At 34.8% G+C, this 137,061-nt stretch overlaps 1 protein-coding gene across 1 annotated transcript; it reads right to left on the bottom strand.

Moving 5' to 3' along the window:
- Window positions 1-37,401: 37,401 nt before the first annotated feature.
- LOC129226987 (glycine receptor subunit alpha-2-like) lies at window positions 37,402-101,075 on the bottom strand. Its single transcript, XM_054861616.1, has 9 exons — window positions 101,045-101,075; window positions 97,679-97,800; window positions 60,864-60,943; window positions 53,843-53,910; window positions 49,978-50,204; window positions 47,419-47,501; window positions 45,954-46,088; window positions 43,358-43,755; window positions 37,402-37,587 (listed from the first exon to the last, which is right to left on the bottom strand). The coding sequence occupies exons 2-9, from the start codon at window positions 97,750-97,752 to the stop codon at window positions 37,402-37,404; spliced, it is 1,251 nt and encodes a 416-aa protein (XP_054717591.1). The 5' UTR covers window positions 97,753-97,800; window positions 101,045-101,075.
- Window positions 101,076-137,061: the final 35,986 nt, after the last annotated feature.

The raw sequence follows: 137,061 nt of genomic DNA, 5'->3' as shown, positions 1-137,061 counted from the left end.
AAATTATAATTTAGAGTGGTTTAATTATAAGGCCATATTCAGAGAAAATTTCGCCAATTACGCAAAACTCTCATTCTTTACAAACAAGAACCTTTTTTTCAGATAATTTTTGTGAATTTTGAAGTAACAACTTAATATTTGAAGTGCATCACGGTTTTTATTGTTAAAATGTGTGTCAAAAGAACAGTGAACTATCAATTGTTTCTTAGACAAGTTTTCCCCCGGAATGACACTCATTACTTTTAAATTTACAAAAAACTTTAAAATAATTGCATTTTTCGTTAATATTGGTGGATTAGAGAAATCTAAAGGTAATCCGTAAACAAATAAATTGATTACTTTCCACGTATCGTAGTATCCATCAAAATTGTTTTCTACATCATTAAAACTAAACATTGAAGCAAAAGGGTAAAATAATCCCAAAGAAACTTCGAAATTCTCTATTTTTCGAATATTCAGGCTCGTTGTGAAACCAGAAAATAATATAATATCCGGTTTCATATATATATATATATATATTTTGGTATTTTGTTAAGTTTTGACTATTTACAACTTCTCCGTCCTAGAGCGTTATAAATGTCATTGAATCATAAGTAAGAAAAAAGTTACAAGACAGAGGTGAAAATCTCCATGTTTTCGAATTTTTAAACCTACTGATGCATGATCGGAGGAAAATATCCAATTTCAAAGAGAAAAAAAAATTCCCCCTTAAGTCTTTACCTATCGCAAATTTTCTGCCCTATTGGGACTTTTCTTTTTTTTTGTTTTGACTTCTCACGTCACCCTAGTAGACAGTTTGCTTTTTCTGCATGCACTGATAAAGAAAATAAGAGCAAAGATTCGAATTAGAGTAACGAGGACAAGTTGTTTGCATTAATAAGCAGAGAGGAAAACATTTTTACAAAATTTATTTATTATAGCAAGTAGTTGCTTTCTTTGCATTAACAATGTGTTGGCAAAGAAAACACTTTTACAGAATTTATTCAGGGTTGAGAGGACAGTTTGCTTTCTTTGCATTGAAACTATGCTAGAGAGGAAAACACTTTTATCGAATTCATTTATTATAGCGAGTAGTTTCTTTCTTTGCATTAACACTGTGTTGGCAAAGAAAACACTTTTACAGAATTTATTCGGGGGTCGAGAGAGCAAGTTGCTTTCTTTGCATTCAAACTAGGCTTGAGAGAAAAACAGTTTTACGGAATTTATTCGTTGGAACGAGTAGTTGCTTTCTTTGCATTAACACTGTGTCGGCAAAGAAAGCACTTTTACAGAATTTATTCAAGGTTGAGAGGACAGGTTGCTTTCTTTGCATTAACACTGTACTGGCGAAGAAAACACTTTTATAGGAATTATTCAGTGTAGAGAGGATATTATTAAGTGGATAATATCATTCAACCGTGCAACGAGCCTAAAAAAGAAAAGAGAGCATTGCCGTTCTTTTGGGAGTTTTTACATTTTTGCTTCAATGTTTTTCACTGCTATACGAAGGGAAAGTTCCGGGGAATAATTTTCTGTGGAAGAAGCTGTGTGGATCACTTAGTTTTAGCCTGTGTAATTGGGGCGTGCGAAGAAGCCGAATTTTTATTTTAAAGTCGCTGTAAAAGGGATAAATATCGACTGGTAATTACGAAATTAAAAAAATAAATAAAATAAATGATAGTTAGGGGGTTTATTCAGACGCCAATATTAAGAGTGTATCACATTTACGAAGAACTTTAATTCTTTACAAACAAGGTTTTTTTTTCAGACAATTTTTGTGAATTTCCAAAGTAACAGCTTTTTAAATTACCATAGTTTTCATAGATAAATTGTAGATCAAACAAATTGTGAATCATAAACTGTTTCTTAAGCAAGTTCATGCCCAGAATCATAGTGAATTAACGTTACTGCTGATCTTTAGTATTGGACATTATTGTTATTACTTTATTTGAATTTAAGAGAAATATAAAACAGGAGAAAAAGAAAAATATTTTTCGTTAACTTCTATCGATTCGGAGAATCGAAAATCGATGTGTAAACAATTATCAATTGCTTTTCGTACCTAAAAGAATCATATAAAAGAATAGATTGCAACTTTTATATCCCAAGGCGTTAAAAAAAATAATGCAAAGATGTTAAAACACACACACACACACACACACACACACAAAAGGAAAAAAACAATAAAATTCTTCATTTTTTTTCGAATATTGAGACTTGTTGTGGAACCAGAAGATATGATTGGATTTTAACTTTTTCTTTGATTTTTTTTTAAATCCTTATCAGTCTCAACTTTTCTGTCCTTTTACATTAAAAAAATATCACCGTAGAAAAACACTAAGAAGCGGAAGAATTCTACATTTTTTTAATAGCTATCAAGCTTGTTGGGGAATTGGAAAATAATATCCGATTTCCCTTTTTTTTTGTTTTCCTTTTTTTTTCATCTTTACCAATTGCAACTTTTCAGCGCTACAGCGACCCGAAAATATAATTTTCTTTTTTTCGTACGACCAATCTATTCGCATTTACCAATAAAGCGCAGTTATAAATTACCTTCATCCCTCCCAGAAGGTAATTTCTCAAAGTTCTATTGGTAGATCGAATTGGATTGAATCGAACACGATCGATTGTGTTAGATATAAATATGTACATAAATTAGGGCCGAATGCAGTCGATTATTTTGCTGTCTGGGTGTCATAAACCACCCATACTAATAGAGTTGAATTTTCCCCCCATAGTAGTTACATAACCATTTTCAAAAAACAGTTATAGTTGTTTTATAATTAGGTCATCTATTTTTCTTCTTTGTGACGTAATTAATTTGTAATTCCGTCTTTAAATAGTTTTTTTAGAAGAAATTTTATGATTCACTAATGCACTGCTCGCCTTAAGCGAGGTTTTTTCACGTGAAAGGAAAGTTACAATCTCATAGACTTAACATTGAATGATTCGACAACACAACATTAAGTCTCTAAAAGCATTTGCTTGTGTGATCGTGCAAAACTCGAGAACTACTAAGTAGTTCTGCTTTATTCTAATTTACAACTTAATTTTTACATAAAATTCCGTACAGGAGACTGAAAAATCACTTGCAGATACTAGTTTTGAACATCATTCAAAGTTCGTACTTTTCAGTTTCAAAATCTATTGGAAAACGCCGAGGCACGTGATCTTTTGCTACGTGATCGATGAAATTCATTCGCTCGAACTCAATAAAATCGGTTTCTTTTTTTGCAGGGGTGTTTGTGATCCGAAATTTCCAAAAAATTCCTCCCTTTTTGTTTTCCCCCCTTCCCCCAACTCTATGCTATTGTAAATCTAATATTTTAGTAAACATTTTCTTATATAACTAAAGTGAAAACTTGATGAAGGAATTGCTCATTTTTGGGCACCTTTTAGGCATCGACAGCTCTTACTACGGGCCGGAAAAGAGTGGAAAACCTTACGTAAGAGTTTCACTTAAAACTTTTACTCTTCATTTGTCCATTTGTGATAACAATTTTTGGAAAATAGTTCAGAGTACACTTAAAAATTTTCCTTGATAATAACGGGAAAAATAGCAGCAGCAGAGTTGCCAGAAATTTTCCGCTTCGTTAAATAATTTGCCGTGACTTAACAGAAATTCCATTTCCTATCTTTCCGTTTTTTAGCCTACTTAACCAGTAAAAGTCAGAAAAAGAAGAAAAGAGCATGAAAGAAGGCTTAATGCATCTTAAAAATATCGCGAAAAACAAAAAAAAAAAAAAAAAAGTCAAAAATAAATGTGAAATAATTAAACAAATATCGAAAAATTAAAAATTGGAAAGTAGGGTATTGAGATGGGGAACAATGTCTGTCGGTCTGTTTGTCTGTCTGTCTGTCGGTCTGTCTGTCTGCCCCCCCCCCCCCTAATAACTTTCGAATGAATAGTCCGATTCGAACAAACTTTTTTTTGTTCGAAAGATCTCGGCGAGGACATCTCATTCCCACATTTCACTTTTTGATTTGAACTATTTTTTGTTCAACTTTGAACAGTTCAAAAAAACTTAACATTAGCGCCTACGGGGAAATTCAAGGCAATTCCGAACTGTGAGGCGAATTTGCTTCAAACTTTGTAGGAAAAAGCTTTTGATGAAAAACTTGTATATAAAATATCTTTTTGATTTGAACAATTTTCCGTTCAATTTTGAACAGTTCAAATCCCTTAACATTAGCGCCTACGGGGAAACTGAAAGTTAATGTATTTTTTCGTTTTGAAAGCTGTTAAAGAATTTTTAATGGAAAAAAGTGTATTAGCTGCTTTGTTTAAAATTTGCTGCTATTTTATTTTTTCAGTTTTTTTTTTTTTCACGCATCTAATTTTTTAGGTGAGTGAGGAATATTTTATTCCTAGAAATCAGCTTGAAGTATTTTAAAAATATGTTTGAAAAGCTATTAGCTATTTTTGAGAATATTGATCAGGTACTAGAATGTAGTATGGGTATACGGGAAAGTAGGCTCGTCTAGTTCTAGACAGAACTTGTTATTTTTCTGCGTCTTAACAGAACTTTTGAAAGTCAATGTGAGCAAGTAACAATGCATTGTCTTTTCTCTTCCTGAGCACTTTCTCTCTGTCAATTTCTGTCATTGATTCGTCGAATCAAAAACAATTTTACTGCGTATTATCTTTGTTTGCAAAAGGGTATATAACTTCAAAAAAGTTTTGTTTGCCCATTTTTGTCCTGATATTTTTGTAGTTCCAACTACATCGTAAAAAGCTTCAAGATAAAGAATTGGATATATATTTCTTAAAAGTTTCGCTGGGGAGAAACCCACGTCCCCTTACAATTAGGATATTCTACACTCCTCTTAAAGGAGAGTCCTGGATCACTCTCTTGATACCGTTCCCAACCTTAAACTCAATCCAAAAAGGACATCAAGGAAAACATATTAAAACACTCTCGAAAAATTGAAGTATTGTTGTGTGTATCAGAGCAAATAGCCAAACATAGTAAAGTGAAATAAAAATAAAAAATTTAATTTGAATTTTGACATATTGAATTCAAATTATGTTTTTCGCAATCACGAGTGTGTGTGTGTATGTAGGCGTGTGTGTTTGTGTCTGTGTGCAGGTATGAGTGTGTGGGTAGTTGTGTGTATGAGTGTTTGCGGTAGAGGGGGGAGGGAATGTGTATGTGTGTGTAGGCATATGTGTTTGTGTCTGTGTGCAGGCATGAGTGTGAGGGTAGTTGTGTGTAGATGTGTGTGTATGTGTATGTATGTGTTTGTGTGTGTGTTTGTGTATGTGTGTGTAGGCGTATGTGTGTGTGTATGTGTTTGTGTGCGTGTGTGTACGTCCGTGTATGTATGCGTGTAAGTGTAGGATATTGACGCAACCTGGAGACGGCTTTCGCTATAGGAGCAGCATCGTGAGGAGCCGGTCGACGGTGGTGCTGCAGAGGTAGCTGGCGGGAAAATAAAAGGATAGCACATCAAAACAGTCAAATGAAAGCAATAAGCAATCGTGATTGCTCAAAAATTGCCTCTTACTTTACCGAAAGAAACACTGTTCAAACTATAAAAAGAAACCCCATACATGAAATAGCTTAGGGCCCCGTTAAGTCTAAATCCGGTCCTGCTACTAGAACACACAATATTGTTACAAATTCTGTAAATAGTAATTAATTTTATGATTAATTTGTTGTAATCTAGCTAAATTTGTTGTTTATTCCATTATCTTTCATTTAAAATTGTCTTAGTAACGTAACCTGTAAATAGTTTCTTGTAATGTACATACAACCCCTTAATTCGACTAAAGTATACGGACCCCCCATTTCTGAATGATAAGAATTGTGAATGGGATAAAAAGAAAATATGAGAAAGCGGTAGAACGGTGTGGGATTTTCTGGAATATTTGAGAGGTCTCTTTCGAGGTTTATAAATAGCCATGTCGCTGGTTCAAAGTCAGACCGGTCTGAGCCGTTGGGCTGAAAGCATGTATTTAGCTCTGTGTGTATTAGCCTTTGTGCTGTGTTTTTGCGTATTTGGAAGTAAATACGTGTGCTTACCGTTGTATTTACGGTGTTTAATTGATATTTGGTTAATTGCTGATGATTGATTTAGCAGTTGTAACTACATTTCCTGTACATAGCTGTAAATAAATCTCCTGTGTTTTCTCAAGAATTGTGTCGTCATTTAAAGAAAGTTTGAAGTTGGCACCGAATGTGTAACAATTGACGCCCAACGTGGGGCTTCTTCAGGACTTTCTTGGAATGTGTGAACTTGGACATTTTTTCATAAAGACTGTTTGAATTTGGACTTTATTTTTATGGTCATAACGCGTGCAATGGAGGAACAGATGAACAAACTATTGGAAGCAATAAACTCCGCATTTCTGCGCAAGGTTACGCCAAAATTTTCTGTATGCTTACAGAGAAATTGCTTGAACGGTTACACATTAGAAAATTAAGCGTTCATCTGACTTTTTTGACTAGTACTCCTTTTAATTATAAGTGGACTTACACTTCGAGTTAACTATTCGATGGTTTTAATTATTCAGATTTATTAAATGATCAAGTAATCATTTTTTTCCCTATACGTTTTAAATTAAAAGTACAAAAATAAATTAGTAGACTACAATACCTGAAATTTCGTTCGCTCGAACAGCATTAAAAAAATCATGCCAGAAACCCCTTGTTTTTTGTTTTCTTTACAGCTTTTGCTTTCAATCATTCGTTTATTCAATATTTATCAAGTTCACGCTTTTTCAAAACCAGTACATTCCAATTATTCATTTATTTTAAGACACAAACAAGACACTTTTATTGCCCTAAGAGAGTTAATAACATCCAGAACACCTGAGTGGTGTCCGAACCCGCTACGCGAGTCTCATAGACAGGTCGCAAAGCAAGAGTTTTTACCTCTCGACCACAAAGGCCGGTTTTCGTTTCACTAAAAAAGAGTTTACCAGCTCTGCACCGATGCTGATCTTTACGCATGCCCTTTGAATTTTAATGAATGCCAGATGGGACTTTACACAAACCATAGTGCAAGCATCTTCCAACCATTTGAGCTTTTGAAACAATGATACGACTTACTGCTGAATTCCTGTAACGTTACATTCATTAAGTCTGGCAACCTTTCACAAATTTTTAGTGTTCCTTGAGAAACATAATGTTGGGATTTTTTACGCCTCTCCAGTTTACGTTGAATGATGTTCCGCTTTGAGGGGAGGGAGGTTCGTAAAATTGTACCAGGTTGTGACAAGGGGGAGGGAGGGGCAAAAAGAAGTGTGACATCCCACTTTTTATAAAAATGTGCCCATAAAAATCAAAGTGACGTGATAAGGGAGGGGGAGAGATTAAGGTGAAGTGTGACATCTTTGACACTTTGTGACAGGGATGGAGTCGAATTTCTTGAAAGAAAATGACAGAATTTATAGACAGCCCCTAAGAATTAAAGGATGGAAAAACATGTAGGGAGAAAAATATAGCACAGTTTATGAGAAGCTTAATATATATATATATATATATATATTTACAATTTTGATACAACGGAACTTTTGTCAAAATTCATCATTCTGAATTTAGTCTTTGATTAATCATTCAGAGAGAACACTTTCTGGAGATCTGAAACAGTACCGCAATCTTTCTGAAACATTTCTATTTAAAAGCATAGAAATGATACCATTTCGGTGGGAAGTAATTATATTCGTGGTAATTAAAAGTAAAAAAAAAATTGAAAGGAGATTCTGGAGAAGAGATATATTTGAACAGAAACAATTAATGTCAACTTCTATCAGAATTTATTTCACAAATTTTAATCTTCGGTGTTAGTTTCTGCCATGAAATAATTCAGAAAAGCGCAGCGGGTAATCTTTCGAGTAAATAACTCTGAGTTATTTTTTATGAAGATAAGAGCCTTTAACCTAACGTATGCCTTCATTTTAGTAATAATTTAGATTTTTTTTGCCCTTTAATTAAAAATATCGCTTCACCTTACTGGGTGGAACAAAAGAGATTACAGATTTGGCCATCATGTGTCAGCAACGGGGAAAAAATATAACTTGGAAATAATTTGTTTTTGTTTCTACATAGTATGAAATGAAGTCTCCAAAAAGCGTCTGTGTGTTTGAACTCGCAAAACTCGAGAACTACACGGCCGATTTCGATGAAATTTTCACAGTTTGTTCCTTTAAGTCCTGAAAAGGTTTGCAGACCAGTTCGAAAAAAAAAATTCGATGAATAGTTCTTTTTTTATTCCAATTGAGGCCCAATTTTCTCATAAACTCCCGATTATGGGGGTGAAAAATTACTTGCACAAAGATCAGAACTTTGCGTTCTACGAAATTGTTTCAATGATCTAACTTAATTACGTCGGGATATATTTGCATTTTTAGCTCAAATTTGTTTAGGCTTAGCTGAAATTTAGGCGCTACTTTCTTCATTTAATCCATCGAAAGTTTAACCCTATCTCCATTAGAAAAAAAGTTACAAGCGAATTAAATGAAGTTCAAAAATCTGTTTTCTATGCAAGTTTTTAACCATTTTATTTTCCGTTCCCACGGTAACGCTTTTTGAATTCATTGTTTATTTCCATCTTTCTCATTTTCAATTCTTAAACTTATTTTACTTTGTGTTTCCATGATTACGCTTTTTAAATCCATCTTTCTCATTTAAATTTTTAAAAAGTATATTAATATCTGTCATCATTGTTTGGAGGTTGAAATTTTACATGATGGTTTTTTTTCCTTTTATTTAAGCCTGATTGTTGAATAATATACTCAATTTTTACTTTCAAAGTAGACCGGGCAAAGCCGGGCAGCGCAGCTACTTATTTTATAAATCGATTGTGGACTTATTGCAGTGGAGTCCAGTTCCCTCTTCCTCCTAAGGGCGATGGCGCGCCTTCTTCAAATGCTACGTAGCACCGATCTAAGAATGGTAAGCCACCCGAATCGGAAATTAATTTTAACAAGAAGTTCCGTCTGGAACTAAACGAGCCTACTTTCCCATATACCCATACTACTTTCTAGTACCTGATCAATATTCTCAAAAATAGCTAAAATCGCAAATTATTTTGAACATATTTTTTAAATATTTTAAAACTGATTTCTAGGAATAAAATATTCCTTACTCATCTAAAAAGTTAGATGCGTAAAAAAATAAATAAATCAATAAACGAACAAATAAAATAGTAGCACCTTTTAAACAAAGCAGCTAATAAACATTTTTCCATTAAAAAAAATTCTTTAACAGCTTTCAAAACGAAAAAATGATAATTAAAATTAATAAGCTCATTAAAACAAATACATCATATAAAAAAAAATCGTTACTTTTTCCCCTGTTACCAAAAATAATTTTTTAAATGAATTAATGCACTTAACAAAATAAATAAAAACAATAAAATGTAAACTTAAAAAAATAATTTTCACTGTAAAAAAAAAAAAAAATCGTCTGCGCATATCTTTATGCAAAAACATAAATGACTTACAGTTTATCCGCTGAAAACTGAATACCTAAAATAAAACTTTAGCGTGAAAATAAAAACAAGTCATATTACCAATAATTATTTCACAGTTAAAACCATAGCTGCGGAGTCGGAGTCAATCTCATTTTGGGATAAAGGAGTCGAAGTCGAATATCCAAGAATCGGAGTCAGTCATTTGTCCTCCGTGTATAAAATTTTGCTAAAGCTACGAAGTCAGAGTCGGTCGAGGACTCGGATTCCGATTATTTCTCGGGCACAGAAGTCGGAGTCGGAGTCAAGTGCCCCTAAATTCTCGGAGTTGGAGTCTGGAGTTTGGCGTCAAGAGCTGTTTCCAACAAAATTTGCTTGAGATAAATCCGCCTTCAAATACGGAATCTACATTGACTTTCAGTTTTCCCGTAGGCGCTAATGTTAAGGGATTTAAACTGTTCAAAATTGAACGGAAAATTGTTCAAATCAAAAAGATATTTTATGTATAAGTTTTTCATCACAAGCTTTTTCCTACAAAGTTTATTTGAAGCAAATTCGCCTCACAGTTCGGAATTGCCTTGAATTTCCCCGTAGGCGCTAATGTTAAGTTTTTTGAACTGTTCAAAATCGAACAAAAAATAGTTCAAATCAAAAAGCGAAATATGGGAATGAGGTGTCCTCGCCAAAATCTTTCGAACAAAAAAAAGTTTGTTCGAATCGGACTATTCATTCAAAAATTATTAGGGGGGGGGGACAGACAGACAGACATTTTTTCCCCATCTCAATACTTTACTTTCCAATTTTTAATTTTTAGATATTTATTTAATTATTTTACTTATTTTTGACTTTTTTTTGTTTTTTGCGATATTTTTAAGATGCACTAAGCCTTCTTTCATGCTTTTTTTCTTCTTTTTCTGACTTTTGCTGGAAAAGTAGGCTAAAAAGGGTTCAGATACTTTTGAAAAAAATTATTTAGGTGCAGGGGAAATTAAGTCATGTACTTTACAATTTTATTTTAGTTTTAATTCTTTCTCACAAAATAATTTTAAATACAATAGAAGGCATATTTGTATTTAAAAATCAACGGGAGAAATTTTAATTTTGGCTTTAAATAATGTTATAGCATACAAAAGTTATGCAATATTGCAATACATTGGATTTTATAAATTTACACTTGTGGTACTGTCTCCCACTTGCATTTATGTAAATAAATAATGAAAAATCTGGAAAATTTTGCTAAATTTTGTGGAGTACAGAAGAAATAAGAGGGAAAATTAAATATAAACCGGTATTTGACTTTAACGGTGTGGTTAGGAATAAATCTGATGTGGTGTCTGACCGGTATGTTTATAGTAGAAGGGTTTTTGTACTTGCACACATACTGGAACTGCATCTGGGCTGCTTCAATGGGCCGTGAGTGAGCAAGAGCAGAGACGGATACAAGGGGAAGGTCATGAGGGTCATGATCCCCCCCCCCTAAATCGTCGACAATAGTATCCGTCTACATTGTGTTCAACGCTTTATGAATAAGATGCAAAAGATTTCAATTATCTTCTAAATTTATTTACCATTTCGGAAAGTAAATATTTGAAATACTACATCTTTTCATTGCTTATGAAATCAATTTGTAGCGTTTATGCTCTATTAAGTGGTGCTTGTTATTGACATCCAAACAGTTTCAGAAATTTTTTGTACCCAAAACCGTATGTTCGTTTCGGGGGGGGGGGAGAAGGATTCTTCAGCATGACCCCCCCCCTAAAATGGCAGTCTGTATCCGCCCCTGAGCAAGAGGTGCACAAGTCGGTTGCGCAACGCATAATCATTAAATTTCTCGCAAAAGAGAGCACCAAACACTCTGAATTTTTGAGACAGCTTCAAGCACCTTCTGGAAGAAACACTATCATGAGCTGGCTAAAAAAATCCTATGATTTTAGTTTAGCCTATAAAATGATCTTTAGTTAATTAGTTTAAGAAATTTGTATGCGAAAAAAACTCAAAAATCAATTAGGCGTAACTACTGTAAGTTTTAATAACATCTTCATTCACTAAATAGTGAGGCAATGACGCTAAGTCTGGGTAACATGCTAACTATTCAAAAATACTTCTTTTTTTCTTGGTCAATATTTGTTTTGTGGAGTCCTTTTATATATCTATCTCTAAGAAAGTTTTCATCGGATTCCACCCACTTTTTTCTGAATTTAATAAACTCGAAATGGCTGTTTTTATGTGAATGACTCATACAGGGTGTCCAGTCCAGCAAAGGACTTCCTGGTTTCAAAATTAAATATCTCGAAAACAAAGGACGATATTGGAATAAAATAAACGGTATGTTTATTGTGAAACCCATAAAAATCATATACAGGAACTTGTAAATTAGTTTTAAAAAGTTCCAACAGGTGGCGCTGCACGCTGTAATTGCAATAAAAGTCTCCATAAAGAGTGCTGCGAACAGGTTGGACGATAATTTGTAGCGCATATGTAAGCATATCTGAGAGACTAAACTACTGCTGAAACAACTAACCTCTTCGCAGCACTATTTATGGAGACTTCTATTGCAATTACATTGTGCAGCGCCACCTATTGGCAATTTTTTAAATTAATTTCCGAGTTCCAGTATATGATTTTTATGGGTTTCACAATAAACATACCTTTCTACCCTACATTTTTCATGATATTTGGAAGCAATTTCTATAATTGCCTTTCCTGTTTCTTCGCTGTCTCGCACTCTTTTTGTCTCCTGGGCTTCTGATTGGTTGTCTCTCCCCCTGCTTTGAGCCCGGAGTATACATGCTGTTCGCTGATTGGTTGTTTGATGTCTTGCTCCTGTATTCTTATTGGTTGGCCCTCTTTGGTATAAATACCGGTGTCCACTTGGTTCTTGTCAGTTCTCTCGCAACTTTTGGTTGTGTTGGTGAGCTTTCTGCACTGATGAAGAGGCTCCATTGTAGCCTTGAAATAGCTATACGCTGTATCTTCTCCAATATTTGTGCTTTATTTACGTTGTTTTTTACTTTAAGAATAAACATACCGTTTATTTTATTTCAATATCGTCCTTTGTTTTCGAGATTTCCAATTTTGAAATCAGGGAGTCATTTGCTGGACACCCTGTACATTGTTTTGACTGATGCAATCGATTTTTTTTTAAATAACAATTGTGGTTCATATTTGATCTGTCCTCGTATAATTTTGGCGTTACATGCACCCCACCGTTTAAGGCTGAAGTAATTAAAACTTTAATGACACAGCTTAATCAAATACACTGTTTAGAAATGAGATAAATACTTCCAGGTAAAGAGCTCAACCGGTAATTTGCGTGATTAGTCCAAATGGCTTCTTCTGCTTAGACCGTTGACGTCACAAAGAGACGAACAAGAAAATGTCACTTTAACTCTACAAATTCTACTCTTTAATCGGAGAATCGATTCAAGGGGAGCTCGCTAATGAAAGCATTTAATCACTAAAAGGAGCTCGGCTGCATTTCAGTAAATGAAGCAGTTTTCAAAAGAAAAGTTAACAAAGAAGAGAACTTCACTTCTTTAATGAGACTTCAAAACTTTTGGGGATTCTATTCGTCCGTTCAGGTTCGTAGCTTCGAGAATGGTTTAACAGGAGACGAAATTAACTTGGACGTTGAAACTCGAAAGTTTTCCTTAGAAATACAAGCTGAGCTTTTCAATTAGTTAACTGAATCCGAAAACAAGCCTTTTAAAACATTTTGTTTTAAGATAAACAGTAAATTCACACACACAAACAAATTAAGTAGTAACCTATTTTGAAAGGCTTTAAATGAGTTGACGCTTCATCAGATCACTCGAACTGCGTTTTTTAGAGCACAAATGCACACCTGATCTTGAAAAAACTATATTGAAGTTGTAGATATTTTACACGACGCCCCCTCAATTTGTTCCATTATACAAATAAATGATCCATGCACAATTTTAAGTCAATCCATGAATATTAACACGTGCCCCTAGGGCCCCCTTTTTTGAGTTTTAAAGACAAAAATTCCAGATTTTCTCATTTTTCTGTAAAAATATTCCTAGGTTTCATATTTAAAGTAATTTTGAACCTCAATAGATGTTGCTACTTCCAGACCAACCATTCTCTCACTTTCATTCTGTAAAATTTTACATATTACATAGGGTACATGTACGCCAATGGCCTTGGGACAGGTATACGGCTATTCGCGCTCGTTTCAAACCAAGCGGCAGGGGAACATTTATTTCCACCAAGATGGACACAAGGGATTCTAAAGGCCATTAATGAATGGCCTAGGCCATTAATGAATGATTTTTGACAACAACAAATTGCTTCCTCCAGGCTTTGGGGGTGTTAATTTAGAAAATTTTCTGTGTATGTAATATGTGTGGCAAATAGGGTCACTAGGTTTCCATGCTATAAATATAAGTAATGACAATTATATTTTAATTCGCTGTTCTTCAGTTATATACTTAAATGTTTATGCATTCTTATAATTTAAATTTTGAAAAATCCTCGATTACCCTACCATAAAAATAAACTCTATTTTCCATATCTAAAATATAAATTAAAAGAATTCCAGATCGGAATAATGTAAAAATCTATACTTTAAACTGTCTTCTATTTCAGTACATAGTCCTTTATTATCATCAAATTCCTCTTGCAGTTCACAAGATTTAGAAACCGAAATGGGTATCTATTCTAACCTATTGAACCTTTTTTCTATATCTGGTCTACCACAACGCAAAAAAGCTTGACAACTATTGAGATCTGCTCGCATTTCATCAATGTTAGACAAATGCTATATTAGAGACAAAGATGCTGCTCATTTATTAACAGCCTATGTAGATGCAGTAAATTTAAATCCAAATAACCTTATGATCAATCGTACATCCCTTAAAAGAGCAAGAGAAAATCTTCGAGAGGTAAAATCAGATTTCATGAATTTAAATTTAGATTTTTTAGCTATTCCCTGGGATACAAAGCTACATCCAGATGTAACTGGAAAAAAAAAAACGCCGATAGGCTTACCATGATAGCTTCAGGTTCCAATGTTGAACAGCTACTCACAATTTCAGAGATATTTCTTCAGTCGTATATGATTTCTAGATGATTGCTCTTTATTGCTAACTGTTCAAGCTGTAGTGTTTTATACAGCGGCTTTCAATACCGGCCGTATAAATTGTGCATGTATTTTTTTAGAGCAAAAGCTAAACGGTGATATATTGCATTTGTATTGCTATTATCATGCACTTGAAATCGTACTGCAGAGTGTCTTTAAAGAAGTTCTTGCCTTTCTTAGTTCTAGACTCGATATTCCATTATTTAAGCGCTTCAAAATTCAAACATTACACATACCACTTAAATTCTAAAAGAAGAATTTGATGACATATTGTTTATAGAAAGCGGAATTAAGAAATATTACAGAGAATTCTCATAACGTGTAATAATATTTCTTGGTGAAGTCCTCCCTCCTACAGGGATATGTTTTCGGCAACCTGGAGCTTATCCCTGGCCCAGATGGGTGGCAAAAGGAATTTCTTGTTTGAAAATTTATATATTTAGGAAGCAATTTTAATTGACACTACATGAAGAAATTGCCCGTAAATGCTGTTTTACAGTTAAATGTTGTATGAAGATATAGTTTTTCGCAGCAACCCATTTTTTAGGCCTTTTAAATTACTATAAAGTCTAGAGTCTAAAAAACCTGCAGCGTACAAAATGATGACAAACATGCAGCAGAAGCAGTGATTGAAAATTTCATAAATCACTTAGGGTACTTAGGGGATGAACTAGTAGCTTTGTCCGTATTGGATGAAGGAATTAATTTTGAAGATAGGAAAAGGACTACTTCAAAAAAATGCTTGCTGCATAGGAAGACGTGTTTGACGACTCTATAAAAAATTTCAAATAACATTAGATGATTTGGAATACTTTCTTAGTAAAGATCTTCCTCTTTATAGAGTCAATTACAAGTCAATAAAACTGTTTGATAAGTTACAAACACCAAAAGATGTTTTCCTATTTGATTCTGATTCATGGCAAAATGAAGGAAGCTATTTAAAGGGAAGAGATATCGTTAAAATGCTGAAAGTTGAGAATGATACAAATGAAAGAGGAGCACAATTAATCGAAGAATTTCACAATCAATTTACTGAATATGAGTCACAAAAGCAATTTAGTATTTTACAGACACTTCAAGACTCTCGGGAAAAAAAATGCACACGATTGAGATACATTGAGAAAAGCGTACGTTTAAGGTAAAGTTTCTGAAGCAATATTTCATTCTTATTCAATGTAAAATCTTTAGACGATATGAAGTAATTAAAAAGATTGATTTTAATGCTACCTCGCTGTAAAAATATTTTGAAAACACAGGAGAAACGATGTACGGGGTCTGAAGTAAAAACTCGAAGATTTGTGAGAAAATTATCAAAAGTATTAAAGTTCAACGTCCTAGGGGCCCGTGTTATTATTGACCGATCGAGTTCAAACTTTGCACCGATTACTTTTTATTATAGTGTCACAAAACTAGGGGGCGTCACTTGTTGAATTCCGAAAAAAAAATTCCCATATAAATAAGGACCACCCTAATATATATATATATATATATATATATATGTATATATATATATATATATATATATATATATATATATATATATATATATATATATATATATATATATATATATATATATATATATATATATATATATATATATATATATATATATATATATATATATATATATATATATATATATATATATATATATATATATATATATATATATATATATATATATATATATATATATATATATATATATATATATATACATATATATATATATATATATATATATATATATATATATATATATATATATATATATACATATCACCAATTGTTAGAAAAAAGTCATTATTTATCAGAGAACCCCAGTCATCAAAGACTTGTTTGGCAGAAACAAGAAAGAGAAGAAGATAAAGAAGATGTAAACCCTCAATGAAGGAAATGATACTAAAGAAAATGATGCTATTTGGTACTGTCACACACTTGTGAGAGGATATGATGAATGATATGAAACTAGATCTAAAATGCGGCAAGTGGTATCATAAGGAATGCGTCGGTGTGACAGTCTATGACAAATATAATAAAGTGGCCTGACTGTTGTTAAACATTTTTTTTTTTGGCCATTTTGAAGACTTTAAGCGTGATTAATGCATATATGATAATAATTGATCTGAATTATGTATGTTAGAAGCTTATTTTGATTATTTAAGAGTGTTAAAGTTCTTAGGCCCTATTATCCTACAATCATATAATAAGGCCTAATGACAAAGTTTTAAAAAATGTTTTATTTTATGCTTGTTTTCTGCAAAACTGGTGATTTTTGTTAATTTCATGTAGTAATTGACCAGTATGTTTATTTAATACTAGCAAAAATACCCGGCGTTGCCTGGGTCAGTAATAATTATTAGAAAAAATCGTTACTTGCTTTTGTTTTCTGTTTTAAGTAAAAGAATTTAAAACACATCTTTTTGACGTGATTAAAAATCGAGTTTCTTCCTTACCCATAAAATAAAATAGCAATAAGTATAAAGATCAAAGTAGTATTGATTTAGAAACGAAAGCACTATATTTAAGCATATACAAATTTAAAAAACATGAAATTAATCTTCTCATGTTTAAAAAGATTACTCTGTTGATACTTTTTTTTTAACATGGAGTCTAAAACCTTCTCTGTATGGCTAATGAAGCACGAAGTGATTAAAAAAAAGTAGCTGCGCTCGTAATCCCCTTATACTTGCTTTAGTTATTTCGGGAAATTTCAATCATTGTGGCTCTTGGTGCGATTTTACCGAATTTGCGAAAGTCGTTTCGAGGTACCTTCGATGATGCTCCCCCATTCTTTCCTTACTTTGTAAAACGATATGATATTAATTTTCGTTACAGAGATATCGTCGCCAGATGCTGAGATATTTTTGGTCACCATAAAATGGCGCTAAACAGTTTCATCCGAAATGTTACCAAAATAAGTAATAAAATTTGGTGATTGTTTGAAATTGTGCAAAAAGGAAAATTAATGAAAGTTTTTGTGCTGTTTATGGATTTGCCTAATTTAGTTGCTGGATTATTTAACACAGTAAAAAAAGTCTTTTGAAAATTATTTGATTGGCGATATTTTGTTTACATGGTGAAAGCTGAGAAACATTATGACGTAGTCTTCGGCTTCAAAAACAGCAACGTTGAAATAACTGCCAAATGCATCAGCTACGGAAATCTTTCTGCAAAAATTTTGGCGATCTGCTGGTTGTTTGGATAATGAGTAAGTGTTCAATTAGCATAAATAATAATAAAAACCATTAATTACACTAAAGTTCCGTTTAAATGGAAAATCATCAGCCAAATCATGTATTATTTGCCAATCTTGTGCAAAAATCTTACTTTAAGATTTGACTTGAGAAAAGCCTTGAACAATCACGAAAAGCAAAGAAAGTCAACAATACAACAATTGTCGCTATCGACAGGGAGTTGAGATGATACACTAAATACTGTATTGAGTTGAGGAAAGCCTTCGAACATGGATCTAAAAAGCTCATAACTCGTTTTTTATTCTACTTAGAAATTTCGAACAGGTGCCATCTTCAGCAGAAAAATCAGAGCTTTCGATGGACATATAATGTAAATATGTGCAAGTATTTTTCATCCCAATATTAGAGAATTTATACAAAAATTGTGTTTTATTACCCCCCTAAGGGGTTTTTCCCCCCATAACGGGACGAAAACTACCCTATGTGTTATTCTGATGCATAAGCTATATTATTGTAAAGTTTCATCAAAATCCGTTCAGTAGTTTTTGCGTGAAAGAGTAACAAACATCCATACATCCATCCATACATCCATACATCCATACAGACAAACTTTCGCATATATAATATTAGTAAGATAACAACTTGTTGATTCAGATTCATAGATTTTGTTTTATTTTAAATCTCCCTTAGATAGGCCTAATTATCCGCACCTACCTTAAATTAAAAACGCTTAAAATTATTCAGAACCACCGTAAAAAGTTAAATAATAAAATAATAACTTGTCACTCTTTAATCCGAAAGTGAAGCGCGAAAGAAACTGCTCATAAAAAAGCAAATAAATAAAAAATATTCCTAAGTTTAGATTTATCGACTACAAATACCAATATTAAAAAAAAAAAAACCAATAAAAATAAACACTATATTTATACATGCAAAAAAAAAAAAAAAAAAACACAACAGATGAAGATATTTATTTCGAGCAAATGAATTTTATTGGCCACGCAGCGAGGGATCACGCGGTTGACTACCATTCGCAAAGAGGCGACCATTAGGCAATGTGACCACAATAACCAATCTTGATTCCTGATTCAGAATGAAGTGGAAATCTCTCTTAGTGCAAGAACAAAAGGAAAACCCCTGATTGTATTGAAAAAAAAGAAGAATTAAATTCGAGGGGCGAGGTAATATAAGGGCGAGGTTTTGAAGCTCTCCCGTGAAATTTTTTTTTTAAATTGAAGTCCTGAAATCGACCTGAAGAAAAAAAAATCTTCGTATAATCCGCGGATAATACGATGCATCAGAATGAAGTTTTGATTTAGCATACAATTTTAGCAACTAAATTAAAAACGTGAAGAAGTAATAACTTTAAAGGTACATTCAAAACTAATATGAAAAATAATGATTTCTCCTCTGATTGTCATCATAGTAATTACACTAATTACTTGAAGACAAAGAGTCAAGAAAGGAGCAAACGGTCTAATATTGTGCAAATGAAGGCTTCTTCCTTTACTGTATGTTTTTATTTTACATATCCTGAATCGCGAAAGAATCTTTAAGCTATGTAAAAAACAACATACAGGTGGGTAACTGTCTCTGCGAATCTCACTGTAATTATTGAGGTTCAATGCATTGGTGTTGAGGGAAAAAAATCAAACACAGATATTCCGTGGCAGAGTGTAATCCACACCTCATTGATCTCTTTTTTAACAGATAATACGCGGATTATACGCATGAAAATACGGTACAATCCATTTTTTTTACTTCAAGCAAGTAGTACACACAAAAAGAAAAAGAAGGAAAATAAATAAAAGTTATACATTATTGTCTGAAAAAAGTGAGGGGGCCAGGCCCCCTCTGGTCCCTCAAACGAGCCGCCACTGCGTAAACAACAACAACAATAGCTAATGATCCACAAACCATTCCAACAACTGATAACAACTGTCTTAACAAAACATAAACAATCTCGAGACATACACTTCTTCGAAATAAAATTTAGATGCGTGATTTAAAAAACATGTTAAACTATTTGAAGTGTAAAAAGAAAATAAATGAATAAAATAAAATAAAATAGGATGGTCAAGCAATAGTTTCACTTAAAAAAGAAAAAAAGCCTTACATCGACTTACATAATGCTTTTGAATTTGTTTTCAGCCAAGTGTGTTTGAAATTAGCCAAAGTGGCCAATATCAGCCAAGCCTGGCAACCCTAAGCAAGTATAAAATTTTAAAGCGAGAAGAGATAAATTTTCATTGTTATGGTTGCAAATCGTCTGCCTGATGCGTCAACTCACAGTTTACTTCAAGGCTTAACTCAATTTGGCTTTATATTAAAAAACTGTTTTTTGTAAAAAATCGCGTTTTTACAGAAAAAACACTGATGTAGATGAACTTAGAATGCAAAACTACAATTAAATCCAAAATTTCATCCAAATAGTTAGAGCCGTTTCCGAGATAAGAAATATATGTATATACTAGTGGCACCCGCACGGCTTCGCCCGTAATAGAAAAATTAAAGGTCTTTTGGTTCGCTTGTATATTTACAAATGATGTATGGTGAATTTTCTCGCCAATTGGCTTGTACCGACGTTACAGTTCCACGTTATGATAATTTCGTATCTCGCCAATTGGCTTGTGCCCATGTTACGATTCCACGTTATGATAATTTCGTAATTTATGATAGTTTTTTTTTCTTAAAATTTGAATAAAAAAAGAACCACATCGAATTTTCGAAAAATCGCTTTGAGGTGTACACCCCCATGCTACATACTAACTTTGTGCCAAATTTCATGAAAATCGGCCGAACGGTTTAAGCGCTATGCGCGTCACAGACATCCTACGGACATCCTACAGACATCCTACAGACATCCTCCGGACAGAGAGACTTACTGCTTTATTATTAGTAAAGATATCCGCAAGAATTGCTCGTTTAAAGATATAAGATAAATGAAAAAAAAAAATTCTGTCTCTCAGCCACAGTCATTCCGTCACAACGCGTAAACTTAAATCAATCCACCCAATGCATGAAAAAATATTAAAAATAACAGTTTCATATTGTTATTTTTCTATCTTGAAAGTATTCATCAGTTAAAAGATTGAATTAATACACAATTCAGAGAAATCGCGTTTTGTACTTAGAAGCCCAAACACTTGGTTCAAAAGTGTGTCATTCCATCTCGAAGCAAAAAGTAACATAAACGTTGGGAAATAAAGAGAATAAAAAATTTTTTTTTCTGTTTCGTTTTTCATATTTTAAACGTTAACGATGAAGTGCAGAGAAAAAAGTGTCAGTTTTAATGAAAATAATTTCCCTAAAAAAAATAACATTTTTTCTTTCAATCAAAAACTTCATTTCGTCACACATGGAATTGCTTTGATCTAAAAGGTATTATTTTCCCTATTATAAATGGATCTCTGTAGAGTAAAATTCTTTTAAGATAGTAAAATAAAAATAATAAACAAATGAAGGACTTCAGAGACGTAACCATGGCAACAAAATAAAACGTTAATAACTTGAACTGAGAAGATACTTTCAAACTTCAGGATAAAACGATTGTATTTTTTGCGTACTTTCCCAGTGAAAGTCAGAGAAAGAAGAAAAAAAATCATGAAAAAAGGCTTAATGCACCAAAAAAAAAAAAAAAAAAAATCGCGAGAAACAGGCAAAAAAAAAAAAAAAAAAAAGTCAAAAATAAATAATATATTTAAATAAATATCGGGAAATTAAAAATTGGAATGTAGGTTATTGAGATGTTGAAAAATGTCTGTCGCCCCCTCCCCCCAGGGCAATCCCAAGGGGGGGGGCGACGAGCGGGGCAATCGCCCCGGGGGCCACGAAATGAGGGGGCGCCGCAAGGCACACGAAACACAACGACATTCACACGAAAACGACATATTCACGAGGTGCACCTTGCGGCGCCCCTTCATTTCGTGTATCATAGATTCACAATCATAGACATACAAAACAGAGAATCATTGCAATGAACATTCCTTTCCTTTGTATCATTGCAGCAGATACAATTTCTGAGAATTTAACTGCTTAGAATCAAACAAAAAGCGCTTCTCCTTTGTCTAGTTCTCACCAAATTTGTTTGATTTCTGCCCCTGCGTGCAGTGACGTAACCGTAAAAAAGTTTTAAGAGAGCACATTAAAAAAAAAAATAATAATAATAATTTGAATTTTGACATCTTGAATTCAAATTATGTTTTTCGCAATCACGAGTGTGTGTATGTAAGCGTGTGTGTTTGTGTGTGGGGGTATGTGTGTTTGTGCGTAGGGGGTATGTGTATGTGTGTGTAGGCATGTGTGTTTGTGTCTGTGTGCAGGCATGAGTGTGGGTAGTTGTGTGTATGTGTGTGTGTATGTTTTTGTGTGTGTGTGTAGGTGTCTGTATGTATGCGTGTGTGTATGTGTTTGTGTGCGTGTATGTGTGTAGGTGTACGTGTGTGTGTGCATGTGTGTGTGTAGTTGTGTATGTATGCGCGTGTGTGTAGGACATGGATGCAACCTGGAGACGGCTTTCGCTATAGGAGCAGCATCGGGAGGCGGCTGGTCGACGGTGATGGTGCGGAGGGTGGTTAGAAAATAAAATGATGGGACATCAAAACAGTCAAATGAGTACAATAAGCAATCGTGATTGCTCAAAAAAAAAATAATAATAATTTGAATTTTGACATCTTGAATTCAAATTATGTTTTTCGCAATCACGAGTGTGTGTAGGTAGGCGTGTGTGTTTGTGTGTGGGGGTATGTGTGTTGTGTGTAGGCATGTGTGTTTGTGTCTGTGTGCAGGCATGAATGTGTGGGTAGTTGTGTGTATGTTTTTGTGTGTGTATGTGTAGGTGTCTGTATGTATGCGTGTGTTTGTGTATGTGTGTGTTTGTGTATGCGTGTGTAGTTGTGTATGTATGCGCGTGTGTGTAGGACATGGATGCAGCCTGGGGACGGCTTTCGCTAGAGGAGCAGCATCGTGAGGAGATGGTGATGGTGCGGAGGGTAGCGGCGGGAAAATAAAATGATAGGACGCCAAAAACAGTCAAGTGAGAACAATAAGCAATCGTGATTGCTCAAAAAAAAAAATAATAATAATTTGAATTTTGACATCTTGAATTCAAATTATGTTTTTCGCAATCACGAGTGTGTGTAGGTAGGCGTGTGTGTTTGTGTGTGGGGGTATGTGTGTTGTGTGTAGGCATGTGTGTTTGTGTCTGTGTGCAGGCATGAATGTGTGGGTAGTTGTGTGTATGTTTTTGTGTGTGTATGTGTAGGTGTCTGTATGTATGCGTGTGTTTGTGTATGTGTGTGTTTGTGTATGCGTGTGTAGTTGTGTATGTATGCGCGTGTGTGTAGGACATGGATGCAGCCTGGGGACGGCTTTCGCTAGAGGAGCAGCATCGTGAGGAGATGGTGATGGTGCGGAGGGTGGCGGCGGGAAAATAAAATGATAGGACGCCAAAAACAGTCAAGTGAGAACAATAAGCAATCGTGATTGCTCAAAAAAAATTGATCGGATGGGAAAAATGGTCAAAAGCTGTCTGGTTAAAATTTTGAAACTTTTTAGCTTTAAAAACGCAATTTTAGCCTTAAAAACGCGATTATAAGTCATGTTTATTGACGTTACGGTAAGGGAGGGAGCTCAGAGACTGTTTCCGATCGATTGTTTTTTTAAATAGATTGAAATCTCTTTCTTCTCCCCCAGAGAGTTCTCGAATTTGAAGCTTCAAAAAAGCAAATTAAGACAAACTTTGAAGACTTTATGGATAGGAGGATCTGGGGCATTTCCCTGGTCCCCTAAATTGTTCAAAATTATGGTTCAAAAAATTTAAGCAATGTTTTACATTCAGGGGCTATTCAACTTAACGTTTTGTCAGTGTCATTTAAAAAAGCCCATTGCTTGTGATATTAAAGAAAGGCGGCATGGGGACTCTGGTACGAATATTTTCTTAAACTCAAGTCTTAAAATGCAATTTGTAAGGCCATATTTTGTAACATTAGGGCCAGTGATTTTTCGAAATTAGAGCTCCAAAAACGTACGTACAAGTATTAAGTTCGTACAGGTAAAACCGAAAAACTCTTGAAAAGTATCATTGATGAGTCCAGATCGAAATTAAATTTTGATGTAATTTGCTTCGATAAATACATTTTCTATTTATAATCAGCAAATTATTTATTCGCGTTCTTAGTTTGATCAATATGAAAAACCATCTGTTCATTAATATGTCAAAAAATAAGTATTTATTATGCACTGATGTTATAACTAACATGATTTTTCTGTGTGTATAGGGGAGGGGGGCGCCAGGAAACTTTGCCCCGGGCGCTGTCAGTTCTTCGGACGGCCCTGCCCCCCCCCCCCCCGCAATAAATTTTGAATGAATAGTCCGATTCGAACAACTTTTTCTTTGTTCAAAAGATCTCGGCGAAAACACCTCCTTCCCATATTTCTCTTCTTGATTCGGGCAATTTTTCGTTGAATTTCAAACAGTTCAAAAAAACTTAACAATAGCGCCCACGGAGAAATTCTAGGCAAATATAAATCCCACACTTAGAGGCGAGTTTACTTCAAACAAACTTTGTAAGAAAAAGTTTTTAAAGAAGAGCATGTATAGAAAATGTCTTTGTGATTTAAACAATGTTCCGTTCAATTTTGAACAATTCAATTCCTTTAACATTAGGGCCTACGGCGAAACTAAAAGTTAATATAAATTCCGAACTTAAAGGCGGATTTACTTCAAACAAATCTTGTTGGAAATAACTCTTGATGACCAACCCTCGACTCCGACTCCTTGAATTTTAAGGCCGTCGACTCCGACTCCGACATCTCAAAATTAGTCGGACTCCGACTCTGACCCCGTAGCGTTGCCAAAAGTTTAGACTATTAGGGGAAATGACTGACTCCGGCTCTTGAAAATTTAAAGTCTTCGACTCCAACTCCGACTCCTTTATCATAAAATAAGTCGTTATTTTCATATATGTTTCCACAAAAGTAAAATATATTACGAAAATAATTGACCTACATTGTTTGACGAATATACTTGAAATAAATTGTTACGCTCCCACCTAATTCTCCGATTTTTGGGTCACGTAAACGTAAAAGTTAATTCGTTTTATTGCCCAACAGCGTAACCACGGCAGCAGTGGTCGTTTATTTGGGGGGAAAACATTTCAATTAATTTTAATGGCCATCGTTCAGCCAAATGTTGATTAAAACTAATTAAAATCTAATTTGTAATACGTAATGAGCGAAGAAGTACATAAACTGAAACTCATTAAACAATGTGCCGTTTTTTTTTCGCGAGTAAAATATTTTGGTCAATGTCTGATTTTATTCTTCAAACAAAAAAAGAAACTTTCTAAACTACGTGTAGATAGAAACATTTTGGTGATCTCTGTAAGCTTAGAAATATCTGCAATGGTTGATATTAAAACTTAAAATAATACATTACATTTTTAAAGATTAAAACATTCTGCAATCTATATATATAAAAATGAATGTTTGTTTGTATGTCATCCATGAACTCAAAAACTACCCGGCAGATTTGGCTGAAACTTTCACCGTTTGTTATTTTTGGTACTGGAAATGTTTATAGACCAGTTCGAAAAAAATCCGATCGATAGTTCCTTTCTTATTCCAATTTAAGTCACAATCCATTGGATAAATACGAATAAAATTATTGGCTGCAGAAATTAATTCGCATGAAAGATCTCATTGATAAGAAGTTAGCTGTTGCCATTTTTCTTGAGTTTGAACAAATAAATTCTTTCTTTATTGTTTTATGGTTTTTCATGCAACGGGAGGATTTAAAACTTTTTCTAATTGATATTTTTAGCGATTGATTGATCTTGCAAACTGCGTGAGTACAAAATTTGAGTATAGTCACGGCTTCACTTGATACCTGGACCGATTATTATGAAAATTGCTACATATATGTATTTTTCCACGGAGAAGGTGCATAATATGCTCATTGAAACCACTCGCCACCAGGTGGCACTGCAGAGTAGCAACTTCTGCCCCGTTCAACCGATTGTCATGAAAATTAGTATAATGATGTATTTTTTTGTTGACGTAGCAACGCACGTCGGGTACAGCTAGTACTTTATAAAAAAAGTAAATGTTATTTTTTTTATCATTATTGTATGAAATTACTTCTTGACATAGGGTAGTCTTTTTGCTACAGTATACTCTTTGTTTTCCATAAACTGGTTTTACACGCATACAATTTTATCGGGAAAAATATGTATTTTCTATATAAATTGGAATACAATATTCTGACCAGTTATTGTCCCTTTCGCTTGGTTGTGGTCATATTAAATTTTTATAATATTCATGCAAGCTGAATTCGATTTTTTTCAGAAACACAAAAAAAAAAAAAAATAACATTAAACAGTGGTAAAATACTTAATTTTGTTATAATAAAATAGTTTAAAGTATCTTGACTTACCAAATAAAGCAACATCAAAATTAAAAAATGGATAGCTGAAAAATCGTTTTGCCATTCGCCTAACAAACAACAAAGAAAATAACAAAGAATATATATGCATGTGCATATGTGTGTTCCCTATACAAATCCACAGTTTTCGTCGGATCTGATCTAAATTTGGCAGGGAGGTACTTGGGTACCCGAGAAAAAACGTAGGGGGGGGGGTTCAAACACCAAAAAAGTAGTACCAAACTGTTCGAATTTTAATTTTAAGACCCGAAAATGGCATTAAATGACTTTTTCTACCTGAAATGATTATCCGATCAGTTGAATTTTGGTGACATTCGAAAGCCCGCGAAAAATACCCATATGGCTCTTTCATTTCCTTCGAATTGCAAAAAAAAAAAAATCAAAATATTAATTTTAACTTTGACATTTTGAATTCAAATTATGCTTTTCGCAATCACGAGTGTATGTGTGTGTATATATGTAAGCGTGTGTGTTTGTGTGTGTGTGGGGGGGGAGGGGGTATGTCGGGTATGTGTATGTGTGTAGGCATGTGTGTTTGTGTGTGTGGGGGTAGTTGCGTGTATGTACGTTTGTAGGGGGGTTGGTATGTGTATGTGTGTGTAGGCATGTGTGTTTGTGTCTGTGTGCAGGCATTAGTGTTTGGGTAATTGTGTAATTGTGTGTGTGTAGGTGTGTGTATGTGCGTTTGTGGGGGAGGGGTATGTGTATGTGTGTCTGTGTGCAGGCATGAGTGTTTGGGTAATTGTATGTATGTGTAGGTGTCTGTATGTATGCGTGTGTGTATGTGTTTGTGTAGTTGTGTGAGGGAAGGGGTATGTTAGTTTGTTTGTGGGGGTATGTGTGTGTCTGTGTAGGCATGTGTGTTTGTGTGTGTGTGTGGGTAGTTGTGTGTGTGTGTTTTTGTGGGGGGGGGTATGTGTATGTGTGTGTAGGCATGTGTGTTTGTGTCTGTGTGCAGGCATGAGTGATTGGGTAATTGTGCGTATGTGTAGGTGTGTGTGTATGTGTAGGTGTCTGTATGTATGCGTGTGTATGTTTTTGTGTGTGTGTATGTGTTTGTGTATGTATGTGTGTGTACATGCGTGTATGTATGCGTGTAAGTGTAGGCAAGTGACGCAACCTGGAGACGGTTTTCGGTAGAGGAGCAGCATCGCGAGGCGGCCGACCGACGGTGGTGCTGCAGATGGAGGCGGGGGGAAAATAAAATGATAACACATCAAAACAGTCAAAAAGTCAAATGAAAGCAATAAACAATGTAATTGCTCAAAAAAAAAAGAAAAAAAAAAAGAAAAAAAAACAGGTTGTAAAATCACCGGGAAATAATTAAAAGGCATCAATAAGCCTAATGGAATAGGAATTTTATGTCGGAAATTTATCGTTTCCGCGATCTCATTTTTAATTAGAGTGAATTCAGAAGGTTGCCACTTTTTCTCTCGGCTGTGACTAAATAAAATTTTGTTTTTGTTTTGAGATAAAAAATTTCCCTTTTGATTATTATTTGGCGATTTTTTTTTGGATTTTAGGTGTTACATTTAATTTATTCGGGAACTTTTGATTTGCCGTTTTCTTTCTTAAAGAATGATTGATTTGACGGGAAATTCACAGTACTTTTTAGCCTACTTTCCCTGTAAAAGTCAGAAAAAGAAGAAAAAAGCATGAAAGAAGGCTTCATGCATCTTAAAAATATTGCAAAAAACAAAAAAAAAAGTCAAAAATAAATAAAATAATTGAATAAATATCGAAAAATTAAAAACTGGAAAGTAGGGTATTGAGATGGGGAAAAATGTCCGTCGGTCTGTCTGTTTGTCGGTCTGTCTGTCTGTCTGTCTGTCCCCCCCCCCCCTAATAACTTTTGAATGAATAGTCCGATTCGAACAAACTTTTTTTTGTTCGAAAGATTTCGGCGAGGACATCTCATTCCCATATTTCACTTATTGATTTGAACTATTTTTTGTTCAATTTTGAACAGTTAAAAAAAACTTAACATTAGCGCCTACGGGGAAATTCAAGGCAATTCCGAACTGTGAGACAAATTTGCTTCAAACAAACTTTGTAGGAAAAAGCGTTTTATGAAAAATTTGTATGTAAAATATCTTTTTGATTTGAACAATTTTGCGTTCAATTTTGAACAGTTCAAATCCCTTAACATTAGCGCCTATGGGGAAACTGAAAGTGAATGTAGATTCCGTACTTGAAGGCGGATTTACTTCAAACAAATTTTGTTGGAAATAGCTCTTGACTTCGACTCCGAGAATTTAGGGGCATTTGACCCCGACCGACTCCTGTGCCCGACAATTAATCGGACTCCGACTCCCCGACTTCGACTCTGACTTCGTAGCTTTGGCAAAAATTTATTCACGGAGGACAAATGACAGACTCCGATTCTTAGATATTCGACTCCGACTCCTTTACCCCAAAATGAGATTGACTCCGACTCCGACTCCGCAGCTATGGTTTTGACTGTGAAATAATTATTGTTGATCTGACTTGTTTTTCTTTTTACGCTAAAGTTTTAATTTAGGTATTCAGTTTTCGGCGAATAAACTCAAGTCATTTATGTTTCTACATAAAGATATGCGCAGACGATTTTTTTTTTGACAATAAAAATTATTTCTCTAAGTTGACATTTTATTGTTTTAATTTATTTTGGTAAGTGCATTAATTCATTTAAAAAATTGTTTTTGGCAACAGGGGAAAAAGAAACAATTTTTTTTTGATATGATGAATTTATTTTAATGAGCTTATTAATTTTAATTATTATTTTTTCGTTTTGAAAGCTGTTAAAGATTTTTTTAATGGAAAAAAATGTACTAGCTGTTTTTTTTTTTTTTTTTTTTTTTTTTTTTTTTTTACGCATCTAATTTTTTTAGATGAGTGAGGAATATTTCATTCCTAGAAATCAGCTTAAAGTATTTTAAAAATATGTTTGAAAAAAATTTGCGATTTTAGCTCTTTTTGAGAATATTGATCAGGTACTAGAAAGTAGTATGGGTATACGGGAAAGTAGGCTCGTCTAGTTCTAGACAGAACTTCTTGTTTTTCTCTAATTGAAGCCTGATTGTTGAACATGCGTCACTTGACAAAACTTTTATTTTCGAGGTAGACCGTGCAAAGCCGGGCAATGCAGCTAGTAAATAAAATAAATATTGAACTTATAATACTGTATTTTTTATTTATCTTTTGACAAATTTAGCTTAGGTTTTATCATCAATCCTGAGTAATAATGTTGCATAAGGTTTTCTTAAAAAAAAAAAAAATAAAAAAAAAAGGCTGAATTTGCCCATAACGAAAATACTTCTAGTTGATTAGTTAGGGGCACATTAGCTTTAAAGGATCTTAAACATCTTAATTAATAGTGAAAACATATCTATCTGATAGAAAAAAAACTTAGGAATGAGTTCCTACTGGTAGTTCTTATCGTCTGCAGCTGAGCCTAGAACTTTAATTTAATTATTATAATTTTCATCACTCGTGTGAGTGGCAACGTTTAAATTTAATTTTCTTGATAGAACAAAAAGATTCCTTAGTAACAAAAAAAAAAAAAAAAGAAAAAATCAGGGCCGTTTTAGCCTGATCGGTAAGGCATTGGACTCGGGACCGGAGGGTCTCGGGTTCGATCCTCACTGGTCGAAGACCCACCGTCGTCATTAATGGTGACCGGGCGACGTTAAATATGCTCGTGGTCACAATGTCCTCCAAGTGAAACGATACCTCTGGGGATGCCAGATTAGGAAGTTATTCGGCTCCTGGCCTGGTTCTAAATTATTTCTAGAACTGTGCATAGATGGCACCACCATCTATTGTGTTGTCTTTGTGCTGTCCTGGATAAACAAAATCCTAGAATCATTGTGGATTAATAGAGGTATATGCTTCCTTCGTGGAATAGCAGAAACCTCAATCTGTGTGTGTGAAAGAAAGAAATGAAAGAAACAAAAAATCAAGCAGCGTTGCTGCATCACATTCTTTTGTTTCTGAAATATCTCGATCATTCTAAGTTATATTTATTTCTGAATTTATGTTAAGTGTTACGTTCGTGTGTTGTAATAAATATTCAGTATAGTTATGCAAGTATATTTTATTGCGAACTCACAAAAAAGAGTAAGCGGCTCTACAATCTCTTAAAGTCAAGTAGACCGCCATGCTCAACCACCTACCACAAAACTTCAATCTGATTTTAAAAAAAAAGAAGAAAGAACTCAGGTCATTAAGAAAGAAACTCTTCGAAAAACCTAAATGCCAAGCAAGTTCAGTATAGGCGAGAGACAAACATCAGCATAATAAATTACACTGCTGATAAAAATTTAGCTTTGGGAAAAAAATTTGAATGGGTAATTCTTGCAAGATTTCTATTTTGACCACCCTTTGATGGTGTTCTTGGAATGTCGATTAAAAACTTAAAATTGACAATACAAGACCAACCTGCCCATTACACTTTGGTTGCCCATAACTAGTCATTTAATCCCTCATTGTTAAGTGAAATCTTTACCAATAATAAAGCTGAAAGTCTGGATGTCTGGATGTGTCTATTACGCGCATAGCGCCATTCGGCCGATTTTCATGAAATTTGGCACAGAATGAATTCGTAGCATAAGGGTGAGCACCTCGAAGTGATTTTTTGAAAATTTGATTTTGTTTTCTCTTTTTTTCAATTCCAATTTTAAGAACATTTTACTGTGCAAATTATCATACCGTGGCCGAATTAATTAAGAAATTATCATAACGTGAAACCGTAACATGGGCGAGCAAATGAACACAGCAAATTGGCGTGAAATTCATCATCCATTATTCAGTAAGTTACCGCCCTATAGTCAGGAGTAAGGCTATTTCTGCCTTAGCCCTGGATATAGGGCGGTAACTTATTGAATATACCTGCCTTGCCTTCAATATTCGAGTTGAACCGAACCATTGCTTCGGTCACTCGTCTGGTCAGTGCTAATTCTGTATTAGCTACGTTTGTTTGGCACTCTAGGCTTCCTTAAGAGGTTTTCCACCTCCAGCTCAGTCACTCCTATGCCGGGCTGATGAGTGTTAATAAGCAAAAAACTGCAGTCCTCGGCTGAAATTTTGACTGAGCTGGCGGTGTATTTCATGTCAATATCCATTATTTGTAAATATACAGGCGAACCAAATGACCTTTTCATTTTTCCACTACGGGCAAAGCCGAGCGGGTACCACTAGCAATAGAATATTACTGGAGGTTTGAAAATCAGCGGGGGCAATTTCCGAACGAAATTTTTCCTTTGCCATGATCTCAATAATAGACAACGAGAAATGATTGTATTGTTTTATTTTATTGGCACCATTATTTCAAAATCTTTTCAGAAAGCATTGTAACAAACCATGTATAAAATATGACACAAACATACAAACTATACTAAATATGACAGGAGAAATGAGGTACATTTAGGATACACAACGACATGATATTGCAATCATTTATCACAGACAAAATAGAAATCAGAAACATAATCGCTAAAACTTGCGAGACACACCATCCATGCATTTCATATTACATATTACTTGGGTACACATCTAAAAACTTACTACAGTTATGCGCTCAGTTGATCCCTGTATTTTTCTAAATGTTTATCAAGAACTGTAAAACACTAATAATAAAATAAAATACAGCAAACACAGTACAACCTAGTTTATCCCGGCTAACTTGGAGCACAGGCAATATTGACCTTGACACGCCTATTCTAAATACATAGACTAAGTTCAGCTGGAGTGGTGTCGGGCTGACGCTCCTAAAACACCAAGATGCTTGAAAGATCCATAATAAGCTGTACAATATCTGCCTAAGCTGTACATTTAACCAAAATGAAAAGCTAATAAATACATGGCGTAACTTAAAGCAATGTTCTTAATATCATTTCAAACTATTATTTGATGTGAGTATAAAGTTTGTTTTAAAATCTGAAAATCTGATACGGAGTATCTGGAGAGCCGGATCGACGAAAGCCAGATAAACTAGGTTCTACTGTAATTTTGTTTAGTTAACCATTTTTTGATCATGGTAAAGCGTATCATTAACAAAACCATTTTCGGCAAGATATATGTCGTTATAGATTTAGAGTAAAATTGGTGTTACTACAGCAACGAAAGTTGTACAAATCGACTTGAATGCGATTTTCACGTTTGAAATTGTGCTCATAATTTGAGGAACAAATCTCTTGTTATGCAAGATTATCTCTAAAACATTCAAACCCTGAACTGGCTTAGAGTTGAGTTGAATTTTATTGAGGAAAATGAAATTGCATTAAACGCTATACACTCCTTATCATATTTTTGGCAAAAATTAACGCTAATCATCATTATTTATTACGTAATTAAAAAAAAAGATATTTACAAGCGAATGACTTTTTTCGATGCTGTTTCTGTGTTTTTTGCGGTTCTCGGTAAGCGTAAGTCTAGTTCACAGTTTTGAGCAGAATTCTTTATTAAATGTTACGAAGCGTACACAAACAAAAAGGATAGCAGCTGAAGCAGAATAGATAACATTATGTGTTTACATACTTACAGGCCCATCATTTAAGGGGGTCGAAGGGGTCTATTACCCCTTTGACCAACCCTTCGCGTAAAAATGTTTTTTTGCATATAAATGGTGTTTTTTTTTTGCGATGAAATGTGCCCCAAGTATACACCTCTTAAACCCTCCCCAAGAAGAATTTGAAATGACGTGGCTAATAACCTCTCTATTTTTTTTTTTAAATTTCCATATGACTTTCAATACTTATTTTTTTTTAGAGGACGGGGGAGGCAATTTGTAATTTGTTTAACAAATATATCATTGTCTTAATAAATTTATGGGTCCTAAATGAAAGTTTTGTCTTTAAATTTATAACATATCTGTCACTTTCAACATCAAAAAAATTTTTTTTTCTTATTGTGGAGCTGAACTTTATCTCCAGGCAAGCAATATGTCACCTTTCATACATGCATTGCTCGGTGGTGACAAAAAACAAACCTTTTAGAAGTTTGAAAAAAATAAATAAATAAAATAATATAAAAGAAAATAAAATAAAATTCGAATAAATAAATAAATAAGTAAATAAATAAATAAATAAATAAATAAATAAATAAATAAGTAAATAAATAAATAAATAAATAAATAAATAAATAAATAAGTAAATAAATAAATAAATAAGTAAATAAATAAATAAATTAATTAATAAAAATGTAATAATTGTTATTGGTATAAAATGTAAAGCTTTGCATGCTCTACTGTGGCTCTTTCGTGCCACAAAACTCGACAGGTTAGTCTTTGGAAATGGCGCGTGGTGGCATTTATGGGTCATTCTTCAAAAAGTGTAACTTTTCTGTCACACGACTTTTACAGTAAAAACTTTAAGGAACAATTCATTTAGCAATGTTTTATAATTTCATCAACAATATATCTATTTAAACCTGGCAACAATTTTTTAACATTAATTTTTACTTTAATACATTTTTGGCTCACAATATGTGAATTCTCACCTCCGTGGCTTGTAACACACATGGTGCAGCTGTTTATGTAGCCTAATAACTTGTTTGATTAAAAGTATATTCATTATTCTTTTCACAAGTGTCTCAAATGCTAATTGTTTAAGTATGTTACTTTTTTAATATTGTGTGTTAGTTCGTTTTAGTACGATAAGGAATTATATGTCATATAATAAATTCTCGTCTCCGTTACATAATCACAAACTGCCATTTCTCATTAACAGATGGCGGTAATGACATTACATTTCATGTCCCATGATACAAGGGCGACCCTTTGTTTATTTTTAGCCATAACAAAGTTGTGAGAGTTTTGTAGAAAAAAAAAAGATTTTGTTTTAAAAACCAAGTGTGGTAATTGGGAATTCTCACCTCCGTTAACTTGAATTTCAGAGATGCAAATTAATGTAAAAAAAATGAAGTGCACATGTTTTCATATGCTTAAGATATGCAGATTGTAGCAACAAGAGAAAAAATTTCTTTCCCTGAAAAATGTATCCATCAGGCCTATATTAATTGAAAATTTCTCACCTCCGTGACAGACCGTATCAATGCCATTATTTCTGAGGTGAGAATAAATGATGAAAAGGAAATACATCTATTTTAGACAGCCTACCAAAATTATAAATTTCCAGTTAATACTCAAATTTACTAATTTAGAAATATATTAGTACTACACGGTTTTTAAGCACAGATTTTTAATAAGAGGATAACTAAAATTTAAGTCGAACTTTGATTAAGAGAGCTTAATATTAGATTCTCACTAATCATTAAAATAGCTCATTATTTGCACGATTAACAAAATCACTACTTTGATATTAAAATGGCCTCCATTTTCAAACACTAAAAGTTTTTTTTTCTTTTCTATTTCCGTGAACAAGGTATTTTTAATTTTTTTTTATTTATGAGTAAAATAATTGGAATTTAGCTAGGCCATTGTTTATGGTTACTTCTAGTTGGTAACGCTTTCATTTAAGAATGAAAAAAAAGAAAACAAAAGGTTTTGAAATTGAAAAATATGTTCGTTCAAAAGTTACACATTCTGGAGAATGACCCTTACACACTATAATCAATAGTGACACAACACTAAAATATTTTATTTTAAAAGAAACTTTGTCAAAAATATTTTGCTATACATTATCAGTTTTCGCGGTGAGCGATATATTCTTTTGGTTTAAGTTTATACAAAAAGAGAAATATCACGGTTAGAAGAAAACGCATTGTAAGAATATTTATATTCTCAAAACTAAAGGAAAAGGGAAAAAGTAGTTTTATTTAAAAAATGTTTAGTTTTCTTGTAACTTAAAAAGTTCATCAGATTCCGTTTTTTTCCAAAAAAATAAAATAAAATAAAATAAAAATAAAATAAATAAAGCTTTTTAATTTCACCAAATTTCTTTTTGCTGCAATGTGGTGGTTTCCTTCAGTCAAAAGAACTACTTTTAGTCATTAAAATGGATAGAATGAGAAAAAGAAAAGAAAAAAAAAGTGGACCCAGAAAATACTATTATTTTCCCAACAGTTTTTTTTAATTAATTTTTTAAAATGTCTGATTTTTCAAACAACGCGTGGTCTTGATGACGTCACAAATGATGCACTTTGCCGCATCTTTCTACTACGTTTCCACGTTATGATAATCAAGCAGCGAATTAAAATTGCGCTCTACACTTGCTACCAACTATATCGTTGCCCATACACGTGAGTAAAGATGCGAATTAAATATTTTGCATTGTGAATGGCAACACTGAATGGCGTTTCATCATTTGTGATGCCATCGGCAGAAGCCGTAAACAATGAAAGCGCTCCGATTTAAGTAATTTTTTTTAATATTAAACGTAAACAAATTTATCAAAAAATGGTCAGATGTTATGTTTTTAAGCATACTCTTTCAGAAAAAAATACTTTTAAAATCATGGAAACGACCCCATTAATAGAAACATTTAGATTCTTGCTTGAGCTTCATCAAACAGAATAGTTTATTTTGTACAAGTTCAACACTAGGTATCTATGTACTGGTTATTTTCAAAATGCTGCATCTATAGATTCTAAATCTCGCCTTTTACAGATCCGGTTCATTATGTTTTCTCGCATTAAGTAACAGCAGTGTAACATCAGTTTCTGTCTATAAAGGAAAGAATCATCTCAATAATGACAATATATTTACCATATTAAAAGAGTTCATTTTTTCTTCGGATCACAGTTCTAAGTTTCTGAAAAATAGTTATTTGAAGGAATGACAGAGCGAAGTGAAAACACGAATTTGAAAGATGTTGCCAAAATTGACATGCGTACTGTCTGACCACGGATTGTATGGAAAGACAAACATCCGTTTTACAGCCAGAAATGGACGAATCTATAATTTTTTAGCGATGTCAGCTTTTGCAGAAGCAGAGTCTCATTCAAATGAGCGGAATACGCGCATCAAATTTTTACTTTACCCCCTCATTCACATAGATTCGTGTTATTTGGACGTTGGAAAATTCTATGCAATCCGTGGTTAGACAGTAACAGGATTAATTTCAAAACTCATTTAGCTATATTGTATAATAGGAGTACGTTGACGGTAAAAAAGATTTATCGTTATTGCAAACCAAGAATTTCCTACTTGGCGACATTCTACAACCTCATGGTAACCATGGTACTTGCAACCATGTTGGTCAAAATCACATGTAAATGCGAAACCAAACATTGTTTCGGCATTTTAATTGTCTTTTAATTAAAACAAGCTATTGAATAACATGAGCGGTAATGTTAAAATGTGAATTAATCCTTCAAATAAGTGAGTTAGGTCATTAAAAAATCAGAATAATGTAAAAGAATAAAATCCGCTAAATATGTTAAACCATTAAAAAATCAGTAAAATATAAAAACATTCGACTAGTAAATAAGTTTATCCATTGAAAATCTATTAAGAGGAGCGGAAAGGCTACTCATAAGAATTTGCAGACAAATGAACAAATTAAGAAATTAAAAGATTCAACAAACTAATCCCCTAAATAAAAAAACTTAGATATTAAACTTTTTGAATAATATTTTAAAAATTCGTCAAGTCAGTAAAAAGTTTAAAAATTTCATCAAAAAGCAAAGTGAGGAACAAATATGGCAGCGACTCAATCGAAATTTTTTTTTTCGTTTACGCCAAAGTAGAAAGGAAACAAGTCGCCAAACGCCAACGTATCCCCATTCTATACTTTCACCATTAAATACAATCTGCAGTTTTCTCCTGTCATCTCGCTTTACCCACAACCTGCTCATTTAGATGTCGTAGAATTGCTTCTATTAGGTTATCCCAGATTATTGGCATATCGAGAAATGTTTATTCAAGAATCAAGTAGGAAGGACCAATAGGAGGTTTTGAGCATCAGAAAGAGCAATGGGAAGGTCACCTGCGAGACTTTACAAATAAATAAATTAAGCCATTAAAAGATCCATTAAAGTTCTCTATTCCCCAAGAAAATAAATTAAGACATTAAAAATTTTAAATAGCCTGCCAAGTAAATCGAGAAAGTCATTGGAAAACTTTAAAAGGTCCATCAAAATTAAAAATGCAGAGCAAACATGGCGGTAACGTAAACAATCTTTTTCGTTTACGCCAAGGTAAAAAGCAAACAAGTCGCCAAGCGCCTATGTAACCCCCATTCTACACTTTTACCATCAAATGCAATCTACAGCTTTCCTCTCTGACTTCGCTTTGCGCAATGTTTACTTCATTCGGATATCGCGGAATTCCACCAATGAGACCTCATTAGGTTATCTCAGGTTATTTGCTTATTGACCAATGTTTATTCAAGAATTAGGTAGAAAGACCAATAGGCGGCATTGAGCAGGAGGAAGAGCAGCGGGAAGGTCACCCGAGAAACTTTGTCGATGCAGATGGCCCACTGCTGATGGCGGTTCGGACGAATGGTAATCGATGACAGGCGCGATTTGTTGCCGTTGGGCAGTTGCTGAGTCGAATCCTCTCGGTTCTGAAATGAAGAATTTTTTTTTTTAATTTTCAGAAAACTTTACTGAAATCAAGCATGTAACATTTTCTTGTAAATAAATAAATATATTTCTTTGTGCTAAAAAATAGCATTATTTTGTGATATACCGCTAAATCGAACCCCACATATTCGAAATTCCTGTTGATATACAAAACTTTATTTTCAAAATTTGTAAATAATAAAAAAAAAAAAAAAAAAAACCAAAGTAAAAAAAAAAAAAAATTTGAATTTTGACATTTTGAATTCAAATTATGTTTTTCGCAATCACGAGTGTGTGTATGTAGGCGTGTGTGTTTGTGTGTGGGGGTATGTGTGTGTGTGTGTAGGCATGTGCGTTTGTGTCTGTGCGCAGGCATGAGTGTGTGAGTAGTTGTGTGTATGAGTGTTTGTGTGCGTGGGGGCGGGGTATGTGTATGTGTGTGTAGGCATATGTGTTTGTGTCTGTGTGCAGGCATGAATGTGTGGGTAGTTGTGTGTATGTGTGTGTGCATGTGTAGGTGTCTGTATGAATGCGTGTATGCATGTGTTTGTGAGTGTATGTATTTGTATGTGTTTGTGTATGTGTGTAGGTGTATGTGTGTGTAGATGTATTTGTGTGTATGTGTTTGTGTATGTGTGTGCAGGTGTATGTGTTTGTGTGTGTATGTGTGTGTGTGCGTGTAAGTAGGATATTGACGCAACCTGGAGACGGCTTTCGCTATAGGAGCAGCATCGTGAGGAGCCGGTCGACGGTGATGCTGCAGAGGGTGCTGGCGGAAAAATAAAATGATAGCACATCAAAACAGTCAAATGAAAGCAATAAGCAATCGTGATTGCTCAAAAAAAGTAACTTTTTCAGTGACCATAATACTGTAAGCATGCAAGAAGATAATTGAATAGTTCAAGGATTACATTTGCATTTAATACGATGATGAGAATGTTGCATTTTCATTCAATTGCTTTTGAACCAAAGACAAATTTTGTTAGAGTGGGAAAACAAGAAATTAGAGGTAGGAAATCTTTTTTGCAAAAATAAACTAAAAAGCATAATGAGCGCAAATGCATTATTTTGCACGATATTGGGAACTTGACTCTGAAATACTCAAAAATTAAAATACATTTGTTTCTTAGTCTTCAAGATACTTGAATATCAAGTACTGCTTTAGCTTGAAAACAGTTTGTGTCATGAAAAACATTTTATTTGCGCAGTATCCACATTGGTTTTGTTTTGAACTTGAAGGAAGACCATTAAATACCGGGTGGCTCAGCGGGTAATGTTTGAAACGAAGTCCAATAGATGGCGCTAGTGCAAGTGAGTGAAACGAAACTTGGTTTAGCGTGTGATTCTCGTTAGTAAGAATGAACAAACTTTCGACGGAAGTTCGTGCATTTATTGTGCTACAAATGGCCAGATGTGATGGAAATGTGAAGGCAGTTCAAAAAATGAGCATGGCAGGAGAAGTTCCACAAGAAGAATTGGCCAAACAAAAGGACTATGGAAAGGTGAGTCATTTTGTGCGGTTGACGGTACAAATGTTTTCCTTTTTGCTTCCATGTTTGTTCTGAAAAATGTGTTTCAATCCTCTTCCCTGTAGACTGTATGTCAAGTTCAAACGAACTGGATCGGTGGAAGACGATTAAAAAGCTATGGCTAGAGCCACCGCTATGTGGTCACAGACGGTGCAAAATAGGTCGTCGAAGACCTGAAGATTCCAGAACCGCCTAACTGCTGTCCTTGTTAAAGTTGGCGGTCACTTCGAACCTCTATATCATTAATAGCCCAATATGTCCTTTCAATATACGTCATTAAATTCTTTTCATGTCTCTCGTTTGTTTTTATTTTTTCATTTGTTTCAAACATTACCCGCTGGGCCACCCGGTATGTCAGCTGTAATGCATAGTCTCGGCAATAAATCAGGCGATTTAAAAAGCGTCATTAAGAATATAATGATTAGCTTTATTTATTTACAACACAGAAGAACACCCAGTAAACATAGATGCATTTAGTTTTGAAACTGAAAAACTCTTGTATTCCGAAAAGTTTTGTCCCCAAAGCTTGTTTTGTCTTCAACTTGTCCCCCATGGACACACTCGATGAGTTTTCAGCAAATCCCGTCCATTACTTGTTTTAGGAATTTTTCGACTTTCTTCCTGAACTCGAGTGTTGAACAGGAGTGAATCCAAAGTGGGGCGGGGTGGGAGACATTACTCCCTCTTTAAGTGATCAAAGATAGCCTAACGATGCATCTGGTATTTCCAAAAATTCGATCTAAACACCCTATTTGTGTCCAATAATTAGTTATGAACCCCCCACCACCCTTCCGAAAGCGACCTTCTCCAAAACTAGAAGCTGAATCCGCTCCTGGTGTTGAAACATCGATTACGGCCAGAAACTCAACGAATTCTGAATCAGATCATAGGCGAAGTTAGCAGAACTCAAAAGTGTATGCATGGCGGACATCTTCAATATATTATTTTTGAAATAAACAAGAGTTTTTTGAGTTTTAAAACTAAATGCTGCAAGATTTACTGCAATTCTTCTGTGTTTTAAGTAAATTTTGCTAATCCTTCACCTTTAATGACGACTTTAAAATCGCCCAATTCGCAGCCTGACGCTGTACTTCTTTTGACTTTCAAACGGGGAGTTGGTACATGATGAGCTCCACTTGAAAACGTCCTTTAAATTTTTAAAAAGGAAAATATATGTCCTGGATACAAAATTATAAAATTTTTGCCAGATTAACTGTCATTTCCTGTATTTGAAAAGTGGCAAATCGAGTCTGAGGTTGAATCATTTTCCATTTTATGCCAAAATATCGGTGGGTTTTTTCATCACGAAGGTTGAAAATTAGTGATAGGCATACTGTCCTACCACGGATTGTATGGAAAGACAAACATCCGTTTTACAGTCGTAAATGGACAAATCTATTATTTTTAGCGATGTCAGCTTTTGCAGAAGTAGAGTCTCATTCTAATGAGCGGAATATACGCATCAAATTTTTACTTTTCCCCCTCATTCAGATAGATTCGTCTCATCTGGACGTTTGAAAATTCCATACAATCCGTGGTTTGACAGTAATCAAGTTTTCATAATTGAATCACTCGATTATTCAAGATCATTCCATAACTCGACTATCAGATTTCGAGTTCTCGATTATCGTGTCTCGAGTTCACGATTATCGTGTCTCGAGTTCTCGATTATCGTGTCTCGAATTCTCGATTATCGTAGCTCGAGTCCTAGATTATCACATCTCGAGTTCTCGATTATCGTAGCTCGAGTCCTAAATTTGAAAGATCTCGCGATCTCGAATCAACAAATCGAGAAGTCAATCGCTCTAGATCTCAGTTCAAACTTCTTGAGATCTCAATTGTCAATCCCTCGAGTTCTCCATTTCTCAAGATATCGATTGACAATCGCTCGTGTTCTCACTTTCGAAAGATCTCGATTGTCAATCCTTCGATTATGAGAAGCTCTCGATTCACGAGATCTTGATTATCAAAAGTTCTCGATTATGCCCATCGTTATTGAGAGTATTATCAGATTTTGTATTTTGCTTTTTACGAATTTAAATTCGTTCGAAGTCATGCAACATTCAACATATGTCAATGTCTAAGCCTAGGAAGTCTAACGCCCGTATTCACCGAACAATTCAACTCTCGGCCAGACAGCCATACTGCCGGTCGAAGTCTTTTTCAACCAGTAATCGTCTGATTCATCCTCATGCTTGACTCCACGCCAGACAGCCGAACTGCCGTTCGAAGCCTTCTTTAATCAATTACCGCCTGATTCACGTCCAACCCTGACTCCACGACAAACTGCTGATCGACCTCCTTCTTTAATCAATTACCGCCTGATTCACGTCCAACCCTGACTCCACGACAAACTGCCGATCGAAGCCTTCTTTAATCAATTACCGCCTGATTCACGTCCAACCCTGACTCCACGACAAACTGCCGATCGAAGCCTTCTTTAATCAATTACCTCCTGATTCACGTCCAACCCTGACTCCACGACAAACTGCCGATCGAAGCCTTCTTTAATCAATTACCGCCTGATTCACGTCCAACCCTGACTCCACGACAAGCTGCCGATCGAAGCCTTCTTTAATCAATTACCGCCTGATTCACGTCCAACCCTGACTCCACGACAAACTGCCGATCGAAACCTTCTAAAACTAATGAGAAGATCTCCACCTGAGGTTCAGGTGTCCGACAGAGAGTCAAATAGTGAGGAGAATCAGGCCCTAAGAAGGCTTCAATCTTCAGTTTATGTTTCTAGCCGTGATTCAAATACAGTATACTCCTGATTATCCTTGTGCGGATTACCCGGTTTGCGGATAATCCGTGCGTCATTTCGGAATCACACTTTTCTAAAGCTTCGATGATGTTATCTATAATATCGATAACATCATTCAGGAAGTTAGAGAAATCGAAGGTTTCGAATCAGTTGACGCTGAAAATGTCGAAGAGGGGTTTAAAAGCGGCGAATGTGAATTAGGATTTCAATGTCTAACTGACGAAAATATTATTGAACTAGTTACTGAATCAAACGCAAGTGATGATACCGAAAACGAAGATGAAGAACATGAAGATTATACAATTTCACATTCTACTGCTCTAAAATCTGTGGAACATTTATTGGATTACATGAGTGAAAGAAGTTACGATTATGCAGAAATAATTGCAGTAAGAAAAATTCGTACGGACATACGCAATAATTTAAACAAACAAAGAAAACAAAAATGTATCACCGATTTTTTTTAAGCAATAAAATTCGAAGAAAAGTTCCTGGTTTGTGTGAGTATTTAGTTTTTTTCTAATTTCCCCTTAAATAGTTACCCTGCATATTCTTTAAATGATTTTTCGGATTATCCGTGTTTTTCGATTATCCGTGCTACTCCGTCCGGTGATTAGCACGGATAATCGGGAGTAGACTGTACTAGTATGATGAATCAGGTACAAAGAAAGTTTCAATCTGCAGTTCAGGTGCCTGATAGATAGTCAAATAGTGTGGTTAATCGGGCCCTAAGCAGGCTTCAAGTCTGCTCTTCAGGTGCCTGACCGACAGTTAAATGGACTGGTAAATATACAGTGAAACCTCAATAAGTAGTCGACCGGTTAAGTGGTCACTCCGTTTAAGTGGTCGTTTTTCTTTGGTCCCGACAAGGTCTCATTCAGAGTAATGTAAAATGATCCTCCTTTACTGGTCACCAAATTTAATTTTACCCAGTTAACTAGTCACTCAAAAAGTTGTTTTAGAAAATACCTTTTCCTTATCGGATCTTAGGAAATAGTGTTGGACTTAGTTTGAAAGGCTGTTTGATAGTCATTTTTTCTTGAAATCTCGATCCTCGGTTCTGGTCGTTCAAAGCATATTTCTTGCTGTGACTCTGCCGAGTGCCAAGAGTATGAATCAAACTCCTTTCAGCAAGACATACAAAATCTAATACCTGGAGAAAGTTAGTCAGTATTTAACATCCGTTCAAGGAACTACAAACACAGAATTTGAAACAGAAAATGAAACAAAATAACTATCATTAGTATTTTTCCCCCTTTTTAATATTTCCAGAAATTTTTAAACATTGATTTACATAAGCTATTGTTTTTCTCACAGAATTCTACTGCTATTCATGAATATTTGTAAGGCTTTTTTTTTTCTTCCTTAATTTCCCACTCCACATAAGTAGTCACTCCGCATAAGTGGTCAAAAATTTTTGGTCTCTTGAGTGTCGACTTAACGAGGTTTTACTGTATTTGCAAAAATCAATCTCACCAGCAATTTGGTCACAATGACAGCATCATTGGGCAGAACTTTTTCGATGGTGCAGAGATCCTGGTGGCCTCCATCGCCGGCCTCTCCCATGAGAATGTTGACCAGGGCATACTCCATCAGCGAGGCGAACACGAAGACGGTGCACGAAGACATGAAGATGTCGATGGCCTTGATGTAGGAAACGGGGGGAAGCGACTTCTGCGACTGCGCGTGCTGGGTGGACAGGGTGAGCAGGGAGGTGACGCAGAGGGTGACTCTGGCGGGAACGGCCTCGGCCTTGATCCAGAAGGATATCCAGGACATGATGACGATCAGGCAGGTTGGGATGTAGGTGTGGAACAGGTAATAGCCAAGCCTTCGTTTCAGGCGGAAAGACACTTCGATGCACGTGAAATTGCCTGGTGGAATAGGGAGTAATTAAAATAATCAATTGTCCAACGTATTGAAGCACAAAACATGCAAATCATTGCAGACACGTGTTTCGGTATTACAAGGAACACCTTTTTCAATGCAAAGAAGTGTGAGCTTCTGGATGAAAAGTCATCGGAGAAAAGAATCTCATCCAGAAGCTCACACTTCTTTGCATTGAAAAAGGTGTTCCTTGTAATACCGAAACACGTGTCTGCAATGATTTGCATGTTTTATGCTTCAATACGTTGGACAATTGATTATTTTAATTTTCAGCAAAGATATTTATTCGTTACTAGCTGTATCCAACGCGCGTTGCTACGCCAAAAAAAAAAAAAAAAAAAAAAAAAAAAAAAAAAAAAAAACATCATTATACTGATTTTCATGACAATCAGTTGAACGGGGCAGAAGTTGCTACTCTGCAGTGCCACCTGGTGGCGAGTGGCTTCAATGAGCATATTATGCACCTTCTCCGTGGAAAAATACATATATATAGCAATTTTCATTATACTCGGTCCAGGTATCAAGTGAAGCCGTGACTCTACTCCAATTTTGTACTCACGCAGTTTGCAAAATCAATCAGTCGCTAGAAATATCAAATAAAAAAAGTTTTAAATCCCCCCGTTGCATGAAAAGCCATAAAACAATAAAGAAAGAATTTATTTGTTCAAACTCAAGAAAAATGGCTTATCAATGAGATCTTTCACGCGAATTAATTTCTGCAGCCGATAATTTTATTCGTATTTATCCAATGGATTGTGACTTAAATTGGAATAAAAAAGGAACTATCGATCGGATTTTTTTCGAACTGGTCTATAAACATTCCCAGTATCAAAAATAACAAACGGTGAAAGTTTCAGCCAAATCTGCCTGGTAGTTTTTGAGTTCATGGATGACATACAGACAAACATTCATTTATATATATATAGATTATAGGGAGTAATGTTTCATTTGCAGTTAAAAATCAAGATTAGTGGTTGCCACTCGCTGCGTGCCGACGAAATGCAAAAGTGGCTAAAAAAAATGTAGTAAAAAAATATATCACTCGTCACTTTTTTCCACCCTTCTTGTATCATCGATTAACGTTAGTACCATTATTTAGTGCTTTACCTGCATTTAAAATTGCTAATTTTTATTTTTGAATTGCAATTTAAAAGCTATTTGATGCTTTCTTTAGTTTACAAAAAACAGTGGCGACAGAAACAAAGAGTGGAGACTAATGCATTTGCTTCTACTCGTCACTGCCGACTAGAAAACATTAACAAGGTTGTTCTTTATTTGTAATACTTTTATTTTCTTAACTTAAGAAATAATAAATTTCCAACTATTATAGAGGCGTTTAACATCTAAAATTGCTCAATCTATTTTGAAAATTGTTACAGGAGAGACAAAAAAAAAAAAAAAAAAAAAAAAAAAAAAAAAAGAAAGAAAGAAAAAAAAAATAATTTGAATTTTGACATTTTGAATTCAAATTATGTTTTTCGCAATCACGAGTGTGTGTATGTAGGCGTGTATGTTTGTGTGGGGGGTATGTGTGTTTGTGCGGAGGGAGTATGAGTATCTGTGTGTAGGCATGTGTGTTTGTGTCTGTGTCAGTGCATAAGTGCGTGGGTAGTTGTGTGTATGAATGTTTGGGTGGGGGGGAATGTGTATGTCTGTGTAGGCATATGTGTTTGTGTCTGTGTGCAGGCATAATGTGTGGGTAGTTGTGTGTATGTGTTTGTGTGTGTGTATGTGTTTATGTGTGTAGGTGTGTGTGTATGTATGCGCGTGTGTGTAGGATATGGATGCAACCTGGAGACGACTTTCGCTATAAGAGCAGCATCGTGAGGAGCCGGTCGACAGTGATGCTGCAGAGGGTGCTGGTGGGGAAAGAAAATCATAGGACATCAAAACAATCAAATGAAAGCAATAAGCAATCGTGATTGCTCAAAAAAAAGTTTCACGCTGTGCCCACTTTATTTTCCCTCTTTTTTTTTTGCTTGAAAAACATTTTGTGTACGACTTCCTTTGCGTTTTCCTTGTTAAGTGAGCAGTATTGTCTAATTAGTTACACATAAGGATTGATCTGGTGTTGAATCAATTCAAAATGATTTTTAAATTAACTCTATTCTGTACTCTAGCTCTAGCCTTTACTATGGATTCGATGTCCAAAGTAATAGAAAATTTTCGTCATACACATACACACCTGTGGAATATTCTTGGGTGCAATCTCCGAGCTTGGTCTCCACGAGGTTATGCTGAGGAAGCTCTATTGATTCATCTACAACTAAGGGAACATCTTTCTCCCAGTCGAACACCAAATCATCCGTCGTATAGGATACTAAAGAGCAAGTCACAGGTTAGTAAATTGAAAATTACTGGTGTGAAATGAGCATGAAATAATGCTTTGAACTAAAAAATACCTGTTTGCAGAAAAAAGTAATATCTGTACTGTCTGACCATGGATTGTATGGAAAGACAAACATCCGTTTTACAGCCGGAAATGGACGAATCTATTATTTTTTACCGATGTCAGCTTTTGCAGAAGCAGAGTCTCACTCAAATGAGCGGAATACGCGCATCAAATTTTTACTTTTTTCCCTTATTCACATAGATCCCTCTTATCTGGACGTTTGAAAATTCCATGCAGTCCGCGGTTGGACAGTACTATCAATAATTGTGTCCATCCAAACAACAACTATGGATTCCATATGTTCTCGGTCGAAACTAAAACAATCGAATCAGGACTGTTTCGAGGAAGCGATTTCGGACGGTTCATTCTGGCTTATAATTTATGTACTGAAAATATTAATTTGAAGATTGTTAAACAACGTGTCCTTTCTTTATCCGGAACATTTATATGCTCAGTTGACGCCAAATTTGGCAAAAGATCGCTGCCACCAAATGCGAAGCAACTTCCAGCTCAGACCGATTACTAAGCGGAGGGTTGAACAGCAGGATGGACTCTCGGGTGCGAAGTTGCTAACGAGTAGGTCACCAAGGATCTGCTGAAGTTGAAAGAAGTGAGCAGGGGGAGGAGCCCTCTAGTCTATATTATGACACCAATCTAGTCTGCTTGTCTTGGCTTCTCCTCCTGATTTGCCCATTTTTGACGTTGTGTTTCCTATTGTTATATACACAGGGCCTGATTATAGCACAGGCCAACTAGGCCTGGGGCCCCATTTCCTAAGGGGCCTCGAATTTCCTAAAGAATTATGCATAATAATTAAAAATAATAATAATAACTTATTAATCGCAAAAACCTTCCTTGAAGGAGAATTTTTATTCATTCTGCTATTAGCGAATTTACCACGTCACAACTATGAGGGGCCCTGAAGGGATTCATAAATGCAAATGGTTAATGATTTACGTAATTCTGGGATAAACAAAGAGGCACCAAAAATGAATTCCGACGAGGACCAAACCTGTAACCACCGTATCCCGCTATCAAGTCTTCAGGGGGGCCTCCAAATTATTGTGGGCCTAGGGCCACACTTTTAGTTAGTCGGGCCTTGTATATACACATTGATAGTTTTTGCAGGTAAAATTTTTCAAAATCACCTTCGCAGTTTTTTTTAACTGGGACGTTTTTTTCCAGAATCATAACCTTTTCCGTTTGAATTTTTAGAAACTTTAAAAAAGAAGCAATTCAGTAACACAGAAATACTTACAACTTTCAATTTTCATTGTGCAAGTTTGCGTGTCGTGTGGATATGATTCAAACTTCATCGCACAAGACAGCAACAAAGTCAGTCTGCAAAGAAACATTGAATTAAAGATGATTATTTGTGCGCCAGCTGTAGTATTTGCGTGAAGCAATGCAAAATAAACACAAGTTGTAATACAAATTACATACTTTTTATTTTTAGAATTATTACTGAAATCCCTTCTTCAGTGTCATTAACCCCATACAGGATAGGGGAAATGGCGTCATTGTACGAAATATTTGATTTATTATTGCAAAAATATTGCATATTTAAAGTAAATTGCTTCAAAACCACACTTTTTTAGTAAAATGAAAATCTGTTTTTTGAATTTAACAGGGAAAAGTAATCTAAACTGACTGTTTTTGGCATTGGCAACCATGACATCAACCCAGGGGTGATTGTGTTCCGGTATTTTACCGAATTCCCGGTATTTTCGGACGTATTTCCGGTATTTTTATGTCTGAAAATAACGGAATTATGTTTTTTTTTTTGTTATGCTTTTATCTCCCAACCTCTGCAATTTTTTTAAAAATTATATAATACTCATCAAATATACCTGCAAGAGCCTTAAGATGGACAAATGTCAAGATAATTTTCTATAACACCAGCTCAAAAGTAACTTTGTAACCCATTAAAATTTTAATCTAATGTACACACACTATTTTGACTCTGACTATTGAATTATTTAATACTATGGCATGGGTGCAATTAAGTAATAGGGGGTCAAAGATTACCCCCCCCCCGTTCTCGCTTTGAAACTTTCAGGTATTTTTTGATGAACTCACAATCACCCCTATTCAACCCTATCAAAAGGTGCGTCTACCCAAACACAACTCCCCAACTACAGCACTGACTCCATATAGCATAGTTTTCACACTGAAAAAAAAAATAAAGGTCCTTTAACCACATTCTGTTTCCCCACGGTTCCTATGGAATCGGTGAACGTCCAGCTAAGATGAGTGTCTGAATAGGGGGGAAGGGGGGGGGGGGAGAAGGATAAAAAAATTGATGCGCGTGTTTCGCACAGATCAATGTGACTCCGTTTAATTTAGAGGCTAACTCAATTCCGCAAAAGTCGGCATCCATGAAAACTAATAGTTGCTTCCGTTTCTGCCTGTAAACAGGAATTTAACCTTTCGGTTAATAACCGAAATAGATTGTTTCTGATGTTAACCATCGATGGTTCAGACTGTAACTCAATAAGTTCCCCGTTTGATTCACAGATTGCACCTATTTTTACAGATAACTTTTTCTTTCATTGAAATGTACCATTAGCAGGTCAGAATTGATTCCAGCAATTGCTACCTGCGATCAGGGCCGACGAGTGGCCACGTCAGCCTAGTCGGAAACTGGGGCCCCGGATCAGATTCGGAAAAGTTTTATTTTTATCTTATATCTTTAAATGAGCAATTCTCGTGAGTATGTATATATTTCGTATCTCGAAAACGGCTCTAACGGTTTGGATGAAATTTTGGATTTAATTGTAGTTTTGCATTCTAAGTTCATCTACATCAATGTTTTTTTCTGTAAAAACGCGATTTTTTTTTTCAAAAAACAGTTTTTTAATATAAAGTCAAATTGAGTTAAGCCTTGAAGTAAACTGAATTGACGCATCAGGCAGACGATTTGCAACCACAACAATGAAAATTTGCCAGGTTTGGCTGGTATTGGCCACTTTGGCTAATTTCAAACACACTTGGCTGAAAACAAATTCAAAAGCATTGTAAGTCGATGTAAGACTTTTTTCGTTTTTGAGTGAAACTATTGCTTGATCGTCCTATTTTATTTATTTATTTTCTTTTTACACTACAAATAGTTTAACATGTTTTTTTAAATCACGCATCTAAATTTTATTTCGAAGAAACGTAAGTCTTGAGGCTGTTTATGTTTTGTTAAGACAATTGCTATCATTGGTTGGAATGGTTTGTGAATCATCAGTTTTGATGGATATCATGCAGTATGTAGCATTTTCTGGCGTAAAGTGACCAACTACACTAAAAGTACTTATTCAAAAAGAAAATCTAGATTCGGATAAAATCGTGAAACGCATCATAGTATGAAAGGAAGTATTCGGTTAAAAACCGATTTCACCGTAGCAAAACTGACTCCAAGGTCAAAATATTTTAATTACTGACAAGAAAATTGTATAGTGGAAACAAATGTCACAGATAGTTTAAAGTTTGTTATTTTATTACATTCAGAATCTTCTTTGTTTGGTACTTTAGTGTTATAAGAAGGTCGAGTGCTTAATATTTCGTTACGTAAAGCTTTTCAAGTATATTTGGAAAAGTATTAAACCTTAAAAAAACACGAGTTGACAAAAAATAATTCTTTTAAAGCCGAGCGAGGTTCGGTCGTCCAGGTACTTAGTTTTATGTGAGTTAGGGGACCCGGCGGCCAAACTGATACCTTAGCTTTCGGCGGCCCTACCTAAGATCCGAATAGCAGGTAGCCACTTCTTGAGCCTCTGGTCCTTGAGTAAAATAAAATAAACTCTCGTCCGACCGCTCGGATTTTACTCACTTGACCATATAAAGGATTGTTTTATCACTGTAAAGCCAAATGTAGTGGTTCGGTATGGTCATCTCCTGGAAGGTGACTTTCTTGGCATTCTTAAAGAAGGAATCCGGCCGCCACATCTTCTTCAGCCAGCTGATGGGCAGCAGACGATATTTGGTCGTCATGTTCTCTGGCAATAAGAGTCGGTGGTCTTTCCAGCTCTGGGACATAAAAATGTCTGCGACGTACGTCTGGAAAGACATATGTTTTACAAAATAATTAGTTCACCAATTAAGCCTAGAATTTAATTTGAATGGTTTTATTATTTCTTCCTAAGTCTTCGAAAAACAAAAATGATGAAGATGATGGTACATTTATGTTCAGGCCTAAATTTGAATGGAAGTTTTTTCGCTAAAGGGACATTCCATGGTATTTTTGACATTATGTAGAGTCCGTAACGTGACCTTTTTTTGCCATAACTTTTTAATTTACCGTTTGATTTGCAAATTATTTTAATTTGAGCAGGTGTGTTGGTAGGAAAAGATCAAAATAAAATAATATGCTAATCAAACAGTAAATTATAAAGTTATGGCAAAAAAGGTCACGTTACGGACTCTACATAAATGTCAAAAATACCGTGGAAAGCCGCTAAAACGTTACTTCCTGGAACATTAAGTGCAAATATTTGGGACAGTTTTGAACTTTTACCTTTAGTCTCATATTAATAATGTTTTCAATTTGAGTAAAGTATTTTATTTTACGAAAAAGCATTAGCTTCTTACCTCAGAACAAGGTATAGATGCGTAGATAAAAAAAAGTAGAGATGTGTAGATATATCCTTTAAAAAAGTATAAATGTGTAGATATGTCTTTAAAAAAATACTAAAAATAAGAACTCATTGTGCCAAGTTAGGGATTCTCCTTCTTAACTTGGGACACTTAACATTATGATTTTTCCTTTTATGTATGTTACAATGGATGATAATTGGGGACACATATCATTATTTTGAACAAATTTATTTTACTACTAAGTAAAGAAAGTACAACATTAGGAAGAAATGATAGTCTTGTAAACTTTTACAGATTTCATAAGATATGCTTGCTTTTTAAGATAAGTAGATTTATTATCAGAGACCGGGAAATATCGTAAAATCCCAAGTCAGGAAAACATTTAAGCGTCACACAAATTATTTCTAAGAGTTTATATAAAAATTTAGTGTAAAATGACTTTTGAAAAATTCTTGTTCTCAAAGAACCAGTCGCCGAGGCATTTTTTTAAAAATTGAATGGGCTATCTGTCACTCTTGGTTTGTCACACCCTATTTAAGATTAATCCAAGAATTTTGTCCGACACTCCAAAACTCACGGCAAAATGAATGACCGCAGAACGCGCGTGTGAGTATTTTTTTTCACACTACCTATTTCCCTGAAAAATTCCTATTCCTATTCCTATTCAGAGTCGCAACTGACTACAACTGTATTTATGTCGAGGACTGCATACTAAGTGCCTTGCCTCCATTATTTTATATACCGATAGATGGCAGCACCATCACCGGATCGAACAGTTAATGAGAATTTAGAACCAATTCAGGAGCTAATAGTTACCTGGTGCTAGCACCCCCAGAGGTATCGTTTCACTTGGAGGACATTGAGACCACGAGCATATTTAACGTCGCCCAGTCCCCTTTAATGACGACGGTGGGTCTTCGACCATCGAGGTTCGAACTCAGGACCCTCCGGCCCGAATCTGACACTCTACCAATCGGGCTACCATGGCCTACTGAAAAAATTGTTTTCCAATTCAAAATATTTCGTTTAGTAAAATTTCTACTAAACACCGAGTGTTATCCAAAATAATAGTACTTGATCAAAAAAATAAAATACTTGATGAAACAGAAAACAAATAATTTTGATTAGAATTTGTTTCAAAACAATAATTTCAAATGATTGAACTAACCCAAGGCTTGCGAGTCGAATTCATGAGTCGAACCGCACCATGCTGCGGACATTCGTTGATGAGATAAAGTTACCTTATCTACCGGTTTGTTGGCCCTCTCAGCTTCAGTGAGGTGACATCTGCCCAGTGTTGCCAGATGGGGGGGGGGGGGGGGAATTTCCCCATTTTGGGGAAATCTGGTGCTCTCTGGGGAAATTTTGGGGAAATGGGTTTTGAGGGGAAGTCTATGGTGAAAATTTTTTTTCTTGGGGAAAATTTTTTTTCTTGGGGTAAAACCTGGGGAAAATTTTTTTTTCGTATTTAAATTCGCCTCTTGACATCTGGTAGTTACATTGTTTGTATCAAACAGAATTGGTTTAGCTCTCCTCAACTTGATGGAATTTGTATTATGTGGAATTTTTTTATGATACAGAATTCACATTAATGTTCTGCATGAGTGACTAGTTGGTTGATGCGTGAAACGGGTAAAAATAGGTCAGTGTGATTAAGAATGTTCTTGGATAAATATACACAAAGTTTATAGTTTAAATGTACAGAAGAACAGAGTAGTAAATGCGACTAGAAAAAAATATTTGGTTATTTCTTATCTCTCGGTTCGGAGCTTGTATTTATGACTAGTGGCACCTGCATGGCTTTGCCCGTAGTAGAAAAGTAAAAGGTATTTTGGTTCCCCTGTATAGTTACAAATAATACATGGTGAATTTCTCGCCAATTGGCTTGCCCACGTTACGGTTCCACATTATGATAACTTGGTAATTTAGTCATCCATCTTATGATAATTTAGCTCGGGAAAATGTTCTTAAAATTAGAATAGAAAAAGAACAAAATCTAACTTTCGAAAAATCGCTTAAAGGTGCACACCCCCCATGCATCAAGTTAATTCTTTGCCAAAATTCGTGAAAAGCAATCGAACGGTCCGAGACCTTCAAACGGTTTAGGTGCTAAGTGCATTACAGAGATCCTGACAGAGAGAGAGAGTGAGAGATCCGGACAGAGAGACTTTCAGCTTTAGTATTAGTAAAGATAAAAAAAAAGATAAAAAAAAAAAAAATAAATAAATAAATAAATAAAAGGAAAAATGGAAAGAAAAAAAAAAGTTGAGGAATTTTATATGAAAATTTGACTATTTGGGGGAAAAAAAATTTCAACAGACAAAAATATCAGAGGAAGTCGATTCATTTTATGAAAATATTAGTGGAAAAATAATTTTTTAATTTGGGGAATTTTTATAGAAAACATCGCTTTTTGGGGAAAAGTTGGAAGGGAATTGGGGAAATCTGGATTTGATCATCTGGCAACACTGCATCTGCCTCCAGCTCGAACGAAATTGCAGTCCCTGAATGTGATAAACGGACTGTTTTCACTGTTAAAAATTTCGGAAGATTTTCTGGTAATTGTTACTGTAAAATGGTGGACTTACAGCATCGCTGATTTTTACAGTAGTTTATACCGGAAAAATAAGCGATCCCAGCTCCAATTGGTTGCTGTGGCCTAACGAGGAAACCGTAAAATTTTACTGTAACATTTGATTTTTACGGTAATAGTTACTGGCAACATGGATGCCAGTAACAATTACCGTAAATTTTCCGGAAATTTTTTAACAGTGTATGGTATATTGCATATCGTCCCACATTGTTCGAACATATATCGTCTGGAGTATTTTTTTTACAGGCTTTCCAATGATTTCAAACGCGAAACGATACAGGATTTGCTTTGCATACAAAAGAGCTTTATTATGCAAATTTTTGGCTTTAAAGTTAAATATTGAGCACTTTGGAACCTTTTAAACTTATTTCATTACATTGTCATCTGATTCTGGACTATCTCCAAAATTTCAATAAGAAACAACAGATATCGTGTTTCCTTTGCGATAATTATACGCGAGATCGAATGTATTAAATTTCGGCATAAAAATTTAAAACAAATTGGTTACCATTGAGCCTTCATCTATTGTATCTATGCTTAAAACAGTAACATGGAAACGTACAACTGTGGCTTTCCCTGAAAGAAGAAAAAGATCTCAGTTACTCAGAATACAAGAGAATGAAAATTGAATTGAACAAGAGAATAAAATAAACTGTAAGGTTATTTAACCCTTAAATAGTTTGATGATTTTTTTGTAAGTGGTGAGGAGGGTGTGCCTAATGTAATCCCATCATTTTATTTCTTGTACACTACACAAGATTTGGAAAAAAGCAAGTTAATTTCCAATTTCCAATGATTTTTGCATTACAGTGGCGTTGATTCGGGAAGGGGGGGGTGAAGGCAAGGGAGAGTAAAATAAATAAATGATGGGGGTTAACCCATCATTTATTTATTTTATTTTCCATTTTGGGAACAAAAGAGGGAAGTTGCAACCTATTAAATGTTCATATTTTGACTATTGGATATTGTTAATTGACCCTCAAAACTAAAAAATTCACCATCGCCGGATTTTAAAACACCGTGATTGATTTTTCATGAATTTTTAAAAATCCATGCGCAAAAGTGCTTTTCTGAAACGTCACGAGCTTACGTCACAGGGCACTAATGGGCAGCCTCCCGCCAAAGATCCCTTGTTTTCGCTACAAACATTTTGAGCGCGCTGATATTTTTATTTTTTAGAAATTCAATAATCCTTTTGAACACACTATGGAGACCGGATTCGTTAAAGCACAATCTAATAATCTTCCTCAAGTAACATCAATGATGGTATTCGAATATTTCCGAGAGGATGAGAGGTTTAATGTTCCAGAAACGCGAGGAGGTAAATGCGAAGAGGTAAGCCTTACGTTTCGTCTTCGAAGCCAACTGCACGTCCTTCGGCTTCTCCCGCGGCGGAAGAGCGCATGACGTCACTTCGTGTGCCATTTGACGTCACAATCGCTTGAACTTTAAAAATTAATTATATAAAAAAAAAAAACTACTTATCGTATCGAAAAAATTTTTTCACCTATGATGTTCATACATGTTACTTTATCATATAAAAATAAAATTGAAAAATCGAAAACTTCCCTATGTTTACGAAACATTATTTAGAACAAGCAGTAACATTTACTCGACGTTAAATCCCGGTTATCACAAATTTGCCATTTCAACTGTGCTTGCACAGACTTTCCGATGACATCACAAATGATGAAATGCCATTCTGTGTTGCCATTCACAGAGCAAAATATTTAATTCGCATCATTACTCACGTGTATTGGCAACAATATGGTGCATAGCAAGCGTAGAGCGCAATTTTAATTCGCTTCTTAATTATCATAACGTGGAATCGCGGTAGAAGGATGCTGCAAAGTGCATCATTTGTGACGTCATCAAGCCTACGCCTTGTTTGAAAAATCGGACATTTAAAAAAATTAATTAAAAAATAACTGTTGGGAAAATGAAAGTATTTTCTGGGTTCATGTTATTTGTTTTTTGCTTATTCTATCAATTTCAGTGACAAAAAGGACTACTTTTGACTGAAGGAAACAACCCTATTATTAATGGATTCGGAGTCTGATTTTTCTATCAAACAAAGGTCCTTTCTAGGGCCAAATTTTTAACCTCAGAAGAGCGTAGTAAAATTGCAGAATCCCTTCTAATACAAAGCCGAAACCTCAACCTAAACAAAAGTGTATAATACTATGCTGTTTACGCCTAACGTAAAATATAAACAAAAGACGGATATCTGTACTCACTTTCGAATCATCTTTGAAGTACACATCGTGTTTTACGTTTACGTTAAATAAATATTTCCAAACCAATAAATATTGAAGTGTCATTTTTCTCTTTACATTATAAAGATTATCAGTCATTCATATCCGTAGTTCCATATAATGTATCACGAAATCGCTGTGAAAATATTCTAATCGCATTCAATAATTTGTTAGGACTCTACTGTTTGACCACGGATTGTATGGAATTGGCAAACATCCAGTTAAGGCGACTCCATCTGAATGAGGGGAAAAGTAAAAATTTTATGCGTATATTCCGCTCATTTGAATGAGACTCTGCTTAATTTAGAGGCTAACATACATCTGCAAAATCTGACATCCCTGAAAACTAATAGATGCTTCCATTTCCGGGTGTAAACCGGATGTTTGCCTTTCCATACAATCCGTGGTTAGACAGTAGCTCAGCCTAAATATAAACAAGCAACAAGAAATCTGAAAACAGAAAGCCCAAAAAGTTAAGTCCGCGAGCAAGCGCAGTTGAAATGGCAAAGTTGTGATATCCGGAATTTAACGCCTAGTGTAACACTTAGTTTATCTATTCATTGTTTAGATATTAGTAAATCAATTGTTTAACTAAAACAAGCCATACTTGCTTAATGAAATTATTACCAAGTGTTTGTGACATCTGAAAATACTTTGGGGGTAAATAATGTAAGTCTAATTCATGGCTACTAGTACGTGTTTCTTTGACGAAAGTTATTGCGTACATAAATCATCAAAATCTTAAGAAAAATGAGAGTTAACCTGTTAAATTTGCATCAATTACCACTCATATGTTCTCAAAAACAGCATTAACAAAATTTTGTACTTTTTTTTCTTTCATTTTTTTGCTAAATATAAAATCCTATGGTTTTTAGCTGTGTTTTTTTAAGCAATCACGATTACTTATTGTCACTTGACTGTTTTGATGTGCTATCATTTTATTTTCCCGCCAGCACCCTCTGCAGCATCGCCGTCGACCGGCTCCTCACGATGCTGCTCCTCTAGCGAAAACCGTCTCCAGGTTGCATCCATGTCCAACACACACGCGCATACATACACACACACAAATACATACACCTACACACACAAACACAAACACACACACAAACACATACACACACAAACACGTACACACACTCAAACACATACATACACACGCGCATACATACAGACACCTACACATACACACACACACACCTACACACAACTACCCACACCCTCATCACACTTATGCCTACACACATCTACCCACACACTCATGCCTGCACACAGACACTAACACATATGCCTATACACACATACACATTCTCCACCACACACAAACACTCATACACACAACTACCTATACACTCATGCCTGCACACAGACACAAACACACATGCCTACACACACATACACATACCCCTACACGCAAACACACATACCCCCACACACAAGCACACACGCCTACATACACACACACACTCGTGATTGCGAAAAACAAAATTTGAATTCAAAATGTCAAAATTCAATTTTTTTTTTTTGCCTCCCCCCTCTTTTCAGTCCCAATCGCAGCCCTTGATTACAATAGAGTTCTGGTTATCCGCCCTTTGATTACCAACCGTACCAGTGACATTTAAGTTATTTATTTAGCTGATTAATGCAACATAAATCGTAGAAAGTAGTTAGCCAATAGTTGTGCGTGTCAGTGAGCGTGCGTGATCTCTTACTAATATGTCTCTGGCTGGAGAAATTCCTTAAAAAGCATTAAATTGAATATGAGAATCTAATCAATGTCATTAATTGATTCTTATCTTTATTTTAATATTTTTTATTTCTTCATTAATGTAACTATCCCTATTTTCTTCTAATTTAGCTTATCCAGCTTTCCGCCGGCCTGATGCTGATGACGAATAATCCTGACTTTACATTATTTATTTATATAACAAAGTAACTAAAGTTAAGAATTATAAAAACCCCCCACTGAGGACTGAGTCACAAATGTAGAATCTAAAAGGAAAATTGAAAATCCTTTTTAATGCCTTATATATTAAAAATCAATTACAGTTATTTTATTTGTTAACAAATAAAAACTGGCAACAGATAAAAATTCTAAATCGCTGCGTTTTCTTTCCTTGTCGGCTAACAATGAATTCGGTTACCAATCGCGTGAATAAAGGCTTAGCCGTATTTAAAATCTGCTTTGATAAAACGTTATAATTCGAATTCCATATAACATGGAAGTTCCAAACTTTCTACACAAATGACGCAGAAAAAATTACTCTTTATTTTGATGCTAAATTTTTAAATATGTTTTCATTGCAAAAATCGCGAAAAACCTTCTAGAGGTTTTTAGTTAATACAGTTAAACCCCTCCTAACGGACACCCCTCAAGTGCGGACACCCCTTTTATGCGAACGATTTTTAATTCCCCGATTCCAAGGAAAATAACATTATTAAACCCCTCTCCTGCGGACACCCCTCTATTGTTGGACAAAATATTTTGTCCCATTAGTGTCCGCATTAGAGGGATTTTACTGTATTTATAATTAATATATACGTACATACAGTAAGATTTTAATAATACGAGTATATCTGTGTTTTGAAACACGATATCTCTCGTGGCTGCCGTAACATAAGCAAAACAGGGACTATACTCGTAACTGAATAGAATGATAAAGTCCTCCATTTCTCGAGGGACAACCTGAAAGGCCGCTAATGAAGATATCTTCTTAATTGGCTCTCTACGTCGCCTCATTAAAATTGACCCACTTTGAGGTAAATATATCCCCCACCTACTTCATCTGAATTTTCTCTCTTTGGCTTACTGATTAGGCACTAAAATGAAGTAAAGCTATGTAATAGATGATTTTTTCGGGAAAAATAGTGGTAGAAACATAAGTTTGTTATCGTTATGAATGACCAGCGTAAGGAGTACTTCAATTTTTCTATTCAACTAATTTATTTAGTTTATTTTGGGGGGAAATTTGATGCTTTATAGAATTGAAATCCGAATGGCTTCTAGCGTAAAAATAAAACTGTTATTGGTTCCTTTAGTTGGGGTTAGCAGTTATTTTTAGTGCCAATTATTCAATAAAAAATTGCAATAAGCAAGCAAATTTTATTCAAATTTGTTTCCTTACCATTTGAATGTGCTTCAGACGCCGAAAGTATCAAACATATTTCAAACGCACATTTCTTTTTCAATGATGCGGAACCAAATTAATCTATTGATGTAAAAATTGGCTTTTTTTAAAAAATTAAAAAATAAATAAATAAATAAATAAAAACGAACTAAAAGAATATTATTAAACAAAAGTAGCGGTAAGATTACAAAATATTTTTATCACTAGATGGTGAGATAACCGCATTTTTGTGCGTTTTTGTATACCATGTTTTTTTTTTTTTTTTTTCTATTTCCCTGATCACTCACTTTCCCTTTTAAGAATGTTTATTTTGATTGTAATTTTGAATGTATTTGTTCTATGTATAATTTATATCAACCATCGATTTCAGTAATACTTTATGCAATTTTCTTTAACTATTTGTCTCAACTGTACTGAATTTTGGCAAAAATCTTTTTCTTATTAGTAAAACAAATGGTGGTTTTGTAGTCACCAGTATTGGTTTGTTGTCATGTCCCGCTTTATACTTGGCAAGATAACATTTAGAAATTATAATGCCTAGAAAATTTTGCATAGAGGTTAAGCACAATCATTTGTAACATATTTTCAGATAATTACATAATTATAGTTGTACAGAAATTTGAAAAGAACGCGGGAACAAATAAGAGAAACCAACAAGAACAAAATTCAAGTTTATCGTAAATTTCAAACCAAAGGGCTAATGATGAAAAACCTCCCCTGCTCAAAAGGAAATGATGTTAACGTTAGAAAAGTATCACCTCTTAGAAAGAAATTACAACTAGCTATAAATCTAAAAAATAAAAATAAAATAATGGTAATACACATATTTCAGAAGAAACACACACACACGAAAAAAAAAAGAGGATTTTTCTAAAAGTAACGCTAAAGAGACAGAATTATTTGAAGATGAAGTACTTTTAGACTATTAGAGAAGGTGTATCGCGTATTGTTAACAGTACCATCGACCTGCGTGAATTCAGAAAAAGTATTTTCAACTGTAGGAAATTTGAGCACGGAAAGAGTTCGAGGCTTAGGCAATTGATGTATTATGTTTTTTACTATTTATTTTTTGTTATAACATTTGTTCCTTCATTTTATATTTGTTCACAATACGTTTCCATAAATAATACAATTTTTGTACAAAATTATGAAATGTGGCAACGAAACAATATGTTTTCAAGCATGTTTTGAGAAATTTTAATTACCTTGTATTAATACCGGTATCCTGGTATCACGTATTAAAAATACCGAATACCGGTATTGAAAATTAGCTCCGGTATCGCAATCCCTAGCTACGCTGTTAATCAACAGCCTTTACTTGCCAAGCATTCCTTTCTTAAATCAGTACCAAGTTATAGTTTCAAAAATCCAGATTGCTCGCACTCTTAAGCCACGCCCCCTCTTTTGTTGCAGGAACTCTATACCACAAGTAAATCAGTTTGTTTTTTAATGAATTGGAAGGGGAATGGAAAGGGTTCAAAGGCGAGCTACAAGGCTAATAAATGGACTTTTCCACTTAGATTATGATTCCAGGCTTAGAAGGATAAAAATGTACTGTCTTGAGCAAAGAAGAGACCGAGGGGACATGATTCAGTTGTTTAAATTTATTAAAATGAAAGATGTTACGGGACTGAAGTTAAGCACTGAAAACAGGACAAGGGGTCATTGTTTTAAGCTATTTAAATCTCAAGCTAACATGGATGTTAGGAAAAATTATTACTTTAGCAGGGTAGTGGAACCTTGGAACAGTTTACCGGAAGAGGTGGTAATGAGCAAGGGAGTAGACAGTTTTAAGAGGGCCATTGATCTTCACTGGGGATTGTAAATTGACTAGGACCAGTCTAGCTGGGCCCAGAGCCTGTTGCTGGTCGTCACTTTTGTATTTGTATTTGTATTTGAATTCACGATTCATTAACCGGAAGGCAGTCTTATGTGATTTCTGAAGACATTACGAAATATGGCGAGGCTTAAATGTGTGCAAGCTCTGGAATTTTGAAACTAATGTGGCACCGATTTAAGGAGGGGATGCTTGGTAAACAAATGCTGTTGATTCATAGCATAGCACCCTGAAGAACGCTGAAAAAAGATAAATGTTTCGTTCCGTTTCCGTTCTAGCAACTTAAGATATAGAGTGCAAGAATTTGTTTACCTTTATCTCTAGGAGGCTGTAAGTTGTCGTACGCTTGTATGTTGTCTGGTAATATGGAGTCAAATTCTAAGCTCTGAAGCCTGCAATGGAAGAAAATTTTATTAGTATTCTATGCACAGTAGAACTTCATTCATCCGGTCCTCTTTGATCTCTGATCTATATTATTATTTTTTTTAGAATACTATTTTTACAAAGATAAAAATTTTAAATTGTAATTTCAAGAACGCACTCCAAACATTCCTCTTTTACTTTGATTTATCATTGTTAAGGCGTTTGTGTGACAGTGCTTCATTCACCCTTAGTTTAAATAAAACCGAAGACATTGGACCCAAATGTTTGTTAGGAAATGATGTGAAAAATTAATTTTGTATTAACTTTAATGTCTGTAGTTAAGGCAAACTCAACCTGGCAGCATTGTAAATCCTACTTAGATCATTCTTCTTCTTCTTCTTCATCAGCCCAACAACACATTCCAGGCGGTACGATACATTGCCAGGTTTCTCCACCTGTTCACTCCCAAAATTTCTAGGTCCTTCTCAACACTATCCAGCCACCTAGTTGCTGGTCTTCCCCTTCTCCTTGTGCCCTCAATCTTCGAAAAAGTTAGCTTTTTAACCGGATCCAGATCTACACGCCTAAATACGTGCCCCAGCCATCTGATTCTGTAGGCTTTGATTACACTTAAGATGTTGGGTTGTCTGTATTTATGGTATACTTCAAAGTTATATAAACTTCTCCAAGCATCATTTTCCTTTACTGCTCCAAAAATTGACCGAAGGATCTTTCTTTCAAAAATGAGAAGTCTGTTTTCCTCTGTTTTAGTACTCAGATTCTAATCACAGCATCACGGTGCTTCCATGTTAGGTTTACACCAATAATTCTGTACAATTAGTTTACGAAACATATTTCTTATTTTCTTTACAGAAATAAATGCAGTTCTATTTTCACAGATTCATCCTTTTTTTTTCACCAACCTTAATGCAGAAACTCTAATTCTGTTATATTCTTGCTTCAGTGCACGAAGTCTATGAAGAACATAGAATCTACATCTGTGTAATAAACTAAAATTTGGAGGTTTACAGGTACATTATTTAAATAGTATTTTTTGGTTCATCAAAGGACGTACCTTTCGAGATACATACAGTGGCTCCCAAAAGTGTTCGCACACTTTGAAATTTTTTAGTAAAACCAAAATAACTCGAAACTGAATTCGAATATGAAGTCCAATATTTTTTCCCATCATTCCTATATCATTCTTAATACAACCTATTGGTTTTTTCAAAATATTGACGGATCTTCTTTTTGAAATGGGTCAGAAAACGAAGATAGAGAAATAACACGCCACAAAAGTCATCGTACACTCAAATATTTTCGAATAAATTCATGATTAAAATTATCATATGCCGTTTTATTAATATTTTTGTATTGTGTTGACCCTTTTAAGTCATTTGGCTTAAATTTTTTGTTTATTTATTCCTTAATATTGTGCTTATTAGTGTAAAACTGCTGGTATTCGTAAAAAACAGAAAACACCATTCAAAATTTGAATTTTTTCCCCACAGTAGTGGTGAATTGGTTTGAAATGTCTCTAAATTAGTTAATTTATTTGTTTGTATACGAGTAAAGTGCTTGATAAAATGCTTTAAAGAAAGGAATCGGACCGAAAACAAGGTAAGAAAAGGTCAACCGGCAAAGTTGACAAAACGTGATCGGAGATTTAAAGTTAAAAAAATTATGAAAAATACACATTTGAGTACTGTAAACGTTTCTGCAGAGTTAAATGAGACATATTACATTTAATTTTCACCTAAAATTGTTCGCCAAGTTCTCTGATTAGCTGGATTAAATGGGACCTCTTCCCAAAGAAATTTTCTTGGTCGTGCGAAAAACAGAAAGCTTACGCTTTTCGTCGCAAAATCAATTATAAATAAGTTGAAAACGTTTTAGAATCACGTCTTACTTACAGATAAAAATTAATTTAACATTTTTGGTTAAATTGTTGTATAACTGCAAGTAGAAGAAAAAATTAGGCACTTAATCTTAAGAACTTATTTGGATCAGTTAATCAGGACGGCGGAGGTGCTCTAGTGTGAGGGTGCATATCAGCATCAGGATTTGGTAGTTTGTAATTTTTTGATGAAATAATGAATCATGCTGTTCCTTTAAATATTTTAAAAACCAATTTTGAACTCTTAGCCAAAAATTTGGTTATTGGAAACATCTTTGTTTTTTTTATCAAGATAACGATAAGAAGCACACGGTTTTCAACATTTTCGTCTAGTGCCACGAAAATTGTCCTAAAGTTTCGAAAATACCCCCTAAATCTCCAGGTTTTAACTTAATGTAACGTATTTAAAGTTATCTGGAGGCTAGATTACGAAAATAGGGCTTTAAAACGAAAATAGAGCTAGAAACAGTAAGACTCGAAGTGTGGTAGAACACTTACTCAGAAATTACGCAAAAAAAGAAAGAAAAAGAATGAAATCTTTTCCCAGACGTTTAAAAGGTGTTATGAATATTGTATGATATTCTACTAATTAATAACTTAATCAAAAGTTAGATTATTCAATAATATATAGACATTTTAGAAAGTGTACGAAGACTTTTGTGAGATAAAATTTCCGACACTTTTTGGTTTTTGATTTTTAAAAAATTAAGTTTTAATATTTTTTAAAAACTTTTCATGTAGTTTTGTTAAAAATTGATCATAGATCTTATAATTAAACACCTATTTCGAAATATTAATTCTAACCAATTGATTGGGGCCTATTTCGTTGAAAGTCGCAGGTGACGAAGACTTTTGGGAGCCACTGTATGTCCACTAATGAGCAAGAGAAACAATTTAAATACTAGAAAACCGCCGGTCAAGTTATGACGGGTGAAAATTGCTTCTACATTTGAGCGAAGCAATTACCTGTTTGGTGATATTTTGATTGTTGAAATTTTAACCCTATCTCCAGTGGATGAACCCTAAACTCCAGTAGTTAGCTTTCATTTTGACCCATAGAGTAAAGAAATTTACATAGAGAGGCTCCGTCTATGGTAAAAATGAGATGAAATTGAAGCCGGAATTATGGGATACAGCGGTGCAATGATGGGTGGAGTAATGGTAACATGATCGCTTCGCGAGAATAGTTTTCACCAATCTCGGAAAGAGACCGAATAAAGTAGCTGGCGGATTGGTTTGCATTTTAATTCATGTTTTAATGCAATTTCAAAAACGTGCTTCACAAACTTGCAACAATATCTAAGTTTAAATTAACAACCAATTGAAATTCAGTAATGGATTGTTTTGGATCAAAATGCATCTCAAGATATTTAGCAAGAAGCTAAGGATCTTGGGATACAGCGGTGCAACTTCCGGCTTCATTTTCTTAGTATCGCGGGGCCTCTCTATGTAATTTCTTTACGCTATGTTTTGACCCCCTTTTCGTTTTTCCATTCCCCTGAAATGAGTCTTACCAGTAAAACAGTTCAGTTGCCGGATCGAGTTCAGCCTTGTCACGATAAAGTCTTTTCCTGCATGTTTTAAGCATTACCTAACCATATTATCAAACTATCATGCCGTGGCGCGAGTGTTATTGTTGAAACACGCGGATTACTCGATCATCGGCTATTTTATATAAGAGGATTGTTTCGGAAAGTATTAAAGAATTTATTGTCATGACACAGATCTAGAGTCTAAATTACTCACAGAGTTCAAGAAATGAAACTAGAACATAATATATTTGGAGGTTTTGTAAGATGTTTTGCGCAACAAAGATCTGTCTATTACCGCGGAATTTCCCAGAAGTAAATCTGCTTATTTAAGGATTTAATTCGCATACTATTATTACCCATGTTACTCGGAGTTTTGATTATCTGGGCTTACATTTGGACCCATTTAGTCCATGTAAACGAGGTCATACTCTATTTTTATTTTACAACAGGCATAAAAGCTCACATACCTATAATACGTTTACTTCTTGGAAGAGGTTTCCCACTTCTACAAAAATCTGTCATTAAAATATCAAGAGAGAATTAAAAAAAAGATGACGAAAAAACCACGGTACTATATTTTAATCAAATGACTTATTATTAAAGATAGCGGTACTCGCACGGCAATACCCGTGCTAAGAATTTATAGGAAGTCTGTTAAATAAAAAAAATCTACGCCCCCTACCCCTGTTTTGATGTGAAATGATAATTTTTCTTCAATTAAAATGCGTACGCACCTCTTCGAAAAACCTATTAAAGCATCTTTGGAATTGAAAACCATTCGTCAAAACACACAAAAAGATTAACAGTAGTTTTAAAACTCAAAATAATCCTTCAACGGTATAGTTCATCGCTTAACACGCCAAGCAACCACACTGTCGTAACTCTGCCCTTTAGCGAGTGAAGCGGTTTTTTTTCTGCAATTTAAAATGCTTCGCCAAATTAACAATATTATAATAAAAACTTATAAAGAACAATCATAATTGAATAATACAAGAAATCAGATTATTTACTTAGATAAGTAACTATATTCAACTGTAAGAACAAAAACAAACGTTGAAGAAATAAGGAAAACAAAACAGAATAGAAAAGTCCTACAAAATCAAGTTATCTACCTGAATATCGAAGAAAAAAATTAATTTGAATTTTGGCCTCTTGAATTCGAATTATGTTTTTCGCAATCACGAGTGTGTGTGTGTGTGTGTGTGTGTGTATGTAGACATGTGTATTATGTGTGTGTGTGGGGGGGTATGTGTGTAGGAGGGTATGTGTATGTGTGTGTAGGCATGTGTGTTTGTGTCTGTGTGCAGGTATGAGTGTGTGGGTAGTTGTGTGTATGAGTGTTTGTGTGTGTGTGGGGGGGGGGGAATGTGCATGTGTGTGTAGGCATATGTGTTTGTGTCTGTGTGCAGGCATAAGTTTGTGTAGGTGTAGATGTCTGTATGTGTGTAGGCGTATGTATGTGTGTGTATGTGTTTGTGTGTGTGTGTGTGTGTGTACTTGCGTGTATGTATGCGTGTAAGTGTAGGACATTGACGCAACCTGGAGACGGCTTACACTATAGGAGCAGCATCGTGAGGCGGCCGGTCGACGGTGATGCTGCAGAGGGTGCTGGCGGGAAAATAAAATCATAGGAATTCAAAACAGTCAAATGAAAGCAATAAGCAATCGTGATTGCTCCAAAAAAAGACCTTTTTTTGAGAAATTATAAACATTTTGTTACTGTGATGTGAAATGTAAAGTAACATTTTTTTAAAAGTATATTTTTTCCGGGGACAAAGAAAAGGCGCGATGTATCCAAATGAGTGATATTTTGAGGGTTTACTGTAGTTCTTTTGAACTAAAAGCCAGAAATTTTATTTATATTTGTTTATTTTAATATATACTGCTGTTCTTTATATTTTGTGATAAAAATAACCTTTTCTAGCTCTGGAGCTTACAATGATGAATTGAAAGATTTCGGTTTTCTATAATTTGCGAAAATTTCTGCAGTCATGAAGAAAATGTTATTAACCAATTGCTCAAAATACCCGACATTGCCATTCCAAATTCTAAGAAAAGCATTATTCAGAATTTGGAACAATAATCAGCAATAAATATTGTATGCAAGGAACTTTCAATAAGGGAAAAAAAAAAATCTTTAGAGCATTAATAAATCACGTTAAAACTAAACATAATAATCCAGGCACAAAGCGAAAATCATTAGGCAAGAAACAATATAATCATTTTAGCACAGACTGCGGTTGAATAAGATCTTGAGTGATGCTAAAACCGCCTCCACTTTTATTTGAGTTATTAGCAAATTGCTTATTTTACTCGAAGAAAACTGCTTTGCCTTTGATGAGAAATAGCGCAACAGAGGCACTTGGAGTAACAAATTGTAATTACCGTTCTTTCATTCCACACCCCTCGCTCTTATTTGATGGCGCTTTTGTTTCATGCTGTTTTATTTGTACCTTTTGTGAGAGAAGAATCTTTCATCTTGATGAGCCTAACTCGTCTTTTTTTCAGGATCGAATCGCTTCATTGGTGCAAAATGTAATTTGTGATATATGTTTTTCTCTTAATAAAAATACTTTGCAGACTTAGATATGTTGCAGAGTCGATATGTTATTGTTAAAATATGAAATCCGTTGTTTCATATAATAACTGGGCATTTTTTAAAATAACCAGACAAGTCAGTTAAGCTACATAAAGTTTTTGAATTGAGTATTATGGTTAAACTAGTTATACTCATATATATATATATATATATATATATATATATATATATATATATATATATATATATATATATATATATATATATATATATATATATATATATATAATAGCGAATGATCGAGTAACACTCCTTCCTGACGTCATCAACATTGAAACTCGCCCACGGTAAGGCCCCTATATATACGAGCCGACGCATCAGCTTAAGACTAGCCTTTTTGGATCGGAGCGTGTGTTTGAGTGGTTGTCTTTTCTGGCGAGTTATCGCGTTTGGTGATTGTTCACTGTAAGCAATGATTAGCGGCACGTGAATAAAATATTATTTTCGGCAAATTTGGCAAAATCTAAAACTTTGCTGTGGTAACCCTAGCAGTGCAAAAATGAAAAATCCGATCCAAAATGGCTAAACTTAAGCTGATGCTTCGGCCTATCTATATAGCGGCTCTAGCCCAGGGCATGATAATTTAATAATATTTTTTGGCAATGTTTGACATGCAGCAGGAGAAACTTTATTTTGACAGGGCTGAACTGGATCCGGTAACTTAACTCTTTTACGATGTCTACAGGAGTTTAGGGTTAATCCACTGAATGTTAGGGCTTAAATTTCAACCATCAAAATATCACCTAATCAATTGCTTCGTTCAAATGTGAAAGCAATTTTCACCCGTCATACCTTTTGACGGGCGATTTTTCTAGTTCCATAGAACAACGATTACTTGATCGCGGCGAACACAGAAATTTTTCAAAGGTGGGGGGGGGGGGGACAGGATCGAAGGTCCACTACTCTTATACCATACTCCATTATTTTTCGAACATACAAGGGCTGTTCAGAAAGTATCGAGGCTGAATGTATTCTATCTACAGTCGACTTCCGCTGCAACGCGATTCGACTTACGCGAAACGGCTATAACGCGAATTTTTCAAGAATTACGAATTTTAGAGCTACCGCGAATTTTTCGTCCACAACAAGAAATTTTTTGGAAAGATGTATCGGGTTCGTTATTGGCACCATAATATTGATTTCGTGAATGCTATTATATCCTTTTCAGCATCACTAACAGCGAAACTTCTCACACAAAACTAGTCTACGAATGGCGTTGCTAGTGCATCTAATAACCACTCAGCATTTTCATTTATTTATTATTTTCATTCTAAATATTAAAGTTGATGAAATGTAATGGCATCTTAGTGGCACCTTCATCTAAAGTTTGTGAAGATGGAAATAAAAAGAAAGTTTCTGATCAAAAAAAGAAAAAACAAGAAAAGAAAAAAAAAAGGGGAGAGGGGGGTAAGATTCTTGATATGCTTGAATAACTACATAAAGGCGACGGTAGTGCAACATTAAGTATGAGTGAATCTTCCATACGTAAATTAAAAGTCGAAAAAAAAAATATCCGTAAAAGTTCAGAAATAAGTTTTCATATTGAAGCTTTCCAGTCTAGCAAAATAAATATTATGAAATTGGAAGCTGCTCTTGTCTTGAGGATTTAAAATGAGGATTGAGTAAGAGGGGCTGTTGCCACAAATAAAACGTTATGAAAGAAATGGTGAAGCAACCGTATTTAAAGATGTATTAGATACGAACAACGATCTGATCATGGAGCATAATCAACACTATCTTCATTTTTTAACTCATAAATATTGATACTGCATAGTACTATTATACTGCAGCATTTTATTATTACTACATATTATGCGTACCGTGTTGTTTAATTTTACGTCTTTTTCTCCCATTGATCATTTATTTTGTGCATCTTAAAGTATTTAATATTGAACAAAAAAAGTTTTTTTTTTTTTTTTTTTTTTTTTTAACACAGTACAAATTCAGATTTTCTGTAAGAAACTGTAGTGCATAGTTGAGGAATGCTTTAAAGCACTTTGAGGGGTGTTTATAAGTGTCTAAAAGAAGTTGATATGCTTCTAAAAAATTGTATGTATATTTTTTTTCATAACACGAAATTTCGACTTACGCGAGGAGTCTTGGAATGCATCCCCCTCGTAAGTCGGGACTCGATTGTATTCCAGAAAACCCCTAGCGGTGGGACTGTGCGCAGCATGCCCGTGCATATTTCTCCTCGTCTCACAAAAATCGGCAGGTGTGTACAGCGCACCATTCAGTCACACTGACAGTGTTGCCAGATGGTCAAATCCAGATTTCCCCAATTCCCTTTCAACTTTTCCCCAAAAAGCGATGTTTCCTATCAAATTCTTTTTTCCCCCCGAGGTTTTTACCCCCAGAATTTCCCCAAGAAAAAAAAATTTTCCCCAAAGAATTCCCATCAAAACCCATTTTCCCAAAATTTCCCCAGAGAGCACCAAATTTCCCCAAAATGGGGAATTTCTCCCAATCTGGCAACACTGCACACTGACTTCATTAATGTGGAGTGTTTGCGTGCGACGTCGAAAACAGAAAATAGTGTGAAAACACGGAGTCAGTGAATCTGTATCAATTTTTGCTTTAAGCTCGGTAAAACTGGTACCGAAACCTACGAGATGATGAAAACAGCACTTGGAAATGAGGCGATATGAGTCGTGCTCGGGTTTTCGAGTGGTTTTGGAGATTCAAGGAGGGTTGTAAATCAGTGAACCCTGTTCTGGACGCCCGTTCACCTCTCGTATTAGCCGCGTTCACAACGCACTTTTCTACCCGATTGATAATAACTTAGCATTAGTTAATAAAATACATGTATTAATAACTAGTACTTTACATATTTAAAATACCAGAAAGAACAAGAACGAATGTATTTACTCTTTTTCCATACTTAACTAGTATGTTGTGGCCATCACGAAACTTTCTTCTATATTTTTCTTTTTTTTTTCTGATCCCTCCCCATGCTTGACGAGGAAGCAATATTCCCAACGAAAACAAAATGACACATGCAAAAACTTGACGACCATCCCAATGTCTGAATTATTGCAAAAGCAAAGCAAAGAGCGAAAATTGAAAGTTATTTTAAAAGCCTTGCTTGAATTAATTACAAATATTTTATTTGTTAACAAACATAAGATGGCAACAGTTAAAAATTTTAAATCATTGAGATAATATTTCCGATCATTTCCATACAATTAAAATCACGAGAAATACGCAGACGACAATCTATTACGATTTATCTTTCTTATTGTTGCATTAATAAAGCTATTTTTATTCGCAAAAAAAAAAAAAAAAAAAAAAAAAAAAAAAAAAAAAAAAAAATCAACACCTCTTAGAGCGATTGGCGTCAAAATTGAACCAAAGCCTGTTTACGTATGGATTCACATATATTCCAAATTTCAACCTGAACGTAGCATTACTTCTTGAGATAGGGCACTCACAATGGAAAAAAAGAACGGGCGATTGCGCTACCCCCTTTTCAGCTGTTGACACCAAAATAAAATCAGCTCTTATACCCACTAAGGGCTACTTGCCGATAAATTTTTCTTTCATTCCGTTCATTATTTCTTGAGATACAGCAGTCACAATTGACGACAAAAAAACGTTCTATAGCTCAACCCCCGTTTGAGTTATTGACACCAAAATTGAATCAGCACCTGTTCCTGTTAATGGCAACATATGGACCAAATTTTGTTTGATTCCGCCAGTTACTTCCTGAGGAATAGCAAGCACGCGAAACTCAAAAAACGTCCCATTGCTCCACCCCCCTTGGAGGAATTCGCGCCAAAAACCAATGGGCACAAGTTCACATACGGGCACATATGTGTACCAAATTTCGTTCGATTTCATGCGGTAGTTTTTGCTGTAGAGCGGCCACAAAAAACTGGTCACACACAGACGTGACACACATACATACACACACACACATACATACATACATACACACACACACACACAGACAGACAGACATTTTCCAAAAATAGTCGAAATGAACTCAGCACACCTCAAAACGTTCGAATCCGTCAAAATTCGAAATTCGAAAATTTGCACGAATCCAATACTTTCTTCTATATATTAGATATAGAAGAAAGTAAAAATCAAAACAGCGAAGCAAAACCATCATTATAGAGTAATTTATGTTCACATACAGTTCGCTTTTGCTATGGAATATGAGGGAAAATGTTTTTTATTCTTTTATTTATGAAATCTGAAATTATTGTTACCTTTGCTTGAAAATATTTTACGCACAACATAAACAGGATTATATATTAAAAAAAATTAATTTGAATTTTGTCATCTTGAATTCAAATTATGTTTTTCGCAATAACGTGTGTGTGTGTGTGTGTATGTAGGCGTGTGTGTGGGGGGGGGGTATGTGTGTAGGGGGTATGTGCATGTGTGTGTAGGCATGTATGAGTGTTTGTGTGCGTGGGGGCGGGGTATGTGTATGTGCCTGTAGGCATATGTGTTTGTGCGCAGGCATGAATGTGTGGGTAGTTGTGTGTATGTGTGTGTATGTGTTTGTGTGTATGTGTTTGTGTGTGTGCGTGTGTGTGTGTGCGTGTGTGTGTGCGTGTGTGTGTGTGCGTGTGTGTGTGTGCGTGTGTGTGTGTGTGTGTGTGCGTGTGTGTGTGCGTGTGTGTGTGTGCGTGTGTGTGTGTGCGTGTGTGTGTGTGTGTGCGTGTGTATAGGATATGGACGCAACATGGAGACGGTTTTCGCTTTAGGAACAGCATCGTGAGGAGCCGGTCGACGGTGATGCTGCAGAGTGTAGCGGGGGGAAAATAAAATCATAGGAACGCCACAAAAACAATCAAATGGAAGCAATAAGCAATCGTGACTGCTAAAAAAAAACAAAGGCAATGAGAAGGGTTCGAACCCCATTGACCCTTTCCTTGTGCGCGCCACTGCTTGATCTTAAAAGAAAAAATAAGGCACCCGAAAGTTCTTCAAACCGGTTCTAGCTGCTTTTAATCAGTTTTGAACCACTTATAGCTGTTTTGCAATGACGTATATGTGGACTAGCGCAGCCAGAAATTCCTTCTGGAGGGGATTTTTTGATCAAAGCAGTCCTTACACGTGTATTAACTACTGTATTAGGATTAGCAATAATGTTAAAACTAAGGCTTCTGGGGGGGTGTTTTTTACCTAAAAACCTCCCTTTCGCTCCCCGACAGTGCGTGTAATGTGTCTGTGTACTCTTCATTCCTTTGCTTTTAGTCGCAAAATTCAGATGGTATATTTGTTACTGTTTTTAGCTATTAGTCGGTTATATATGTTTTCCCGTAATATTTATCGATAAATTACCTGCAATAGGAATAAATGTCTGTTTCGGGATATTTTATCTATTAATGATCGATCGTTACTAATAATAAAGCTGAAAGTCTGTCTGGGTCTCTATCTGTCTGGATGTCTGGATCTCTGTGACGCGCATAGTGCCTAGATCGTTCGGCCGATTGTCATGAAATTTTGCACAAAGTTAGTTTGTAGCATGGGGTTGTGCACCTCGAAGCGATTTTTTGAAATTTCGATTTTGCTCTTTTTCTATTCCAATTTTAAGAACATTTTCCCGAGCAAAATTATCATAAGATGGACTGGTAAATTACCAAGTTATCATAACGTGGAACCGTAACATGGGCAAGCCAATTCGCGAGAAATTCACCATACATTATTTGTAAACATACAGGCGAACCAAAAGTCCTTTTTAGTTTTCTACTACGGGCAAAGCCGTGCGGGTTCCATTATTCAATAAATTGCCAATTTTAGTGAATTAATCAGCTTTAAAAAAATTAATTTATAAAATAACTTTGAAGTTGTTTATTTTAACCTTTAACCGTCTATTAGTTTTTGTTTCGTGGAATTACTAGTTATTTCATAGAATAAGTCGGCAAAGTATGAACTATTCCTTTATTATACACTTTAACTGACTTGTCTAGTTATTTAACGAAATACCTAGCTATTCTATGAAATAATTGAATTATACCTGTGGTGTAATCCACATTCATTCAGTTTCTTTTTGTTTCGATTTCCGGCGCCGATCGAGAGCCGTTTGCTGAATCCTTTCTCTGCGCGTGCTGGGAAGTTTATGATGACGTCATTGATTCGCATTTCTCAGGTCACTGAACTTTTAGCCAACCGCAAGAAAGTTTTGGTTTTGAAATGATTTGTATTGGATAGGGAACCGCTTCGAGTCGGTTATTTGGATGATGTAATTTTTCTTCTAGAAGCTTCCATGAAATGTTGATAAAAAGGCCAAGCAACGTTTTTTAGGGAGAGATCATATTTTTTGCTTGCATCGGAACGCCGTGTTGAAGAGCGAAGGGTTCTTGGCCCGATTCGCTCGGCCGAGTATGGCTCCTAAGCGGTCATTTAGTTCGGTGTGCCTGTATTTGATGAGTGATTGCTTCGCATTATGTTTTACTGCTGTGCCACTATGATTTAATATGCTGTGACCACATGTCTGTTCTGCCACTGTTTTGTGCGTTTGTGCTGACCATGCTTCCCGTTTGTAATGTGAAAAAGTGGGACAATAAATCGGTTATGTTTACGAACTCTCATGGATTATTCTTCGTTTGGACTTTCAGCTTTCCGTTACCCGGCATGAGAATTTCAGATGTACGTGAGTACCCTTCGTAAATATTTCGGTCTCAGTTCATGTCTGTAATGCCAACTTCTCCATTTTTTTCATGTGCTCTCGTAATCTATGTTCATATCATTTCGGAGTTAGAGTTCTCCCATAACAATATGATTGCATGATCAAGTTGTCAAATGAATCTAGTAGTGAATTCACTTTGTCGCGGGGTGAATTCACCGTTCTTGGGTTTATGCTGAAATGTCTTTTGTTTATTTAAACGCTCACCACTATACGGATTCACGGGCCGAACACAAGTTCTTTGAATGATTTTCTTAGCCTGTTCCCCGGCCTTCCCCACAACTACGCGACATTTTTGGTGCGTGATCAGTCCCATCTTTGGCGTTGTGCCAGTTCTTTTTCTTGTGAAACCGAGCTCATAAAAAAAAAAATAAATAAATAAATTTGTGACACTTGATATTATGGGAATGAACTCTAACGCTCAGTGGAAATTGTTTGCTTGTACATCTACTGTTGAAAAATTGTTTCTTTGAAATTTTTGTCATTCAAAGTCGAGTGAAATTTCTGGTTGTGCATTAATTTTTCTTTGACCATGCCTGCTAAAAGAAAAACCCGTCAGGTTGACCCAACTTTGTCAGCCGTGTCCAACACTGTTGATAATGCTAGTGTGACACAAACCCCTCTAAATGCTGCATCTTGTAGAACTTTCAGTTCTGGCAGATCCCCATTCATGCTCAATGTTGCTAATTTTAGTGGAGATCCCGCTGAAACACAATATTTTGTAGAGCAGGTTAAAGATATAATTAGTGTTAATTCGTGGTCTGAAAAAAAAGGTGTCTTGTACATTAAAAGGAAATTGTCAGGAGCAGCACTTAAATATATTTTAGAGACACCAGATTTAAGGTATTCTGACTCAGTTACAAAAGTAACTGATGCATTGTTATCATTTTTTAAGCCGGTGGTTAATACTTATTCTATGAAGGACTTTCACTCCATTAACATGGAACAATCAGAGTCAATTTTGAATTTGGCTCATAGAATAAAATTAATTACCACTAGTGTTTTCAAAATTAAGAATCCTGAATTTCAAAATGAAATAATGTACCAAAAATTGTTGTCTACCATTCCGTCAGACTTTAGAGTCAAAATTCTAGAACTTGACATCAAGTCATTTGACTTGGCTGTAAAAAAAATTGAGGAATTGCAAAAATTGAAAGATGATGTTAAATCCTATGAGAATCCTCAATTTTCTGATGAACATGTTTTGGCACTACAGGAAAAAATTTTTTCGCTAGAATGGCAACTGGATCAAAATAAAAGGGGTGTTCAGTCTAAAGCTAAACAAAATGATGGTTATCCAAAACAAAAATTGTTTGCTTCTCAGGAGCATTTGGACACTATTCCTAGTAATTCTGCATGTGAATCTAAACAATTTGAGGTGTCGTCAAGACAATTTCCTCAAAACCGTCAATTCAGAAAACTGTTGTGCAGATTTTGTGGTAAAGCTGGTCATGTGCAAGAAAGATGTTTTGTGTATTTAAAACAAATGAACAACAGTGCTCGATTTCAAAATCGACGACTTAGGTCTAATATTTCTCATGGTCGAAACAATTTTTTCAGCCAATCTCATAATTCAAATTTTGAGCCCTTGGGCCGTTCTGATTATTTTGAAAGACCTGTGTCGGGAAATTTTTCTAATACTGATAATCAATCGAATTCTAGAGCCATTAGATATAATTTCAGAAATGATAATTATCGTCAAAATCAGAGGTTTAATAACAGGTTCAGAAATCATCAGGTGAACTGTCTGAGTTTTTCGAGAATTATAAAAGATAAAATTCAATACAATGATATGGGTACACAGTATTCTCCCATTAAGTGTGTTAATGCTTCCCAAACATCTTTTGTGTATTCAAACAATGAATCTGACCCACAGGCATCAGAAAAAATTTTGTCTTTTCAAAATTGTGCACCAGTGGTAACCTCTGATCATCAAATTCAAAATAGAAGTCTGTTGGTACAAAACCCAGAGCCCAGATTTCACTTTCCACAGCCAGTTCACCATACTGCAGAGTTTTTGCCTAATTACAGTTATAATTTCTGTCCAAACAAAGACAAAAATGTTGTTAATTCTTGTCCAGGTGGTAATTCAAATGTTCGTATGGTACATGATGCAAAGGACATGAGTTCCTTGTGTACTGTAAATCAAAGCAATGTCATAAATGCCACACAAAATGCTAACATGAACTCTAATGATTTGTATCATAATTGTGGTGTTGATTTTCCTGTACCTCCTCCACCTGGTTTTCATAATTTTTCTCAAAATAATATGTCTTTTACACCTCATAATATTCCTTTTGTACCACAACCACCTATTTTCAATAACTCGGTGCCAAATTTTCATAATGTAAATCCTTCTGGCCAAAATAATTCTACTCGTGGTGGTAATGTGTCAGATCTGACTCGCTCTAGTGGTCATACTTACTCGAGACCTGTTCAAAAATCCACCGGTGTCATTAAAATTGGCAAAACTCTTGCAACTCAAACTTCTCCTGTGAAAAGTAAGTCGTCATTGTCGGTTGAAGCTCAGGAATTTATTCCTGCAGCTCTGGTAAATGTAAGATTACAAAGTTCACATCATGAGGACTTGTCAAATAAGTTGCCATTAGTCAAAGTTCAAATTTCTAATTGGTTTTTTCCTTTTTTAATTGATTCTGGAGCTAGTCTTAGCATTTTGAGTGATGATGTTGTCCAGAAAATTAAACAAATTGTCAAAATCAAAAATTTAGGAAGACGAATAACTGTATCCACTGTGAATTCCAGTGTAGATTTTATTTCATGTGTAGAATTCTCATTTAAAATTCAAAGTAATTTCTTTCGTCATTCTTTCTACACGATGAACATTAGAGATAATTCTCCATTTGTGGGAATTCTTGGTTATGATTTCTTAACTAAACATAACATGTATATTCTACCTAAGGAGAATGTATTATTTTATGACGGTAACAAATTTCCTTTGTTGAGGAGCCCTCATGAACTTGACAACAATGTGAACTTGTGTAATAATTGTAGTGCTTACACATCTCCCAGTTTGGAAGCAATGAATAGAGTTCAGGTTTTTTCTAAACAGTTTGTTGAACCAAAACAAACTGCTCTCATTAAAGTTTTTGCTCATGGGAAGTTAGACAACAAATCACATTTTTTGTTTACAATTTGTGATTCGGTTAATTCAGTTAAAATTGAAGAGTCGATAATTTCTATTGATGAGGATCCGAATGGGCAGCTGTGCAAGAAAAATTCTTTTTATTTATACGTTGAGAACCATTCTTCTCAAAAAGTTCATCTCAATAAAAACATGACTTTGGGGCATTTGAGTCAAATTGACCATATTCAGGAGATTGAGAATAAAAATAATAAGCATTCACTGAACTTTATTCAGGCGTCTAATGAAGTTGTGCAACTCAGGGAAAAAGAATTTAACTTGGAAAATTTTAAATTGGCTCATTTAAAGGATGATTAACTGTCTGACATGCAAAATCTGCTGAAAGAAAATACACAGTGTTTTTCAAGTTCTTTGAACTCTCTCGGTCATTCAGACAGAATCAGAGTTGATTTTCAATTCACTCATGATTATCCAATTAAGGCGCTTCCTTTCCCCATACCTCAGAGTCTTCAAGAAGAAGCTAAAAATCAATTAAATCAGTTACAAGAGGCTAACGTGATTTCTAGGAATTTATCTAACTACGGTTGCCCCTGTCTCCTGGTGAAGAAAAAAGATGACGGATCAGGTGTACAAAAGTACAGATTGGCCTTAGACTTAAGACTTTTAAATGCCATAATTGTTCATTAATCTTACCCGCTTCCGAAGATCCATTCCCTGATCAACTCATTGTCAGAATACAAATATTTTTCAACTTTGGACTTACATGCTGCCTATCATCAAATTGATTTACCAGAAGAGTACCGAGACAAATTCTCCTTCACAACACCTTGGGGTACTTACGCTTTTCACAGAATTCCTTTTGGCGTGGCCAGTGGGGCGAGCATACAACAACATTATTCTGACACTGTTTGTGAACAAACAAACATGGATGGAATCTTTAGTTATCAAGATGATTTGATTGTAGCTTCCAGAACCTTTGATGAGATGAAGGTTAAGCTTCAGAAACTGTTTTCAGTCCTTAAAGACTTTAACTTGACTCTGTCACCAAAGAAATGTCATTTTTTCATGGACAAAATAGATTACCTGGGATTCCAGATTTCCCAACATAAAGTCTTGCCAATCTCGTCAAATATTGTGAAAATTACTTCCTTTCCTCCACCAAAAACAAAGAAGCAGCTGAAGCGTTTCATTGGTATTTGCTCATATTACAGAACACTCATATACAAATTTTCTGATTTGATTCATCCACTGAATCAGTTGACCCATCCTAAAGCAGTTTTTAAATGGACAGATGAAGAAAATGAGTGTTTTCAAAAATTGCAAGAAGTGTTTTTCAAGAATCCATATATTGTTCAACCGAATTGGAATGAGAAATTCTATGTGAACACAGATGCAAGTGGACTGGCAATAAGTGGTGTGCTCTTGCAAAAGAGGGAAGGTTTGTTTATCCCAATTTCTTTCTTCTCGAAATTGCTTTCTCCAGCAGAAACAAGGTATCCTGCTATAAAGCTAGAATTGATGGCAATTGTGAAGACTCTCGAAGCATTCAAGTCATACATATTTAATCGCCACATCTTTTTATTATGTGATGCCAAAAGTCTGAAATTTTACAGTAAGAACTCGTCTCCTGCATCTTTAACTACTCGGTGGCTAATGACTTTATCTGAATACAATTATTCCTTCTTACATTTGGCTGGTGAAAAAAATTTATTTGCTGACATGCTCTCTCGCACAGACCTTACAAATCATCAAGTTGATATAGTATCAGATCCTTCTTTGTTACGTGATAATCGAATTAACCCTGTGGTTGACACAACTTTCGATAAGGGGGAAGTTTTGCCGGAAATTGTTGAAGTGTATGAGGATAATACTGGGAATTGTGTAAACACTGATGGTTCTGATCAAAATGTTAATTTTGTTGATAATGTACAGAATTCTGGTACACTTTTACAACATTGTGTTAATGTGTTGAGTTTAATTGATGTTGGAGAAAAGGAGAAAGATCCTTTGTTGCAAGTAACTCAGTCGACAATTTTAAAAGAGCAATTAAAAGATCCTAAATTATCTGTCATTTATAATAATATTCTTAATAGAGTTGCTCTTGAGAAACATAACAAATTTTGTATCCATCCTGAAACTTTGGTTTTAATGATGTGCAAAAGTAATTCATCTAATGATGATCAGGAAAATTTGAAAATTGTCATTCCTGATTCTTTAAAAGCTAAAGTTTTAAGTATTGCTCATCATTCACATCTTGGCATAAATAAGACTTATGCATTTCTAACTAAAAATGTTTATTGGGAGAGAATGTATGTTGACTGCTTAAATTACTGTGCTAGTTGTACTAAGTGCATTCAGGCAAAGCCTCATCGTATAAACAAAGCACCCTTTCAGGAAACCTTTTCACCTGTTAAATGCAATCAACTAGTGACACTCGACATCGTTGGACCTCTCGGCAATAACAAATATATCTTAACTGTCATTGATGCCTTTTCGAGACACTTAGAGTTGTATGTTTTGAATAATATAACTGCTGTGTCAGTTGCTAAGTCTTTCTTTAAATACGTCACTTTGTTTGGTAGACCTGAATTAGTTTTGACAGATCTTGGTCGTCAGTTCAATTGTGAACTATTTGCTAAATTTAATCAGCTTTTTAATATTCAGTTAAGGCACACTACGTCGGCTAATGCCCAAGCTAACACTCTGAGTGAGAGAGTGAATCTATCCATTAAAACTTCGATTAAAGCTTTGCTAGCATCAGGTCTTGATTTTGATTATGCTGTTGATGTTCATAAAGCCTGTTATAACGCGTCCACACATTCAACTACTGAATTCTCCCCTAATTTAGTTCATTTCGGTCGAGAATTATCATTAATTACAGACATTGTTAATTTTAATATTAATCCATCTTTGGATTCGGCTTTTGAATTGCACAAACTTTTAGAGCAATTGCAATTTGTTTATCGGGAGGTTTACCAGAATTCTGTAAGTAAGAAGTTGGCACAAAATGAGACCCAAAATTCCAATTGTAAATCTCGAAAGATCAACGCTGGCGACTGGCTGTATCTTAAGTCGAAAAATAAGTTTCGTCCATCCTTTAGTGGACCATTCTTTTGTAAACGTATTGTATCTCCTGTTCTTGTGCTCATTCAAGAACTGAATAATAAAGCGGCACCTCTGAAAAAGATACACATCAACCGATTGATCAAGGTCCAGAAACGTCTTCCTTATCTTCAAGAAAATCAGTTGCCAAACGATGTTGTTGTTCAGCGTCCTGATTCGCCTCAACCGTATCAACTCCCTGTTCCTGATGAGCCTGTTGACATACCCGTGTTGCGACCACCTTCACCTGAAGTGAGTGTCGATCGACTGGATGCTGAGCCGCCTGTCCTGTCGCCCTATCAGAGTCCGAATGCTGATGCTGTGCCCTCTGCTTGCCTTTCCCGAGATGCCAGTCCCTGTGGGGATGCTTCAGTGCCTCCCAGCCCTCGAGCTTCAATTCCTGATCCAGACATGAGATGTCCCCATCCGTTAAGAAACCGCCGTTAGTGCCTCTTCTTGTGTCCATGCGTGCTACTGCCTTGATGAGATCTGCTGCCTGCCTGATGTTTTGGCTGACCTGCCCTTCAGATGTGATCGCCTGCTCCCAATGATCTGTTTGACTGTGTCTGAACCAGCTGCTGATGAGCCTTTGGTGTCCTCCTGTCACCTGATGTTGTGCCATGCCTGTTGACGTCCTCATGTGGTAGCTGACGACATTCTTTTGGTGTAACACTCTCACGAACTTTTTTTTTCTTTTTCAGCAAGAACTTTTAAATTCAAAATTCAAGATTGACGAAAAAAAAAAATGAAGAAAATTTGGACTGGTCTCCTGAAAAATTCAAGTAAAATTTTTGTTCTTCTGGAACTTTCTTCAATTACTCTCACGGTCAAGTATTTGTAAAATTTTTTTTTTTGGGTCAAAATTTATTCTTTTGCATTGCAGTACTTTCTTGGTAGGTTTGGAGTTCCATGTGCATGATGAGTTGACCTATGCTGTGGCGGAAAATTCATTTTGGCTGCTTGTTGAAATTGTAAAATTTTTTTTTATGTAATTCATGGTTAGAATAACTCTTTACACAAACAAATATTGGTTAGGGAAAATATCTTTTTTGTTTCAGTTTGTTTTCTTTTAACAAAGAAAAAAAAAGTATCAAGGTGTTTTTTTGAAAAACACAAAATTTTTTCCTTTTGATTTTGAAAATTGTTTTGTCCCATTTTAAATGTTTTTCAGAAGTTAGTTTGTTGCTTTCAGTACAAAGAGTATCTCTTCTTGTGATGCAAATAGTATGCGGGCTGGATGAGATCATTTCTGATCATTTCGTCATGCATGGTTGGACTGCTGTGCAGCCTCAGAATCGTCTCGAGAGGTCAAAATTGTCAATGCAAATGCAGTTTTCGATTGTGCATGCAGTTGTGTTTGGTTTTGGTTTTCTTGAAAGCTCTGCTTGTCCATCGCGGCCGTACATTTTCTTTTAATTTTGTGAGTCCCCTTTTTTTCATTGGAACCGGCACTAGTCCCCGCATCTCAAGAATTGTTCTTTCTGCTTTGTGCAGCTTTCACCAACGTCTTCTGATTTGTTTTTTTTGACAAAGAAATTTTTTTTTGTTTCATTTTTGATCATTTGTTTTTCATTAAAAAATTTCATTTGTTTTTGATTTTTGTTTCTTGTGTCAGGATAGTGTATGGAGTATTATGAAATTTGACAGCCATGTGGGGTTATATATATAACGAGTGATTGAATTGATTTCAAGTGCTGTATATGCTGTTCTTGATGCATTGATGTAAATATTTGACTTGTGTATTGTCACTTTTGTTTGCCCTTTTTGCAGGTTGACTGGTTGAAATGATTTGCTGAATGTGAAAGGTTCATTTGATGGTACTTCTTGGTTGGGTTGAGCCCTGTTGAAATTGGTGCACCTACCTAATGATGTTGCTTTCCTTCCTTCTTCCCCATTTTGGTGTTGTAGAGGTACATTTTTGGCTATCTAAATTTGTTCAGATCTGATGCCTTTTTTATTTCGACCTCAAAATTTCACAGATTTGGAAAATCTTTTTTTGTACAAAATTGATTTGTGAAGTGAAGAAAAAATCTTCCTTCGTGCCTCATTCTAAATTATAACCTTCCTTGAGTACCAATTGAATGATGTGTGAAAACTTGAAATGAATGATTTGAATGAGGGGCATTCTGCTTCAACATGTACATTTGCTTTGTTTGTTTGTGAAATTCCATGTTTTTTTTGAAGTAAATTTAGAGCATGCAATTTTTTTTTTTGATATAATTGAATAATCAACATCTCTGATCAGAGTTAATGCTGTAAATGTTTTTTTCTTTTGGTTGTAGTAAGGCTGTTGATGCAGTGTGTACACACATTTTGATTTTGAGATCCACTAGTGGTTGTAAATATTGAAGAATTGAAATATGGCCATTTTGTATATTTTGTTTTGACTGGAATGATAAGTTTTGTGCATTTCACAGAGGTAAATTTTTTTTTTGATTTTGATTCAAAGTTTGATGCACCCATGTTCTGTAATAGCTGAAACACTGTATGTATAAAGTGAATTGCATTTGAATTATTTTGATTGCATGATGTGTAAATATTTTGAAATAATTCAAGAAAATTTTTGAAATGGAAGCAAGGTTTTTTTTGGAAATAAGTTTTGAATTTGATATTGTGAAATGACATGTCAAAAATTTAATGCATCAAATTTTTGTTGGTTTGAAAAATGTTGTGTATCCTTGTACATATGAAGAGGAATGAAAGTGAAATTTTTTTTATTTGGATACAATTGAGAGCCTTTGCAAAATTTTTTCTGGCCTTTTCGTGGAACCTTTGTAAACGATTTTTTTTTACACTTTGAAATTGTTTGGCCATGTTGCTCTCTGTTTGTTTGTATGGCATTTTGAAAATTTGTATGGTTGGCCATGTTTGATGCCATTGTACATATTTGATTTAAAAAGAAAATTTGTGGCAACTTTGAAATTTGAAGAGTTTTGTTTACTGATGCTCTCTTGGGAAGTTTTCAGGCTCAATTGGAATTAGTGAAGTTTGAGGCTGTTTTTGCCATGTTGCAAAATTTTTGAAAATCTGAGCCTTTGTAAATAGTTGTTTTCCCAATGATTCTCCCTTTTGTGTGGCACATTTTTTTTTTAAAATTTGAACATTTTCGGTTATGATGACTTTGATGCACATTAATTTTTTTTTTGATCTCCATCTTCAGCCAAAATTTTTTTTCACACCTGCTCTCAAAGGCAACTTTACAGCGTCTGCTGTGTGCCTGTGTCTATTTGTACTGGTTGTACTTGACGTTTTTTTTTTGGCTGCCCGGAATTTTTTTTTTTTTTCAAAACTTTGTCAAGGGGGGGAAATGTGGTGTAATCCACATTCATTCAGTTTCTTTTTGTTTCGATTTCCGGCGCCGATCGAGAGCCGTTTGCTGAATCCTTTCTCTGCGCGTGCTGGGAAGTTTATGATGACGTCATTGATTCGCATTTCTCAGGTCACTGAACTTTTAGCCAACCGCAAGAAAGTTTTGGTTTTGAAATGATTTGTATTGGATAGGGAACCGCTTCGAGTCGGTTATTTGGATGATGTAATTTTTCTTCTAGAAGCTTCCATGAAATGTTGATAAAAAGGCCAAGCAACGTTTTTTAGGGAGAGATCATATTTTTTGCTTGCATCGGAACGCCGTGTTGAAGAGCGAAGGGTTCTTGGCCCGATTCGCTCGGCCGAGTATGGCTCCTAAGCGGTCATTTAGTTCGGTGTGCCTGTATTTGATGAGTGATTGCTTCGCATTATGTTTTACTGCTGTGCCACTATGATTTAATATGCTGTGACCACATGTCTGTTCTGCCACTGTTTTGTGCGTTTGTGCTGACCATGCTTCCCGTTTGTAATGTGAAAAAGTGGGACAATAAATCGGTTATGTTTACGAACTCTCATGGATTATTCTTCGTTTGGACTTTCAGCTTTCCGTTACCCGGCATGAGAATTTCAGATGTACGTGAGTACCCTTCGTAAATATTTCGGTCTCAGTTCATGTCTGTAATGCCAACTTCTCCATTTTTTTCATGTGCTCTCGTAATCTATGTTCATATCATTTCGGAGTTAGAGTTCTCCCATAACAATAAGATTGCATGATCAAGTTGTCAAATCAATCTAGTAGTGAATTCACTTTGTCGCGGGGTGAATTCACCGTTCTTGGGTTTATGCTGAAATGTCTTTTGTTTATTTAAACGCTCACCACTATACGGATTCACGGGCCGAACACAAGTTCTTTGAATGATTTTCTTAGCCTGTTCCCCGGCCTTCCCCACAACTACGCGACAATACCCTTTAAAGGTAACCGTTTGTGAGTTCGAGGCGCTCAAGGGAAAAAGTTTGTAAGATGAGTTTTGGCAACAAAGAGAAGTACTTGAAAGTGGAGAAAATCCGAGAGGTGTGAGATTGCTTTCGGACGTGATGTCATAATGTGTATTATGTGGGTGTCGTTCATTGTAAAAGTGGTTCATCTTCATATTTCTAAACTGCGTATTTGTTTGCTGACTGGCATTACATTTAAATCTCTCTTTTAGTGTAAAAGAGAAGCAAATCAATTTTCGAAAGATGAATATCTAATGACTCACAGTAGCTAAATTACTGTATTTTTTCTCCAAGGAAAAATTCGCAAAGGAAATATACATATTTAAAAAGGGATTTATGCAAAAAAAAAAAGAAAGTCATTTGCATAATAAAGCATAGTAAAATTATTTACAAGGAAATACACCACTTTTACAACGAACGATATTGTATCAAAAGTGATTGTTAATGCCAAGTATTGTATCGCATTTATTAGACAAGAAAATGTGGGGCAAGTGAAATAGTGAAGATATTTCACTTTTTTCAAAATGAACAAATCGGAAATTTGTCTTGAAATTCACGGTACATAAAGGAAGAACAATGTATTCTACAATGAAACTTGCATTGAAACATTATTTTAAATTTTTGGCAAAAAATTTGAACCTTCAAAAAAAAAAAAAAAAATCTTTTTTTTTCTTTTTTTTTTTTTCATAGGACAAAGTGGAAACCAAAATATTTTGCTAAGAAAATGCTACCTATTTTTTAGCTAAAAATATTTTTGATCAGATGAATGAGTAGATAAAAGAGTTAATAAAGAAATGAATAGATAATCTTTACTAATAATAAAGCTGAAAGTCTCTCTGCCTGGATCTCTGTGACACGCATAGCGCCTAGACCGTTCGACTGATTTTCATGAACTTTGACACAAAGTTAGTTTGTAGCATGGAGGTGTGCACCTCGAAGCGATTTTTCAAAAATTCGATGTGGTTCTTTTTCTATTCCAATTTTAAGAACAAAAATATCATAAGATGGACGAGTAAATTACGAAATTATCATAACGTGGAACCGTAACATGAGCACAAGCCAATTGGCAAGATACGAAATTATCGTAACGTGGAACCGTAACATGGGTACAAGCCAATTGGCGAGTTGGCGAGAAAGTTCACCCTACATTATTTGTAAATACACAGGCGAACCAAAAGACCTTTTAATATTTTTACTACGGGCAAAGCCGTGCGGGTACCACCACTAGTGAAGAAATAAATGATTAAATTAATAAAATAAATTATCAAAACGAGAAGAAATAAATGAGTGAATAAAATAGTGAATTAATGAGAAAAAATAATGAATGAATACATAAGTGAATTATTAAGCGAAGGAATGAAAATAAGATAATTAATACATAAAAACTTAAGTTATTTAATAAACGATTGAATATGGAAACAAAATGAGCTATTTTAGTTGACCCGCATGCACTCGACTATTTGTACAAAATATTTCAAACACAAACAAGCTGAATCTTAAATAAATAAGTTATGCACCGAGTATTTGTCGGTCTCAATTATTATTAAAAAGTCAAGGACAAAAACTTTGTCATTTTTGAAGAAAAAGAAAAATTTTTGGCTAACAACAAAATATTTCAATATGAATGCCAATTTAAGAAAACTTCTTGTATTATTATATACTCTTTTTTATATACTACGTAGTTGAAGTATTATTAGAAATATGGCTGAAAAAAACAGAGTGAATATTTCACCTTTTCACTTTGCCGTACATTCCCCTACATATAAAATGCTGAGATTGAAAGCAGAAAATATCTATTATTCATTGTTTTTGATAACTTACGTTGTTTAAACGGAAAGCCGAAAGGCTAACTTCCGAAGGTCAGTCTACAATATTACGTGCTTATACAAGCAGAGATGGTACCACGCAGTAGAAGATACAGAATTAATGACAGTGCGAAGAAATGAACCTTGGAAACTTGTTCAAAAGCTTAACAAACATTTATTGGTCCATCGGAAACTAAAACAAATAAAATAAAATAAAATAAAAACAACCAGTAAGAACAAATCCTGGCCATAAGCGCAGGCGGAGTTCGATAACTCCCCAACACTTACCGGATTTAACACCTCATAGGCTGAGCGAAAAGAAAGAGTGAGAACGATTGAAATCGTTCACTATTTATACTGGAGTGCATGATTTTCATATGATTATACATCAAAGGATGTCAACCTAAAACCATAGACTAATAATAAGAATAGACCGAGCTATGGCAACCCTTTTGCTGCTCATAAACCAAACCATGTGACTGGTGGATATCTTAGCAACAGTGGGCGTTGATCGCAGCAGACGATCAACGCCCGCGAGAAATAAAATAACTAGAATTGATGCAACACGGAAGAATGATCTTTTATGGAGTACGATTTGTAAATTTGTTATTCTAAGTTGTAAATATTTTGTTAATATAGTGAGTTTTTCGTTTAGATAGTATTGTGCATTTTCTTTATTCAATTTCAATACCTCTCTAAGCAACTAAAGATGCAAGCACCCAAAAAGAATCGGCAAACGGTAAGATTTTTACCTACAATTTCAATTTAAGATACCGATTAGTACATTTTTGCGTTAACGCAAAACGTTTTCGCCATCATGTTTACGCCAACACTGACGTAGCAGTTCCGAATGAAATAAAAGTAACTGAAAACTGTGATCAAAAACTAATTACTAGTGTCAAAATAATGCATAACTGAAAGAAAAACAGTTCAATCTCTGCACCTGGAAAAAAAATTATAATGAAAACACATTACGTCTAAAAATTCATGTCGAGTGCCAAACTATAGATAATGTTGCCATCTAGCAACCATGCTGCCAAAGTTTTCGCCAAGCCTCCCACCAGTCACATGATGCATCCATGAACCAATTTTTTCATCAGCAAGTCTGGGAAAGCTCTGTCTACTCTCATTATTAGTCTATGCCTAAAACTGCAACTTTACAAGTGCCGAAAGAGTTGAAAAGTCAATGAAAAAAGACGGTTTTAGATTACATTACATTAGGAATGAGAACGCAGTTGAATATCGTTTACCGACGTCTATCATTTTTATCTTCCATCATGAAGTAATAAAAAAGAAACCCATGATATCTTGCAACGTTGAAAGAAAACCGCCTTACTTAAGGTACTCTTCTAATTATGACACAGTTCTTGCAAAAACACAGAGAATTCATTTGCAATGTTTACAAGTAAGTAATTACCGATTCCTAAAATATCCATTAATTAATGTAAATATCTTTAGGCTCTGAAAACACAAAGGAACACACACGTATTTACTTTCAAGTACAATTAAATATTTTAAGACAAAATCACGCTGCATGTGGACTCCACATACAGAGCTAATACAACAAGTTCTTTAACTTACAGCTGGCTGTCAATAACCAACTTATTACTTAACTACCCTCCCCCCCCCCCGATAAAAAAAACAACAACTTTGTATAGCTTCTTACTAATATTATATATGCGAAAGTTTGTCTGTATGGATGTATGGATGTTTGTTACTCTTTCACGCAAAAACTACTAAACGGATTTGGATGAAACTTTACAATAATATAGCTTATGCATCAGAATAACACATAGGGTAGTTTTCGTCCCGTTATGGGGGGCAAAACCTCCTTAGGGGGGCAATAAAACGCAATTTTTGTATAAATTCTCTAATATTGGGATGAAAAAATACTTGCACATATTTACATTATATGTCCATTGAAAGCTCTGATTTTTCTGCTGAAGATGGCACCTGTTCGAAATTTCTAAGTAGAATAAAAAACGAGTTATGAGCTTTTTAGATCCATGTTCGAAGGCTTTCCTCAACTCAATACAGTATTTAGTGTATCATCTCAACTCCCTGTCGATAGCGACAATTGTTGTATTGTTGACTTTCTTTGCTTTTCGTGATTGTTCAAGGCTTTAGTAGGGAGATAATGGGCATTCTGCGCCAAGAGGCGGAGGGCCGGAGGGAACTCCGCCTCCCAACTCCCTGATTGCGCCTCCCACCCCTGGTTGCGCCTGTGACCTCCGCCTCTGACCTTGGGTTGAGCCGCCTCCCAGGGCCGCCGCGAGGACTCCTAGAAGGTTACGGGGTTTTTTCCTGCGTTTTTGAATATTTTCGCGCCTTTTTTGGACTTTGTCGTTTTTTCTTCTAACCTTATACGAAGGTTTTCGCACGACCGCGTTTTCGCACGACAACGTTTTCGCGCGCCCACGTTTTTGGACTTTGTCGTTTTTTACTTTTAGGGAATGGCAACACTTTGTAGAAGATTAGGAGGTTTTTACTTTTAGGGAATGGTAACACTTGTTGTCATGACAACCGAAGTTTTCGTGTGGCAACACTTGTTGCTATGGTAACCAAAGTTTTAACTTTTCGATTTTTACTTTTAAGAACGTTCGTGGCGCCATCTATCGGGACTTTGAATATTTTTTTCCGGACTTTGATTATTTCTATGAATTTCATTATTTTTATTTTTAGAGTGTCGGGAATCGAACACCCAAACTTTGAGTTAGCAAAAACGTATGCTAACCACTATGCTATATTTCCCGTTACTCTTTCAGTCTTAATGTGAATCTGTACCATGACAACGAATATTACAATTAAATCAATTTTAAAACCATCAATTAATTTACTCTTTAGTACTAATCATGGCACATCATTAACTAAATTTCAGCTCATAATTGAAACTATCATCATTATTATTATTTTTCTTAATAACACAGTTTTTCACTTAAGTTAAGATTTATTTAAATACAACCCATTCGAGATTTTTGATTTATTTCAATGCTTTGTGAACTTGAAATATATTTTAAACTTTGATTTTCTCTTTCATGCATTTCAAACTTTATCATTTTTTTTACAACATTGATTCTTTGCATGAATTTCAAAACTTGCAATCAATTTACTCTTAGCATTAATTAACACTTATCATTAACAAATTTTCACGGAATTTTTAAAATCATCTTAAATATGTTTTTTTTCTTTTTTTTACTTTTATACAACAAAATATTTTTTCTAACTTGTTAAATTTTCTGAACTATTTTTTTTTCTTTGTCAAATTTACAAAATAATTTTTCTAACTTGTAAAAATTTCGAAGAAATAATTTTCTTAACTATTTTTTTTTTAACTTTCATACAATAAAATATTTTTTCTAACTTGTTAAAATTTCGAAGAAATAATTTTCTTAACTATTTTTTTTTACTCGTAATTTTTTTTTATTACGAATAAAAATGAAATCAAATTTTTTTTTTTTACTTTCATACAACAAAATATTTTTTCTTACTTGTTAAATTTTCGAAGAAATAATTAACTTAAATATTCTTTCATACATTTTGAACTTTATAACGTTTTTTCCTGTCATTTAGCACTTTGATTATTTTTTCTTTTACTATTTTGGCGTTTTTCAATTATTTTCAGTCTTTAACTATTTTCTTACTGTTTCAAGCATTTCAGACTTAGATTACTTTTTCGTGATTTCGATTTTTTTTTAGTATATTTTAGAGTTTGATCATTTTCTCGCTTGTTTTTACTTTATCGTTTTTTTTCCTCCGATATTTTTAAACTTAGAAATTTTTCACAATTAGTGACAGGAATCGAACCTTCAAATTTTTCGAAACATTATCAGGTCTACAATTTTCATCCAACTATTTTAATTTAAAAACTTGCAATCAATTTACTTTTAGTAGTAATTAACACTTATCATTAACAAATTTTCACGGATTTAAAAAAAATCAAATTAATTTTTTCATGTAAGCAAATTTCGCACTCAAGTTACATTTCATCACCACATATGCTTTTCAAGAGTTTTATTGAATTTATCACATTTTATTTAATCAACTCTAATAATTTTTTTTTGATTTTTTGATTGTCGATGTGATAAAATCAGCACATATACATCACAAGAAGTTGGTAAATTGGCTGATTCTCTACGTAAGTGTCTATTTGAGGAGCTCATACGCAACATAAACTACCTTTCTAAAAAAGAATGTGTGGATTGTAAAAATGGATTCATTTTTTACACGAGAGTGCATGAATGTGAATCATTAACAAGGGGTCGAAAGTTCGACACTTTTTTCGAACAGGCTCTTTATAATGTTAATTGGGAAAACTTGGCTCGTGACTTCGTTACTTTGAATGTTGATAGTCCATGTTTAAAATGTCTTGTGTCTGATTTATTTGATGCAATCGATGTTAAAAATATGCTTGAAAGTTTTGAAGAGTTTTACTTAAAGATGTAAGTTTATTTAATTGTCTTTTACTGTGTGTGTGAATAAATTGTGTTTATCATTTTAAAAGAGACTTGTGTTTTTATTGAGTTGTTGAATATGGCTGATGGATTATACTTTGAAATCACTCTTACATATATTTTTCATATGCACTTTCTTGTAAGTAATCTTTATACTATCGGTGTTGTCTGCATCTTATTGTATGGTTTTGTAATTAAGACTGAATGAAAATATAATTTTTGTGATATTTCAATAGATTAATACATGCGAAGGACTTCGACTTATGCTAAGTGGAAAGTCAAAATTAGAAGCATAATGCTTAAACATGTCAATGGTTTGAAAACAATACACAGTTATATTCACATACACAAACTCGTACGTGTCTATATACTTATATTGGAGAAAAATTTTAATATAGACCTTCAAATTCTCATATGAGATAAGAACGCTCTTTCTTTACTTAGTTGGTTACATGATCAATAAAAGACCCTCACCTATTTGTGATTCGTCATGAAATAATATCGATAGATATGTTACTAAGTGTGTAATAGTTTTTATTTTTCATAAATTCAAAGTTAAAACCAATTTGTTAATTGTATGATTATATTAAGTGCTAAAAATGTGATATTTTCGCTTATAATTTCGGTTGATGAGTAAAGTTTAATTACAAGTTCCCTAACACGAATGAACAATAACATGCTAGATGGATATTTGAAAGCTTGAGTGGATGATTTGTAAGTATCATAAACATTATTATTATTATTTGTAATGCGTGTGTGTTAATTAATACTTAGAGTGCAAAGAGTTATTAATACTAAGAGTAAAGTGTTATTGAGTTTTAAATTTAATTAAATCATTGCGTATGAAGATTCAGTTTAAAAAAAATATTTTGTAAGTTTGAAAATTTTTGAAGAAAAAAAAAGTGAAAAGAAAAAAAAATATGTTACAAAAATATTATTATTATTTTTTTTGTTTTGAAAAAAATATTTTTGCGGAAAAATTTATTTTTGTAAGAATAAAATTTTTTAATTAGTGGTGATTTTTTTTTAATTAGTGGAAAAATATTACAAGTTTGAGAAATTATTTCTTAAAAACATTTTATATGATTGAAGAAAAAAAATATTTGATTTCATTTTCTAAGTAGAAAAATATTACAAGTTTGAAAAAATACTGTTTTGAATCAAAAATCTGGTTTTGAAAGAAATATTCTTACAAGTTGGAAATTCTTTTTATAAGTTTGAAATGAAAAAGAAATTAATTCGAAACTACGAATTAAAATCTAAAATTTTGTTTGGAAAACCTGGCATCAGGCTATTGACGATCTATGATTGAGATTTGAGAAACGTGAACTAATTTTAATTGGTCAGAAACATTGACGTCAATTGCAAGACGTGCTTGCTAAGGGGTGAATCATACTCGCACGTGGGGTTTGTTATCTGTTATCGGTAAAGGGGTAGATAGCAATGTTGATAAAGTCATTTCCTCAATTTGTATCGGTGTGTGTGGATGATCTGAAGTTCTTTGGGATTACGGTATTTTTTTTTTTTTTTTCAACTGCCGCGCTGATGTGATGATATCTCGGCATAATTTCTGCAAATCGACTCAGGGCAGCCAGCCGTATGCAGCGATTTCAAATAAAACATGCGTGATGCTGTTAATTTGTGAGATTGAGTTATAATTAACAATCCACTTATTACAATTTCATTCATTGTTTTTAAATAACTTCGCGATAGCTGGTACTTGAGGGATTTCACCTAAAAAAAGGTTAGTCTTTTGTACTTAATTTTACTCAGTATTTAGTTATAACTTGATTTGTCAAATTTTAGATTAAGTTTCTTAATTTAACGTATATCTGACCATTTGAATGTATCGTTCGGAAAGGATAAAGACTAAAATAAATGATATTGATTTTGTTAAAGAAATTAGTTGTTAAAGTAAAATAAAATATTATTGGGAAAATGAAATAGTCAAAGTGATTCTAATTCATGAAAGTTGAAAATTTTGTTTTATTCTAACAAGAGTGCTTGTATGAAAAAAATAATAAAGTAAAATACTATGCGATGAAATGACTAAATTAAATACTAATCAAAAAATAATTATTAGATTTGATTAAATAAAATGTGATAAATTCAATAAAACTCTTGAAAAGCATATGTAGTGATAAAATATAACTTGAGCGCGAAATTTGCTTACATGAAAAAATTATTTAAGATGATTTTTAAAATCCATGAAAATTAATGATAAGTGTTTATTAATGCTAAGAGTAAATTGATTGTAAGTTTTGAAATTAATTTCAGTAGAAGTTATTTTTCGGTGAGTCTATTTTTAAAATTTGCTGACATGAAGTTTTGATACTCGACTTATAATTTTAACATTTCTTGGGTCCTTCATTGATGTTTAACATTTTTATGTTATGTGTTTTATTTTACCGTAGGTAAAAATAATTAAATAAAACTGAAATTTATAAATTGTAATGAAAATTCTGTTAATGAAATTAGTTGGTTGTAAAGTAATATTTTGGAAAAGCTGTAATGAATGATAAATAGTAAAACGCAGTAAGTAAAATAGTAAAGCATGGTAAAGTAAAATAAAATATTATTTGGAAAAATGAAATCGTCAAAGTGAATCTACTTCGTGAAAATTTTGTTTTATTCTAACAAAAGTGCTTGTATGAAAAAAATAATAAAGTAAAATACTATGCGATAAAATGACTAAGTTAAATACTAATCAAAAAATAATTATTAGAGTTGATTAAATAAAATGTGATAAATTCAATAAAACTCTTGAAAAGCATATGTAGTGATGAAATGTAACTTGAGTGCGAAATTTGCTTACATGAAAAAATTAATTTGATTTTTTTTAAAATCCGTGAAAATTTGTTAATGATAAGTGTTAATTACTACTAAGAGTAAATTGATTGCAAGTTTTTAAATTAAAATAGTTGGATGAAAATTGTAGACCTGATAATGTTTCGAAAAATTTGAAGGTTCGATTCCTGTCACTAATTGTGAAAAATTTCTAAGTTTAAAAATATCGGAGGAAAAAAAACGATAAAGTAAAAACAAGCGAGAAAATGATCAAACTCTAAAATATACTAAAAAAAAAAATCGAAATCACGAAAAAGTAATCTAAGTCTGAAATGCTTGAAACAGTAAGAAAATAGTTAAAGACTGAAAATAATTGAAAAACGCCAAAATAGTAAAAGAAAAAATAATCAAAGTGCTAAATGACAGGAAAAAACGTTATAAAGTTCAAAATGTATGAAAGAATATTTAAGTTAATTATTTCTTCGAAAATTTAACAAGTAAGAAAAAATACTTTGTTGTATGAAAGTAAAAAAAAAAAAAAAATTTTGATTTCATTTTTATTCGTAATAAAAAAAAATTGCGAGTAAAAAAAAATAGTTAAGAAAATTATTTTTTCGAAATTTTTACAAGTTAGAAAAATTATTTTGTAAATTTGACAAAGAAAAAAAAAATAGTTCAGAAAATTTAACAAGTTAGAAAAAATATTTTGTTGTATAAAAGTAAAAAAAAAAGGAAAAAAAAACATATTTAAGATGATTTTAAAAATTCCGTGAAAATTTGTTAATGATAAGTGTTAATTAATGCTAAGAGTAAATTGATTGCAAGTTTTGAAATTCATGCAAAGAATCAATGTTGTAAAAAAAAATGATAAAATTTGAAATGCATGAAAAAGAAAATCAAAGTTTAAAATATATTTCAAGTCCACAAAGCATTGAAATAAATCAAAAATCTCGAATGGGTTGTATTTAAATAAATCTTAACTTAAGTGAAAAACTGTGTTATTATGAAAAATAATAATAATGATGATAGTTTCAATTATGAGCTGAAATTTAGTTAATGAGGTGCCATGATTAGTACTAAAGAGTAAATTAATTGATGATTTTAAAATTAATTTAATTGTAATATTCCTTGTCATGGTACAGATTCACATTAAGACTGAAAGAGTAATGGGAAATATAGCATAGTGGTTAGCATACGTTTTTGCTAACTCAAAGTTTGGGTGTTCGATTCCCGACACTCTAAAAATAAAAATAATGAAATTCATAGAAATAATCAAAGTCCGGAAAAAAATATTCAAAGTCCCGATAGATGGCGCCACGAACGTTCTTAAAAGTAAAAATCGAAAAGTTAAAACTTTGGTTTCCATAGCAACAAGTGTTGCCACACGAAAACTTCGGTTGTCATGACAACAAGTGTTACCATTCCCTAAAAGTAAAAACCTCCTAATCTTCTACAAAGTGTTGCCATTCCCTAAAAGTAAAAAACGACAAAGTCCAAAAACGTGGGCGCGCGAAAACGTTGTCGTGCGAAAACGCGGTCGTGCGAAAACCTTCGTATAAGGTTAGAAGAAAAAACGACAAAGTCCAAAAAAGGCGCGAAAATATTCAAAAACGCAGGAAAAAACCCCGTAACCTTCTAGGAGTCCTCGCGGCGGCCCTGGGAGGCGGCTCAACCCAAGGTCAGAGGCGGAGGTCACAGGCGCAACCAGGGGTGGGAGGCGCAATCAGGGAGTTGGGAGGTGGAGTTCCCCCCGGCCCTCCGCCTCTTGGCGCAGAATGCCCATTATCTCCCTTCTGGCTTTTCTCAAGTCAAATCTTGAAGTAAGATTTTTGCACAAAATTGGCAAATAATACATGATTTGGCTGATGATTTTCCATTTAAACGGAACTTTAATGTAATTAATGGTTTTTATTATTATTTATGCTGATTGAACACTTACTCATTATCCAAACAACCAGCAGATCGCCAAAATTTTTGCAGAAAGATTTCCGTAGCTGATGCATTTGGCAGTTTTTTCAACGTTGCTGTTTTTGAAGCCGAAGACTACGTCATAATGTTTCTCAGCTTTCACCATGTAAACAAAATATCGCCAATCAAAGAATTTTCAAAAGACTTTTTTTACTGTGTTAAATAATCCAGCAAAAAATTAGGCAAATCCATAAACAGCACAAAAACTTCCATTAATTTTCCTTTTTGCACAATTTCAAACAATCACCAAATTTATTACTTATTTTGGTAACATTTCGGATGAAACTGTTTAGCGCCATTTTATGGTGACCAAAAATATCTCAGCATCTGGCGACGATATCTCTGTAACGAAAATTAATATCATATCGTTTTACAAAGTAAGGAAAGAATGGGAGAGCATCATCGAAGGTACCCCGAAACGACTTTCGCAAATTCGGTAAAATCGCACCAAGAGCCACAATAACTGAAATTTACCGAAATAACTAAAGCAAGTATAAGGGGATTACGAGCGCAGCTACTTTTTTTTTAATCACTTCGTACTTCATTAGCCATACAGAGAAGGTTTTAGACTCCATGTTAAAAAAAAAGTATCAATAGATTAATCTTTTTAAACATGAGAAGATTAATTTCATGTTTTTTAAATTTGTATATGCTTAAATATAGTGCTTTCGTTTCTAAATCAATACTACTTTGTTCTTTATACTTATTGCTATTTTAGTTTTATGGGTAAGGAAGAAACTCGATTTTTAATCACGTCAAAAAGATGTGTTTTAAATTCTTTCACTTAAAGCAGAAAACAAAAGCAAGTAACGATTTTTTCTAATAATTATTACTGACCCAGGCAACGCCGGGTATTTTTGCTAGTTTATAAATAGTCAGGTTATTGCTATAGCCTTTACTCCCTCCTACTCAATCAGGGATTTTCAAATAGACAGGGAGAAATATACTTCTGTTTGTAATCTCTTTTCTTTTATTTTACCTGTGAAATGCATTTTTGTAAAAAAAATATTACCCTGATTGCAATAAAATGAAATGAATTGAATATTTTCGGTAAAAAATACAGCAATATTACGGTAAACTATAGGGTTACCTATTAGGTTTGAAATGGTACGAACTCACCAAACTTGGCGACGTATTGCGATTTTTAGCCAAATTTGTCGCTAAGAATTAGTCCCTGAAAATGAAGCCAGCTTAGTTCAATCTCGGCAGATTCGTGCCAAGCCCATAAAAGTACACGTTAAACCTACTGCAATGCAGGAAAAATCAGCATGGTGGTAAACTTCCAAAAAGTAAGTTAAATTCCCGTGAAAATTAACGGACTAATTGCAAAATTCAGCAAGATTGCAAGTTAAAAGCACGAAAACACAAAAATGACATCATTTACAAAACTTGTGACACTATACAGAAAACGTATAATAATGACTGGAAGAGGTTCCTTATACTATATATTTTTAGTTAACTACAGTAGAACCCCGATAGTTCGAACCCCGTTAGTCCGGATCTCCGGATAATCCGGATCGATCGATTTCATCGATTTTTTTTTTTAATTTGAGGAGCCGATCGTCAAATTGCCATAACATTAATTTATTCTATCCTCTCACGGGCAAGACCGTGTTATGTAGTGAGTTCCCTTTTCTTGGCAATGCAACTTTTGAATCAATTTTTTTCTCGATTATTTTGTTATTATAAAAGTTGCAGACTTTATAGTAACAAAGTACACATGTTTACTGTTCTTGTGTAACTAATTCTATGTGCTTAAAATACACTACCAGCTCAGTAATTCCATCCGAGGACTGCAGTTTCGTGCGTTTTAGCACTCATCAGCCCGGAATAGGAATCACATGAGCTGGAGACGAAAAACCTCTTAAGGGAGCCAAGAGAGCCAAAAAAACTGGTAGCTAATGTAAAATTAGTTGAACCGCACCATTGCTGCGGTCACTCATCTGGTGTGCTAATTTTACATTAGGTACCAGTTTGTTTGACTCTCTTGGCTCCCTAAGAGGTTTTTCGCCTCCAGCTCATGTGATTCCTATTCCGGGCTGATGAGTGCTAAAAAGCACGAAACTGCAGTCCTCGGATGGAATTACGGAGCTGGTAGTGTATTTTATGTATTTCTGCCTTAGCTCTGGCTTTGGGCGGTAACTTACTACAAAATAATTCTATGTGTTTCGTACAAAGGTGTTTTTCAGTAAGTAGTATGTTTTATTTATTTATTTTTTTTTATTCTCCGAATAATCCGGATTGTAAATATTCCGAACTGGGTCGGATCCCAATTAATCCGAATTATCGGGGTTCTACTGTATTTAAAGAAAAATAGCTTGTTTGAATTTTCAAAAAGGTATTCTTTTTTCATTACAATACTCATACCCTTACTTTGAATACTTATCATGCATGATGTGCTCGTGGTAAATGAATTACATTTCTCACAAAATTGGGGAACTATTCGGTACTAAGTTGAGTTAAAGTACTCGTGGAGCCATTAATTGCCGAAGCACTTTCTGTTATCTGATCAGAGCAGCAATGTTAGTTAGGCATGCAACGAGAACAGTGGAGCTTAAACGAATAAATCACTCACGCAGAAATTTCCAAGCAGATTACACCTTGCAGTAGCCAGATTAAGGCATATGTGTGGAAGCAACTGCTCTGCATAATCCCGCTCTAAATTCCCCCTTCAGACTACTTTCCTCATCCAATATCCTAGAAAGAAACAAGGCATGGATAAGTTATACAGTTTATTGCAAAGTTATTACAGAAGTACCTCCCCACATGAGGAATATTAAAGGGACTGGGCATTTGTCCCTTAGGTGCCCTTTCTTCGGAGGTATATGAGCTGATGCAGTGTTAACTTAGAATAATTTCGCGATAAACGTTAAACATTGATGTTTAAATTAAATACTGAAAATGCTTCAGAAATAGTGCTAAATAACATTCAGAATTTTTCAGTTAAAAATTCATTTTTTTGAAGTTAAAATTTAATCAAAATGCAGAAACTATTTTGAAGCAATTAGTTATATGGATTTGTCATTTAATTTACTATGCAATGCAATGCACATTACAATTAGTTGATTACATTTCCAGTTTTCCGTGCAAAGCTTGTCACAGGTTGTGTCAACTTCAGTAAGTTAGTTTTTAGAAAAAAAGTGAACTTTGAATTTCAGCGAATTCAATTTTTTAATTCAGCTTTCATACATTATTTTTTGCATTTTTTTTTCTCTAAGCAGAGGCAAATACATGAAGATCCCAAGTCAAAGGGATTGGGTTCAGAAAAAAATATCTCAAAAGTAAAGATGTTCCTTCTACGGAGGAGTCCCTTAAAAGAGGTACAGTAGAATCTCGTTTATCTGGCCCTCGTTTATTCTGAAAACCGGCTAATCCGGTTCTAACGTGCGGGATATCTTTAAACATTTCACAAACATTTAAATAATCTATATACAGGAGCATGCATGGGGGGGGGGGAGACACCTGGTTTTTTTGATAGAAAAAGCAATTTTTAGACACGGGTCTATTTTTCGTCAGTAGCCTGAACGATAAGCTTTAAAATAAGGTGTAATTCAAAGAAATCGATCAAGAATTGAGGAAGATCTCGCGTAGAAACACAAAATAGGCTACAGAAATAATATATAAGGATTATTAAAGCCTGTCTATACTTAAACATTACACTTCGGTATTTTTTTTAAGTTGTATATAACGGGTAATGTAAACTACAGAATGCTTTGCTTAAAAAAAAGTTTAACTTGACACATACAGACAATCATTTCTTGAGCTAAAACAAAATGGCTGAACAAAACTAAGTGTTGCCAGATTTAATGTACAAGTATAACTTTAACATAATTGTCAGGTTTCAAATCTCTACTTAATGATTTTGGTACATTTTGGGGTTTGAGATCAAGTATCCCTAGGGATCAAGTATCCCCAATCTCCCCTACCACATCTAATTTTTTAAAGCTAAACAAAATGGTGCACCTGTAAAAAAAACTAAATTCTTTAAAATCTACAAAACAAACTGATATTATTTCTGAAAATTTGGATGTGTTTATTAATCAAAATTTCGTTAATTTGTTGTGCTATTATACATTTTTGAATGGCTAAAATTGATGGAAAGATACTATAGGCAAAACCTATATTACTATAACAGTGTTTTAGATATGGTGCATTGTCTTATGCCAAAAAAGTTGAAAGGTAGTTAATATTTCAAAACGCGATAAAATCTTGACATTATTTTAATTTTTTTAAATCAAAAATACAGCTGAATTTCAAATGAATTTTAGCACATAAGCCAAGTCTTTGTGATAATTTTTATTAAGAAGTTGTTCAATGAAATTAAAAGGGAACATTTAACGGGTGTCCAGCAATCAGAAGGACAATAGATTTGTGCGATTTTAGGTAAACCGTCTGTCCATGCATTCAAACTTGTAACTAAGTTAAAACAGTGCAAAAAAATTCAAGAACTTGCAGATAAATTAGACTGAGAGATAAAGCTTTGTTGTGAAATCAGTAAAATTCGATTGAAAATACATATAATCAGTGTGCGTTAGTATTAACTAGCTGCATTTCCCGGCTTTGCTCGGTTTACCTTGAAAACAAAAATTGTTTCAAGTGATGTATATTCAACAAGGAGGCGTAAAAAATAAATAAAAAAAACATCATGATTTCCGTTCCAAACAATGAAGACTGATATTAAAATACTTTTAAGAAATTAAATCCAGAAAGATGGCTTTAAAATGCGTAACCATGGAAACACAAAATAAAATAAGTTTAAGGAATTAAAATGCGAAAGAAAATGGTTCACAATTTGAATGGAATAGAGATTTCTTAAACTTGATTTAAAAAGGCTTGTAACTTTGTTTCCTTTCGAGATAAAAGCTTATTTTTTCGACCATAGGTCGAGTTAGATCTGGAGTAAAAACGGTTGCTTTTTCCAATGGCGTCAAAAAGAAAGCTGTAATACAATTCCTTCACTTTTTATTGATTTATTTAATGAAGAAAGTAGTGCCTAAATTTCAGCTAAGCCTAAAAAAATTCGAGCAAAAATCGCAAATAACTCCCGCCATAATAAAGTTAGAGCATTGAAACAAATTGCGTAGAACGCGGAAAATGCTACCCTTTCTAACGATATGTAATATTAATATGTACAAGTAATATTTCACCCTCATATTTGAGAATTTATGTGAAAATTGGACGTAAATTAGAGGAAAAAAGAACTATACATCGAATTTTATTCGAACTGGTCTGCAAACCTTTTCAGGATTTAAAGGAACAAACTGTGAAAATTTCAGTCAAATCGGCCGGGTACTTCTCGAGTTTTATGAGTTCAAACACACAGACGCTTTTTGGGGACTTCATTTTATACTACGTAGAGATTTCAATATCCAGTGCATGTATCTTGAATCTTTTTTTTTTTTTTTTTTTTTGTGTATGGGGATGGGACTTCGCTCTAAACGAAGTCTGAGGTACCTGATTGTTGGAAGTAATTTTCCAGTTTTAGCTTTTTATCGGTTATCTTAGGTTTTTAAAAGGCAAATTCTTCAGCAATTAATAAGTATCACGGATCAACCAGTAACAATTATTTCAATGAAAAGTAGTAATAAATTTATACTAAAGAATGCTCTAAAAGATTTGCGAAAATGTTTCATTTAAATAGTATGAGACGATTGTTTTTTCCTCAAGTATCTCACAGAGAATTGTATCTTAGTTTAGATGCAGGAACCAGCTTATATTTATTGCCTGCAATATTGATTGTTTAAAATTTATAAATATTTTTTCTTTTTAACACGGGTATGAACTATTCCATAAAGGTATGAAATGTTCGAGTAACAATTAATGACGAAATGAAAAAGAATCTGATAAATATCTACAAATTCTTTTGTTCCCCACCGTTGATGTAACGAGAAAAGAAAAGATAGAAAGAAAAAATAATAATACCGTAAGAAAGATCATATACTTATTTTCCTGTCACTCGAAGTGAAGTCCCGGATGAGACAACGAAAAATGGCATACGGGAAGGCGGTGCCGAGACATGGGTCAATTCTTTTTGTGACAGAATGAATATAGGTCCTAGGAGATCACAGTATATTAATGACTGAAGAAGGAGTGACTGAAAGAGCGGAGGAATCCGAACGAAAACGATGTACTGAGACAGGAAGGAGTCATTTCATCTCTCGAATGCGGGAGGGTTCAGTGGTTATCAGACGATACGAAAAAGAAATGCATTGATTAGAATTGCCTTGGTATCAGTCGATATTCAATGAAGTTTTTTTGAAAATTAAATTCAGAATAAAATAAAGTAGTATTATCAATGGCTTCACTACGAAGGGAGGGAGACGGTGGGGGGGGGGGGGTCCGCCCCGATTGTCATCCATCTGGAGGGTGACACCCTAAGTGGAATTCCAAGTTTTTAAAAAATATGAAGCTAAAATGCATTGTTAAGACTACAAATTTGAAAATTTTCCGGGGGCTAAACCCCCGGATCTCCCACTGTTATCTATTTTTTGTACATTAGTCGACTTAAATTTCGTTACACAAATATAGTTTCTGTACATATATATATATATATTTTTTTCTTTTGCGTGTGTGGGGGGGGGGCGGCTGTCTCCACAAATTACCGCCCCGGGTTTATACTACTGGTATTAATTTTGGTGGTGAAATCGTCCTGATGAGAAACTATTCAGTAAATCTTGACAAAAAAAAACCCTGCATCAAAATAAGAGAAGAAACCGGAGAAACCGCAGGGTTTAAGTAAAACCAAGGCCACACCAGTTCAAAAAGGCATAAAATTGCTGAAATGTAATGCAGCGGTGTACGGTAATGAAGAAATACAATAGCCTGAAAGGACAATAATCTCCAGCGGCCCCAATAAGGACACCAATTCCGCAAAATCCTCATCATCTGCAACAATCGTTAAATAATGTGAGCAATACCTCTAAAGGTTGAGCTTGACCACGGAGAGATGGTGGAGGACCTTGAAGCGGAAACATCATTTGTAATAGGCTGTTAGTTATTATTTTGTAATAGATAGGATCAGCAAGAACGTTCCTCTTACTACTTGGCGCTTTCTGGCTGATTCTACCTATTACAAATGATACTAATGATGATTCTGTTTAAAGAACATCTGCATCTCTCCGTGGTCAAGCTTTATCAATTACATGGAAAACAAGTCTTCTACAAGCAGTAGTATGAAATTAGAAAATTTGAAAATCCTCGACTGAAATGAATGAAAGCTAAGAGTTGACCAGTCTTTTTATCTAATCTATATCTAATCTTTCTTCTATATCTAATATATAGAAGAAAGTATTTTATTCGTGCAAATTTTCGAATTTCGAATTTTGACGGATTCGAACGTTTTGAGGTGTGCTGAGTCCATTTCGACCATTTTCGGAAAATTTCTGTGTGTGTGTGTGTGTGTGTCACGTATGTGTGTGACCAGTTTTTTGTGGCCTCTCTACAGCAAAAACTACCGCATGAAATCGAACGAAATTTGGTACACATATGTGCCCCTATATGAACTTGTGCTCATTGGCTTTTGGCGTGAATTCCTCCAAGGGGAGTGGAGCAATGGGACGTTTCTTCTTGAGTTATGCGTGCCTACTATTCCCCAAGAAGTAAGCGGAGGTTGAGCTATAGAACGTTTTTTCTCGTCAATCGTGACTGCTGTATCTCAAGAAATAATGAACGGAGTCAAGCAAAATTTTATCAACAAGTAGTCCTTAGAGGGTGTAAGAGCTTATTCTATTTTGGTGTCAACCGCTGAAAAGGGGGTGCCGCAATCGAACGTTCTTTTTTCTCCATTGTGAGTGCCATATCTCAAAAAGTAATGCTATGTTCTGGATGAAATTCGGAATAAATGTGAACCCATATGTAAACAGGCGTTGGTTCAATTTTGGCGCCAAACGCTCCATGGGGGGGGGGGCTGATTTTTTTTGTGAATAAAAATAGTTTTATAATCTTCTTATTAATAATAAAGCTTAAAGTCTCTCTGTCTGGATATCCGGAGGATGTTTGGATGTCTGTACGATGTCTGGATTTCTGTGACGCGCATAGCGCCTAGACAGTTCGGTCGATTTTCATGAAATTTGGCACGAAGTTAGTTTGAAGCATGGGGGTGTGCACCTCGAAGCGATTTTTCGAAAATTCGGTGTGGTTCTTTTTCTATTCCAATTTTAAGAACAAAACTATCATAAGGTGAACGAGTAAATTACGAAATTATCATAACGTGGAACCGTAACGTAGGCACAAGCCAATTGACGAGAAAATTCACCATACATTATTTGTAAATATACAGGCGAAACAAAAGACATTTTAATTTTCTATTACGGGCAAAGTCGTGCGGGTACCACTAGTAATTGCATAAAACAAAAAGACAACTAAGTGAAAATAAAATTCGAAATTCCATTAAAATGTAACATATATTTCACCAAATAAATTTATCAAGGGACTACATATAAAACACGTAAAGCTCTATGAAAATGTAGAATAAAAGCATGAGAAGGCTACAACGTAAATGTTATTTTTCTGTTTTCACCAGTTTCGAGAGTAAATCGCTAAGAAACCAATGTACGTCTGTTGCAATCTCTTACCAGTAACCCATGATTTAAAATTCATTACTTAGGTGTAAGCGCTTTCAAAATGAATCTATTGTTCAAACGAGCTGATGTGTGCATCACATGACTTCCTTTTACTCCAATTTAATGTCATTTTCTTATTATTTTCAGTTTTAATATGATTCAATAGTTTACTTTCTAAATGTCACCAACAGTGGCCAAATTGAAACCAGAATTAAGAAAAAAAAAATCGCCAACTGTGTCGCCAAGTTGGCGACAAAACTTGGCGGTATATAGCCAAGTGTCCACCGAATTATAACACCACTTGAGTTTATATCGAAATTAACAATGATTTCCCCCCAAAAAGACCCCCTTTGGAGCATCCGAATGCAACGAAAAAGGAAGGTGCACAACTAGACCCCCTATAGGAGTCTACGTACCAAATTTCAACTTTCTAGGACATTTCGTTCTTGAGTTATGCGAGATACATACACACATACACACATACGCACATACATACGTACATACAGACGTCATGAGAAAAGTCGTTGTAATTAACTCGGGGATCATCAAAATGGATATTACGGGTGTCTGTACGTTACCAGGCACATATCCACGTGTGGTCGCGTTGAAAAAAAAACTCAACCTATTAGGAGGTGAGCTAAATGGAAATTAAGGCCGATTTTTGGATGAAAATTGTTTCGCGAATACAATACTTCCTTTTTTGTAAAAGGAAGTAAAAACGTACAATTTATGAGTTGATTTACAGCATTATAATTATTTGCGGCATTATACGAAAGACTGTAATCGGGAGAATTATATCAACGATATAACTATACGCTTGAGAATTGAGGAACATTAGAAAGCCCCTCTCATTACAGAAACTAAATGATTTTTATTTTCATCTGGGGATACATTTTAATAGTAATCAAAGAGAGCATTGTGTTATAAGTATGTATTTCCTATCTTGCGAAAGTAATTGCTTTTGACTGAACCGCGAATAAACATTTTAGGCAAAGATATTAAGCATTAAATATTTCACATGCATTTTTTTCGAAGGATAATTGAGAAATTTAAATTTATTCCCATACAAGAGGCATTTATTGCAAATTAAAATTGGATTAAAACGTGCAGTAATCAAATTACCGCAGTAATAGCAATGGGGTTGTTTCCTTCAATCAAAAGTAGTACTTTTTGTCACTGAAATTGATAGAATAAGCGGAAAAAAAACATGGGCTCAGAAAATACTTTTATTTTTCCAACAGTTATTTTTTAATTATTTTTTTTAAATGTCCGATTCTTCAAACAAGGCGTGGTCTTTATGACGTCACAAACGATGAACTATGGCGCATTTTTCTACAGCATTTCCACGTTATGATAATCAAGAAGCGAATTAAAATTCCGCTCTACGCTTGCTATCAACCATATCGTTGCCAATACACGTGAGTAAAGATGCGAATTAAATATTTTGGACCGTGAATGGCAACACTGAATGGCATTTCATCATTTGTGATGTCATAGGCAGAAGCGTTAAACGATGAAAGAGCACCGATTTAAGTATTTTTTTTTTAAATATTAAACTTAAAGAAATTATTTAAAAAATGGTCATAGCCTATGTTTTTAAGCATGCTCTTTCAGAAAAAAATACTTTTAAAATTTTGGAAACGACCGCATTTAGTATACAGCAATAATTTGTAAATTTTAGTACCTTCTATTATCTCTATTAGTATCTAAAATAAAACAATATAAAATAAAATTAAGATTATTCAAAACAGTTTGGTTTTTAAATAATGATGAGTTTCACCTAATAACCTTCAATTAATGAAATTTTAATGGCATATCATTCATTCTTATTCTACAATAATATAATCTATTTAAGTGAAATGCGACCATTAATGAACCTATATAATTAGAGTAAATGGTCTTATGACATTTGCATATTTAGTACATATTCAAAATAATCGAAGCACAGACATTAGAACCCTCTGTAAAACATTAAAGAATAAACAAACGTTTCTTCGAAACAAGGATTCTGTTATAGCAAGTGATGCCAAATGAAGTAGGTAATCATATTATTTTTAATGCAGTTGAATTGACGATTCTTTTCAGCAAGTAACTGACGTACATAAATACTTCATGAGCTTCTATTTTTGCGAAAAGTTGCTTTTTTCAAATTTTGTGATCCGTTGAAAGTTAGTTTTGCATTACTTTAAATATTTCAATACACTCAATGCATCAAGGTAGAAAAAACGATTTTTATTTATTATATAGACATGATTTTTTGTCGAAACAAGTGTTAGTAAAAGTACTAAATTTTTATTCATGCTGTCATTTAATAAAGTAGATTAGTTTGTTGTTTAACATCAATAGTGAGGGGGTGGGAGGACTTCAAACCAACGAGGAAAGAAAATTTTACATTTCGACGAAAAATTCAAAGTGAAAAGCATTGCTTGACGCACAAAAGAAATATAAAAAATATTTTCAGCTGTTTCGGGGTTACAAAGAGTCTCCTTTCCAATGCAAGAAGATGTGAGCTTATGGGCAGAGACCTAGAGGGATCGGTACAAAGCTCTAGTGTAACTCTACTAAGCGGAACGCCGTTTCGGAGCATTATTTCAAATTGTTTATTTGAAAATATTAATTTATTTCTAAAACAAACTAGACTGTTCAAATCTGGACATCTCCTTAGACGGACATATTTTAAAATCTTTTAGAAATACATGCAAAAAATCTCGTTACTTGAAATTTTAATAAATTTAAATGGAGTGGTTTCCTTCAGTCAAAAGTACTACTTTTAGTCTTCAAAATAGATAGAATGAGCAAAAAAAAAAAAAAAAAAAAATGCATGGAGCCAGAAAATATATTGATTTTCACAACAGATTTTTTTAAATTAATTTTTTTAAATGTCTGATTTTTCAAACAAGGCGTGGTCTTTATGACGTCACAAATGATGCAATTTGGCGCATCTTTCTACTACGTTTCCACGTTATGATAATCAAGCAGCGAATTAAAATTGCGCTCTGTGCTTGCTATCAACCCTATCGTTGCCAATACACGTGAGTAAGGATGCAAATTAAATATTTTGTCCTGTGAATGGCAACATTGAATGGCATTTCATCATTTGTGATGTCACACGACAGAAGTGTAAACAGTGAAAACGCTCCGATTTAAGTATTTTTTTAAAAATATTGAACTTGAAGAAATTATTTAAAAAACGGTCACATTCTATGTTTTTAAGCATGCTCTTTCAGAAAAAAATACTTTTAAAATTTTGGAAACGACCCCATTAGTGCATAGGGAAAGAAGACATGATACATTTCGCTACTTATCAAATTCGCTTGGTGTATTTGGAATTATTATTATTATTTTTTTTTTCAATAAAGTTTATAGTCACAAATTAACGGAATTTTTAATGTATCATAAATTTTAAAAGAATCGTTAATGTACTATATGTATCGAATAGGTGTGGTTTAACGTCATTTATCCGGACAAACTGGGACCAAAAGCAATCCGGATAACCGAAAATCCGGGTGATATGAATACAGTCGGATCCCGACTTACGCGAGGGATGCGTTCCAAGACTCCTCGCGTAAGTCGAAATTTCGCGTTGTGGAAAAGTGTTGAGTATATGATTTTTTTATTAACATACCCAGTCATTATAGACATTTAAACACCTTTTAAACTGTTTTTGACTATTTTTCAACTAGTATATATTACCGTTTCTTACATATACAGCTGAATTTTTACCGTATTTTAAAAAACGTTGCATTATTCAACATAAAATACTGTTACCATGCACAAAATCAATGATCAATGGAAGAGAGAGACATAGAAATGAAATAGTACGATACGTACAGTATGTAGTAATAATAAAGCATTGCTCTGTAATAGTATTATACAACAGATAAAATAAATTACATTTGTAACTTAAAAATTGAAGATGATTTATCCTTTACGCAATCTGATTGTTATTCTAATATATTTTTAAATACAGTAGCTTCGCATTTACAATTATAACATTTACATCTATGGTAACACTCCTCTGGGACCCCCTGGACTTATACGGATTGCCTTCTCTTGACTTTTAATTATATGTATGAAAGATTCACCCATATCTAATTGTCGTGCTACCTTTCACCCACTTTCTAGTAGTTGTTCAAGCGTTTCAAAAATCTTCACCTTTTCTTAAAGTGTCGCAAACTTTCACTTTTTGTTTTCATCTAAAAATTTTAGATGAAACAGCGTGTCTAGGTGCCACAATATTTCATCACCTTTCATATTTAGAATAAATAAATGAAAAACGAGGAGTGGTGATACATACACACTAACAATGCTATGTTTATAGTGCAGTACGTGGGAGTTTGCGCAGTCAGAGATTCTGAAAGGATGAAAGTACATTCACGAATTAATGTTTAGTAGTCAATAACAAAGCTGCAACTTAGCATCATGATTCCTTTCCAAATATTTTCGCTTTGAGAGCGAGAAATTCGCTTTAGCTCTAAAATTCGTTGCTCCTGAAAAACTTGCGTTATAGCCATTTCGCGTAAGTCGGATCGCGTTGTAGCGGGAGCGGACTGTAATAAGCAAAACATTCTTAAATAAGCAAACTTATATTTTACTCCAATAAAAAACGATGTTTTGTAACATAGCTACATAGAATTGTTTCTCGAAAAACCCTTTATCATTTATAGTTCAGCTACAGTGGCGTAGGACGGACACTCCTAGAGCGCCATGCTGTTTTCTAGATTACTATAGTTTACTCTATGATCTATGTAGGAGTTGTGCGTTAAATCAAAATAAAAAACGAATTTGTGCAGCTTTTATTGTTCCTTTCTTGCCATCATAATTTAGTATTATTGTTTAAGTGAATATTAAATTCAACATACTTGATTTGGATAATCCAGTGGTCTAAATAAACGAAGGCCGGACAAACAAGATTCCTCTGTATTGTAAACTTTACACAAAAATATTGCTTAGTATTTAATCCTTTTTCTGAAGAATATCTCTCCCTCCTTTCTTTATATCAATCGAGGAATCAAGAATGGCGACAGCGATGACTCTTTAACTCTTTACCTCCCCTTCCATTTTTGAGCTCCGCCAAGAAAAAAATCGTACTATACAACACTTCTTATGGATGAAAAGAGACCAGACAAATGTCTTTTCATCCTTAAGCTCACTTCTTCTTGCATTGAAAAATTTTTTTCCTGGAAACGCACCCCCCTCCCACGTGTGTAGAATTTTTCATTGCTATTTTGTGCTTTTGTGCTGAAGTAGAAGTATTTTTAAAGAAAAAAGAAATAATATAAAAGTTTTTTTTGTAAAAATATATGAAGGAACAAAAATAAAATTATGTAAAAATAAATTTAAAATTGAATAAAATGCATACTCAATAAATATTTTAACATAGGAATACTCAAGGATTTTGGCATAGGGGAAATGTCACACTGTATCCTTTTGCTCTCCAAAACTTATTCGATTTAAACAGAACATATTTTTCTCCAAAAATATGAACAATTATCTATCATTTTAATGTTTAATTAGGTTAATGACTTGATCATCGCTAAACAATTATTTAAGAAGTTGAGTGACAAAGTATATCTCATTCTCATTGATAATTAGATTAATGTTTTGATCATCTTTAAACAATTGTTTAAGATGTTGAGCAACATCTCATTCTAATATTTAATTAGATTAATGTTTTGATCATTTTTGAACAGTTGGTTAAGAAATTAAGCAACAAGTATGTATCATTCTCGCGGTTAATTAGTTTAATGTTTTGATCATTTTTAAACTGTTGAGTCAGAAACTGAGCAACAAATATATATACACTGGTGTGCAAAAATTAAGGACGAGACGGTTTTTTCAATATAACTTTGTACAAAAGCTTTCCAAATCAACACATTTAATACCGTAAGATCCCCAATATGTAAGGACATGTGTAATGTAAGCAAAACTTACTGAAAGAGAAATCAGAGGGATAAAAAGAAGCTTTATTGAAAAAGTAGCACGGAGCGCAATGCGACTGAAGGCCGAAACGTCCCTGTGATGGGTGTCCAGCAAGAAACATTCGGTCTTTAGTAGGGGATATGATCTCTCCCGACTGCTAGGCAGGTTTCACAGCGTCTGCCCATGCTGAGAATGAGGGTGTCAATGAGTTGTTGAGGCATTGCTGCCCATTCGTCTTGCAGCGCCAATCGAAGCTCCCGAATCGTTACTGGTGGTAAGGTACGAGCTGCCAAGCGTCTGCCTAGAAAATCCTATACATGCTCGATGGGATTGAGATCCGGAGATCGTGCCGGTCAATCCATACGTTCAATATCCTCACTCTCTAAGAGCTGTTCGGCAGCTACTGTGCGATGACATGGTGCATTGTCGTCCATGGAAAGGAACTGCGGACCCATAGCGCCTCTAAAAAGACGCACATATGGAAGAAGAATCTCGTTACAATAACGGGTCCCGTTGACTGAACCTGCGTCGAAGATGTGAAGGTCTGTACGACTACCAAGCATGATGCCTCCACAAACGAGAACACCGCGACCTCCATACCTGTCCCTTTCAATGATGTTCGAGGGATGATTGCGGCTTCCCCGCTCTCTCCAGATGAGTATGCGATGAGAATCGCTACTCAGACTGAATCTGCTCTCATCTGTAAAGAGTACTCGTCCCCATTCATTGTCTCTCCGATTCCGGTGTTCCCGGCACCACAGAGAACGCCTTCTCCGATGGGCAGGCGTTAGAGGTACACACCGTATAGGGCGTCGTGCAAACAGACCACCACCGTGCAGTCTTCTGGCCACGGTAAAACGCGATATCGGTCGTCTAGTCGCCTGTGTCGTGTGTCTAGCGATTTCTCCCGCTGTCTGCCGCCTGTTTCTTCTGGCCTGTAAGACAATATACCGGTCATCTGCGGGTGTGGTTCCTCGTGGACGACCACTACTGAACCCCCGGATAGCTGTTCCAGTAGTTTGAAATTGTCTCCAAAATCGTGAAACGATGTTGTGAGCAATTCCGAACTCTGCAGCCACACTTGTCACACTGCGGCCTTCCTCCAACTTCCCAAAGATTCGACCTCGGGTAAAAGCATCCAGATGTCGTCTAACAGATTGATTATTCGCCATTTCTCGCTGAGGAAGCAACTCGGTGTGATTTTAACTGCTATACGGCGTGCAATCTCTTTGCCAGAAATACTGATCTTACACCGACAACATGCTTTATACTACTCAGACACTCCCCCATTACGTCTGCCTGCATATCTGCGCATGTGTTACCGTACATCACCTTACTTAATCTCCTGATTGGTCTTTTTGTCCGCTCTGCCTCTTCGTTCAGCTGATATGCTAATTTTTCGACTTCATCCTCAATTTTTGCACACCAGTGTATATCATTCTCATGGTAATTAGATTACCGTAAAACGGAACAACTTTGTGCCAAGGGAGCAACAATGGGCCACTGTTACCATGGCCATGATTTTGCTCTCTAGCAGCTTCTTTTTCGAACTTACGAGCTCCAAAAAAAAAAAAAAAGAGAAATCACCAGATTGTGTAACCATTTAACTATCTCTCAACTATCAAAGGGACCTCTGTCCCTCAATCTATGAAGGACTGCGTGCCAGGCGCCTTGCCTTCAGAAGACAACACAATAGATGGTGGTGCCATCTATGGACAGTTCGAGAATTTAGAACCGGGCCAGGAGCCGAATAACTTTCTGGTCTGGCTACCCCAGAGGCATCGTTTTACTTGGAGGACATTGTGACCACGAGCATATTTAACGTCGCCCAGTCACCATTAATGACGACAGTGGGTCTTCGACCAGCGGGGATCGAACCCGTGACCCTCCGGCCCTAAGTCCAATGCCTCACCGATCACGCCACCACGGCCCCGTGTAACCATTTAGGTAGCTCAAGATGATTTATCAGAGATTGCCATTGTTTTTGTGTACCTTAGATAACTTAGCCGTTCTTAGTGCGTGAATAGACTCACTCGTGGAGGAGCCAAAAGTCTCCTTTGGGCAGAACTGTTACACTGTTTTCCAAGATCTGGTAAGTTCAGATTTGCTTTACTAATTTGTCAGTTATGAATTAAGCCGCTTGTTGACTTAAAATGTTTCATAGTTTTCACAAGCTCTCAACATTTATCGAAAATGGGAATGTTGGGATAAAACAAGGGGACACCTTATTTTTCACGGTTTTTAGTGGCTTGGAGTTTCATTTAATTCTCTGTAGGGATGCTTTAGTCATACTTTGTGTGTTATTTAATGCAAGTAATGGCAAGAAAAGACAGAAGAAAGCTTAGGGTCGCCCTATCGCTCGTACTCCTAGGGGTTTTTGAAGAGGGTGCTGACTGAAATTTGGACCAAATACAAACTGAGATAAATAATTATTTTTTATTTTGATGAGATTTGGAATATAAGAAATGTGATTTCGCATTTCAGCTTTCGGAAAAAAAAAAAAAAAAAAAATTCGGTCTTGTTTAAAATATGTCAGACCTACATATTTTCTGAGACCTAAGTATAGGTACCTAGCCTTTAGTTGGTTAGATTTTTCTAGTTTTCAAAAGATTCTATGTCAAAATCTAGGGCAGATAATAAAGAACCTTACCTACGTTTACTATGTTGAACTTTATCAATCACACGAGACGACAAATGATGATTAAGCCTTAAAACATTGGAAAAAAAAACGAGTTGATGTGTGCATCACATGACTTCCTTTTACTCCAATTTAATGTCATTTCCCCATTATTGGCAATTTTAATGTGATTCAATTGTTTACTCTCTAAATATCACCAACAGTGGCCATATTGAAACCAAATTTAATATTTAAAAACAAAAAAAAAAAAAAAAAATCGCAAAATTTGTCGCCAAGTTGGCGACAAAAATTGGCGACCAAAAGACTGGCAATGTATCGCCAAGTGTCCGACAAATTATAACACCACTTGAGTTTACATCGAAATTAATAATGATTTCTCCCAAAAAGGGGCAAAAGACCCCGTTAGGAACATCCGAATGCAACCAAAATTGAAGGTGCACAACTAGGCCCCACTAGGAGTCTACGTACCAAATTTCAACTTTCTAGGGCATACCGTTTTTGAGTTATGTGAGATACATACACACATACACACATACGCACATACATACGTACATATACATACGTACATAGAGAGGTCACGAGAAAATTCGTTGTAATTAACTCGGGGGTCGTCAAAATGGATATTTCGGATGTCTGTAGGTTCCTAGGCGTATATTCACGTGTGGTCGGGTCGAAAAAAAAACTCAACATTCATTCGGGGAGGAGAAAAATGGAAATTAAGGCCGATTTTTGAGTGAATTTTTATCGCGAATACAATACTTTCTTTTTTTTAAAAGAAAGTAAAAAAGGGGTAAATGATGGACTAAAAAATTCTTTATGTAGTTTCAAGCTGAGGACAATGTGTATTCTCAGACAACACTAGGACAGATCAAGGTTTCAACGTGTTTTCTAATTTAAAATGCGGTGACCCATAGTTGTATCCCTACGGGGTACAACTATGGGTCACGGGAAAAAAATTCCCCTACCTCTTCTTTCCAACTTAGATTTTTTTTAAACATTTGATTCGAAAGACGAGATGTATAGCTAACATTGCTGAAGTCCTCAAATTTCCAAAACAAACATGTACACGGAATTTTCATTGAAAACATCGAAAAGTGGCCCATAGTTGGACCATTTTACGGTAATGTTTTGATCAATTTTTAAACAGTTTAGCAAGAAATTCACTCAGAATTAAACGCACATCAAAATTTCAACAGCAGGTATATATTTCTAGGGAAGAGTTAACCCCAAAATTCTTCCTTCGCTGTTCTTCTAGCCGTTTTAGACGCACTCTCAACCTGTACCTTTAGTAAATTTTTAAACTTTTTTGAACTTCGATGTATCTTACATTGAAAATTAAAAGTACAGTTATTTAGGGTAACTTCCAAACCATGGTTTCTTTATTTTAAACGGAACCATTGATATTTTAATAGTTTTAATGTATGTTTTCGGAATAAAACAGAATAAACACTCCAAAACTTGTGTAGAGTTATCCAAACTAAAGAAATAATAATTATTAAACCAATATATATATATATATATATATATATATATATATATATATATATATATATATATATATATATATATATATATATATATATATATATATATATATATATATATATATATATATATATATATATATATATATATATATATATATAAAATGAATGTTTGTCTGTATGTCATCCATGAACTCAAAAACTACCCGGCAGATTTGGCTGAAACTTTCACCGTTTGTTATTTTTGGTACTGGGAATGTTTATAGACCAGTTCGAAAAAAATCCGATCGATAGTTCCTTTTTTATTCCAATTTAAGTCACTATCCATTGGATAAATACGAATAAAATTATCGGCTGCAGAAATTAATTCGCGTGAAAGATCTCATTGATAAGAAGTTAGCTGTTGCCATTTTTCTTGAGTTTGAACAAATAAATTCTTTCTTTATTGTTTTATGGCTTTTCATGCAACGGGGGGATTTAAAACTTTTTCTATTTGATATTTTTACCGATTGATTGATCTTGCAAACTGCGTGAGTACAAAATTTGAGTATAGTCACGGCTTCACTTGATACCTGGACCGATTATTATGAAAATTGCTATATATATATATATGTATTTTTCCACGGAGAAGGTGCATAATATGCTCATTGAAGCCACTCGCCACCAGGTGGCACTGCAGAGTAGCAACTTCTGCCCCGTTCAACCGATTGTCATGAAAATCAGTATAATGATGTATTTTTTTGTTGGCGTAGCAACGCGCGTCGGGTACAGCTAGTTTTAAATAAATTATTACCCAGATTCAAAGCTATCCTGCTTTTAGAGTCACTTTGAGCCTCATCATAAATCGGAAGCAAAATAAATTATTTCATTAAAAGTAAAGCAACTACAGTATAGCAAAACAAAGTTTGCTATAGGAAGTGGTTAAACAAATGTTTAACCACCTCCCTCCCTCCCCCCATTTATACTTTTTTCAGTCAAATATACAAACTAATTTGAAGTAAGGCAAAATAAATTAGAATGGCTCTAAGTTAAACTGCCTGCATGATAGTCATTAACTTAGTAACATTGCATTAGTAACATTGCTTAGTGACATTGCATTAGTAACATTGCTTAGTGACATTGCATTAGTAACATTGCATTAGTAACATTGCTTAGTAACATTGCATTAGTAACATTGCATTAGTAACATTGCATTAGTAACATTGCATTAGTAACATTGCATTAGTAACATTGCTTAGTAACATTGAAAGCATTTGTTCATTAACTTAGTAACGAACTTACATAATATGTATTGGTATTTGTACAACTCTAACAGATAATTGATTAACTGAAAGAGATAATTGCAGCTGTATGCATTAGAAAATATTATAATACAGGCTTTATAAATTTACTAGCTGCGTCGCCCGACTTTGCACGGTCCATTTCGAAAATAAAAGTTGCGTCAAGTGACGCGTGTTCAACACTCCAGCTTAAAAAAAAAAAAAAAAAAAACAGAAGTTTACAAATCTCGCGATACCTGGTTCGATGGTCAGTGCACTGTCGTTCGGGAGAAGAAACTTGGATATAGATACATAGACGACTACATAGATACATAGGTACATACATAGATACATACGCTCAGTTTTTAATTATATAAGATTAAAGCTTTATGGTACTTTTGGTTGCTTAATAAAGACAGGTTGCAGGCATTTCTAGAGTTACTTATGATTAAAAAAGAAACTATAGTGCCTCAACAAATACAAAATCATGCTTCGTTTTTTAACATTTTCATTGGATTAAGACTAGAGTAACTTACTAAACTTATATATTCATATAAGGAAGCAAGATAAATCACAAATTTAATCAAAATGAAATTAGGAGATTTGATTATATCGTGCCAAATTAGGAAAGTTGCTGTCGCGCTAAAGCTTATACTCGCTCCATGCATACACTTCTCTTACTGTGCCCGAGTTCCTAATGAAATTAGGGGAGGGGATAGAGGACAAAGATGATAAAAAATCAAAGCAGTTCAAAGAAGTAAACAATTATATTAGCAATTTAATAAGATCTTTTATTTTTCCTTTTCATCACTGAAAATTTCAAAGGGTTTATTTATTATTTAATTCTTTTCTCCCTTTTCTTGTATCTCCCTTTCATTAGCCAGTAGAGGATCTCTCCAGTAAAATTTAATAAATCCAATAATAAAGATTTCTTACGAATATCCCTACTGAAGCAAGTTTAGCCGACAAAATTAGACGCATAATAAAAAGACTCAATTTGCGTAAGAAACAAAAATTAGTTTAAAATCTTTCTCTTTTCCGATTTTTGATGCCGATATGAGATGTTCCTTAACTGTATTTGCAAAATATAAGGTTGATTCATATGTAAATTTAATAAAAATGCTAATTAATGCAAAAACTTTGGAAAATTCATAAGGGAGTCTCGTCGCGTAATTTAATTACAAGTTTGAGGATCAATCTCGAGTGACAACAGCTTTTTCAGAAGCATGAAGGCAAAACATGTTTTATGCTGATGTTGTAAATATAAGTGTGAAAATTGGCATTAAACATCCATTCTTAATCAACTAATTTAACATTATAAACTTTAATATGATTTACGTTTTTTTTTATGAATGATGAAAAAAAGCTTTTGTGGCAAACTAGAATATCGCCCGTCATGGTATAACAGGAGCAATTGCTTCTTTATTAGAGACTAGCTGTACCCGCACGGCTTTGCCCGTAGTAGAAAATTAAAAGGTCATTTGGTTCGCCTGTATATTTACAAATAATGGATGATGAATTTCTCGCCAATATGCTGCGTTTATTTGCTAGTAGTTTGCTCGTCCTCGTTAAGATAATTTGCTCGTCCACATTATGGTAATTTGCTCGTCCATGTTATGATAATTTTCCCGGTAAAATGTTCTTAAAATTGGAATAGAAGAACAAAATCGAGTTTTCAAAAAATCGCTTCTAGGTGCACACCCCCATAGTACAAACTAATTTTGTGCAAAATTTCATGAAAATCGGCCGAACGGTCTAGTCGCTATGCGCGTCACAGGCATCAAGACATCTAGACTTGCAGACATCCAGACAGAGATCTAGACTTTCAGCTTTATTATTTTACTGAAGATAAAGAAAGAACCAAAACAATTTTTGAGGAAACATTTTTTTTCTACATAAGTTTCATGTTACGTTAAAAAATGTTTCTTAGAATATTGAAACAAATGTTTCTGTTTATTATATACTAAAATAATTCACAACTGAATTTATCAAGTTTTGAGCATTTTGTTATAAAGTAGTAGTCCGCAAATTTATTTCTTTCTTATCCGAGCGCCGCATCTCATATTCTGATGAATCGTGCAAATCAGAAAATATAAGATTTAAACACTTTCAATTTTTTTACTAGATAACATGGAGAAATTCATAAAAGAAACGAAATTACTGACGGTAGAAATTTGACTATAATTATAACAGAAAATGCAGCATTTTTATCCTTATTTTTATGCATCCGTTCATTACATATTTACGAACATACAATTTTATGCGTACTTACAATACAAAACAGCAATAAATTATTCCAACTTTGCTTTTTGTATGTTATTCTGAAAATAAAGGAATGAGAGAGAACATTTTGATTTTCGGAAAATTGGCTCAGTCGTCAAATTCCCACTCAGAAAGAAATTTCTTGCAATACTAGCAGATAGAAAGCGTTTGAATCGTACACAATGGAACTGAATCAAGCGATAAATTTCTACCAAAAGAAGTGCAGGAGCCCTGTAGCACATAAAACTTTTTCCTACGCATAAATCGTTTGAATTTGACCTAAAATTTACATGAAATCGAAAAGAAATGCAGGAACTCAGTTCCACTGCGCTGCTGTGCCAGTTAAATTCAGAGTCTATTTTGACTTAATCCTCCTTGGCTTAGAACGCAGTAAATTTTGGAAATGGAATGTTACGTTCATCATATTGTACGCGTCAATGTTTATTAATTACTAGCTGTACCCGACGCGCGTTGCTACGCCAACAAAAAAATGCATCATTATACTGATTTTCATGACAATCGGTTGAACGGGGCAGAAGTTGCTACTCTGCAGTGCCACCTGGTGGCGAGTGGCATATTATGCACCTTCTCCGTGGAAAAATACATATATATAGCAATTTTCATAATAATCGGTCCAGGTATCAAGTGAAGCCGTGACTATACTCAAATTTTGTACTCACGCAGTTTTCAAGATCAATCAATCGCTAAAAATATCAAATAGAAAAAGTTTTAAATCCCCCCCTTTGCATGAAAAGCCATAAAACAATAAAGAAAGAATTTATCTGTTCAAACTCAAGAAAAATGGTAACAGCTAACTTCTTACCAATGAGATCTTTCACGCGAATTAATTTCTGCAGCCGATAATTTTATTCGTATTTATCCAATGGATTGTGACTTAAATTGGAATAAAAAAGGAACGATCGATCGGATTTTTTTTCGAACTGGTCTATAAAAATTCCCAGTACCAAAAATAACAAACGGTGAAAGTTTCAGCCAAATCTGCCGGGTAGTTTTTGAGTTCATGGATAACATACAGACAAACATTCATTTTTATCTATATAGATTTAAACGTCTTTTTGAAACTCGGAAAATTTCCATATTAGCATTAAGAGTTAAATTTTCCAATTTACGTTTGATATAGAACGGAAACCTAATCGTAATATTCAACTATCAGCTAGAGAAATAATGGAAATGCGGCAGCTCAACTATTAGAACGGTAAGCAAATTTCATTTACCTTTAATTTTTTGAAGTTGAAATACTGAAAATTTAACAGTCAGTCTTGATAAGTTGAAGGAAAACATATCAGTTTAAGGTGTCATTAAGGTATTGACAATTCTCTAATTTAATTGTATACAATTCATGAGCTGAATAACTTGTCGTTAGGAGGGGAAAGCGGGAACGAAACTTGAGCTGTTAGGTCATTTACTTTTATGGCGAGCAAATTACTTCATTTATTTTGATGATCGTACTGCATTTTACAAGCACGTAAGCAAAAAAGGGAAGAAAGGGAAAGCTGCCGATTAAACTTCTAACCATATGGTCCAATTAAGTTGATGCATCATAATACTAAGCTGTTAAAATGATTTTTTGGAAGCATATTCCTTTAATTCCTTAAAGCGTCTAAAGTTTAGACTTTAACATTTCATTACGTAGGTAGGTATTTTTATTTAATAATTTGTTACTATTGCGTTCGCAGTTTTTCCCCCTTTTTAAAAAATATTCCAATTAGTTCTACAGAGTGTTTCATAACGAACGCGATAAAATGTAAGTAGTCCTGTGAACGCTGTAATTATGTATTTTATTTTCTGTAGATTAGCATTTCTTAATTTGTTCGATAAGTGGAACTCTTTTGAATGTTGTTTTCTTTCGTGGAATCCTTGTTTTTTCATGTATAGCAGTGTTGGGCATTAATCAACTAAATCCTCTATCGACTAAAGTAATCTGACTCCCATTTAGTTCAGACTAATATTTTAAAAATTTAATTCAATTGCAGACGAAGATTAACGTTAGTTTAAATTAACTCGTTAGTTGACTAAAAAAACTAATTTAGTTCAGATTGATTTAGTTCAGATTAAAGTAATCAGATTAAATTTAGTCAAACTAATTTAATCAGATTGATTTAGTCAACTAAAGTAATCAGATTAAATTTCGTCAGATTAAAATTTATACTAAATCTAATCAGATTGAAATAAATCTACACTGTTAAAACTAAAGATTGCGTTTGGATTCTTTAAGGGGTTCCTTTGTCTTCTCCCCCCCCCCCCAATAAATATTAAGAAGCTCCTAATGTGTTACGGGGGGACATTGGGGGTTGGGGGGCTGCCCCCCTTACCGATTTAAGACCTTAAAAAATCAATAATTTTTAAAAACACCCCCTTTGGACTGACGCAGTTTGCGACATGACCCACACTACCCCCCCCCCTTTTGGTACACAATACTGCTTTTGGTCTTCCTTATCTTTATCTTCTTTATCTTTACTAATAATAAAGCTGAAAGTCTCTCTGTCGGGAGGATGTCTGTAGGATGTCTGGATCTCTGTGACGCGCATAGCGCCTAGACCGTTCGGCCGATTTTCATGAAATTTGGCACAAAGTTAGTTTGCAGCATGGAGGTGTGCACCTCCAAGCGATTTTTCGAAAATTCGATTTTATGAATTTTCTATTAAAATGTTAAGCCCTTTACACATAATCTTTACTAATAATAAAGCTGAAATTCTCTCTGTCCGGAGGATGTCTGGATGTCTGTAGGATGTCTGGATGTCTGGATCTCTGTGACGCGCATAGCGCCTAGACCGTTCGGCCGATTTTCATGAAATTTGGCGCAAAGTTAGTTTGTTGGATAGCGGTGTGCACCTCGAAGCGATTTTTCGAAAATTCGATTTTGTTCTTTTTCTATTCCAATTTTAAGCCCATTTTTCACAGAAATTTAATAAAATGGGAAAGAATTTGTTCTGAAAATTATCTTTCTTTATCTTTCTTTTCTTTACTTCTTTATCTTTCTCCTTTTCCTTTCTTTTTAAACAACAAACCTGAAAGTCTCTCTGTATGGATGTCTGGATCTCTGTGACGCGCATAGCGCCTAGACCGTTCGGCAGATTTTCATGAAATTTGGCACAGAGTTAGTTTGTAGCATGGGGGTGTGCACCTCGAAGCGATTTTTCGAAAATTCGATTTTATGAATTTTCTATTAAAATTTTAAGCCCTTTACACATAATCTTTACTAATAAGAAAGCTGAAATTCTCTCTGTCCGGAGGATGTCTGGATGTCTGTAGGATGTCTGGATGTCTGGATCTCTGTGACGCGCATAGCGCCTAGACCGTTCGGCCGATTTTCATGAAATTTGGCGCAAAGTTAGTTTGTTGCATAGTGGTGTGCACCTCGAAGCGATTTTTCGAAAATTCGATTTTGTTCTTTTTCTATTCCAATTTTAAGCCCATTTTTCACAGAAATTTAATGAAATGGGAAAGAATTTGTTCTGAAAATTATCTTTCTTTATCTTTCTTTTCTTTACTTCTTTATCTTTCTCCTTTTCCTTTCTTTTTAAACAACAAACCTGAAAGTCTCTCTGTATGGATGTTTGGATCTCTGTGACGCGCATAGCGCCTAGACCGTTCAGCCGATTTTCATGAAATTTGACACACAATTAGTTTGAAGCATGGGGGTGTGCACCTCGAAGCGATTTTTCGAAAATTCGATTTTATTAATTTTCTATTAAAATTTTAAGCCCTTTTTCACATAATCTTTACTAATAATAAAGCTGAAAGTCTCTTTGTCTGGAGGATGTCTGGATGTCTGAATCTCTGTGACGCGCATAGCGCTTAGACTGTTCGGCCGATTTTCATGAAATTTGGCAAAGTTAGTTTGTATCATGGGGGTGTGCACCTCGAAGCGATTTTTGCAAAAATTCGATGTGGTTCTTTTTCTATTCCGATTTTAGGAACAAAATTATCATAAGATGGACGAGATTACCATAACGTGGAACCATAACATGGGCATAAGTCAATTGGCGATAAAATTCATCATACATAATTTGTAAATATACAGGCGGACCAAAAGACCTTTTAATTTTCTATTACGGGCAAAGCCGTGCGGGTACCACTAGTACTGGAATAAAGGCTTGATTTTTTTCATATCCAGATAGCCGATGCCTATTCCCTATTGCAGTTACTTATATGAGGGGATGCCCCCTCTCAAAAAGAAATTCTCTCCACTCAAATTATGGGGGGTGGTTAAAAACGCGAAAATTTTCCAAAAACAAACCTTAAAATTTTGAAGTCTGCGCCACCCGCCTCACTAACACCCCCCCCCCCCCCGTAGGCCACACCGCTTCTGATCTTATTCGAATAAAATGCTTGAATTTTTTTATCCAGATGGCCGATGCTTGTTCTGTTTCAAAGTAACTTATTTAAGGGGATACCCCCCTTAGATTGAACCCCCCTCAAATTACGGGGGAAGGGGGCTCCTCCAAAAAAACATAAGTACAATTTTTTTTCAAAAACAAGCGCTAAAAATTTTAAGTTTGAACCAACCTCTCCACTGACCACGCCCCCCCCCCCCCCCCATAGACCACACTGCTTCTGATCTTATTGGAATAAAGTGCTTGAATTTTTTTATCCAGACGGCTTATGCATGTTCTCTTTCAGAGTAACTTTTGCGTAAGGGGATACACCCTTTTAAATAGAAACCCCCGCAAATTACGGGGGTTCCCCCCCACCCCCAAAAAACTTATTAAAATACGAAAATTTTTAAAAAACAAACCTTAAAAATTCGAAGTTTGCGCACCCCGCCCCACTACCCCCCCCCCCCGGAGGTCACACTGCTTCTGATCTTATTAGAATAAAATGTTTGAATTTTTTTTATCCAGATGGCCAATGCCTGTTCTGTTTCAGAGTAACTTAAGTAAGGAGATACCTCCCTTAAATAGAAACTGCCCTCAAGTTATGGGGGGTGGGGGATTCTCCCCCCCAAAACATTGTAAACGCTAAAATTTTTCAAAAACAAGCCCTAAAAATTTTACGCCACCCGCTATAGTGACCACGCAAGGAGACCACACTGCTTCTGGTTTTATTGGAATAAAATGCTTGAATTTTTTAAATCCAGATGGCTGATGCATGGTCTGTTTCTGAGTAACTTACGTAAAGGGGATACCCCTCCTTAAATAAGAAAGTCCCTCATATTCTGGGGAGCTCCCCCACCTTCAAAAACCTATTAAAAACACGAAAATTTTTCAAAAACAAACCTTTCAAATTTGAAGTGGCGCCACGGACCCCATTAGTCTGGATCACCGGATAATCCGGCTCGATCGATTTGACCGATTTCCCTTTACATTTAAAGAGCGATCGCCAAAATTCCATAATTATTATTTATTTAACCCTCTCACGGGCAAGACCGTGTTATGTCGTTGATTGAGTTCCCTTTTCTTCGCAATGCAACTTTGAATCAATTTGTTTTACTCGATAGGGAAAAAATTGAACTGTCACAGGAGAAGATTACAGACTTTGTAGACATGTTTACTGTTTATTTGTAATTCTATATGTTTCCTTTTAAGGTGATTTTCAGTGAGTATGTTTTATTTTGTTTTGTTTTTTTCATTCTCCGGATTTTTGATATTCCGGAATGGGTCGGATTCCAATTAATTCGAATTGTGGAGATTCTACTGTAATGCCCCCCCCCCCAAAAAAAAAAAATTCAAAAAGATTATTACATTTTCTCATGGTTTCGGTACTTTTTTTGTATTTTTCAAGCAAACGTTCAAAATATTCCCCGCGGTGTGGGGGGGGGGGAGCGGGTCCTGACCTTCATGACCCCTCTTTGTATCTGCAATTGACATACACTTGGACATAAAAATATACATCTGTACACCAATATACTCGGGATAACAAGTTACACTTATATACTCGTATATAAACGTATTTACTTGTGTTTGCACGTACTTTGATGTACATACACGTGGCAAATACAAAATTAGTGTGTAAACGTATATACTCCGATTAACACGTTTACGCACATACTCGTATATACACGTACTTACTCGTAGATACACGCATTAACTCGTGTATGCATCATAAATATGTATTTTAACTTACAAATACAAATGTACGTCTGTATACGAGTATATTTGGGTTAAACATGTATCTACACGCATATTCTCGTCTGTACACGTACATACTCGAAAATACAAGTATTTTTTCTTATATGCACGCATGAATATATATATACACGTTTAAAAGCTAATTTACCTCTGTACACGAGTACACTTGGGGTAACACGTATCTATACGCATATTCTCGTGTGTACAAGTACACACTCGTATATACACGTATTTACTCGTGCAAAAATGCATAAATATGCATATACGCGTAGAAATACAAATGTACCATTGTACACGAGTATACTCAGATTAAACACGTATCTATACGTCTTTTCTCGTGTGGAATCGCACTTACTCGTTTGTACACGTATTTTCTCGTATATGCATGCATAAATATGTATATAAACGTTTAAATACAAATTTACCTTTGTACGCGAGTTTAGTCGGGTTAACACGTATCCATACACAAATTCTAGTATGTACACGAACATACTCGTATATACAAGTATTTACTCGTGTTTGCACACATAAATAAGTATACAGGATGTATCAGTACAGCGTTTACATACTTTCAGGGCAGATACAGTGCACCTAGACGCGATAGTGACGACACAAAGCGTAAGACAGGGCACGATTAAGAGGAGAAAACATGTTTATTATTTTTAATACAGCAAAAATACTGGTAAGATTTGTCTGGTGCATACAACAGATGTTGCTACGTAAACCGAAGCATCAGATGACGATGCATGCGCACACGTGGTTTTTTGTTCCACCAAGAAGTCCGGGACCAGCCCGGTATTTTTGCTAAATTTCGATATTACGGGCGGGGTCGTAATTTCGAACACCTTCTTTGATGATGATCGTTGGCCCTTAATTTTCTTTTTCCTTAGTTTTTTGCTGTACTAAAGATTCTGAACATGTTCTCTTCTCTTATTCGTGTTTTGTCTTTTTGGTGATTGGTGTTGTCACTACCGCGCCAGGAAAGTTTTTCCGACCATGCATTGCTATGTGTTTCCCCTCGTCTACGTGTACTCTATCTGCCCTGAAAGTCTGTAAACGCTGTACTGATAAACATTGTGTACACTTAGAAGTTTGAATATAAATCCGTGCATTAATAGACTCGGGAAATACGTATTTATACGTAAAATTTCGTGTTTACACTTACGAACTCGTATATACACGTATTTACTTCTGTTTGCACGTAGAGATACAAAATTCCTGTAGACACGAATATACTCAGGTTAACGCATACAGCTCCGTATATACACGTACACACTCGTATATACACGTACTTACTCGTATATACACGTACTTACTCGTATATACACGTACTTACTCGTATATACACGTACTAACTCGTGTATGCACGCATAAATATGTATTTTAACCAAAAATACAAATGTACCTCTCTACTCGAGTATACTCGTGTTAAACACGTATCTATACGCATATTCTTGTGTGTGCACGTACATACTCGTATATACTTGTATTTTCTCATGTATGCACGCATAAAAATGTATATGCAATCTTAAATACAAATGTACCTCTACACACGAGTATACTCGGTGTAACATTTATGTATACGCAAATTCTCGTGTAAATACAACGACCTCTACACACGAGTATACTCGGTGTAACAGTTATCTATATGCATATACTCGTGTGAATACTTACATACTCGTATTCTCTTATATGCACGCATAAATATGTATATACAAAGCAAATTTCTCCGTACACGAGTATATTCGGGGTAACAAGTATCTATACACATATTCTCTCGTGTGTTCACGTACATACTCGTTTATGAAAGCATTTATTTATGTATAAACGCACAAATATGCATATACACATAGAAATACAAATGTATCATTGTACACGAGTATACTCGGGTTAAAAAAAAAACCTAGACATATATTCTTGCTTGTACACGAACTTACTCGAATGTACACGTATTTTCTCGTATATGCATGCATAAATATGTATATATACGTTTAAATACAAATTTACCTCTGTTCACGATTATACTCGGATTAACACGTATCCATACGTATATTCCTTTGTGTACACGTATATACTCGTGTATACATGTATTTACTCGTGTATGCACAAATAAATTTGTACATACACTTAGAAATTAAACATATCTCCGTGCACGAATATACTCGGGATAACACGTATTTATACGTATAAACTCGTGTTTACAAATATGTATCGTATATACACATATTTACTTGTGTTCACACGTACTTGTAGGTATATACACGTAGAAGTACAAAATTCCTGTATACACGAATATCGTCGAGTCAACACGTATATACACGTATATGCACAAAAATACTCGTATATACACGTACTTACTCGTATATACACGTATAACTCGTGTATGCACGCATAAATATGTATTTTAACGAAAAAGTACAAATTTACCTCTGTACACGAGTATACTCGGGGTAACACGTATCTATACGCATAATCGTGTGTACACGTACATACTCGTATATACACGTATTTACTCGTTTATAAACGCATAAATATGCACATACACGTAGAAATACAAATGAGCCATGTTACACGAGTATACTCGGGTTAAACACGTATCTATAAGCCTATTATCATGTGTGCACGTACTTACTCGTATATACACGTATTTTCTCGTATATGCCTGCATAAATATGTATATACACGTTTAAATAGAAATTTACCTCTGTACACGAGTATACTCGGGTTAACACGTATCTATATGCATATTCTCGTGTGTACTCAACATACTTGTATATACACGTACTTTCTCGTATATGCACGCTTAAATATGTATATAAACCTAGAAATACAAATGTACCTCTTTACACGAGTATACTCGGGGTAACACATATCTATACGCATATTCTCATGTGTACACGTATATACACGTATCTTCGCTTGTGTGCACGCATAAATATGTATATACACAATTAAAAGCAAATTTACCTCTGTACACGAGTATACTCGGGGTAACACGTATCTCTACGCATAATCGTGTGTACACGTACATACTCGTATATACACGTATTTACTCGTTTATAAACGCATAAATATGCACATACACGTAGAAATACAAATGTGCCCTTTTACACGTGTATACTCGGGTTAAACACGTATCTATAAGCCTATTGTCGTGTGTGCACGTACTTACTCGTATATACACGTATTTTCTCGTATATGCCTGCATAAATATGTATATACACGTTTAAATAGAAATGTACCTCTTTACACGAGTAAATTCGGGGTAACACATATCTATGAGCATATTCTCGTGTGTGCACGAACATACTTGTATATACACGTACTTTCTCGTATACTCACGCTGGAATATGACGTAGAAATACAAATGTACCATTTTACACGAGTATACTCGGGGTAACACGCATCTAGACGCATATTCTTATGTGTACACGTACATACTCTTATATACACGTACATACTCGTATATACACGTATTTACTGGTGTATGCACACATAAATATGTATATTTACTTAAAATTTCAAATATACCTCCGAACATACGCGGGATAACACGTTTATATACGTATATACCCGCACGTAGTCGTATGTACACGCATTAACTCGTGTATACTTGCATAAATATATATATATATACACGTAGAAATACAAATGTGCCTCTGTTCATGTGATATTTATATTTTACGAATGTAATCTGAATTAAAAAAGTAATCAAATCAATTTGATTACTTTTAATCTGATTACTTTTAGTCTGACTAAATTCAATCTGATTAATTTAATCTGAACTAAATCAATCTGAACTAAATTAGTTTTTTTAGTCAACTAACGAGTTAATTTAAACTAACGTTAATCTTCGTCTGCAATTGAATTAAATTTTTAAAATATTAGTCTGAACTAAATGGGAGTCGGATTACTTTAGTCAACTAATCAATCAATTACAAATTTAGTTGATTTTTTTAGTTGATGCCCAACACTGATGTATAGTATAGTTTGCGTGCAACATTCTAGGAATTAAATCCATAAACACATTTGTTTTGCAATGAAAAAGGCGTTCCTTGTAATGCCGAAACACGTGTCTCCAGTAATCTGTAATTTGTGCTTTTTGACGTTGTTATCCCTCATTTTACTTTTTATGCACAAATGTATATGTTTAACTTATTATAGGAATGGTTTATTTTCAATACAAGCTCTTTTTTACTTCCTTTAGCAAAAAAGGAAGTATTGTATTCGAGAAAAAATTTTCACTCAAAAATCGACCTTAATTTCCGTTTTACTCACCCCTGAATGAATGTTGAGTGTTCTTTTTCGACTCGACCACACGTGGATAAGTGCCTAAGAACGTACAGAGACGCGAAATATCCATTTTGACGATTCCCGAGTTAATTACAAGAAGTTTTCTCGTGACGTCTGCATGTGCGTATGTGCGTATGTATGTCGCTTAACTCAAGAACAGTACGTCCTAGAAAGTTGAAATTTGGTACGTAGACTCCTAGTGGCGACTAGTTGGGCATTTAACCTTTTGGTTTCATTCGAGTGTTTTTAAAGGGGTCTTTTGCGCATTTTGGGGGGAAAATCATTGTTAATTTCGATGTAAACTCAAGTGGTGTTATAATTTGGCGGACACTTGGCGATATATCGCCAGTCTTTTGGTAGCCAAGTTTTGTCGTCTTTGGCCACTGTTGGTGATATTTAGAGAGTAAACTATTGAATCACATTAAAATTGCCAGCAATGGGGAAATGGCATTAAATTGGAGTAAAAGGAAGTCATGCGATGCACACATCAGCTCGTTTGTTTAAAACAAATGAGCATAAATTTCTCTAAACACATAGAACTCGTTTTAAAACAAAATTTTAAAGCTTTACTTTTTATGATATGAGAAGTACCTATTTTTACTATGACTGATGCATCCTTAATATCAGTTTTTATGGATAAAAGTTGCATTCTCAGATCAGGTTTACCACTAAGTCTATGGAGATATTTAAGTTTTTGTCGACAGATAAGTTGAGAATATAAATTTAATGGCGAATAGTAAAAGCGCCAACGATGAACTTCTTGACAATTGCGAACATTTATATTTTAAACGGCATCTAATTTTCACTAAATTTCATCATTTAAAATTTTGGTGTAAGGAAGAATCAAGCGCCATTTCAATAAAAGATTTCGATTTCGATTCCGAGTCGAAACTGACTACAACTGTATTTATGTCGAGGACTGCATACTAAGTGCCTTGCTTGCATTATTTTTATACCGATAGATGGCAGCACCATCACCGGATCGAACAGTTAATGAGAATTTAGAACTAGACCAGGAGCTAATTGCTACCTAGTGCTAGCACCCCCAGAGGTATCGTTTCACTTGGAGGACATTGAGACCACGAGCATATTTAACGTCGCCCAGTCCCCTTTAATGACGACGGTGGGTCTTCGACCATCGAGGTTCGAACTAAGGACCCTCCGGCCCCGAATCCGACACTCTACCGATCGGGCTACCACGGCCCTTCAATAAAAGAGTTGTATTCAAAAGCTGGCATAATTGAATGCCATCCACTGACAAGAAATGGCTTTTTAATCCACTATTGATATTTTCTCAGCTGTTTATTCGAAAAATACTTACTAAGCACTTCGCTCAAGCTTTTAGTGACTAATTTAAACGTTTTGGGAAAAAACAGAAAAGAAAAAAAGTTTCGTGGAAACCTTAAGTGATCTCCATGTAACTTTGGAGCTCCTTGGAACTCAATTTATAGATGTTCATTGTATACGAAACATTTCTATGCGATGAGCCACTTCACGCCGTATTTGTCGTAGAGTGCACATTGCTAATAATTGGAGCTCTTCCTTCAGCGATCCTTAAGTCTGTTTTTTTTTTTCAGTTTCCTTGGATTTAAAGTGGAAATCTTTAGAAATGGAAAATCCTTTAGAAGGCAAGAACACTTTTGAGGCAAGAACAAAATCCCACAGAAAAAATTCACTAAGGGTTTGACTTAGAGGATCTCTGAATCTGTGATCAACAGACATGTTCTACTCAGCATGAGCACAAGAAATATAGCCCAGGGGTGGGGGAGGCTGGCAGATTATCGAGCTGAATCCGAATTTCAATCCGTTAGATGATGTGACTAGGCGGTGGTTCTTTGGGGAACTAATGATGCTAAATGGGATTTACTCGAGTCGTGGAGACCTACTAGATTTTGTAATTTAGGTTATAAAAAGAAGAAAATAATATTGTAATGCTCCCCTTCTTGAGACTTAACTGTAACCGTCGCTGCCTAGGGGAAAAAAAAAACTCTTGCAGCTCTGGGACCTTTGTTGCCCGATCGGTAGAGTGTCGGATTCGGGGCCGGAGGGTCCTGGGTTCGAACCTCGATGGTCGAAGACCCACCGTCGTCATTAAAGGGGACTGGGGACGCTAAACATGCTCGTGGTCTCAATGTCCTCCAAGTGAAACGATACCTCTGGGGGTGCTAGCACCAGGCAGCCATTAGCTCCTGGACTAGTTCTAAATTCCCATTAACTGTTCGATCCGGTGATGGTGCTGCCATCTATCGGTATATAAAATAATGGAGGCAAGGCACTTAGTATGCAGTCCTCGACATAAATACAGTTGTAGTCAGTTGTGACTCTGAATAGGAATAGGAATCTTGCAGCTCTGACGAGCAAGAGATGTCTTCCGATTCTTCTTGTGTGTACATGTTCTGTCGTTCTGTGTCCATCCGTATATTAAAGTTATGATCCTTAATTATGGAGTGTCTGGATTTATTTGCTCTTCTGACAGGGAGGATCATTTTCCATGTTAGAATTGAACTTTATCTTTATCTTGAAATGTGTCATTCCCCTTTAGCGGTGAGGAAAGCGTCTATTAATATTCAAAAAGGTGAAAAAAAAATAATTTGAATTTTGACATCTTGAATTCAAATTATGTTTTTCGCAATCACGAGTGTGTGTAGGTAGGCGTGTGTGTTTGTGTGTGGGGGTATGTGTGTTTGTGTGTAGGGGGCATGTGTATGTGTGTGTAGGCATGTGTGTTTGTGTCTGTGTGCTGGCATAAGTGTGTGGGTAGTTGTGTGTATGAATGTGTGTGTTGGGGGTATGTGTATTTGTGTGTAGGCATATGTGTTTGAGTCTGTGTGCAGGCATGAATGTGTGGGTAGTTGTGTGTATGTGTGTGTGTGCGTGTGTGTGTATGTGTAGTTGTGTATGTATGCGCGTGTGTGTAGGATGGATGCGACCCGGAGACGGCTTTCGCTATAGGAGCAGCATCGTGAGGAGCCGGTCGACGGTGATGGTGCGGAGGTGGCGGTGGGAAAATAAAATGATAGCACGCCAAAAACAGTCAAATGAAAGCAATAAGCAATCGTAATTGCTCAAAAAAAAAAAAAAAAAAAAGAGAGAGAGAAAGAACGAAAACAGTTTTATTAATTTACATGAGAGCGTTAGACATTGACAGTTTACCTGCTCGAACTTATCTCTGATCCTAAATGTATGTTCATCTGTCTGACTTGCGCGGTGGGGCAAGGATATCCGGAAGGGTAGAAAATACCAATAAAAAAAGATGTTCTCGAGCACGTCAGATATTCAGAGGGGTTGTTAAGCGAACCGTACAAATTCTCCCATTCAAAAGACTGACGTTTTAGAAGTGTGACGCAAGCTCGCAGCGAATTTTTAAAAATGCAAAAAGTAATAATAATAATTTGAATTTTACATCTTCAATTCAAATTATGTTTTTCGCAATCACGAGTGTGTGTATGTAGGCTTGAGTGTTTGTGTCTGTGTGTAGGCATGAGTTTGTCTGTATGTGTGTGTGTATGTTTCTGTGCGTGCGTGTGTGTATGTGTGTGTGCGTGCGTGGGTGGGTGTATTTGTGTGTGTGTGTGCGTGCGTATTTGTGTGTGTGTGTGTGCGTGCGTATTTGTGTGTGTGTGTGTGCGTGCGTATTTGTGTGTGTGTGCGTGCGTATTTGTGTGTGTGTGCGTGCGTATTTGTGTGTGTGTGTGCGTGCGTATTTGTGTGCGTGTGTGTGCGTGCGTATTTGTGTGTGTGTGCGTGTGTGGGTGTATTTGTGTGTGTGTGCGTGTGTATGTATGCGTGGGTGTGTAGGATATGTACACAACCTGGAGAAGGTTTTCGCTAGAGGAGCGAGCAGCATCGTGAGGCCGGTCGACGGTGGTGCTGCGGAGAGAGGCGACGGGAAAATAAACCATAGGAATTCAAAACATTCAAGTGAGAACAATAAGCAATGTGATTTATCAAAAAAAAAAAAAGAAATGTTTTGAAATACTCGAGAGTGTCAGATTTTTATAAGGAAGATACAAATTGATGTTCCAGTCCTCGCAGCCTGAAATCTGGCGATTATTTGGAGGGGTTATTATTAATCTGACAGCTAGAAAAAAAATCTCTAATTATTTTGTTATTATAACAAACTTCCCAATATTTTTTAATTTAATTTCAGCTATATGATTATCATCATTGCATGTACATTGCCATATTTATGTTCGAATTATATTTTTAGTACAAATGAGAATATACATAAAAAAAATTAAAGAATTTGAATTCTGACATCTTGAATTCAAATTATGTTTTTGTCAATCACATTTGCGTGTGTGTTTGTTTCTGTGTGCAGGCATGAATGTGTGTGTGTGTGTAGTGGTGTGTAGGTGTGTGTATGTGTGTAGTGGTCTGTTTATATGCGTGCAGGTGTGTGTGTGTGTGTATAGGTGTGCATGTATGCGCGTGAGTGTAGGATATGGACACAACCTGGAGACGGTTTTCGCTAGAGGAGCAGCACCGTGAGGACGGTCGACGGTGGTGCTGCAGAGGGAGGCGGGAGAGGGGGAAATAAAATCAAAGGACGCCAAAACATATATATATATATATATATATATATATATATATATATATATATATATATATATATATATATATATATATATATACAGTGCAGAACCTTTTATCCGGGAACCAAAAAACCGGGAAACCAGAAAACCGGCAACTTTTTCCCGATTTTCCCGCCATTTTTTAAAAATAAGCATTTTTGGTAATTGTTGAAAAATTAACCCTTTTATTTTTGAAATACCAAAAAGAATATGATACACTTCTTGTAAATAAATTTAATAAACACCTTTCTTAATAAACACCATATTACTCACGTATAACTCGGAAAAATGTTTGCAAACACCAACTTCAAATGGTTATCCTTTATGCGGATCACAATTTCCGAAATATTTTCCTGATAAAACACTACATTCGTATGTCTGAAATTTTCGTCTTTTATTTTAAGTGATAGCTAAGGAAATGAATATTGTCGCATTCTAATGCAGTATTTTATTGAATTAAACGCGTTTAGCGTAAGTGACGTCGCGAAAGTGCGGGAAACGCCGAAAATCAGATTCGCGAATTTTCCGGATAGTTGATCGTGAATTTTAGAAATCTATTAAACTCAAGACTATTAAGGCTGCAAGAACTCATAAATCAAATTTATGTTGATATTAACGAATTACAAAAGCATACATTATCAATAACTACCGTAATCGCAAACACAAAACCTTTACAGAAAATTTTAAAAAGAAAAAAACACGATCATGAAAGCGAATTCTTTTTTACACCATAGTAGAAAAATCGCACATTTAGGTTCGAAAACTTATTTTTTGCCCTTCCCTTCATTTTCTTTCGTTTTAAAACATCGAAAAGCGGTGGATTTTTTTTTTCTTCCCCAAACAGAATGTGAGGGTCTCAGGTATTATGAATAACTTAAGTTTTTTGGTGTTTAAATTATTCTCTCACCTTTAGTTTTTAATATTTCGATATTTATAAGCATTTCTGAACTGTTTTCTTCTTATTTTAATATGCATAACTATTTATTATAGTAATTTAAGTTTTACAAACAATCGGCCAATAGCGTTTTTTAGAGATCCAGAAAACCGGAAAATTCAGATATCCGGGATAGCGATGGTCCCGAACTTCCCGGATAATTGGTTCTCTACTGTATATAATATATATATATATATATATATATATATATATATATATATATATATATATATATATATATATATATATATATATATATATATATATATATATATATATATATATATATAACCGGAACCGAAAAAAACCACGATTCGAAGCCCTGATAAGAACCAAAACGGTTATGACGTCACAGACAAGATATTTCTACCTTTCTAACCATACATTCGATCGCGATTTCTCTTTGGTCATCATTTCTTCTGTGACTGTTTCCCTTCCACTTAGCTAATGCAATACGGCAGGGTCTCGGGAGAAGCAAAAACATCCTCTCCTGGCGAAATTGACCTCTGTCCCTCCTGACATCGTCTGCCTGGGAGACATTCCCTCCCGCCCCCTCCTTCGTTGGGAGGGTTCGAGAAAATAAGGATATTTTCGCTTCTAAGATGATTGATATGAATTTCTAACAGTTTTTATTCAGTGTCGAAATAGGACATTTTAAGCGAATCACAATAGAAGTTAAAGTCTTAAAACTTAGTTCTGAATTATTATTAATATATCCATTCCATTTAATTGAAAGAATTATTCAAACGATTTTATTTTGTGTGCATACGATTTTTCGAGGACGATTTTAGTTGGAGGAGGCAGTCGATATTAACTGTAGAAATTTTTTTCTTTCAAGCTGACTGAGATAAATTGCTAGCAGTTTTTATTCCGAAATCAGGACAGGGAATTTTGATTCGTACAAGAAATTGTCTGTACAAAGAAGTTAATAGTCTTACAATCTAAAATTTTGAGTGATTTTTTACATTAAAAATATATTTTATTGCAAAAATACCGAAATGATTTTATTTGTGTTACTAATGCAGAACATTATTAGCTGCAGAAAATTAGAAACTTTCAGTTTCTAAGAGAGTTGAGATGCATCGCCTACTGCTTTTGTCCAGACGTTAGAATATAAAATTTTAAGCGTATAAGAAGCTGTCTATACAACAAGTTAGCGTCTTAAAATCTATAATTTTGAGCTATTCCAAATAGTTACAACATATTTAACTGGAAAAATAATCAGACGATTTTATTTTTGACACAGACAATAATTAACTGAAAAAAATAAGAATTTTTTCGATTCTAAGACGATTGATATAAATTGCTAACAGTTTCATCCAGAAATCGGAATAGCAAATTTTTAGTGTACACGAAATAATTTATACATAAAATAAGATTTTAAATTTGTAGTTTTGACTTACGCTTATTATTTAAATTATATTTAATTCTGAGGAGAGGAAACATACAAATGATTTTCTATCTTGATAAAGACAGTTACTAGAAGAAAAAATTAAGAAACTTTTCTTTTGATGATTGAGATCAATTGCTAACAGTTTTTATTCAGAAGTAGGAACAGGAAATTTTAAGAGTATAAAAATTGTCTATCTTACAAAGTAGCTATAGTGGGGGCAAGTCTAACCTTGCAGCATTGTGAAAGCTACACAGATCCTAATCACAGCATTGCGACTCTGCCAAATTAGGTTTGCCCCAACTATATAGTCTCTAAATCTGTATTTCTGAGCTAACATAAATTCAACACAATTAGGAAGAAAATGATTGCCATTTTTATCCAATTTTTAGAAATGTTTTTTCTGTAATTTGTAAACACATAACTACTATCCGCAAACATTGGAAAAACTATTTGAATTTTTTGCACAGCATCTTTTTAAATTGCTCATTGTAAAAACGTTCTATTTGCAGTCCTAAGGAAATATCAAGTAACACTACACAGCATGAAAAATATCGTATCGATGAAAATATGTTTGTCGTTTACTTTATCGGCTAAAATTAACGATTCTGAAATCTTTTTTGTTGACTGTGCACTATTTTTTTCCAAAAATCTATATTTTACTTTTTTCCTTCTTTTTATGAGCATGACGTGGTCCTGAAACGGTGACTCCCGCGTTACACACTTCATACCCAGACACCAAAAAAAAATTAATTTGAATTTTGACATCTTGAATTTAAATTATGTTTTTCGCAATCACGAATGTGTGTATGCAGGCATGTGTGTTTGTGTGTGGGGGTATGTGTGTTTGTGTGTAGGGGGTATGTGTATGTGTGTAGGCATATGTGTTTGTGTCTGTGTGCAGGCATGAATATGTGGGTAGTTGTGTGCATGTGTGTGTGTGTATGTTTGTGTATGTGTGTATGTGTGCGTGTATGTGTTTGTGTGTGTGTGTGTTTGTGTGCGTGTATGTGTTTGTGTGTGTGTATGTGTAGGTGTCTGTATGTATGCGTGTGTGTATGTATTCGTGTGTGTGTATGTGTTAGTGTATGTGTGTGTAGGTGTATGTGTGTAGGGGTATGTGTTTGTGTGTGAATGTATGCGCATGTGTGTAGGACATGGACGCAACCTGGAGACGGCTTTCGCTATAGGAGCAGCATCGTGAGGAGCCGGTCGACGGTGGTGCTGCAGTGGGTGCTGGCGGGAAAATAAAATAATAGCACGCCAAAAGCAGTCAAATGAAAGCAATAAGCAATCGTGATTGCTCAAAAAAAAAAAAAAAAAAGGATTTCCAAGAAGAAGAAAAATTAATTTGAATTTTGCCATCTTGAATTCAAATTATATTTTTCGCAATCACGAGTGTGTGTTTGTATATGTGTGTGTGGGAAGGGTATGTGTATGTGTGTTGGCATGTGTGTTTGTGTCTGTGTGCAGTCATGAGTGTGTGGGTAGTTGTGTGTATGAGTGTTTGTGTGCGTGGGGGTGGGGTATGCGTATGTGTGTGTAAGCATATGTGTTTGTGTCTGTGTGCAGGCATGAATGTGTGAGCAGTTGTGTGTATTTGTGTGTATGTGTAGGTGTCTGTATGCATGCGTGTGTGTATGTGTTTGAGTATGTGTGTAGGGGTATGTGTGTATGGTGGTGTTTGTGTATGTGTATGTGTATGTGTGTGTATGTGTTTGTGTGTGTGTGTGTGTTGGTGCGTGTATGTATGCGTGTGTGTGTAGGATATGGACGCAACCTGGAGACGGTTTTCGCTAGAGGAGCAGCATCGTGAGGCCGGCCGACGCGACGGGTGGAGGCTGGCAGAGGGTGGCGCCGCGCCGGTGGGAAAAATGATAGCACGCCAAAAACAGTCAAATGAAAGCAATAGCAATCGTGATTGCTCAAAAAAAATGAATTGAACCACTTGGGAATCGCATTGTGCCTTTCTTACACCAATAAACTAGGCTTGGTGAGAAAAAAAAACTCTGTTTCAAGAAGTAGTAACCTTTTTTTGCATCTAGAGAGCAAATTGAAGCATTAAAGCGAGACAAAGGTGAAAGAAGGAATTGACATTGACACACAGATTGAGGCACTTTTCCATGATAAAACAATCTCTTTGAAGCGGAAAGGGAAGCTTGAATGACATTCAAATCAGTATGCATCGCCCGTATTGGTCATGGTAGTGTGATCGATAAGGCATCGGACTCGTAACTGGTGGGTTCTGGGTTCAATGCTAGCCGGTAAAAGATCCTCCATGTTCGTTAATGGTGACTGGAGCACGTTAAATATGTTCTTGGTCAGAAAATCTTAACAAGTTTCGATTCCAAATCAATACTTCTGGGGTTGATCGGCTACTAGGTGGTATAAAAAAAAAACATCCGTTTTCAGAACCCCGTCCAATCCGTTAAACCACGTACAGTCGAGTCTCGACATTGGCATTTTCAAGGTACAAAAGTCTGACCTTAATTTAGGGGGGGAAGGGGAACCTCCGTGGAATTACATAACCCCCTAAGCCACCGGTGATG

The sequence above is a fragment of the Uloborus diversus genome, chromosome 7 (assembly GCF_026930045.1).
Source record: "Uloborus diversus isolate 005 chromosome 7, Udiv.v.3.1, whole genome shotgun sequence".
Lineage (NCBI taxonomy): Eukaryota > Metazoa > Arthropoda > Arachnida > Araneae > Uloboridae > Uloborus > Uloborus diversus.
The sequence above is the reverse complement of the archived record's forward strand: the minus strand, read 5'-3'. Positions and strand labels throughout refer to the sequence as shown.

Bases quoted from the DNA above. Each gene is read 5' to 3' on its own strand.
- LOC129226987 (XM_054861616.1), bottom strand. From the start codon at position 97,752: ATGCAGAGCAGTTGCTTCCACACATATGCCTTAATCTGGCTACTGCAA. The intron at 47,502-49,977 runs GTGAGTAAAATC...GTTTCTTTGCAG, and splicing joins ACAATCCTTTATATGGTCAA to ACTGACTTTGTTGCTGTCTT. The intron at 43,756-45,953 runs GTGTGTATGTGT...CTATTCCACCAG, and splicing joins CACCCAAGAATATTCCACAG to GCAATTTCACGTGCATCGAA.